Here is a 103,874-nt window from a genome sequence, read left to right on the forward strand (position 1 = left end):
CCTCTTCTTCCTCTCTGGGCCTCTGCCCCTCACTCTTCCTCCTGTACATTTCTACGTCATCCCATCTCTCCACCTGCCTCATCCTTCCTTCTCACTGTGGCACCTGACCCCACCTCTCTATCCAGCTCTGTCTCTTCCCATCTTCCCCGGACGCTCTTACCTTTTTTTTTTTTTTTTTAATATAATGGAGTATTTTGCTTTTTTTTTTTTTAGGAATTTATTTTTATTTTATTTATTTATTTATTTATGGCTGTGTTGGGTCTTCGTTTCTGTGCGAGGGCTTTCTCTAGTTGCAGCAAGTGGGGGCTACTCTTCACCGCGGTGTGCGGGCCTCTCACTATCGTGGCCTCTCTTGTTGTGGAGCACAGGATCCAGATGCGCAGGCTCAGTAGTTGTGGCTCACGGGCCTAGTTGCTCTGCAGCACGTGGGATCTTCCCAGACCAGGGCTTGAACCTGTGTCCCCTGCATTGGCAGGCAGATTCTCAACCATTGCGCCACCAGGGAAGCCCCGCTCTTACCTTTTTTATTGCTAGCAATACCTCCAAGCTCTATCCTGGTCAAAGTTTAGAGAGAGTGAGCACCAACGCCTCCAAAAAATACTCCCAGTTTTTATGCAACTTTCGTATATTTTGCCTCGATAGATAAAGGGAAAGGTATGTTTGGCATGGTCTGAAAGATAGAAGAAATGGATGAAAACATTAATTGTGGGAGGGTTATTTTTAGTCTTATCAAGAGAAATGGACATGAATGGAACACACGGAGCTGGGTGAGGAGATGCCTGAGGCTTCCGTCTAGGAGACAGTTACAGACATTCCCCCTTCATCTGGGAAGCCACGTGCGCCTCACATGAGGATAAACTGCACACCTGCCTTTCCTAGTACAGTATTTCCATCTTCCTATATAATCCACATTTAGAGCACAGCAACGGAATATGGAACCACGGATAGCACAATCAAAATACGTTTTCCCTCCATAGATGAATGGGAAAACACATCCATTACCTGAAGGAAGAAAGGCATTGTTCGCTTCTTCGGCTCTCAGGGTTTCACGATCTCTGCAGTAACTCTGACACAAGTCTCTGTTCAAGCTAGCCCATCATCCCCAAGGGCCTGCCCTGTACAGACCCCCTGCTAAGCATCAGGAATGTCAAGGTAAATATGGTGTGGTTCCTCCCTCAGGGACTAGGAAGGGTTCTTTAACTTTGGGCAGTTTCTACCTTAGCCTGTGGCACCAGCTCCGAAGCTCTGACCCTGGGTTCAGATTCCAGCCCCACCATCTACAGAATGCTCACCCTTGATGCTCTGTAGGGGTGCCACCTTGGGGAATGTGCACACATTCCTTCTCCTGAGAGGGTGAAGTTACCTCATGCATGTAAAGTACCTTTGGAGAATCACGGTCACAGTTACCATGCCGCACATGTTAGTTTGTTGCATTTGACTGCTGTTTTGTTGTCATTCTCTTCCAATGTTGATTACCTGGGGTAACTGCGAAAGGAACAGTGGTGTTCTCAGACAGCTGCTGATCGGGAAGAAAAGCAGGAGCAGAGGAGATGGATGCAGGGGGAGTGAGAACAAAGCAGGGGCACAACCAGAATACAATCTGCAGTAGGACCTGCCCTGCATCTCTAACTTTCATTTTCTATTATATTTTGAAGTCATTGTTTACCCTGAACAGATAGACTCAATGACTAGAGGGCTAAACAGAACAGATGAGTGGAGAATCTGACACGTTCTCATTGCTCTCCTACTGACACACGTGAATTCAACAATAAAGCTGAGACTCGGCTATAGCACACTGTTCACAGGACCTGCCCTGAGACCACACTGTCATTTCAAACAGTAAACTCTACATACATCAAAAACTCTTAATTTGAACAACATAACCAACCCTGGCTGTAGGCTGCCCATGTCTGGGAGATTGGAATGGATATTTAACAATGAGGCAGGGGTCAGGAGGGTTGTTAGTCAATAAGGCCTTTGGCTTTGGTGCCAAACTCACCTGGCTTTAAATTTCATAGAAGTTGCATGAAAATTAAATAAAATGTGAAGCCCTTGGGATATACTCAAGAAATGGCAAACATTATTTGTCACCGCTATTATTATTATCATTATTTTTACACATCAATCCTTGTCTGGGGCAGGCTGTTTCACACCAGTTCTAGCCCGTCTCCCCTCTCTCACCTCCATTCACAGGGTCCAGTTGTAGAAATACAGACACGCCAGCCCAAATCAGAAAGATCCCCAAACGCGGTGCCATGGCAGCTTGCTTTCCTGTGACTGACAAACGTCAGTCTGTTTCTTATATAACCCGTTACCCTGACACCCCTTCAAGCTGATAAGAATCAACCTCGCCGGGACGGTGCTTGTGCATTCCTCAGCCTGAGAGCATGCAGTTCAAGTTTATCTCTCAGATGGAATGTACAGGACATTGGCTGGCAGTTTAATGTCTCCGAGCCTCAATAGTTTGAAATGCATTTAAAATGAGATCAAGGTCCCCTGGTTAGGGCTCTGCGCTTCCACTGCAGGGGGCATGGGTTCGATCCCTGGTTGAGGAACTAAGATCCTGCAAACTGGGTGGCAGTGGCCAAATAAATAAATAATAAAGTAAGATGAGGCCAAAACGTTTGCAAGATTCTTGTCAGTTTCAGCCTCCTATGACAAGGCAAAGAGGAGAGGGAAAGATGAAAAGGACCATCTTCTCTCATGGGGTTTTCCCCAGCATCTGTCTCACCTGGTTTCCTGACTGCAGACTCAGCACCAGGCTCAAGGCCCAACCAGCTGGCCTGTTGGAGCCTCAGAGCAACCCCATAAGGCAGCCGTGCAGGTCTCCATGTGAAGGAGGAGGAAACCCAAGCTCAGAGAGCTCCTCAAGGCACAGGGTGAGTTAGGGCAGAGCCGGCTGTTGAAGCCACTCAGCCTAGTGGACCTTTTCAGAGAGGAAGATCCCCTGCCATGTTTCACACTCAACAATATTTATCTGCCCCACGTGGCTTCCCCACCCAATGCTTCCCTTGCTCTGAGCCTCCATTTCCTCACTTGCAAAATGCACATCACAATCTGTTCCTTACAGGGCAATGTGAGTTGTGTCTCTGAGGAACTTTACGCTGGTGTGGGGACTCTTTGCACAGTAGGTGCTCTGAGAACACCAGCTCACCATCGGTGCAAATCTATGGGTCCATTTATAAGTCTCCTCCCTTCTAGTTCTCTGATGAACACATCCTGGGTCTTGGAAAGCTATGCAGTAATGTTTTCCCTGAGGAGACAACCAGCCCTCATGCCTTCACTGAATGGGGTCCTTGAGGAATCTTTGGGTCTGTTGGGGGAATAGGCATTTCAAGGTTCTCACCATCTATCCCAGATCACTCCTTAAAATGAAGCCTTGATGGCTGCCTTTTAGGCCTGTATGAGTTTATTTTATTTTTATTAATTTTTAAAATTTTTATTTTATATTGGAGTATAGTTGATTTACAATGTTGTGTTAGTTTCAGGTGTACGGCAAAGTGATTCGGTTATACATATACATATAACCATTCTTTTTCAGATTCTTTTCCCTTATAGGTTATTACAGAATATTGAGTAAAGTTTCCTGGGCTATACAGTAGGTCTGTGTTGATTATCTATTTTATGTATAGAAGTGTGTATACGTTCATTCCAAACTCCTAATTTATCCCTTACCCCACCTTTCTAGGCCTGTGTGATTTTAAATTGTATGTGTTAACTTGACTGGGGTAAGGGATGCCAAGAGAGCCGGTAAAACATTATTTCGGGGTTTGTCTCTGAGGATGTCTCCAGAAGATACTAGCATATGAGTCAGTAGACTGAGGAAGGAAGATGGCCCTCACCAGTATGAATGGGCGTCGTTCAATCCCCTGAGGGTCTGCATAGAATAAAAAGGCAGAAGAAGGGTGAGTTCACTCTCTGCTTGAGCTGAGACATCCCTCTTCTCCTGCCCTTGGTCATCATTGGTCTTGGTGCTCCAGATTTCAAATTCAGAACAAGACTTACACCACTGGCTTTCCTGGTTCTCCAATTTGCGGATAGCAGATTGTGGGACTTCTCCACCTCCAATTCCTATAAAAATCTTTTCTTATATCTCTCTATATATCCTATTGTTTCTGGAGAACCCTGGCTAATATAGATTTTTGTGCTGAGAATGATTCTAAATGAACAACATGTTAAGGATGAGTTTTCTGAATTGGTTCTGAGGTTCTTGGAACTGGCTCTCTGATCTGATTAGATTTAAAGACACGAATGGGGAATTCCTTGGCGGTCCAGTTGGGATTCCGCGCTTCCACTGCAGGGGGCACGGGTTCAATGCCTGGTCGGGGAACTAAGAGCCCACAAGCCCTGCGGTGCGGGGAGAGGGGGCGTGGTGGTAAAAAAAAGACACCAATGACTTCCCAGTCATAAAAGATGAGCTCAGGAATTCAAACTTTTAGTCCAACTGCTGCCTAAATGACCTGAGTTTCTTGACCCTGATCTCCTATAGCTGCAGGGCTGAAATTGCTAAAAATCAAACATAGAACCCCATTCTGCCACTGGCTGATTTGGCAACTTGATCGCAATGCAAGTTGAACCCTCAGCTTCTCAGGGTGTCTACTGTTTTTTGTTTTGTTTTTGGCCTCGCCCCGCGGCGGGATCTTAGTTCGCCGACCAGGGATCAAACCCAGGCCCCCTTCAGCGGGAGCACAGAGTCTTAACCCCTGGATTGCCAGGAAAGTCTCTGTCTATTGTTAAATGAGGGCACTGATTGAGGAAGTTGGGATCCTGTAATTTGGAATGGGGACTGTGGGAAGACTCTGATGCAGGTGGAAGCATGGAGCCCCTAAGTTGTGATACGTCTTCTTTGCCATTGGATGAGGTTTTCCCACCCCCGGTGGAAGCTTCCCCCGCTCCAGTCCAGCAGAAGTGGCCTTCCAACCCCCAGTGGTGGTGACCTCCCAACACAGAGTGGTCCTTCCACCCACAGTGATGTAGGCCTTTCCACCTGGTCTGAAGGGATTAACCCTGCATCGCCTGAGCACACGGCAACCCTGCAAGACGATGCTGATTCTCCTCAGGGCCCACTCCCACCACGCCTCTTTGCTTCTAGACCTATTGTTACTAGACTCAAGTCCCAGCAGGCCCCTGAAGGTGTGGGAAATGAGGAGGTGCACGGTACTCCAAAGGAACTCCTTGACTTTTATCATTTATTCAGATAGGAATCTGGGAAACGCGTGGGAATGGATACTAAGTGTGGCGGAGAGTGGTGGAAGGAACCTAAAGTTGGATCAGGTAAAATTTATTGGTACAGGCTCTCTACGCAGAGATTCTGCTTTTAATATTGCAGCTCAGGGAGTTAGAAAGGGCTCGGACAGTTTAGTTGGTTGATTGGATGAAACATGGACCCAAAAATGGCCCATTGTGAACAAATTGGAAATGCCCTACTTCCCTTGGTTTAATGCAGAGGAAGGAATTCAGAGGCTTAGGGAGACTGGACTGTTAGAGTGGATTTGTTATTTAAGACTGTCAATGAAAATAATCAGTAAACAATCTGCAATAGGAATAGAAAAGAGTTTTATTCGAGCCAAACTGAGGACTATAGCCCAGGAGACAGCCTCTCTCAGATAACTCTGAGGAACCTCTCTGGAGAAGCACAGTTTTCAGCACAGTTTTATATAGTGTCAGAAGAATATGAAACAAGTTAGGGGTACATTTCTTCAAGGTTTCAAAAAAAACCAGTCAGCATATACATAGCGAGTCAGTATGGCCTGGGCCCCTGGGAAGGGAGTCTTGTAGAAGGAGTATCAGCATTGGCGTCCCAGGAATGGAGGCATTTCATCTTTATTTTTAACATGGACAGTCTTTACTTATGGTCAATGCACCCTTATCTTTAATAATTAAAGCAGATGTACAATGTATATTTGATAGGCCACAAACAGGCTGTTGTAGTTAGCGAAAAATTCAAGTTAACTCATGTGTAAGCCAGAAGGACTTCCCCAGCCCTCAATATGTGAACATTTCTTTGATCAAGACCCACTCACACCCACTTTGGGAAACAGAAACAGAGTCACAAACATAGAAAACAAACTTCTGGTTACCAAAGGGGAAAGGGGGTGGGGGAGGGATACATTAGGAGTTTGGGATTAGCAGATACAAATTACTATATATAAAATAGATGAACAACAAGGTCCCACTGCATAGCACAGGGAACGATATTCAATATCCTGTAATAAACCACGATGGAAAAGAATATGAAAAAGAATATATATATGAATCACTTTGCTGTGCATCAGAAACTAACACAACATTGTAAATCAATTATACTTCAATAAAATTAAAATATTAAAAAAATAAATTATTTGTCTTTCCTGATTATTTCTTTCTGGAGATATATTCTGACTCCTCAATATGAGGCTCTCTGGTCATGTCCTGCTAGTTTTTTCGCTCCCTACTTGCACTTAAATTGTCCATCTCTTCCCCAGGGGAATGTAATCTTTGGAAGGATAAGTTGGACCGGGCTCTTTGCCCTGGCATCAGTCCTGAGGGCAGAACCTGGCACATACTTGGCCCTCTGATGTTTTTCAAAAGGCATGTTGCCCTTTAAAAAAACCCAGATATTCTAGAAAAGTAATATATAAGTTACTAGCTGGGCTTGAATGAGGCAAAATTAAATTCACAGGTGCCAACACAGGAATAGAAGTAATTTAAAATGTTCAAGTCATATTAAATGCATGACTATGACTCCAAATTGCATTTAGTGTGGTTTGTATTAAAGGATGTAAAAAGTACACCCAAGACAGTTAAATCTCCTGTATTCCATATCCCACTATTTTCTGGTTGTACCAAAACCAAACAAACAAACAAACAGAAAACAACTAGCAAATGATTGTACGCTTTTAAAAAAACTACACTTAACAAATGGGATGAGGTAGGATTGCTTTCTTTTTTTGGCTGTGTTGGGTCTTTGTTGCTGCGTGCGGGCTTTTCTCTGGTTGCAGCGGGTGGGAGCTACCGGTGCGCGGGCTTCTCATTGCCGTGGCTTCTCTTGTTGCAGAGCTCGGGCTCTAGGCGCGCGGGCTTCAGTAGTTGTGGCTTACGGGTTTATTTGCTCCGCGGCATGTGGGATCTTCCCGGACCCGGGCTCGAACCCGTGTCTCCCGCATTGGCAGGCGGATTCTTAACCACTGCGCCACCAGGGAATCCCGGGATTCCTCTTTCTTAAAAATGTTTCTAGAGCTACTAAAAACTTGCATTTACAAAGGAGTTGAAAAAAGTATTCCTCTGGACTATACAAGAAGGGAAACAGGGACCACTGATAAGGCATGGTATATGATATTAATCAGACTTCTTTTTCTCCTTCTTCATCAGAGCCTGGATTCTCCTTGTTTTTAGTTTCTCCACTTTCTGCAGGTAAATCTTTAGTTTCTTGGTTAGGTACTTCAGCCTGTTTTCTCTCTGTTCCCCTTTTCCCTTTTGTTTGCACTTTTTTTTTTTTTTTTTCCTGTCACCTTTTTGACTTCCTTTCCACTTTTGCAGCAGCAGGTTTAGCAGACCAGCCCTCCCATCTCCTCCTGGGCTCCTCCTTCATAGTCTTGGACATCATGGCTCTGGGGAGGGTGGGTGCCCCGTGCCTACCTGAAGGGCACGCTGAGATCCTTCCCAAGATGGGCTGCCTGGCCCCTGTGCTCCTCCCACCACCCAAGCTGCTGGGACCCTTGGCCAAGTAGGGTGGTGGGAGGGTGGTGGGAGGACCAGATGGAACTGGATTAGACCTGTTATTGATTTTTTCTTCTTTTCTATTGTATTTTATTTTTTTGCTTTGCTGAGCAGCTTCTGGGATCTTAGTTCCCTGACCAGGGATCGAACTCATGCCCCCTGCAGCGGAAGTGCAGAGTCCTAACCACTCACCACCAGGGAAGTCCCTGTTATTGATTTTTAATATAATTCCATCGTGGTATGAGAACATAATTTCTATGACCTGAGTCCTGCCAAATTTACTGTGACTAAATTTTTGGTCCAGAATATGGCCTATCTTGATAAATGTTCCATGTATACTTGAAAAGAATTTGTATTCTGCTCTTGTAGAGTGCAATGTTCTACACGTATCAATTATGTCACATTGGTTGATAGTGTTATCCAGTTCTATTATATACTTGCTGATCTTCTCTCTGCTTGTTCTATCAGTTACCGAGAGCAGGGAATTGAAATCCTGAACTATAATTGAGGATTTATGTTTCACTCTGCAATTCCTTCAGTTTTTGTTTCACAGATTTGAAATTCTATTATTGAGAGCATCCAAGTTTAATAGTTGTATCCTCTTGATGAACTGACTTGTTCATATGAGGTGATCTTTATCCTTGATAGTGTTCTTTGATGTGAATTACGCTTTGTCTTATATTAAAATAGCCATTCTAACTTTGTTTGAACTAATAGCATGGACATGGTGAGTTTTACCTTGTTTGGTGCTGGATATTTTTTGTCTACCTATACATATTATTGAGTTTTGTTATCAAATTCAGTTTAGCTATTTGGAAACAGCTGGATCCTTTTGGTCTTGCCTTTATGTTTTGTTAGGCAGGTCTGGAACAGTGCTCATCTGGGGCTAATTATTGCCACTACCGAGGCAAGACCTTCCTGTGTCCAGCGCCCCGTAAGTTATGAATATTTCCATTCTGGCCGATGGGAACAGTCATTATTCCCTGCCTGATGTGAGGGCCAAGCCTGACCTCTAATCCTTTCAGATTGTTTTTACCCCAGTCCTGGTAGTTTCCTCACCCATATGTGATGGTCAACACTCTTCTGCAGATCTCCAAAGTTCTCTCTCTGTGCTGCCCTCCTCTCGCTGGTGTTCTGGCCTGTGAACTCAAGCTGCCTTGATTTCCTCAGACTCTGAGATCTGGATTATCCTTGGCTCAGACAGGGTGCCAGACTCCACCTGAGTTCTCTTTCCCTGTGCTATGGACTGGAAATTCTCTCAAGATAAAAAGCTGGTGTCATCACAGGGTTTGCCTTGATTCCTTTCCCATCTCTCAGGAATTACTGCCCTTTGTTGCTTGATGTCAGGTGTCTTGAAAACAATGTATTTTGTCTAGTTTTTGTTTGTTTCATGTAGGAGGATAAATTTAGTCCCTGTTACTCCATTTGGAGCAGAAGTGGAAGTGTATCATTTTATTTTTAACCTACCTGTATCATTGTATTTGCAATGATTATCTTGTAGACACCATATAGTTGGTTCATGTTTTTATTTTTTTATTTTTATTTTTTAAAAATATTATTTATTTATGTATTTTGGCTGCTCCGGGTCTTAGTTGTGGCACTCAGGATCTTTAGTTATGGCATGTAGATTTCTCAGTTGTGGCATGCGGCCTCCTTAGTTGCCCGACCAGGGATTGACCCCGGGCCCCCTGCATTGGGAACGCAGAGTCTTACCCACAGGACCACCAGGGAAGTCCCTATTTTTAATCTTTTCTGATGATTAGTCTTTAACAATTTAATAATTGGTCTTCCATGGTGTTTTTAGCGGTTGTTCTAGGGAGTATAATACTCATACTTAACTCTTCACTATCTATTTATAATCAATATTTTGCCACTTCAAGTGAAATGTAGAAACTTTATGATCGTATAGATTCCTTTACCCTCTTCCTTTATGTTATAGTTGTTAATGGGAGAGGCATTTAATTGAGATTTCACGGTTGGTACAGTATTTCAGTGTCATTGTGACAACAAGGAGGGAGACAGAAAGAAAAAGTCATTAGAGGCAAGATGGTTAAGGGTGGAGACCCAGTTACTGGGTAGTAAGAGAAAGGATGGAGAGGAGGCAGTGACAAGGGTGAAGTTATCAGCTGAGGACGGGACTTTTTACAGGGACTGGTTGATACTGACAACAAGGAAGGGTGCCATGTGATAGAGTCTGATTCTGAAGGCATAAAATCAAAGCAGTTGGGAGTAATATTGGACTAGGACCAGAGACTCAGCTTCCTCGTGCCAAAAACACACATTGGAGGCTTCCCTGGTGACACAGTGGTTAAGAATCCTCCTGCCAATGCAGGGGACACGGGTTCGAACCCTGGTCCAGGAAGATCCTACATGCCACGGAGCAACTAAGCCCGTGCACCACAACTACTGAGCCTGCGCTCTAGAGCCCACGAGCCACAACTACTGAGCCTGCGAGCCACAACTACTGAAGCCTGTGTGCCTAGAGCCCATGCTCCGCAACAAGAGAAGCCACTGCAGTGAGAAGCCCTCACGCTGCAACGAAGAGTAGCCCCTGCTCGCCGCAACTAGAGAAAGCCTGCACACAATGAAGACCCAATGCTGCCAAAAATAAATAAAAATAAAAATAAATAAATTTATTTTTAAAAACCACACATATTGAGATTTTGATTATGGCTTAGGATGTGGGAGAACATGGAAGACCTTAACTTCTGCAATAACACCAAGAAATATCTGGACATTATAAAATGTCACACATTGGAAAATTAAAGAGAAATGGAAAGGGAATTCCCTCGCGGTCCAGTGGTTAGGACTCTGCACTTCCACTGTAGGGGGCACGAGTTCAATCCCTGGTCAGGGAACAAAGATCCTACAAGCCTCAGGGTGTGGCAAAATGAACAAATAAACAAACAAACCCCCCAAAAACAGAGAAATGGAAATGGATACAAGAGAGCCCCTCTGGTTACCATAGAAGGGAGCCCTTCATAGGTGACTGGCAAGCCATGGCAGCTTCCTGAGGCAAATCCTGGGTCAGGGAGTTGAGAGGTGGAGGAGAATATCTGTCAAAGACAGATTTTACTGTGTCCACAAGAAGCCAGTTGATTTACTGGTGACAGCAGGAACAGATGGGATGGATTGGAGTCTGGCAGACCACCAAACACAAAATTAGTTTTCTCAGTATAATAATTCTCTCCTCCATCTCTACTCCAATTTTATCAAGAAAAGGTAATTTAAGGTAATACTGAAAAACAGAAAAAGTGTTATCAGTTTGTGCTTTTTTTTTACAGCTTCATTGACGTATAATTGACATATAGTACACTGCACATATTTAAAGGGTACAATTTGATGATTTTTGACATATGTGACCACCCCAGAAACCTCACCATTACCACAGTCAAGATAATGAATGTATCCATCACTCCAAAAGTTTCTTTGTTCTCCTTTGTAATCTATTCCCCCCTCCTTCTCCATTCTAGATAACCACAGATCTGCTTTCTGTCACTGTAGATTTAACTTTCGTTCTCTGAAGTTTAATATAAGTGCAGTCATACAGTATGGACTCCTTTTTGTCTAGCTTCTTTCATTCGGGATAATTATTTTAAGATTCATCCACGTGGCTGTATGCATCAATAGTTCATTCCTTTTTTTACTGAGTAGTTTTCCATCATGAAGACATGTCATAATTTATTTATTTTTACACTGTTGATGGGCATTTGAGTTGTTTCCAGTTTTTGGCTATTATAAATAATGCTGTTATGAATATTTGTATAAAAATCTTTGTATGGACATATGCTTTTATTTCTTTTGGGTAGTACCTGGGAAAGGAATGGCAGAATCCTATGGCAAGTGTATGTTTAATTTTTTAAGAAATTTCCTAAGACTGGGAACAAAGCAAAGTGTCCACTCTCACTACTTTTATTCATTGTACTAGAAGTCCTAACCACTACAATAAGAAAAGAAAAGAAATAAAAGGTCGACATGCTGGAAAGAAAATAAAAAAACTGTCCCTATTTGCACATGACATGATTGTCTACTTAGAAAATCTCATGGAGCCCACAAAAAAGCTCCTAGAACTAATAAATGAGTTTAGCCAGATTCAACACACAAAAATCAATTGCACTTATTTTCTATACCAGCAATGAAAAATTGAAAACTGAAATTTAAAAGTACCATTTACAATAGCCCCATAAAGGTGAAATAACTATGACTCTAACAACATATGTTCAGGACCTGTATCCTGAAAACTGCAAAAGTAGAATTCTCATCCATTGCTAGTGGGAATAAAAAAATGATACAAGCACTCTGGAAAACAGTTTCTCAGTTTCTTGTAAAGTTAAACACACTCTCGCCAATATGACCCAGCAATCCTACTCCTAAGTATTTACCCTAGAGAAATACAATTTTATGTTTACATAAAAACTTGTACCCAAATGTTTACAGCAAACACTTGTACACAAATGTTTACTTTATAACTGCCCCAAACTAGAAACAACCCAGATGTCTTCAATGAGTTAATGGATAAACAAACAGTGGTATGTCCATACAATATAATAATATTTCTCAATTAAAAGGAACAGCTGTTGATATACACAACATGGATGAATCTCAGAGCCATCATGCTGAGTGAAAGTAGTTGGTTTCAAAAAGTTCCATTCTGTATGATTCCATTTCTATGACTTTTTTTGAAAAGACAAATCTGTAGTGATCAGAGAACAGATCAGTGGTTGTCAAGGACTTGGATGAGGGAGGATGTGATTACAAAGGAGCAGAACAAGAGAGTTTTTGAGATGAAGAAACTGTTCTGTATTCTGACTGTAGCGTTGTTCAATTAATTAATTAATTAATTTTTTTGGCCATGCCAAAATTGTTTTTGGCCACACGTGGCTTGCAGGATGTCAGTTCCTCGACCAGGGATTGAACTCGGCCACGGCAGTGAAGGCCCCGAATCCTAACCACTAGGCCACCAGGGAACTCTGTGCCTTGTTTAATTTATACAAGTGATATTTCGCTGCAAAGGGAATTTCTTACTTTTTAAAAAAACATAATGCAGGGCTTCCCTGATGGCGCAGTGGTTAAGAATCCGCCTGCCAATGCAGGGGACGCGGGTTCAAGCACTGGTCCGGGAATATCCCACAAGCCGCGGAGCAACTAAGCCCGTGTGCCACAACTACTGAGTCCACGTGCCACAACTACTGAAGCCTACGCGCCTAGAGCCCGTGCTCCACAACAAGAGAAGCCACTGCAATGAGAAGCCCACGTACCGCAACGAAGAATAGCCCCTGCTCGCCGCAACTAGACAAAGCCCGCGTGCAGCAATGAAGACCCAACGCAGCCAAAATAAATAAAAACAAAAAAACCCATCTCCCACTCTGACATCGCTGCCCCAAACGAGGATGTGCCCACCTGGCCACTATAACATCATTGACAAAAGAGAGGAATTTTCAAATTCTTACTTTCTGCAGTGCCCATCCTTCTTAGACTTCTACCTCTTTTCTTGTCTACTCTCTAGAACTTACTGTCTTTTTTTTTCACATCAGCATCAAGTTTCAGGTAATCGGCTGCAGTTGATGGTGGTTAGTTTTGTTGTTGGAGAGGGGTGTGTGTGCATGTGTAGTGGAGTTTGGTTCACTTCAATAAGCAGAAGACCCACAACCTCAAGTTGCCAGTCACATCTTATGGGTGCTGTTAAGTTGTAAAGCTGTTGGAAATAATGCCTGTCCCTGAAGTGCTGCTAACTTGACAGGGGAGATTATACGTTGTGTGGGAAACTGTAAAATATTGAAGGAAGGCTAGCAGATGTGCTGGGGCTATGCTGAGGGAGATCAGTGGGTGCCAGAGAAGTCTGGAAAGGTCTGCTGGAGTTGGCAGTGAGATGTCTAGTGGGGCCCTCTGGGGTGGGTAGGTGAGAAGAGGAAATGGAATTTCAGGGCGGAGAGGACGTGAACACAGCCCTGGAGGGAGCAATGAATATCATGTGTGATGATGGAGGCTAAATCCGGGTGGGTGAAGCACATGTACGGCAGGGTGATATTATGCTATTACTGTTATCTCCCCATGCCCCCATTCTTTGTACTAATTCTCTTGCCCCTTCTCCTCCAGTCAGTCAGTAGGCCTATTACCCTAGAAATGCAAAGAGCCAGAAATACCTTCATGTTCAGCCCTGAAATTTCAGAGTAGGCTATGTAAATTGAAGTTGATGTAATTCCAAAGGCCCAACTTTTGACTTTTAGGCTTGGAATTTTTAAGTTTCAGTCTAAGAATGAAGGCTTTATGGCATGATTGTTTTGTTTGTTGTGGGATCTCAGTTCCCTGACGAGGGATTGAACCCCAGCCCTGGGCCCTTGGCATTGAGAGTGCAGAGTCCCAATCACTGGACCGCCAGGGAATTCCTATGGCATGATTGTTGGAAAAAGTGGATTTGAGAAGAATGTGTGATAGTGGTCTGTGTATGCTGGGTGATAAATTGCAGGGTCTAGGCCGCATCTCGTTCTCAAGTACCTTGGGAGAAAGCAAGTCTCTATGAAAGGATCTTCTCTCCAGATCTTCAGGAATTTCATCACCTATATGGGATTCCTAGGCTGCTTTAGATTATTTGAGAGCAGTTGGAAGAGGCCCCGAAGTCGCTAAGAGGGATGGCAGAGCTTAACAGGGCCTGCGTGTAGCCCATGAATCCCCAGACAGGGTTGAAGATTTCCCAGTGGAAGCCAGCAGGAATGGAAGCTGAGAACCAGGCATCAGTAAGAACCTGGACATGAGCAGCATGAGAGGTGAGAACTAGACAGTCACCTCCTGCCCACCAGCACTATAGCAAAGCCCTGGGTGAGGAGAGTGGAAAGGAAAACAAGCCCTGAATTGACTGAACTTAGATCTGAAATGACTGAGAAAACCCTGACATGACCGAGTTTACTCAGACTGGTTAAGTTTCTACCTACCACTAGGTAGAATGGGGGATTGTTATAAACAAAATTATCATAAAAAGAAATAATATATTTAAAAACAAAATTATCATAAAAAGAAATAATATATTTAAATAGTTTATATTATATATTTAAAAATTAAGAAAGTTGGCACACTTGAGTTTGTGGACTGAGAAATTTGTACATGCTGCGTAAAGCTCTCTGGCATATGATAGATATAATTTTAAAAATACCAAAACAATTCACAGGCCAAATTTTTGAAAATTGTGGCTATCCTCCATTTACTCAGGAGTATCTTCTGCAACTGTCTTCAGTGCCATTAAGAAGCCAGTGTCCTATGGGAAACAGCTACTTGGCTTTTTCGGTTCGTTTTTTGTTTTTGATTTTGTGTTTTACCCCAAATAGTACTTACCAGTCAAGGCTCTGAATGCTTGTAATTTCCCAAATTTATATGTCCCCTTATTAAGTTAAAGTTTTATTTGTTGGTGTTTCCCTCTTTAGAGAGATTCACCAAACTGACACAATGGAGAACTGGATGCCTGGGAACAAAGATAACGTAGTAGCTGGAGTGGGCCTTTAACTCAAATAGTAAGAACTAGAGAACTTTCTAGAAGGAACTTGGCTGGACTATACTGTGATCAGACTCCCCTGTCCTTTGTGGGAGGGGTCAACAGTTTGTATTAAAAGTCTCTCCTCCCACTCCCAGTGCAGTTTATTGCATGTCAATTAAGCCTCAATAAGGCTGTTTTTTAAAAAAATGAAAGAAAGTCTGTTCCCCTTTACTCTACCTTTTACTTTGCTCTATACAGCTGCTATATCACTGGAGTCTTTTACAATAACATAGGCTTTATGTATCCTTGAGTAATAAGTTAAATAAATAAGCATAAGAATGTGAAAAAAGAATCTCCCCACCCAATAGTTTTACACCAACATTCATCAGACCCTACTGAGCCCCAGGTCCCTCCTAAGTTCCTTCTGTCCACTGAGGAGGCATTAAGTAGTCAGCAGAGATGGGAAGGAATGATGTAAAGTGGGCAAGGGACAAACAGGATAGAGGGAGATGGGGCCACTATAATTGAAGAATTTAGAGTCTGATTTTTCTCATTCTGCCACACCTCCCAGGGAAATATTAGAACCCCAAAGCAGGTGACATTGGCCTTACAACTGGGTTGGGAGCGTTCTGGAGGAGGACAACATTAGCCTCTTGTCCAGCTAGCAAGAGAAGGACACCTATTAGAGTGAAAGGAAAACCAGACTTTAGGTCAAAACATCAGAGTTCTGGTCCTGGCTCTGCCCATAGCTATGTAAGTGTGACAAATTCATTAAAGTTTTCGAGATCTTTGATTCCCTTTCTGCAAAATGTGTAGATTGGAGAAGATGAATTTTAAGGGCCCTTTTAGCTCAATAGTGCCACTTCTAGTTTTGAGGCATACACAGATCACAGCAGAAACTTTATTAGAAATGTCAAATACATCCACTGGAACTGTTCTTCAAACTTCCACCTGCTCCTCAACTTGCTGATGACCACTCAAAAGAGATGTCCAGTGACCCGGGACCAGAAGCACCTACTCAACGGACAAGCGGTTGCAGCAACAGCGGCAGCAGTAGCTCTAACCTCCAAGCTGAAGTGTGAAGCCATGTGGCCCCACTTTCAACCTTTCGGGGAGAGACAGACCTGAGTGGACACGTTTCCTTCACCCACAGGGGCCCTATTGTAAAGATCCCAGACATCAGCCTGCAACCATCTGCGGATGTACAGCCTTTGATCTCCAAAGGTGCGCTGAGGTCTCCTGTGGAACAAGGAAGGATGGGGAGACACATAGATGTTTTAGGAAATCAGAGAGGAGTCCAGTCCTCCCTCATTCCTGGAACCCTGAGTGTCAGAACCTCTTGGGCTACACTCAGATGTCTGGTTTTCCAGCCTCTGAAACCATCAGATGTTCAGTTTACCTCCAGTGACCTGAAGTTTTCCTTGATAGCATCGATTTGTATCGTTGGGGCAGGGAAGAGAAGGAGCATTCAAACAGGACCCCAAAGCCAGACAGGTTGGGCAGCGGAGGGCTGTTGACTCTCTGGGAGCTGAAGGGGGAGAGAGAGGGACAAGTAAGGGCGCGTCCCGCCTCTCGAGTTGCCTCCCCTTGCTGCCTTCTCTTCCTCAAGTCTTTCCTGCTGATGCCTCTCTACTCAAGGACTATTACTACCACCTCCCCACCCCTCTCTGACTGATCTCTGTGCTGTCAGAACCCCATCCAACATGACTTCCAAACTCTGTGCTCAGGTGTGGAGATACAGATATGAAAAGGACACAGTTCCTGCCATCTAGGATCACTGCCTTGAAGGAGACAGACATGTAAGTAATTATCTACCATACAATTCCGTAGGCATTGTGTCCAAGGTCTAGTGGCAAAGAAATGGAGGAGGACCTAAGTACCTAAAATAATTTGGTTACGTATTTTGCCAGAGCAGATGCCTGAGTCGAGATGGAGGAAGAACAGAGATTAGCTATGTGGAAATGGGGGAGGGGGAGGGGGGGGAGGGGAGCAAGGGAAACAGCGAGGACAGAGGGCTGGAGGTGTGAGGCGGCTTGGTGGATGGAGAATTGTGAGAAACTGTGGTGTTGATACGCAGCTGGTAGGCATAAGTGGGACTGGACTGTTTTTTATAGCCAGCGTCTATTCTGATTGGTCAGTACCATCTCCACTGTTAAATATTTTGAATCCTAGCCCCAACCAGAATACAATAAATGAGAGAAGGAAGAGAAGGAAATGAGCTGAAAAGATAGGTGGGGTCAAATTTCTATAGGCCTTGAGGACCAACGGGGGAATTGGGCTGTGGCCATGCGGCAAGGCGGAAGCAATGCTTGTTAGATTGATGATGCCGCCACCCTGCTCAGAAACCTCCACTGACACTGTATTGCTTAATGAACCCCATTTACACTCCAGCCTTCACTGATGTCCCTCTGCTCGGAGCAGTGTTTCCAGACCTCAAGGTAACAATTTAGAGAAAGAAAGACAAGGGGGCTTCCCTGGTGGCGCAGTGGTTGGGAGTCTGCCTGCCAATGCAGGGGACACGGGTTCGAGCCCTGGTCTGGGAAGATCCCACATGCCGCGGAGCAACTGGGCCCGTGTGCCACAACTACTGAGCCTGCGCGTCTGGAGCTTGTGCTCCGCAACAAGAGAAGCCGCGATAGTGAGAGGCCCGCGCACCGCGATGAAGAGTGGCCCCCGCTTGCTGCAGCTGGGGAAGCCCTCGCACAGAAACGAGGACCCAACACAGCCAAAAATAAATGAATAAATAAAATAGGTTGCAGTTTCTTCAAAAAATAATAATAATGAAATAAAAAAATTTAAAAAACAAAAAGAAAAAGAAAGACAAGCAATAGGTCTGAGGTCCTTTTGTGTATGGCCCACTTGGACCTAAGCTGAGTAAGAACACAAACAAGGAAGACCTCCCGTTTTTTCAGGGGTGTATAGAGCTTCTCTCAGCACCCATCTCTCCCCTCCCAGGGTACCGTCAATCTCTTCTGTCCTCCATAACTCATATAAGTCCTCTTTGTTGTTGCAGAAGGAATCCTCACAGTAGTTACTGTAGGAGATTGCGACTAGGCCAGGGGCTGGCGTGTGCTGGATAAACGTTATTGCCGGTGCCCCGTCTGAGCTGCAGCCCTTAGTGGCCAAAATTGCTGTCTTGGTCCCTGCTGTGAGACAAGAGGGGAGGAAAGTGGATGGGGGGGCGGGGCCTAACGTTTGGCCTGGGGAGGGGGGAACCACATTAACATGGACATAATCCCCTTCCTCCCTGCCCCGTCCCGCCAGCCCAAGTGCCTCTTTCTCATTTTACCAGCTTTAATGATCAGCACGGTTTCCTGGCACAATGCCCCATTGTCACAAGTCTCAACTTTGTCTGTGGTCCAGTTAAATGTCTCTACTGGATCTGCTTCTAAACCCACGAATGTACTCTTTTGACAACGCAATTTTTGTGCCACTGGGGAGAAAATGAGATAAAATTAAGCGCTTGCCCTTCTCCGTGGGGCCCCAAACCACTCCTTTTTCACCAGAAATCCATCCTCCGTGACCCAGCCGCTCTCCCCCCACATCCCCAATACATACAGATCAAGGTCGGGGCTCCCAGGAGAAAGAGGAACAGTAAAACCTGGAAACGACAGGCTCCCATGGCTTCTTTTAGAGACGTTTGGAAGAACTGATCAGGTCTGTGATTTGATGGAGAAGAAGCTTTTCAACCACATGGAACGAGATTAAATCTAAATTCTGACAACAAGTACTGACTTCAGGGCAGAGTTTACGGGTATATAAAACGATGATCTCTAAAGTCAGTCTGTCCCGATCTAGCTTGTGAGTTTGGGCAAGTTAACTAGTTAACAAGCCTCAGTTTCCCTAGCTGTACTTGTCAGACTCAGCCACCTATACCAAGCTCAACAGCCCCCTACCCTCCAATCTCTGGATCCGTAATCTGGCCCAGAGGCCCCTTCTCCCTCAGACTCCGAAGTCCAGGTTCAAACCTACACTCTTTCGAGGCCCAAGAACCTCAGTCCCCAGCCCCCAACTTCATCCGAACCCAGGATTCTGAGATCTCAGCCCTGTCCTACCTAGGGACCCAGGAGTTTGGGTGCAGTCACCTTTTCTGTCAGGACGCATGATTCTGGGCACCCAGCCTCTCCCCCTCTCCGACCCAAGAGCGCAGGGCCCCGGCCCTCGCCCCCCTCAGCTCCAGGAGTCCCGCACGCCCCGCCCCGCCCCCCGCCTTCTCTTTCCTCAGGACCCAGGAATCTGGGCCCCCAGACACCCTTTTACTCTTTAAGGGACCAGAATTCCTCCTGGCTTCTATATGATCTCACAAGAATCTCCCTGTGCCGAAGGAACGCCCGGGCCTTCTCCTTCTGGTCTCTCCGAGGCACGGAAGGCGGGGCCTGCTTCACCGGACAGATCACTCGAAGCCCCGTTGGTCGATACGAAAGCATCTGATGAGCTCATTGGCTGAGCCTGGAGGAACGCCACACCCCATTGGCCTATCCCTGGCTGCCTTGCCAGGTACGCATGCGCAGGACGCCAAGGGGCCGGCAAGCCGGGGGACCTAGAACTCGCTGGTCTTTGCCGCGCTAGGTCGGCAGTGCGGGGCGGGCGGTGCATCCCCAAATGGCCTTGCTTACACTTTTCTCTCTTTGGGTTATGGAGTCCTTACTTCTCCAGCCACACTAGGAAGTTAAACCCTTGGCTTTCACCCACTGAACTTTTCTCCCTGTCCAAATTGCCTCGCATGTTTCCAGCCTGGCCCCTGCCCCAGCACCCATCCAGTGGCCATAGCCGCTGGGAGTCAACTTGGCTTCCTCACCCATCACTTGCAATGGTCCCTGCTCAGCTCAGGCCTCATGATCTGAACACGTCATGGCACCAGCCTCCTCCGTGACCTTCTGGAAGGCTGAATAGGGTAATGCGGGCTTCAGTGTTACTTCCGGCACCCCTGAATGACAGATTGCCATCATATCTAACCCACGTGTCGGTGTCAGTACCGTGAACACGTTGTGTCATTCAGATTTCTTGTTCATGGCTGGAATATCCTATTTCATATATATATATATATACACATATATATGTGTATATATATGTATATATATATATAAGCTTTCTGATGTAACATGAAGTAGAGATGCCCTTTGTGTTCTTTCAGACTTGGTACTGTTTCTGTGAGTTCTATGGTATAAATGAACATTTATTTTTAATAGAGAAAAATGCTGTAATAAGAATGGTGTTGGTAAAACTCTAAATTTTATGTAAAAATATATTAAGAGTTTTCAATTGGGGACTGTTAATATTAAGAATATTATTATTAATATGGTTATTAACATAAATATTAGGAACAGTTCATATATACAGTAAGAGAGAGTTCTGGTCCCAAAGACCCTGTCTCTCAGGACCCAGGACTCTGAGCCATTCTCCCTTCTTCTTGGGACTCAGGCCTCCAGCACTCACCTCCTTTGAGCTGTAACAGTATGTGGTTTTCCTGGGTCATTGTGTACCTATAGGTGTGGTGCAAGGTCTCGGATCTTGGCCACAATTGCCAATGCAGGACTAATGGGTTAGGGGAAACTGGAGGGCAGAGAGGGTGGTTGGGAGCTGCACAGACACCTGCTTCAAGCTCCAGAATCTTGTCTCAGGGCCCTCATCCCTTCCCATGCCTCTGACTGGCACTCACCCTTCCTCTTCTGTCCTAGCCCCAAAGCTGGCTTCTAGCACCTGTAGTGAAGGTCATCTTAAATAATCTCTTGGCCTGTTAATTAGTTTGCTGAGGCTGCCATAACTAAGTACCACAGATTGAGAGGCTGGAAGTCCAAAATAAAGGTATCAGCAGGGTTGGTTCCTCCTGAGGGCTGTGAGGGAAAGATCTCTTCCAGGCCTTTCTCCTTGGCTTGTAGATGGCTGTCTTCCTCTTGTGTGTTCACATCATCTTCCCTCTATGCATGTCTTTTTAAAAAATATTTATTTATTTATTTATTTTATTTTTGGCTGCGTCAGGTCTTAGTTGTGGCGCCTGGGCTCTTCATTGCAGCCTGTGGGCTTCTCTTCTAGTTGTGGTGCGCGGGCTTAGTAGTTGCGGCTCTCTAGTTGTGGCATGTGGGCTCTGTAGTTGTGGCACACAGGCCCTCTAGTTGTGGCTCACATGCTCAGTAGTTGCAGCGCATGGGCTTTGTTGCCCCGCAGCATGTGGAATCTTAGTTCCCCTACCAGAGATCGAACCCACGTCCCCTGCATTGGAAGGTGGATTCTTAACCACTGGACCCCCAGGGAAGTCCCCTTCTATGCATGTCTATGTCCAGATTTTCCCTTAGTATGAGGATACCAGTTGGATTAGGTCCCACCCTAATGTCCTTGTTTTAACTTCATTACGCCTGTGAGGATCCTATTTCTAAATAAGGTCACTTTCTGAGGTAATGGAGGTTAGGACTTCAACATGTGAATTTGGGGGCAATACCACCCATAACAGCCTGTTAGAGAGACTTGTGTTACAGGTGAAGCAGTGAGTGCTGAATAGCGCTCCAGGGGCATCCTGCTACCATTTTGTAATTTCTTCTGTGTTAACCTCATTCCTGATGCAGCCTTTGCTTCCCACAGAGGCTACCTTGATGGCTGGTGAAGGAGGGTGTGAAGATGCAAGACTGAGGGGGTATCCCTGGAGCGAGTCAGGGGCTCAGAGGCTCACTCAGGGATTCCAAATAGGCCAGAACAGTGAGCTGAATCTGGGTTCCCTGTTAACAGAAGGTATATGTAGTGCATCCCAGTGGGTGAGTTTGTAGGGGAAACAGCCCTTTCTACCCAAGCCTACCCATCTGATTCTATTATGAGGAGAGTAAGGATCAGATATAGGTTCAATTCTTAGGGGGGATGTAGGATTTCTCCTGCCTTCAGGCTTGCCCTGTCTTTGACATCTTTGAGTGATTCCACATCAAAGGATCTGGGAAGAAAGTGCCCCCTTTCTCAGCCTGTGTCTGTCCCTCCAAGTCACAGGCTTGGGAAGATGATCACATTCTTAATTCACACTCCAGGTGACCTGGCCATAGGGTCCCTCCATCTCAGGTTTAGAAGGAACCTTGGAAGTGTAAGACCCCCTCCTCTATTCTTGACCCCATCTCTGTTTATACACCTGTAGGGGCCTTTCACCACCACCCCTGTGGGAGAAGTGGCTCTGCCTTTTTGGTGTGAGAGAAATCCCTGGATCTTTCTTAGCCTGAGCTGATCTCTCTTCCTTTCTGAGCCTCAGTTTCCTCATCTGGAAAATGAGGAGGTTAGTCTAGAGCAATGGTTGGCAAATTATTTGTGACATTATATGGAACATAAAATGAAAACAAAATGAATCGAATGGCTAACGTATAGTGAGGACATCTTTTTTAACCACTAACGGGACCATCATTGTTCACCTGGATTATTGCAATACGTGCTGCCCTTGCCCCACTTCAGTCTATTCCCCTCTTGGTATCAGAGTGATCTGTTAAATATAAGTCAGATTGTGTCACATCTGTGTAAAGCCTTCCAGTGGATTCCCATTTTACCCCAAGAGAGAGTCTAAGTCCTTAAAATGGTCTGTAATGCCCTACTCTGTCCCCATGTCCTGTTCTGCCCTCTCTCGCTCCTTCTCCACCCACACTGGGCTCCAGGCTGTTCCAGGAACACATGGCGGGCACACGCTGACCTCAGGGGCCTTTGCATATGCTCCTCCAGCTCTCTGAAACCATCCTCCTTACTCCCACTTCCTGCCTTCACTCATGTCTCTGTTATAACAGCACTCTTTGCTGACTCTTGTTCAGAAGAACAGCAGCTGTGTCAATCTCAGACCCTTTGCTCTGCTTGAGTTTCTTCTGAGCACTTATCATTGCCTGACATATTATTTGTCTCTATTTATTTCTATGTTCAGTGACTACTTTCCCCAACAAGAAGGTAAGCTCCACAAAGGCAGGGGGTTTGGTTTTGATTTGTTTATTCCCTGGTGTATCCCCAGCATCTACGACAGAGCCTGGTAATAGAAGGGGCTTGTTAAATAAATACACATCACGTTGGGGAATGAGGCTCAAGGAGATGGTGACGCTCAAAAGCTGGGACTAGCACCCAAGTCTCCGATTCAGACACTAGGCTTTCAACTGCTGGGCTCTTCCGGACTGTGCCGACCCACCGTTCTCACTGGGACCACCACCCCTGATGGGGACAGTCAAGGCCACTCCTGTTTCAGCCCTTCAGTTCTACTTCAATATGGGCTCTTGCTGTGGCCTATTTTGAGCAATCTATGTGCTTGCACCCAGCCTTCTCTGACCCCCAGGCCTTCACAGGAGCTGTTCTATCACCTGGGATGCCCTTCTGTCCTCTACTTATTCCCTGACGTCGTGTGCTCCTCCCCCTCTGTCGCCTGGTCTTCCTGATGCTCAGTGAATATTTGCTAAACTGTTGATGTCCAGAGTCTTTTGTCTATGCCTTTGTATTAGGACTTTTTGCTTTACGGTACAATGGCTGTGTGTGTGCGTGTGTGTCTGTGTGTTCATGTGAGTTTGTGTGTGCGCTTCTGTACATGTACATGTCCGTGTCTCTGTGTGCACGTGTGTGTGTGTGTGCATGTTTCTCTGTGTGTACATGCCTGTGTCTATGTGTATGTTATGTGTACATGTATGGCTGTATGTGTAGACCATGTCTGGGTGTACTTATATGTGTGTCTGGTTCCTTCCAACTGTGTCCGATCCATCCCTGTGTACCCAGCACATGATTACAGTGTAGGCATCCAGTAAATGCTTGCTACTATATAAAGCTCCTGTAAACATTCATATAAAAAGACCTTGTTTGGACATATATTCTCATTTTCTAGGGTAAATGTGGAACTGCTGGGGCATAGGGTAAGTGCACAGTAGGTTTTATAAGGAATTCCCAGACCTTCTGCCAAAGTGGTCCCACAGTTTTACATTCTCACCAACAATGTAGAAGAATTCCAGTTGCTCCACATTCTTGCTAACCCATGGTTTTGTCAGACTTTTAAATTTAACCATTCTAGAGGGTGTGTAGTAGTATCTCATTATGCTTTTAATTGGCATTTCTCTGATAATGAAAAATGTTGAGCAACTTTTCATGTGCTAATTAACTATTTGTATACCTTTATTAGCAAAGTGTGAGTTCAGATCACTGGCCCATTTAAAACTGGGTTATTTGGCATGAAAGGTTGCTCAACATCACTAATCATTAGGAAAATGCAAATCAAAACTACAATGAGGTATCACCTCACACCAGTCAGAATGGCCATCATCAAAAAATCTACAAACTATAAATGCTGGAGAGGGTGTGGAGAAAAGGGAACCCTCTTGCACTGTTGGTGGGAATGTAAATTGATACAGCCACTGTGGAGAACAGTATGGAGGTTCCTTAAAAAACTAAAAATAGGGGCTTCCCTGGTGGCGCAGTGGTTAAGAATCCGCCTGCCAATGCAGGGGACACAGGTTCAGTCCCTGGTCCGGGAAGATCCCACATGCTGCGGAGCAACTAAGCCCGTGTGCCACAACTACTGAGCCTGCACTCAAGAGCCCGCGAGCCTCAACTACTGAATCCCGCACGCCTAGAGCCCATGCTCCGCCACAAGAGAAGCCACAGCAATGAGAAGCCCATGCACCACAACGAAGAGTAGCCCCCGCTCGACACAACTAGAGAAAGCCTGCACGCAGCAACAAAGACCCAACTCAGCCAAAAATAAATAAATAAATTTATTAAAAAAAAAAAAAAAACACCTAAAAATAGAACTACCATACGACCCAGCAATCCCACTACTGGGCATATACCCTGAGAAAACCAGAATTCAAAAAGAGTCATGTACCACAGTGTTCATCGCAGCACTATTTACAATAGCCAGGACATGGAAGCAACCTAAGTGTCCATCAATAGATGAATGGATAAAGAAGATGTGGCACATATTACAATGGAATATTACTCAGCCATAAAAGAAATGAAATTGAGTTATTTGTAGTGAGGTGGATGGACCTAGAATCTGTCATACAGAGTGAAGTAAGTCAGAAAGAGAAAAACAAATACCATATGCTAACACATATATATGGAATCTAAAAAAAAAAAGGTTCTGATGAACCTAGGGGCAGGACAGGAATAAAGGTACAGACATAGAGAATGGACTTGAGGACATGGGGAGGGGGAAGGGTAAGCTGGGACGAAGTGAGAGAGTAGCATTGACATATATACACTACCAAATGTAAAATAGCTAGCTAGTGGGAAGCAACTGCATCTCACAGGGAGATCAGCTTGGTGCTTTGTGACCACCTAGGGGGGTGGGATAGGGAGGGTAGGAAGGAGATGCAAGAGGGAGGGGATAGGGGGATATATGTATACATATAGCTGATTCATTTTGTTTACAGCAGAAATTAACACAACACTGTAAAGCAATTATACTCCAATAAAGGTGTTAAAAAAAAAACCTGGGTTATTTGCCATCTTATTGCATTATAAGAGTGCTTCATGTTTTCAATATATGTGTTGCAAGTATTTTCTTTCAGTCTGGGACTTGTCTTTGTACTGTTAAGAAAATGGTATCTTTTGAAGAGAAGAAGTTTTTCATTTTGAGAAAGCCCAATTTATCAGTTTTTTTCATGATTCATGTTTTTTGGTGTTCAATATAAAAATTTCATTTACCCTAAGGTCACAAAAAATTTTTTTGCTATGTTTTTTTCTAGAAGATTTATCATTTTGCCTTTGCATTTAGGTTTATGATCCATTTTGAGTTCATTTTTGTGAATGGTGTGAGGTAAGGATTGAGGTCCATTTTCTCCCTAAATCCACCAGTTCTAGAATCCTTTGTAGAAAAGATTGTCCTTTCTCATTAAATTACTTTCATACCCTTAGTTGAAAATCAATTGATCATATGCATATACATTTCTGGACTCTACTCTGTTCTATTTAACATATACATCTAGATAATACCACACTCTGTTGATCACTGTATTTTTTTAAATTAATTAATTAATTTCTTTCTTTATTTTTGGCTGTGTTCGGTCTTCGTTGCTGCGCCCGGGCTTTCTCTAGTTGCAGTGAGCAGGGGCTACACTTTGTTGCAGTGCGCATGCTTCTCATTGTGGTGGCTTCTCTTGTTGCGGAGCGTGGGCTCTAGGGCATGCGGGCTTCAGTAGTTGTGGCACGTGGGCTCAGTAGTTGTGGTGCATGGGCTTAGTTTCTCCGCGGCATGTGGGATCTTCCTGGACCAGGGCTCGAACCCGTGTCCCCTGCACTGGCAGGCAGATTCTTAACCACTGTGCCACCAGGGAAATCCTAGAACACTGTATTTTTGTAGTAGCCTTAAAATCAGATAGTGTAAATCCTCCAACTTTCTTCTACTTTTGTAAAACTGTCTTAGCTATTATAGGGCCTTTCCACTTCATTATAAATTTTAGAATCAGCTTGTCAGCCACTACAAAAGGCTTGCTAAACTTTTGATTGGAATTGGAATTTTATTTTAATTGATTTGAATTGCATTGAATATGTACGTCAATGTGGCAGAATTGATATCTTCACAATATTGAGTCCTCCAATCCATGAACATGATATCTCTCTCCACTTATCTAAGACTTCTTTCACTTCTGTTAGCTATACTCACTAGATTTTAGTGTACAAGTCTTCCACATATTTTGTTAAATTTATTATTTGATATTTTATGTGTGTAGATGCCTTTGCAAGTGGTATTTTTAAATACTTCACTTTCCAGTTGTTCATTGCTAATATATAGGAATATTTAAGAGTATAGAATAGAGAATAATATAGAATAGTTAAGCTTTGTTAACATGGGTATAGAATAGACTTTACTCTAGGGCTGGTTTAGCTCTACTCATAAATTATATCTTTTCTGGGGTCTCCACTGAATGTCCTATGTGTTCAACAAGGTCTCTCTGCCTGGCTTATTGAAATTGGAATGTTTTCTCTTTCTGTGTGAGCTTTGGACATTGTTCCATATATAGCCCCCTGGAAGGTTATTTTAAGTTTGTTTGCACGCAAACTCACAAGCTTAAATAAAGGGCTTTTTTCTCAATTCTAAATTGCCTGTATCTGCTCACTTAGCCCTGGTCAGGGAGACATGGCATTTTTATTTGTGTGTTTTAAATTAATTTTTGGCATTGTGAAGATGGCCCTAACCCACCTCTAAATAAAGTAACCCTAAGCGGGCATTTTAACGAGAGTTAGTGTGGGTTTAAAATGTTAATTATTGATGTAAATAAAGTAAATCTTTCTTTGGGTTCAGTTTTTAAAGCCATCAGTAACTCAGTAGAGATTCTTAATAGTGACAATGACAAAGAGGTGAAAGGGGAGTCAATGAATTCATTCACCTTTGCCCTCAAGTAATTAAGATCCCAAAGTGGTCAGAGGTTCTTTGACTGAATGAAGTGTTCTCAGGACCCTGAAACTCAGGGAGCCGAAGAGAATTCTACAAAGTGCCAGGCCTCTGTGTCAAGAGACAGCTACAGAAAACAGAACCACCTCTTCCTCTGAAAATCTGTTATAGTTAGTGTATGGGGTAGGTTGTTTAATGGCTACAAATTCCTCCCATCCCTTTGTAATGTGTCTTTGCTGCTCTTCCCATCCAAAGGCAGAGTCTTGTTTCTCCACCCCTTAAAGCTAGGTGTGGCCATGTGATTTGTTTTGGCCAATGGGACATTAGCAAACACGAAGCACTTGCACATTGGGGTTTCCCCTATTTTGCTGCCTGGAGACCATCACTTAGAGAAACCTGGATTAACACTGAGCATGAGAAACCACATAGAGAGGCCCAGCTCACAACCAGCACCAACTGTCAGACGTGTGAGTGATGCCATCTTAGACCCTCCAGCCTCAATCAAATTGTCAGACAAATGCAGACACATGAGCATCTCCAAGTGAGACCAGCAGAAGAACCACACGCTGAGCCCTGTTCTAGTTGATGACCCGTTGAATTGTGAACAGATCAAATGGCTGTTGTTTTAAGTGACCATTTGGGATGGTTTGGAAGGCATCAGTAGATAACTAACATAATATGTTGTCGCAAACCCAAGTATCCATTTGTGGCTAGACCTGCGGAAAGTAGTGTTAAAGAAAAATCTCAGGCGTGAGGTGTGACCACTGAATGTTATTCTTGCTAGCGAGGCCGAGCTATTGGACAGCTTGGGTAGAAGTCAAATAGAATGGTTTAAAAGGAAGTACAAATAGGAGCTTCTATTCAATTTAAGCCTAAATTTGGCATTAAAAATTACCAATTGGTTCTTGGCTGGGGTCATAACGTAAATTTGAGTTTCCTAATTAATCTTTCTTATTGGAGAGTTTTTAAGAGGTACAGGGATTCCCTGGTGGTCCAGTGGTTAGGGCTAGGTGCTTTCACTGCTGAGGACCTGGGTTTGATCCCTGGAGGGGGAACTAAGATCCCGCAAGCCTTGCCCGTTTGGCCAGAAAAAAAAAAAAGGTACAAAAAGTCAGACCAAATATATGCCTCTGGTCACGTGAGTTTTACAGTTGTCTCATCTGATTGGTCACTGGCTGGTGCACATCATAGGAAAATTTTGTCTTTTGTATACCTGGCTCCAGTTTCTTATTTTGTATTAGCTTTCAGTGGCCTGCACCCATTGCTTTTTCTTTTACCACTGTTCTTCCACCAGGAGAATCCAGCCTTCTTGTATCTTGGGAATTGTAAGTGTTGGTCATCTTGGGTGACTTCTCAAGCCATAATAGGGAGACCCACAGTGCCGATGGCGTCAGTGCTCACACACCACACACCTTGGATACTGAGGTGCACATGCTTTTGGCAGTGACCAAACTTGGTCCCCTACTCACACACCCAGAGGTGAGGGCACCCTGACAGGTTCAGAGCTGGAAGGGAGGATAAGAATCTATTCTTTAAGAATCGAGAGCTCAGGGGACCCTTGAGGGCTCTCAGGGCAGGGTATGGCCAAGCCCACGTGTGCATACTCGCTGGCTCTCTCTGGGGTGTGCGCAGTGCTGTGCTGGGACTAACTCCACCCGGTTCATGAGAGCCAATGTTGACATTTTCAGGAATTTTGCAAGCCAGTTGCTAAACACAGCCACTATTAAAAATTAAATCATGTCAACTTACAACTAAATTATATTAAAACAAAGGTAACAAATACTCAAAAATCATCACTTCCTAAATTATCTTTCTACATTTCACTATTACCTATGTTCTTGAGGCTATTTATAGATATTGTATTTGTATAGTAGAAATAATGGTTGTTCATGGGCATTTCTTCCCAACTCCATGGGGCAGGGACATCGTGGTAGCTTGAAATCAGCCACAGTGGGAGTATTTATACTATGGGCATTGGCAAATGCTACACATCAGAGCTTTTATTTCTCCCTTCAGGGAAGCAGTTGTTCAACATTTACCAGCACACCAGGAGTGTGCATGGCCTTGTGTTCAAGTGTAGATTTATGTAGAAGGGAGCTCTCTCCCCCTGTTTCAGTATTGAGCCTTTTCATACCAGTTATACATCTATGAAGTGCATGGCACCCCCTAGATGTAGTGCATTTGTGCAATGCACAACATGACCTGAGCAGTGGTCACGGTGGTCCTGACTCTTTGTTATATGTTGTCACAGTGATATGTTTAAAGTACATGAGGGAGTTCCCTGGTGGCCTAGTGGTTAGGATTCTGGGCTTTCACTGCTGGGCCCAGGTTCAATATCTGGTCAGGGAATTAAGATCTCGCTTCACACCACCACTCATTGCTGCCTCTCTGAGATCATGGATGCCAGTTTCTTTTATAGAATCAAAGAGGGAAGTAAAATGAAAAGGCAGAATAGAGAGGGAGAGGCAGGGAGGAAGTAAAGTAAAAAGGGCCATCAGTCTTCCAAAACATCTCCTGGAATGGCCATCCTTGGGGAGGGGATGTGTTAATTTCTTCTTTCTGGCAGCCATTTACAGGTGGGTAGGATTCCCTGAGGCAGGCCATTATGTATGATTATAATAACAAAAGCAAGGAAAAGCAAAGGCTAAAGTCAAAGAAACAGATCTAACTTGGAGTCAAAATTGGCTCTTCCCTGTTACAAGATTATCACTGGTGGTAACAGTGAAAGAAGTGCAGGTGGAAAGCAAGGTACTGGGAGTCGATGTGGGTGTGGCACTTTGTTACTATGGCAGCAGTGGTGCCTCGGTTGATTGTGGCGTCAGCTGGTTTCTACGGATGACCCTAGAGAGCAAACGTGGGGAAAAGGAGCAACTGAAAGGTGAGACTGTCCAAACGGAAATGTGATGGACAATCAGAAAGCTCCCTTAGCAGAGCGTCCCTTGTTTCCTGTAGTCACAGGGCACATATGGCTGAGGACGAAGCCCAAAGTCTTGAGTGAAAGTGTTACAGAGTTGCACTGCCAGGTAAATGTTCAACCCTGCCATTTTGTGCTAAGGAAGAAAGGCGCTGGGGGAGAAGAGAGTGTGACCCTCATACCTGGGACAGAGTCCCCTTATAGGGGACTGCTTCTCCTCCAGACCCACAAGAGTGAATTTCCAACGTAGTCCAGAGAAGCACGGGGCTTGGTCCGGCATGGGCATGCCACACACTGAGAGCGTTACAGGACCTCGCCAGTCTGCAGTGGCAGGAGTCCTGGAGCACGTGTATGAACAGACTGTGTGCCAGTTATCCATTTATTGCCTCTCAGCTCCAGATCCACTCTTCATCGCCCTGCTGGATCTTGCAAGCATTTCTCATCGTCTCCCTGGCACAATGTTAGGCTTTGCCAGTAGAGGGTGCTAAACGGACACTGCAGGAGGAAGAGCTTGTCTTCCAGCCCCAGGTATAGAGGTTGCTCCCTACATCTGCTTGCTATTCTCTTATCTTTTAAAGTTCTCTTTACCCTTCTTTACCCCTTAGTAACCCATCCCCTCTTAATCCTCATCCCCTGTTACTAGTTAATGATTTTCTTTCTTTTTTGGTCGCGCCGCGGGATCTTAGTTCCCCGACTGGGGACTGAACCCAGTGCCCCCTGCAGTGGAAGCACGGAGTCCTGACCCCCTGACCACTGGGCCGCCAGGGAATTCACTAATGATTCTTTATATTAACTGGGTTCGATCCCTGGTCGGGGAACTAAGATCCCGCATGCCACGTGGCCAAAACAAAACACCCAAAAACCAAAAACCAAAACCAAAATACTTTCCCCTTTAAAATTGGTGTGTGGTTCCTGATGGCTGCCTGGACCCTGGCTGATACAGATTCTAAGGGTGTGAGACCAAATAGGACCAAGAGAAAGGCTTCATGGGGCCAAATTCTTTCACATGGGATACAGGATTGAAGGTGTTGGTTCAAGCATCTGGGAATATCATTTTGAGCCTGCTAGGTTAGTGAGTTACTATCTGGACTCAGTGCTAGAACTTCTCCAGCGTATTGGAGAGAAACAGAGTCCCAAGTTTGGGGACCAGGGGAAGCTGGAAAAAGTCCATCTTGTGCAGCCTCCTTATCCTATCCCATGGGAAGGCATTAAGAAATACACAGAGGAGGGGACATCGAGAGCGCTGTGGTGGCAGAAGAACCTCTGAGACAGAAGATGCCCTGTGGCCACAGGGTGGAGGATAAACTGTGCGTCATCTACTCCTCACCCCATCACACTGGTGTAAGTCCTAGGGGACTATAGGTCTGAGGCAGGTCTCAATATTCCTTCTAAACTGAGAGACAATTTGCTACACCTTGTGTGGCTCCCTTTACAAAAGAGATCAGTCCTTTAGGAGTTGGCTGGGGGGATGTAGCACATTTTGACATACTACTGCTACTCATTTGTGAGGGAACCCATAAGACTGCCAGTTTTGAGTGGATCGTAGAGCAGGAAAGGGCTCTGATGCAGGTTCAGACTGGAAACCTAGCTGCTCTGAACCTCGGGTCATCTGACCCAAGAGACCCAAGGTCCCTGAAAGTTTCTGTGACATAAAGAGATAATAGGATAATCATAGTGCAGAACCTTGGGGTTTTGGAGCAAAGGTATGTCTTCTTCTGCAAATAAATATCCTCCATCTGGGAAACAGCTCCTGGCTTATTACTGGGACCCAGTAAAGTTTGAATACCTGACCATGGGACACCAAGAGCATTGTGACCTGAACTGCACATCACACACTGGGTGCAGTCAAGCTACCGAACCATGACATTGGGCACGCACAGCAGTGTCTGCCATCCATGGAGAAGGGGTGCATGAGATCAGGGGACAGGTGGACACCCCAGCTGGTGGCTCAGGCACCCAGGGCACCCGCTCCTCCTGCCTCTTCCCCCACCCACACCTATGAGCTCATGGGGATTCCCTGTGATCTGTTTACAGAGGACAGAAAGCACAGACTAGGTGTATGGATGGAACTGCAGTGTGGGCCGGCGCCAGGCAGAGGTGGGTAGCTGCTGTGTTAGCACTCGCACGTGTGGTCCTGAAAAAGTGATGTAGGGAAATCCTTCAGGGGGCAAAACTTTAGGGATCCACTTTGTGGGAGGGACAGAGGTCCTCAGGTCCACTTCTACATGGACCCCTGGTGAGCCACTTGGTCAAGGACTTGGTGAGAAGAAAGGTATCGAATGAAGACGGGGGGATATGTGTAAGGTCCTCTGGGGATGGGCACAGAGCGTGAAGATGTTCACGTCGCACACGAATGCCCACCAGAACCCGTGCCCTGAGCATGGGTACCCTTGGTATCCTGTGGACAGTGTCAGGTGGCTTCTGTCGCATCAGTGCTTGCACACGGGGCCCACGTGCAAAGTGGCCACGTGGGCGGTGGAGGCTCCACATGGTAACAACAAATGGGTTAACTCTCCCCAAGGTGACCTGGCTGTTGACTGTACTCAGTGCCCAAACCAACAGAGGCAGAGGCCAACTCTAAGCCTGTTATGGCGTCTTTCTACAGCAGGACTACCCAGGACACACCCCACCCTCGAGGGGACTGAACTTCCCCCCCACAGGGATAAATACACACTGTGGGTTCTGATTTGCCTTCCTCGGACTCAATGCTTCTGTCAGCCCTGCCATTTGGGAACTTAGAAGATGTCTGTTCTATTGCTACAGTATCCCATGAAGTATTGCTTCCAGCTAGAGGACATATTTTAAGGCAAAGGAAGTGAGGCAATTATCTCCCATCCAGGGAGCTCACTGATCTTCCAGGTGCCCCACTACACAGAGACAGTTGACTTATCGGAAAGGTGGAATGGCCGTGATGGTTGATGAGGGCACCGGGTGAGAGAAGGTACCCTGCCGCCCAACAGGAGATGCTGTATGTCTTGAACCAGTGGCCAGTCCATCGTGTCACCTCCCCCAGAGCCAGAATGCAGGGGTCCATGAATCAGGGGAGGATAAGGGAGTGTCCCCTCCCATTAGTACACCTAACAACCCGCTTAAGGAATTTTTGCTCCTGGTCTCTGTGACCTCGGGCTTGGTGTGGGTGAGGGACCCCATCAGAGCTCTAATCAACTGGAAGCCAGGACTGCCCCCTTGCCATTCTGTGCTCCTCGTGCTGCTGAAACAACAGGCAGAGACAAGGGCCACTCTGCTGATGGCCAGAGGGAACCTGACCACCGGAGGGAGGCTGGGTTGCTGGATCAAGGAGGACCACGTTTGGAAGCCAGGGGATGCGTTGGGGGTAATATCTCCTTGGCCAGTGGCCCTGTTCAGCAGAAAGTGGCCAAGAGCCAATAAAGACAAGACCATTGAACACTTACTTCCCTTAAGAATGAAGATTTGAAAAAAAAAAAAAAAAGAATGAAGATTTGTGTCACACCAGTTGTCCAGAGGAGGTGTTGACAGGTGGTAAGAGAACACAGAATGGATGGTAGGAGAGGGCAGCTCTGATCACCACCAGCTACACAGTCAGGACCTTTTCATCTTCGTCATAGGCTGTTTTTCCCCATCTTCCTCTCACTGTGGTACATGAAGAACTGGTTGCCTAATGCTGTGGGTGTGTGACCCATTGTCATTAGCACAATATGGTTCTATGATTAAGTAACGGGTGGGAATTGTGTCTTCTGTATTGAGCACTCTGATTTTCATCCGGACAAAGGAAAGGGGTGACTGCTGGACACTTTCTGTTTCCTTCTTCAAATTCACTCTCTCCCTTTCTCCCCCTGCCCTGTGCTGTGGGGACCGTCAATGGGATCTCTTGCCTTCCAGCTGGGTTCAGTCAATGGGGAGACGCAACAGGAGACCAGAGGGAGGACATTGAGTGAGGTTGGGGTATTAATTCCCCAGCTCCCTCCCTATAGTGTCACTGTGGGCTGGATGGGTTTTCAGCCTGGGATCAGAGATCCTGTCAGGCAGCGTTCTCTAAACACCACCCCCTCCAGATTCTAGTAATGGTAATGACTTCTCCTCAGTGTTTCAGGCCTAGGATGATAACAGCCCCAATGATATCAGCCTCAGGAAACTGTGCAAACCCTCTTGTTTCTCTGCTTCACACAGACCCTTAAGTTATTCAAGTGGGGTGAGCCCGCTGTTGGTGCTGAGGCCCTGGCTACTGGGATAGAAGCCTCATTGGTCCCGGTGCACCTTCACCTCCCAAGTCATGGCGATGCCCAAATACTTTTGCTTGCAGCAACCTGAAGGCTCTGCTGCCACCCATTGGGGTCCAATGGGGATGCGGACCAGATCAGTAAAGGACAGTCTGAGATGGTGAATCCGGATTCCTCTCCTCCCTCATGCCAGATCTCTGGGAGTCCTACCCTCCCCTCACGTAGAGAAACCCCAGCATTTGGGGGAAAGGACAATGTCTTTATTATCGCACACACGGGGCCACTGCCTGAATGTCCACCCTCCCGCAGGGCAAGCTCAGCTGCTCCGAGGCCCTGTCGTCAGGTCATACAGTGTGTGGGGGCGGGGGGTGTGTGTGGGTGATAACTCGTGTAGACGACTGGGAAATAACTCAGTGTCCAAGGCTGTTTAGTTATGAGGTCAGAGGGAGGGTTGGGGCTAGGGGGTCAGCAGGGGCTAAGAATCATGGGGAAATGGGATCAGCAGGGAGGGCGCCCCACACCAAAGGGCTAGGGATAGTCCCAGCCCTCCCACCCAAGCCAGGTCGGGGGCAGGGGCAGCTCCATCGGGCAGTATAACTTTATCATGGTCCTCAATCACTATAGCTTTATCATGGTCCTCAATCACGGAAAAGACCCCAATATTCTTGGTACCATTCAGCAAGGAGCTGGAAGGATGGGCCAAGCAGCCCTGGATGTTCACTGGGGAGGTCAGCCCACCTGGAGAGTGAAGATCGAGTCAGAGAGGGCTCAGATTTCCTCAGCTTAAATTCCTAAACCCTAGGAATCCTAGACCCTCCCCTCCGCCCTCAGACCAAGAGACCAGGCTCTCAGTCCCCTCCTCCCTCCGACCTAGAAAATCTGGGTCCCCAGCCCTGTCCACCCTCAAACGCGTAAGCCAGGATCTCAAGCAGCCTCCCACCTCAGGACCAGTGAATTCAGGCCCCCAGCCCCTTCATCCTTGGGACCTGACCTTCAGCACTCACCTCCCCTGAGAGCAATGTGACCCTTGTAACAATGACTGGTGCCCTTAGGACACCTCACAATATCAGAGTTTTGTGTGCAGGATCCAAAGATGGACAGACAGGTGGGACATTGCAGGTCTCCCGGGGCAGGGGGAGCTGGGGAGCAGAGAGAAGGTTGGGGGCACACAGCTCTGCTCTTAGCTGTAGCCACCCTCCTTGAGCCCCAGGGTGTATCTCTGGGGCCCCATCTCTCCCTACCCCTGGTCCCACCCAGCCCACCGGGGTCCCACACCTGGATGAGGGAGGGAGTTCAACAGGACGCTGCTGCTGGTAGCCGAGTTGCACTTGTCGGAAGAGCAGAACCGGGCAAAGGAGGCGACGAACACTCCGGGGGGCCCCGAGTGTATGGAGATAGCCTGGGAATCCTGTGTCCTGGCCTTGCTGCAGCCTTTGCTCCCCATCAGGAGTGATCTGAGTCCTGAGGGGTGACAGAGTGAAAGCTGGGTGGAGGGAGGGGAGACTCCGAGGGCGGCAGAGCCAGGGGTTCCTCGGTACACAGCAGGCAGAGGGGGGATGTGGATCCTCTGATGACAGGGGCACAGGTCCTGGTGAGGGCGCGGGGAAGACTGGGGCCAGAGCCTGGGTCCTCCTCCAGCTCTGCCACCTCTCAGTTCTTGCTCAAATGTCACCTTCTCACTAGAGCATCCCCAGAGAGCAAATTACAACCTTTACATCACTCTCCCGATCTCCTTTCCCTGCTGGATTTCTTTCCATAGCTCTTATCTTCATACGCATCTCTTACTCTTTTTTTTTTTCTGCTTCCCCACTGGCACGTAAAGTTGCAAGAAGGCAGATGCGATGGGATCTACAGCACCTAAAATAGTGCCTGGCACACAACGGGCAGCTCATTAGACCTTGAATGAAGTCACTGAGGTTACTCTGTGCCAGCTCTCTCAGCCCTTTGCCTGGAGTACCGGATACAGCCTAGCAACTACCCAGCAGGGTAGGTACTATTATTGCCATCACCTCGCCCCCAGTTTTCAGAAGGGGAAACCAAGGCGCAGAAAGAGGGAGAATTGGGTTTAGAACTGCAAGCATGAGGGGAACCTGGCAGGAAGTTCAGGGCACAGAATCCAGGGCAGGGAGACGCAGGACCCCGTGCGGCGGTCTTGCCGTCTTGCGCAGCCCACACACCTACATCTATGAGCAGAAGCGTCTCCTGACACACCTCCCCAAGATTACACAGCTGCTCCCCATTCGCGGACCATGTGACAGGTTTCTGAGTCAGGTCTTGAGAAGTCCGAAACATGATCCCCCGATGACAGGTCAGAATAGCTGCGGAGAAAGAATTACCAGGGTCTGTGTGATTCAGGGACCTGCCTGGTCCTGCGCTTGGGAAGATGATCACATTCTTGACTCACCCTCCAAGCCACCTAGCCACTGGGTCCCTCGACCTCAGATTAGAAGGGACACAGGAAGTCCGAGCCCCACCCCCATTTTTTACCCTGTTTTGCTGGAACATCGCAGGGACTTTTCCCAACCCCCCCTGGGGACAGCTGTTCCTCCCTTTGGGTGTGAGAGAGATGGATGGCTCTTCCTTAGCCTGAGCCAATCTCTACTTCCCTCTCTGGGCCTCGGGCTCCTTATCTGGAAAATGAGGAGGGCAGCCTGACACCACATATTTCTTTTAACTGAGAAACCCTATGTTCCAAACAAAAATACTCACATGCTTCGTGTGCACTCAACACTTACTGAGGTGCCCGACTGCCATGACTAGTTTCCACGGATTAACCCGTTTAAGCCTCCCAACGAGCTTGCCTCACCTGGATTGCCTCATTTCCTCCTGGCACCCCGGCCCCCGCTCCGCACCTCCACTTACTCCCTGACATCTTGCTGTACCCCATCTTCTCATGCCTGGCCTTGCCGATGCTCAATAGATATTTGCTAAACTACCGAACTGAACTTAACCAGGGAAGGCAAATGCACCGTCCAATATCTGGCTCTGATGCTGAAAGCCAACAGAATATGGACATATATTAGGGATATCCATTTGTGGCCTAATGGCTGTGTTTTATGTGACGTGTGTGGTTTGGGAGCGTGCATATGTGGGATGTGTGTGGATGTGTAGTGGGTATGTGGGGTGTGTGGGGTAGTATGCGAATGTGTGAAATGTGTATGGTGTGTGATGTGTGGCATGTGTGTACAGTGATACAGTGTGTTGGTGAGGTACGTGGTGTATGTTTGTTGCATGGGTGTGGCGTGGTGTGTCCCGTGTACCTGTGTTTTGTTTGTGTGTGCTGTCCGTGGCATGTGATATGCGGTCTGTGTGCTGGGTGTGGCATGTGCTATGTGTAGTGTGTGAAGTCTGTGGTGTGTGCGGGACGTGTGAGGTTTAAGGAGGCCTGTGTGCGGTATGTGACGTGTGGTGTGTACTTGGCACAGTGTGTGTGTTTGTGTCTCCCGCGTGTATTGTGTGTTGTGTGCGTTATGGTGCGTGGTGTGTGTGGCATGCATCTGATCTGTTTCGGAAACGCCTTCTGGATTATGAATGTTACCTAGTCCCAGAGATGAAGGCCCGATGAGTAAACCAGCATTAATGAAAAGGAAAGATTCAGACTCTGTCCTTCTCTGCTCAACACCCTTCCACAGCTCCCCTGCCCTCAGCAGAAAGGCCAGCCCCTCAGTCTGGCTGGGCAGACACCTGACCCACCACCAGGACCCCCAGCCTACCTCTCGGCTCCCCCAACAATATCCGTCCCCAAGACACAGCAGGGCATTTCCTGCCTCCTTGGCCTGGCACCCGCTGTTCCTTCTGCTTGGGACGGCTCTCCCTTCATGGCCCACACTCACCTTGTCCACCTGGAAAACTTGTGATCGCCCACCACCCCCAGCTGCACCCCATCCTCTCGATGAGCCCCTCCTCAGGCAGAGCCGAGGGACCCCTCTTGAAACCAGCGGGCTGCCCCCACCTCCAAGCCTTTGTCCATGCTGTTTCCTCTGCCTGTTCGTGTCCTTTTCCTCTTCTGTGAATAAACTGCAGCTCATCTTTAAGACCCGGCTCGTAGGTCACTTCCTCTGTGAAGCCCTCCCTGATTCGCCCCTCCCAGGACATTAGTATCATCCTCCTCTGAGGCCCCCCAGACCCACTTCCATGACAGCCCCGTGACCATCTGTGTCTGCGATGTCTCCCTTCCCGGTCCTGGAAGCCCTTTCGGGCAGGGCCAGGGTCTGAGTCCTCTGGGGTCTCCACAGGAGACCTTGGAATCCTGTACAAACTCACGTCAGCAAACGCATCCTGGGTGCCCATCCTCAGCCAGCCCTTGTGCTGCCCAAGGCCGGAAGCCTGGTGTCAGTGACATCTAGGCCCTGTCCTCAAGGCTCCCCGTCCAGCCAGAGAGATCCAAGCAAGAGGAACGTTTGCTGAACTCACTCAACTCTCTCCCTGAAGCTCGGACAGGGAAGACCCTTCTCCCACTTTCCTAAGACCCCACTCCCCTCTTCGCCCCTCTACCCTCCTCACCCCACTCCCCACCTCGCCATGGCAGGTGCTTCACATCAAGACACTCTAGGCCACTCTCATCCACCGGTGTTCCAGTTTGGCTGGGTTACCATGGGGAAGTGGGGACCCTCCCCGTGTCCCCGTTTGGCTCTTACTTTCCCTGTCACACCTGAAGCACCCTTGATATCCTCCCTGATCTTTTTTCTCTGCAGCATGGCTGCTGGGGTGCTCCAGTACCATGGGTGGGGGATGGGTGAGGGTGGTCAAGGGGAGGTGGAAAACCCAGGGTTACCCAAGATCAGGGGTGTGGAGAAGTAGAATTGGAAGCAGCAAGTCACTCCCAGCAAGGAAAGCAGCAGACACACCTGCACTCACTCCTGCAGCCAATGGATAGAGTGGCACCCGAGGCAGCCCACCCTCCCTGCCCCTCTGACCTTCCTCCCTGCTGCCCTGCTCCTCTCCCACCTGCAGGCTGCCCTAACTTGGCCAGGCCCAGCATCGTTTAAAACACCCACCAGTGGATTCCTGTCCTATAGGAATGTCCCCTGGACCACGCACCCTCTGTCTCCCCTTGAGCTGGACACCTTACTGGCACCCTCACCTGAAGCGCCTACTGGGAGAATCCCTGACGTCACACCTGCCTGAGTGAGTAATAAATATCTGAATGACGTGTTGCTGGCTTTGGTGGGATGTGTTTGGATGTCCACCTTTCACAGGGTCATCATGCCCCGAGGCCGCGGCACAGGGCGTTTGGTCTTGTGGGTATGACACTCACCTTTAGGATCACAGGTCTCCCGCAGATTGATGGGCCCGATTTCCTGAGTCCCATTAAGCAGGTTGCAGCCTGCTTGGGACATGCACCCCTGGACTTTTAGATGGGTGGTGAGGCTCCCTGTGGAAAGTGAGAGAAGGGGAGAGAGAGAGACACTGCTGCTGGGACCATCCAACCCTCATGGGGGGAGGTGCAGCTCTGGGAAGCCAGGCCCACCCTCCTCCGGGTCCCAGACCTCAGCTCCCTTTCCTCCCCAGAGACTCAGATCTTGGTCCAGCTCACCAGCACTGAGCAGGAGGACCCCACTGTAGCAGTGTGCGCTCTCGGCGGGACAGGTCAGCTCTGCTGCAGACCCACAGCTTTCGGCAGACAAGCAGACTGGACACCGCACAGACCCCAGGGCTGGGGAGATGACAGGGAAAGGGAGGGAGGACTGAGAGGGCTCTGAATTCAGACCACGTGCCTTCCCTCCACCCCCTCCCCCATTTTGCTGGTCCCCAAGAATCAATTCCCTAGTCTCCCCCAAATGTGCCCTCCTCGAGCTCTTCTCATGAAGGCCTGGGGTGCAGGGCATTTGGAACATGAGCTAGAGAGAGAGCAAGGTGGGGAGGGAACGTGAGATCTGGGAAGGGGCGCCCGGGACTGAGCGCAGGAGGTGGTACAAGTCGGGGAGGGGTGCCCGGGGAGGACCCAGTGGCTTCATCCACAAGTTCCACTAAACAGCCCAAGAAGACAAGACGCCCGTGTCCACAAAAGATGCCAAAGAGTAGAGAAACGCAAAACACAGCCCCAAACCCGATTTATGGTCTCAGACAGAAAAAGACAATGGGAAGTCACAGGCCAATTTCACTTAGGAGGAGGAGATGCCAGAACCCTCACTAGAACACGCGTGAACCAAATCCAATGGGATGGAAAGAAGGAGCTGGCGCCAGGTCAGGGCCAGAGCCAGAGCCGGAGGTGGGTGGTCGAACATGGGAAAATCGGTCCAGTTTTCTGCTCCAGGACTGTTGGAAGAAGCTGTGCTCGGGGAGGGGGTGCTGGGGAGGGTGGGCAGGGAGGGATTCTAAAGCATCCCCTGTGTGCTCACCCCAACCCCTCAGCCCCGTGGCTTCCCTCCTCCCAACCACCCTCCTCCTCTCCCTCCGGCACCTGTGGGTAGGGGCGGGGCCCAGAGAGGGAGGCTGGTGGAGAGATGGTTGCACAGGTTCTCCCGGCACACCCGGGTGTAGGAGGCGATGGACAGGCCGGGGCCTGCCCTGTGCTGGGTGACGAGGGCCTCGTGATCGGCTGCCTGGGTGCAGCCCTTGATGAGCACCACGTACACGTGGGGTCCTGGACCGAGAGAGAGAGAGAGACAGGCCGGGGTGAGGTCATGACCAGGGGGCGGATGTGCCTCGTGCTCTGGGGTGAGAGGCAGCAGAGGAGGCCCCCGGGCAGCTGAGGAGGGGACAGCTCCTGGTCCTGGGGGGAGCAGGCTTTCGAGTTTGTCACAGAATGCCGGTAGGACCGGGGGCGCTGGGAGCGTCTGTGCACAGGGGAGGGTGGGAGGCAGGCGGGGGCCCACGGGCCCTCCTTACCGTTCTCCATCAGCATCAGAACCTCCTGGCAGCTCCAGCCGTCCTCACAGTGTTCCTGGCTAGTCGTCCACTGGAGGGGCAGTTCCGACGCGTTCCTCACGGACACCAGTGTCCCCCAGTAGCAGGTCAGGGCCTGCACTCCTGAGATGGGAAGAGCCAATCAGTCTTAGCGCATCCTCCAGGGGACTCCCCTCCCGTCTGGGGTCCTCACTCACGGGGCACGGTGATGCCCAGGAGGGCCAGCAGCAGGGCAGGGCTCATGATCAGGGCAGCTGGAACCCTCCCTCCTGCTCTTTCCTCCTTTTTATATCTCGCCTCACACAAGGCAGTCCAGGAAAGGGGTGGGGAGGGCAGGGACTTGCTAAATGGGGCCTGGGCCTCCCTCTGAGTCTCAACACCTTCGAGGCAGCAGGGGTGGGGGAGGGTGGGGGCTGGAGGGTTGGGGAGTGAGGTCGAGGGGGGAGTCTGGGTCCTCCCTCTTTCCCCAGACCCAGGAGTCTGGGCCCCCGGCCCCTCCACACTTAGAGACTGAGGCATCCTGGCTCCTAGACCTCACTGGTCCAGATCCCCAGCCCTCTTTCCTCCAGAGCCCAGCTGTGTGGGTCCCCACGCACATCCTGTTTCAGGGCAGTTTGTGAAGGCGGTTTCCTCACCTCATAGCAACTTGGCCACCTTCTGGCCCCAAGTGAGGAAATGGCCCAAGTGCCTGTGAAGACAGTGAGGTGAGTCTTGGCTGGTCCTTACTCTATCCCTATCCTAACCTCTGCCCCCCTCCCACTTCCCTTTTCTTTCTCTTTCCTTTCTATACTGCCGTCCTTCTTATTCTCTTTTTCACTTACTTCCCTCATGCTTTCTCTTCTTCTACTGTTCTCTCCCCTCCCAGCACAACACAGGCCCTGGAATCTCCATCTCCCCGCCACCCAGGAGCGAGCTGAGGAATGGTGGGGTGGGGGGAGGGGTAGAGACTGACTCTCTGTCAAAGAATTCGGATATTCCTCGGCAAAGCACAGTGTCTTTGCCAGAAATAGATGGAACAGTGGTGTGCTAGAAGACCAGCTTTTCAGAAAAACAGCATCAACAAACCCTGCCTCGTAACATCGGCCTATTTCTATGGTGTAAATACTCCTACCATGTCTGATTTTAAGCTACCAATCATTTAACAACCAGTTCGCAAAATTCCTAAATATTTAACAATCGGCTTTTGCAAACCTGCACAAACCAGCTCTAGCATGCTGGGTAGGAGGGAGACAGGGAAGAATCAGGGGTGTCTGTTGGTGGCTGCAGAGGCCAGATGTGGGTGTGTGAGAAAGAGAGGGGAAAGGGAGAAAAGAGTGAGAACAATAGTAGAGGACAAAGAGAAATGAACATGAAACTTGCAATTATATGTTTATTTCAACATCTTTATACATTGTATTTTTCTTCGGGTTTGCAAGTTTAAAATTTGCTCCATGGACAGAGGCACGTTCCTCTCATCTCCCACTGTGTCTCCACTACTAACATGGAATAGCATAGGTGCTCAATAAATATTTATTGAAGGACGGAAGGAAAGGAAGGAGAGGAGGGAGGGAGGGAGGGAGGAAGGAAGGAAGGAAGGAAGGAAGGATGCAACAGTGCCATCACCACATTTGTATAGGTTGTGCACTAAAGAAACATCACCCCCTCCCCAGTGATCCACATTGTTGCTGTGTGAATGGTGCCCTCTGGAGTTGTGTGTGGCCTGAAGCAATGTCCCTGGAAGAAGAGAAGGAAGGGTGGGCAAAGAGGCACATAAGGTCATAGGCCATCAATTAAATGTCTGATTTTAGTCAACAGATATTTACCAGGCTGGAGTCTGTGTCTGGTACTGTCCTAATTTCTGGGGAATCAGGAAAACCAATAAGAATGAAGCCACTGCTTTTGTTGAACTCACAGTCTAGTGAGAGAGACAGACACTAAACAAATACATGAGCACCAAAAAAAAAAACACAAATGGTGCTGGGTGCTGGGCAGAGAGTGAAAACCAGGTGATGTGAAAGTGAGTGACTGAGCTGGGATCAGGGAGGGCCTCCCTGAGGAGGTGACATTTGAGCTGAGAGCAGAATGAAAAGAAAAAGCTTGCCGTGGAAAGACAGGCAGGAAGAGCATTCCAGGCAGAGGTAAAAGCAGGTACAAAGGCCCTGAGGTGGCATCAAGCTTGGCTTATATGAAGGTTAGAAAGAAAGCAAATGGCTAGACTATGGTGGGTAAGAGGGAGAGTGATAGAAGATGAGGGAGGAAAGGCTGGCAGGGGCCCAGCAATGTAGGGCTAAGTCGGGTTATTAAGGCAATCTTTCTGGGAGTCCGGTATATTTCAAGTGACTAATGCAAAGTCTGGATGTGGGGCTGTTTAGCAAAAGGTCTGACAGTCCTTGGTGTGTAAAACTGTTTGCTACCAGACCGGATTCCGTTGCTCCGTGATTGTGTAGCCTTGGGTCATTTACTTCCCCTCTCTGAACTTTCCTCTTCTGTAAAGTAGCTGTAATGATTACCTGCACCTCATGGGTTGTGGTGAGGATTAATATCTGTATATAACCCAAAGTAGGTTCTCAACAAATGATAAAAATAGTTAATATTAGGAGCCTTTACTCTGTTCCAACCCTAGTCCAAGCACTTTTTGTTTCAACTCATAGAATCATGACTCATACCCTGAGGGAGATTCTATTAATAGCTTGATTTTATAGTTAAAGAAACTGAGCCCCAAAGGAGTTAAATAACTTGCCCAAGGTCACACAATGTGGCAGAGATAACTGCCCACCAAAGATCCATGCTCCCTTCAGGGTGTAAAGATGTTACTAAGTGGCAACTGCCTAGCGGGGAATTACATTTCCCAGCCTCCCTTGCCTCTAAGTGAACCATGTGACTAGTTCCCACCAATGGAACGTGGGCAGAAATGACTGGTGTCACTTTTGAACCTGAGTGGTTACAAAGCAGGAGTGCCACCTCCTTCCTCAAATAGTCCATCAAGTAAATGTGATACAAATGAGAAATAAACATCTATTATGTTAAACCACAGAAATTTAGTTTGATAATATATCTGTTTCAACTACTAGAATTTTTAATACACACAGCCAGGAAGTGCTTTCCTTGGGATGGATGTCCTAGAAGAAGAGCCTGAGACAGAGATTCTTCTTGTGCTAAGTGCTCCAAGACATCCACTTGTAGCATTACCAGTACTGGTTCTTTTCTTTTCCCTACCCTTCCTTTTCCTTCCCTTCCCTTCCCATTCCTTTCCTCTCCCTGTTAGGAGCGACAATTGCAACTATTCCTTGTGCCTCTTGTAGAAAAGGATCCAGAAACTAAAAGAGGGAAAGGAGCTTGCCAAGACCTCTGTTTCAGGCTCTGGCTGAGCTAAAATCAATTCTGGGCCCCTCAGTCCACACTTTGGCCGACTCATTCTGCTTTCTCCTTCAGAACTGGCCAATGGGTTCAGCAGGTATGAGAAGCCTGGGTCATGCCAGAATGTGCTGCGATATTTACCTATAGAGGACAAAGCAGACCCTCTAGCGCTTGGGTGGGGCTTCTTCCATGTTTATTTCCAACAAAGACACTTTCTTTGCCCCGAGACTCCCTGAATGCTGGGAGGAACAAGTACATCGCCTCTGGGTCTCTACAACCTGGGTTTCTCTGTTTCTGCAGGATGAGAGTCATTTTAGTTGTTGATGACAATATTCTACCTGGGTGATGTTGCGTCTTTTCTAGTGCGTCACATCCAGAGGTTCGTAATGTCAGTTTGTCGCGTTATTGGCTAATTAATAAGTGACCATGTGAACATCCCAGTCTCCACCAATAAGACCCTTTTATTTCCTTGTACACACCATTTCCAGAGAATCCTCCCTTTTCGACACAGATTACACTTGGGTCGAGCTTCTCCACCTGCCCTGCGCTGCCCATTATGCAAAGCCCTTCCACTCAGGTGGCTCATCCCTCAGAGCTGATGCTATTAACCCACCTCATGAAGTGGGAAACAGCCCTGACAAGGGAGAATGAGCCCTTGAGTCACAGAATCAGGAAATGGTGGCAGCATCCGGGAGCCCAGGCCTTCCCAGCAACCTGCACTCTGTCCCGCTGCACCAAAGCTCCCCAAAGATGGTCGAGTCATCTGAATGATACATTTCCAGTCTCATCTGCCAAGCACCCAGTTTTCTCCAGCAAAGAAAAATTATTCGTATGGCAAAACAGTTCACATTCAGATTACAGTATAGGACCTTATGTTATAAAGAGGAGGGGATCCGGAGCGTGTGATGAAAAGTTACACTTAAATATCTCTATCGGCCTTTCTGTACTCACCAGAGGAACAAAAACAAGTAAAAATCGAATGCAACTACTGGCATTGACTCCGGTCAATATCCTCCAGCGCTGGAGGCACGGTGGATAGATTAACCCTTTGGAAGCCAATCTCACACTAAACCTTCCAAGTCCTTTGACTTGGAGTTCCGTTTTGGAAAAACAATATTCCTAGTGTGTAAGGAGAAGGGGAGCTGTAATACCTGGAAATTGTGAGCTTTTAGTAAAGAGGCTGAGATTCTAGACCAGACATTGTTTCACTCTGATCTGAACAATTTACTTCCTCTTTCTTGCCTTCAATCTCCTCCTAAGTAAAATGAGGCATGGTTTTCAATCTTTTCACCATACAGGAAGAAGAAACAGGGAAGGATAAAAGTCCAACACGGCAGCGGCAGGACTAACATCTTAGTGTTTACAGCACTGTGGAGAAAGCCATCTTTCCTAGAAGCCACCAAGCAACGTACACCCACAGTGGTTTGAGCTGAGAATGCACTCACCTTCATCAATAACATCAGTTGTCAGGCAAAAATCTTTCAAGATAATTCCACTTGACCTCACTTTAACTAAAGTAATATAGAAATGGAATGGAATTGTTGAGTCACATGGTAGGCATATGCTTAAGGTTTTAAGAAACTGCCAGACTATTTTCCAGAGGGGTTGTGCCATTTTTACATTCCCCACCAGCAGTGTGTGAGAGGTTCCGGTTTCTCCACATCCTTGCCAATACTTGGTATAGTCAATCTTTTCCCTTTTAGCCATTCTAAGAGTTCCGTGGTGGTATCTCATTGTAGCTTTTTTTTTTTCATTGTAGCTTTATTTTGTATTTTTCTAGTGACTAATGCTATCGATCATCTTTCCACGTGCTTATTCACCATCCGTGTATCTTCGTTGGTGAAGTGCCTGTTCAAATATTTTGCCCATTTTTTTATTGTCTTCTTATTAAGTTGTAAGCGCTTTGTATATTCTAGTTGCGAGTCCTTTGTTAAATAGATGTTTTGCAATAGCTTTCCCAGAAATAAAGGCATATGAGGCATATGTCCAAATAAAGACACATGAAGACATATGAATGTTAACAGTAGCTTTATTTGTAATAGCCCCAAACTGGGAAACAATGCAACCAAACTGTGATATAACCACACCATGAAATATTACTCAGCCATAAATAGGAATGAGCTATTGATACATGCAAAAATTTGAATATGAACTTCAAAATGATTCTGCCTAGCATATTTATGAGGTTCATCCATGTTGTAGCATGTATCCGTACATCATTCTTTTTTGTGATTGAATAATATTCCAATGTATGTTTATACCAGAATTTGTTTATCCATTGACCCATTGATAGACATTTGGGCCATTTCCACCTTTTGGCTATTGTGAATAGTGCTGCTATAACATGTGTACATGTATTTGAGTATCAGTTTTCAATTTTTTTGAGTATATACCTAGGAGTGGAAGAAGCCAGACACAAAAAGTCACATATTGTATGATTCATTTATATGAAATATTCAGAATAAGTAAATCCATAGAGACATAATTGGTGGTTTCCAGGGGTTGGGGGACGGGGGAATGGAGAGCAACCTCTTAATGGGTACAGAGTTTTATTTGGAAGTGATGAAAATGTTTTAGAACTAGATAGAGGTGGTGGTCATACAACATTGCGACTGCATTAAATGCCACGGAATTGTTCACTTTAAGATGGTTTATTTTATGTTATGTGAATTTCATCTCAATAAAAAAATTATACTGAATGAAAGAAGCCAGATGAAAAAAGAGAACATACGATAACATTCCATTTATATAAATTCTAGAAAGTGCAAACTAATCTATTGTAAGTGAAAGAAGGTAAATGGTTGCCTGGGTACTGGGGGGGTGGGGCCTAGTGCAGAGGGAGGGATTACAAAGGCTCGTGTGGAAACTTTTGGGTGGAATGGATACGTTCACTGTCTCAACTGTGGTGATGACCTTATGGGGTGTGTATGCACATCAAAACTCATTAAACTGTGTACCTTAAATACGTGTGGTTTCTTGCCTGTCCATTATACCTCAGTAGAGCTGTAATCGAGGCTTGATGTTATGGATTGCCTGTGTAGCCAGGAGGAGAGAATATTGTTCCTCTATTACTGCTACTTCCAAATAGGTAGACGCTGGATGTGTGCCCGCTGGTGTGCAATAATAATAACTGTTGGCCTTTATGTGGCACTCACTGCATACTGGGCACTTCAGGCGTCTTAGCTCATTTAATCACCCAAATGAGTCAGTTGAACTCATTTACTTCACTCAACTTCCCTACCCCCTGGCCTTTGCACATGCTGTGTCCTCTGCCCGGAATGCATTTCTGCCCCTTTGTGAGCTCTAGGTTAACTCTGTCTGGGTCATTCTCCACTAGATGTCTGTCTTCAGGAAAGTCTTCCCTGGTCCTTCCATCTAGGTCAGCGTCCCAGTTATGAGGTCATAACTAACTATATGAGAGGACTGAGGAGCAGCTAAACTCACCCTGTAGGAGAAACTTTTAGGGAGTGGTCATATGCGTCTGATGATAAAGACACCATCTTTTCCCACAATGACAGGATTTCTCTATGTAAGGTATAGGGCAGGACACCCAGAGGTTTGGCACAGGGGAAAGAAAAGAAACCAGAGAGAGAGTCACCATCTGAAGGCTGTCCTTCACTGGTCGGGTGCACATCTCCATTCCAGCTCCAATGGTAGCAGAGCCTTCAGGGTGCTGCAGTCAAAGGTATTTGCCCATCACCACGACCTGGGAGGTGAAGGTACACTACACCAATATGGATTCTACCTAGCGGTCAGAGCCCCAGCACAAAAGGGGACTCATTCCACCTGCACAACCTGAGAAGAGATTGAAAATGAGATAATTGGCAAGGGTGTGTGACTGTTGTGGAGACACAAGGGTGAGAGCAGTTTCCTGGTGCTGATATCACTGGGTTTCTGTACTGGAACACTGAGGAGTTGCAAGACAGAGACATAGAGAGAATCCTCTCTGGAGAGGGCTACTTGACAGGAACTCCAACTTCAGGCTGAAAAATCCATCCAGCCCACAGCAACACTACAGGGAGGGAGCTGGGGAATTAATACCCCAACCTCACTCACTGTGGTCCCTCTGGTCTCCTGTTGGGTCTCCCCATTGACTGAACCCAGCTGGAAGGCAGGAGATCCCACTGACAGTCCCCACAGCACAGGGCAGGGGGAGAAAGGGAGAGTGAATTTGAAGAAGGAAACAGAAAGTGTCCAGCAGTCACCCCTTTCCTTTGTCCGGATGAAAATCAGAGTGCTCAATACAGAAGACACAATTCCCATCCGTTACTTAATCATAGAACCGTATTGTGCTAATGACAATGGGTCACACACCCACAGCGTTAGACAACCAGTTCTTCATGTACCACAGTGAGAGGAAGATGGGGAAAAACAGCCTATGACGAAGATGAAAAGGTCCTGACTGTGTAGCTGGTGGTGATCAGAGCTGCCCTCTCTTACCATCCATTCTGTGTTCTCTTACCACCTGCCAACACCTCCTCTGGACAACTGGTGTGACACAAATCTTCATTCTTAAGGGAAGTAAGTCTTCAATGGTCTTGTCTTTATTGGCTCTTGGCCACTTTCTGCTGAACAGGGCCACCGGCCAAGGAGATATTACCCCCAACGCATCCCCTGGCTTCCAAACATGGTCCTCCTTGATCCAGCAACCCAGCCTCCCTCCGGTGGTCAGGTTCCCTCTGGCCATCAGCAGAGTGGCTCTCGTCTCTGCCTGTTGTTTCAGCAGCACGAGGTGCACAGAATGGCAAGGGGGCAGTCCTGGCTTCCAGTTGATTAGAGCTCTGATGGGGTCCCTCACCCACACCAAGCCCGAGGTCACAGAGACCAGGAGCAAAAATTCCTTAAGCGGGTTGTTAGGTGTACTAGTGGGAGGGGACACTCCCTTATCCTCCCCTGATTCATGGACCCCTGCATTCTGGCTCTGGGGGAGGTGACACGATGGACTGGCCACTGGTTCAAGACATACAGCATCTCCTGTTGGGCGGCAGGGTACCTTCTCTCACCCGGTGCCCTCATCAACCATCACGGCCATTCCACCCTTCCGATAGGTCAGCTGTCTCTGTGTAGTGGGGCACCTGGAAGATCAGTGAGCTCCATGGATGGGAGTTAATTGCTTCACTTCCTTTGCCTTAAAATATGTCCTCTAGCTGGAAGCAATACTTCATGGGATACTGTAGCAATAGAACAGACGTCTTCTAAGTTCCCAAATGGCAGGGCTGACAGAAGCATTGAGTCCGAGGAAGGCAAATCAGAACCCACAGTGTGTATTTATCCCTGTGGGGAGAAAGCTCAGTCCCCTCGAGGGTGGGGTGTGTCCTGGGTAGTCCTGCTGTAGAAAGACGCCATAACAGGCTTAGAGTTGGCCTCTGCCTCTGTTGGTTTGGGCACTGAGTACAGTCAACAGCCAGGTCACCTTGGGGAGAGTTAACCCATTTGTTGTCTCTGTGGGGAGCTGAGGTAGGAGATAGATGAGCCCTGGACAGAGCAGCTAGAGTTTGTCGAGAGGAGTAAATTTGAGCTTTGTTTTCCCTACACACTTCAACGACAAAGTTAGTGGCAGGAGCTGAGCTCTGCTGGAGTAAAGAGATAAGATGACCACATCTATCACTCCTGAGGTCAGGAAAACCTTCCCTGTCTGCACATGCGCAGGAAGCCTCCTCAGGGTCAGGGAGGGGGCGCCACCCCATAAATAAGTGTTGTCAAACCTCTCATCAACCTCTGTGCTGGAATCCATCTCGGCAAAAAGATGTGCACGCCTATTGGGAAGGGTCCTAGGGCAGGTCAGATGTGGGAAAAGAAGCGAGATAATTGGCTAGAGGAGAACAAAGGCGCAGAAGAACTGCCCTCTATAAATGATTTAACAGCTTCTTTACTGTGCTCTGCCCACACCCTTTCTCTCCTGGTGTGTATTTCTGCCTAGCTTGTCTTATATAAATAAACTGTTTCTCTGTGTGCTCTCCCACATGTTGTGCTGTGTTGTTAATTACAAACTTTGTACCTGTTTTTGCAGTTTTTGCCTATTTGAAACATTCTTGTTACCACAGGGCAAGAGCCAGGGCAACTTCACTTCTAGTCTCTAGCCCCCCCCCGGTGGACTAGGGGCTAGGATTCCTGGTTTTCATCCAGGCTACTCAAGTTCAATTTCTGGGCAGGGAAATAAGATCCTGTGTCAAGATCACTCGCTGCTGTCTATCCAAAACCAGAGCCTCCACCACCCACATAGCCACTTTGCACATGGGCCCAGTGTGCAAGCACTGATGGCAGGGAAGCCGCCTGACACTGCTCACTGGGTACCAAGAGACTCCTGCTCAGGGCATGGGTTCTGGTGGGCATTCGTGTGGGACATGAACATCTTCACCCTCTGTGCCCATCCCCAGAGGACCATCCACATATCCTCCGTGTCTTCATTTGATGCTTTTATTCTTACCAAGTCCTTGACCAAATGGCTCACCAGGGGTCCATGCAGAAGTGGGCTTGAGGACCTCTCTCCCGCCCACAAAGTGGACCCCTGAAGTTTTGCCCCCTGAAGGATTTCCTTACATCACTCTTTCAGGACCACATGTGCGAGTGCTAACACAGCAGCTACCCACCTCTGCCTGGCGCCAGCCCACACTGCAGTTCCATCCATACACCTAGTCTGTGCTTTCTGTCCTCTGTAAACAGATCACAGGGAATCCCCATGAGCTCATAGGTGTGGGTGGGGGAAGAGGCAGGAGGAGTGGGTGCCATGGGTGCCTGAGCCACCTGCTGGGGTGTCCACCTGTGCCCTCCATTCCTGCTTGAGCCTGATCTCAAACACACCTTTTCCACAGATGGTGGACGCTGCTGAGCGTGCCCAACATCATGGTTCGGTAGCTTGACTGCATCCAGTGTGTGATGTGCAGTTCAGGTCACAATGCCCTTGGTGTTGGTGGCCAGGTGTCACTGTCAGTTTGAGCTGCTATAACAAAATATCATGGCTTATCAAGAACAGAATTATTGGGGCTTCCCTGGTGGTGCAGTGGTTGAGAATCTGCCTGCCAATGCAGGGGACACGGGTTCAAGCCCTGGTCTGGGAAGATCCCACATGCGGCGGAGCGACTAGGCCCGTGAGCCACAATTACTGAGCCTGCGCGTCTGGAGCCTGTGCTCCGCAACAAGAGAGGCCGCAATAGTGAGAGGCCCGCGCACCACAATGAAGAGTGGCCCCCACTTGCCACAACTAGAGAAAGCCCTCGCACAGAAACAAAGACCCAACACAGCCATAAAAATAAATAAATAAAAACCTTCATGGATTAAAAAAAAAAAAGAACAGAACTATTTCTCACAGTTTTGGAGGCTGGAAGTCCCAGATCAGGGTGCTTGTGTGATCAGGTTCTGGTGAGGGCCCTCTACTGGGCTGCAGATGGTACATTTCTCATTGTATCCTCACATGACTGAAAGAGAGCCAACTAGCTCTTCCTTCTTCATGAAAGGGCACTGCGGTGGTTAATGTTCAACTTGACAGGTCTAAGGGATGCCCAGATAGCTGGTAAAACGTTATTTCTGTGTGTTTCTGTGAGGGTGTTTCCAGAAGAGAATATGATTTGAATTGGTGTACTGAGTGAAGATGGCCCTCGCCAAAGTGAATGGGCTTCTTCCAATCCACTGAGGGCCTGAATAGAACAAAAAGATAGAAGAAAGAAGAATTTGTTCTCTGCTTGAGCTGAGACACACGTCTTCTCCTGCCCTGGGACATCAGCCCTCCTTGTTTCAGGCCTTTGAACCCGGACTAGGACTTATACCGTTGGCTCCCCTGGTTCTCAGGCCTGAAGTTTGAACTGGTACTGCCAGCTATCCTGGGCCTCCATGTACAGACAGCAGATCCTGGGACTTCTTAGCCTCTATAATTGCATGAACCAATTCTTCATAATAAATCTGTTTCTATGTATTCATATACACCCTACTGCTTCTGTTTCTCTGGAGAACCTTGACTAATACAGGCACTAATCCCATCATTAGAGTTCCACCCTCATGACCTAATGACCTCCCAAAGACCCCAGCTCCAAACACCTTCATACTAGGATTAGTGTTTCCAGTGCACCAGGTACCCAGACTCCACTGGGGCCCAGTAATAAGCCTAGAGCCCCTTTCCAAATGTCTGATTGCAATCTTCAGAAGAAGGCATAGATTTTCTCCAAAACATGGAGTTCTGCACCGTGATTATCCTATTGGACCTTGTAAGATGTTCCACATTGTAATATACTGGGTTTGAAACATAAACACTGTTACTGCCATTATTTTCTAAATACAATCACCCAGGAGTTATTTAGAAGAACTTTTTTATATTTCCAACTGGGAGATTTTGGTGGAAGGAAGCTAGGGTTAATTTCTAGTATAATTCTTTTGTGGTTTAAATGGTTTGTTCTTTTTTATAATTTATGGCTACTCCCTATATGGCCTATTGCTTACTATCCCTACTGTTTGATATTAAAATGTATCTGCATTTATCAACACATGATTTTATTTCTTCAGAACCAGTTGAGGATTAGCCAAGTCTGATGTCCTCTTACAGGAAGTTAAGGGTTTTGCCCAACTGTACTTGTGAAACAAGGTTACAAGCTTTTAAAAATCAATTTCCGATAAATTAATTTGCAAACTGGGTTCCGGCTTCTCCGTTCTTTGGCAATTGAATAAAGTTTGTTCTGTTCCAGTCCTCCCACCCCCCCAAAAAAAATCAATTGCAAGTCACTGATTCATTGCAAAAAAAATCAACTGTGGGCTAAAAAAAAGTATCGGAATTTAGATTTTGCGTATTTATTTGTAGAGCCTTGAACTAGCTAATGCTCGTTTGGTTTCTAAATTATTCATGTTGGGTCTAAAGTCAATTTCAGTCAAAGAACCAACTTTTAAAGCTGTTTACATTCTTCTAGTTTGAATTGCAAAGATAGAGGGGAGAGAAAGGGGGGTTAAGAAAAAGAGAGAGGAGAAAGAGGAAGAGGGAGAGAGAGAAATGAAGAATAGAAGGAAAGAAAATTAGCTATAGAATGGAGAAGGAGGAAAAAAAAAGTAGAGACAGAATGAAGTTCAGATCTAAAGATCAGCCTGTCTCTTCTGGATATTGACCCCTAATCTGATCCCAGAACCAGACTGATTCTTTACTCTGACCCTATACAATCCCACATTCTGAACCTAAACATCTCATATCAGTTCCTGACTCTGAACAAGCTAAGCCCTAACCCTGATTCTGTTATTTGCACTGCAGACTTGAACTTTAAAGAATCTAAAATAGTCATTCCCCAAGTGGACATTCACATCCAGAGACGGTGTTTCATGGGCTTACAGTGGGTTAGGCAGCTTGTGCCCTTTCAGCCTTCAACTTCTCTCTCTGCATCGGTTTTGTCACCCATCCCTCAGAGCCTCTAAAGACATTTACTGAAAAAAAATCACTTCCTTGGTCTTCCATTCCTTTCACTGCCTCTTCCCTTCTCAGTCAAGCATCTTCAACTATCTGGACATATTTTCTTTGCTTCTATTTTTTCATCTCCCACTCACTCCTCCATGCTCTCTTTCCATCTCCTCTTTCTCTAAAATTGCTTTTACTGGGCTTCCCTGGTGGCGTAGTGGTTAAGAATCCATCTACCAATGCAGGGGACATGGGTTCGAGCCCCGGTCTGGGAAGATCTCACATGCCGCGGAGCAACTAAGCCCGTGCACCACAACTACTGAGACTGCGCTCTAGAGCCCGTGAGTCACAACTACTGAAGCCTGCACACCTAGAGCCCGTGCTCTGCAACAAGAGAAGCCACCACAACGAGAAGCCCGCGCACCGCAACAAAGAGTGGCCCCTGCTCGCCGCAACTAGAGAAAAGCCCGCTCGCAGCAACGAAGACCCAACGCAGCCAAAAATAAATAAAATAAATTTATTAAAAATAAATTAACTTTTAAAAATAAAATAAATAAAATAAAATTGCTTTTACCAAGGTTGAGGTAGGAAATAGGTGGGCCTCTGGGCCGTACAGCTGGTGTCTGTCAAGTGGAGTAAAATTGAAGCTTTGTTCTCACCCAGACACTCCAAGGACAAAGCTAGTGGCAGGAGCTGAGCTCTGCTGAAGTAAAGAGATAAGATGACCACTCCCGAGGTCAAGGAAAACTTCCCTGTCTGCACATGTGCAGGGAGTCAAAAAGGGAGGGGGCGCCACCCCATAATAAGTGTGGACATACCCCTACAGGCCTCTGCGGTGGGATCCATCTTAGCAAAAAGTTGTGCACTCATCTTGGGGAGGGTCCTAGAACAGGTCAGATGTGGAAAAAGAAGTTAGATAATTGGCCAAAGGTAAACAAAGACCTGGAAGGACTGTCCTATATAAATGATTCAAATCACCTCTTCACTGCACTCCTCATTCAGGACACCCACACTCCTCTCTGGGTGTGTATTTCTGCCTAGCTTCTTCTTCTTCTTCTTCTTTTTTTTTTTTTTTTAATATTTATTTATTTGGCTGCACCGGGTCATAGTGGAGGCACATGGGCTCTTCGTTGCGGCATGCGGGATCTTTAGTTGTGGCATGCGGGATCTAGTTCCCTGACCAGGGATCGAACCTGGGCCCCCTACATTGGGAGCACGAAGTCTTAACCACTGGACCACCAGGGAAGTCCTTCTGCCTAGGTTCTGACTTACTGCACTCCTCCTTATTAGAGAGGATGCCCATACCCTTTCTCTCTGGGTGTGTATTTCTGCCTAGCTTCTGTCTTAAATAAACAAACTGCTTCTCTGTGTGCTCTCCCACATGTTATGCTGTGTCTCTAATAATAAACTTTGTACCTGTTTTTACAGTTTTTGCCTCCTTGAAACATTCTTGCTTTCAATGGGGGTACAGCCAGGGGAACTTTGTCTCTAGCCTCTAGCCCCTGGTGGTCTAGCTGCTGGGATTCCTGGTTTTCATTCAGGCTACCCAGGTTCAATTCCTGGGCAGGGAACTAAGATCTCTCTTCAGGACCGCTCACTGCTGTCTCTCTGAGATCAAGGTCACCAATATCCTCTTTTATTGCTAAACCTGCAAGGTGCTCCTCAGGCTAGTTTTGCAGCCTTTGACATGATACACTACTTCTTTCCTGGAATAACCCCTGAGGGTAAATACAAGTCGAAAAAGAAAGAGAAATTAATTTTTCCTAGTGCAAAAAGGAAAAGAGATTCTCCTTTTCTTTCAGAGCATTTTCTTTAGAAAATGTGTCATTGTAAATTCTTTCTCTGTCCCTTTGAGATGTATGTAAATCTTTTAAAAATCTAAATAAGATTCTTGCCAGCTTTCCAACCCAGGGAGTATCTTTCCCAAGGACCTGGGAGTTATCGCTTTGAAAATGTGATCAACAGGGAAGATGGCATCTCTGTCTCCCAGATTCTGGGGGAGGGTAAGAGCCCAGTTGAAGTGGACACCGCACTCCAGGTTGCAAAACTACCTCCAGTCGTGAAGATGTGAGAAGTTTATTTTTCCTTTGGATAAAGCTAATTAACTAATACAGATGATCACCCCCAACTACCAGATGAATTTAGGATATGTGACAAATGGTGCTGTCAAGTCCTCTTACTTGAGGACTAGTTACTGTTTATCTTAAGAACATGTATGTAGGGGGTTGTATCTGTCTGGCTATATAAGGGAGTGAGCTTTCTTTCGGTCTTTGCAATTTCTTAGCAAACTGCCTGTAGTGTACATCACATTCTGGTTTAATGCTATAATAAAACTTTTTCTTTTTTCTCTTCTACCTGTGCGGAGAGGTTTTCTGGGTTGAGAAGAGCCTTTGTTTTTCTTTTCTTTTTCTCTTTCAAACTGAATATATTTGACATATAACACTGTTTAAATTTAAGGTGTACAATATTTTAATTTGATACATTTATATATTGCTATATGATTGCCATTGTAGCAATATTTCACACCTATATCCCATTACATAATTATCTTTTCTTTTTAGTGGTTGGAATAACTAAGTTCTAGTCTTTTAGCAAGTTCGATGATTATAATAAAATGTTGTTGTCTATATTCATGTTAGAGCTCTATGGCTTATTTACTACTTGTTGCAAGTTTGCACCCTTAAACAACATCTCTCCTATCCCCCGCAAGCCCATCTCCTTGTTACCGACCAAGGTTCCTGGCCTCCTTAATCAATAGAAATTGATCAGAGGCCAGCCAAGAAATTCAGGCAAGGCCTTATTGGGGTCTCTGCTGCAGCAGGGGGGAATGAGAACAAGTAACAGGTTTCCTTGCTGGCTCGCTCGCTGAGGGGGCTGCGAGCTGGTTCCTCACATGGGGGGAGGGTAAGAGTGTGTCCAGCGGTGGGGCTGGAGGAGGGGCTTAGGTGGTTTGCCCATCCCTCAGGTGGTGGTGTGTGCAGGGGACATAAGCAGTACCCCGATTTTGCTCCCCACCCCCTGCTTTTACTGCCAGCTCTTCAGAAGTGGCAGTAGGGCTTTTTGGTCTCTTTGTATCTTGTTGTCCAGATTTTGCCCCAACTGCGCATGCATGCAGTTATTTTTTTTAATCCCTTATAGTTTCTTTGTAATTTGTTGCGCAAGGAGACGTTTGTCCAGGTGCAAGCATTGCAGCACTGCAGCATAGGGTCCCACGTCCCAGCCTGTCTCATCCTGGTAACCACCATTTTTACTCTCTGTTTTAATGACTTTGGCTTTTTAAGATTCCACATATAAGTGATATCATACAGTACTTGTCTCTCTTGGTCTGACTTATCTCCCTTAGCATCAGGCGCTCAAGGTCCATCCATGTTGTCATAAATACCTGTAGCAGGATGTCCTTTCTCATGATGGAATAATATTCCATTGTGTGTGTATATATATATATATATATATATATATATATATATATATATATATATATATATATATATATAGACTCACCGTCTTTATCCTTTCATCTGTTGATGGGCTTTTAGTTTGTTTCCATATCTTGGCTATTGTGAATAATGCTGCAATAAACATGGGAATGCATATATCTCTTTGAAATCCTGTTTTCATTTCCCTTGGGTCTATACCCCAGAAGTGGAATTGCTGGATTTCATTTTAGTTACATTCTCGAAACACCCCCGACCTTCTGAATTTCTAAGACATCACCTTGCTGGCCAATCCTCAGAGAGGACGTGCAGCCCTCTCCTTAAAGATCATCGATGAAGAGAGCCCCATGACCTTGATCACAGGGTCAGGGCCATCCTCTGGGTCACCTTTACAGAGCTCACTGGGCCCCGGGGGTGGCTGAGACCTCTGAGGAAGGAGCGTGGCCCCAGGCCCCTGACCTATTCTCAGTCAGTCACCCCTCTGTCTCTCCACAGACCCAGTGGCACAGCCCTCCATCGAAGCCAGCAACACCACAGTCACAGAACATGAGAATACCGTGGTCCTGACCTGCCGCACAAATGACACTGGGCTCTCCATATGCTGGTTCTTCAATGGCCAGAGGCTACTGCTCACAGAGAGGATGAAGCTGTCCCCAGACAACAGCACCCTCACCATCAACCCCGTCAGGAGGGAGGATGCCGGGGATTATCAGTGTGAGGTCTCCAACCCGGGCAATTCCAGCAAAAGTGACCCCCTCAGGCTGGGTGTGAAATGTAAGTGACCACTCGCCCCATGCTACATCTTCCCGGGAGAATTACTCTACAAACGGTGTGCAAAATGGATAGAGGTCACAGGGGGCAGAATAGCAGTTAAGAGACCATTATAGTAAACAGATGGCAAAGTCTTAATAGCGCCATCTCTGGAAAAAATACAATTAGTTTCTAATCCTGGGTCTGGCATTTACTCTGTGACCTTGTACAATATTTTTTTTTCTGGCGCACTTTCTTTATATGGTAAAAATAAAAAGTATGTAAGATTTACCATTTAAATAATTTTTAAGTTTATAGCTCAGTGGCATTAAGTACACTCATATTGGTTTGCAATCATTACCCATATACATCCACTACATTTTGGTTAGTATTGTCATCTGAAAATATTATCTTCCAGTCCGTGAACACAGAATGTCTTTCCATTTATTTATGTCTTCTTTAATTTCTCTTACTATGTTTTCTCCTTTTTGAAAAATTGTTTTTCAGTTTTTCTGTGTACAAGTCTGTCACTTACCTGGTTAAGTTAATTCCTAAATGTTTTATTCTGATTGATGCTGTTATAAATGGAATTTTAAAAATTTCCTTTTCATACTGTTTACTTCTCATGTATAGAAAATACAACTGTATTTATGTGTTGGTTTAGTATCCTGCAGCTTTGCCAAATTTGCTTATTAGTCCTAACAGTTTTTTGTGACATTTTTAGGGTTTTCTATATAAGGTCACATCATCTGCAAACAATTAATTTTGCTTCTTCATTTACAATTTCGATGTCTTTTATTTCTTCTTTTTTTTTTTTTTGCCTACTTGGTCTATTACTTTCAATACTATTTTGAAGAGAAGTGGCAAAAGCAGGCATCCTTATCTTGTTCTTGATCTTAGCAGAAAAACTTTCAGGCTTTCACATTTAGAATGATGTTAGATATGGATTTTAATATATGGCCTCTATTATGTGGAGGTAGTTTCCTTCTATTCTGAGTTAGAGTGTGATGAAAGGATTTTGAATTTTGTCTAATGCTTAAACTGATTTAATCTCTTTCTTAGTTACAGGTCGATCATATTTTCTATGTTTTTGTGATTCCACCTTGGTAGCTTTTGAGTTTCTAGGAATTTGTCTATTTCATTGAAGTTATGCAACTTGTTGGCATATAATTATTCATAATACTCTTGTAATTCTTATTATTTCTTGAGAATTGGTAGTTACGTTCCCACTTTCATTTCTGATTTTAGTAATCTGAATCTTCCCTTTTTTTCTTGATCATTCTAGTTAAAGGTTTGTCAATTTTGTTAATCCTTTTTGAAGAACCAATTTTTGTTTTTATTGATTTTCTCTATTATATTTCCATTCTCTGTTTATCTCCACTCTAATAGTTATTATTTCCTTCCTTCTGCTAGCTCACGGTTTGGTTTGTTCTTCTTTTGCTAGTTCCCTTAAGTTGTAAAGTTCGGTTGCTGATTTGAGATCTTTCTTTTTTTTTCAATGTAAGCATTCACAATTATAAACTTCTTGCACAAGATTATTAACTACTCTGAGCCTCAGATTCCTCAACTGAAAATTGCAGTAAAAGCACCTGCTTCATGGCATTATTTCAAAGATTTAATGTACTATTAAATTAAACTCTTGGTAAAACGCCACACACAGAGGAAAATGTTCCATAACTGTTAGATGCTATTACTACTACTATTACCATTAGGCTCTATAAAATCAGGTACTCCTACAGTCAAGGACTACCTGACTCTAGATCCACCTGTTAGCTATATGACAATGGGCACGTTTTTTTCACCACTGGAAGCCTCAAGTTTTTCACCTATGAAATGGAAATAATGTCGATCTGGCAGGGTTACATGAATCAAATGAGATATATGTAAAGAATATAGCCCACGCGCCTAGAGCCCATGCTCTGCAACAAGAGAAGCCACTGCAATGAGAAGCCTGTGCACCGCAATGAAGAGTAGCCCCCGCTCACTGCAGCTAGAGAAAGCCCATGTGCAGCAATTAAGACCCAACACAGACAAAAATAAAATAAATAAAATAAATAAATTTATTTTAAAAAATGGATAACCAACAAGGACCTACTGTATAGCACAGGGAACTCTGCTCAATGTCATGTGGCAGGCTGGTTGGGAGGGGAGTTTGGGGGAGAATGAATACACGTATACGTATGGCTGAGCCCCTTTGCTGTGCACCTGAAACTATCACAAATTTTTAATTGGCTATACTCCAATATAAAATAAAAAGTTAAAAAAACCGAAAATTTATTCCTTGAAGGAACAAGTAGAGACTACTTCATGTTGACAGTTATTTCGCAGAGCACCTCCCACTGTAAAATAATGTCACCTTCATTGACTCTTCGTTTTTCTTTCGATGACAGTTGATTCAACACAAGGAAGTTCTTCTGGCCTCTCAGGTGGTGCTATTGCCGGCATCGTGATTGCAGTCCTGGCTGGGATAGCTCTGACAAAAGCCTTGGTGTATTTTCTGTACCTCAGAAAAACTGCAGGGTATGATGCCTTTCCTCTTGTTCTGCTTTCTCCGAGGCTAACTGCCATGCTCGGGAGAGGGGAGGAGACTTCATCTCTGTCTCTGGACCTGGATCTGCTCCTCATGCTTCCTAAAGTCTTTCTTCTTGGCATTAATTCCTGTGGGTCTCTTCTTCCCTGGTCTTCATGCTTCCTGTGCCCTACTCTCTCTTGGACATAGTTATTCCTATCCCCATCTGGTTTAGAGGGGGCAGAACCAATTATGTTCCTCTGTCCCCAGTCAGGGAAGCTAAGGTCCAAGAAGGAAAACTAATGAGGATATGAAAGAAGCAGGAGGAAGGGAGTCCTGTGCTCTGTCGACAACAGTAGCAGGAGGAGAGAGGGACAGGACAGGAAGAGAACCTAAGAAAAGCAGAAACAACCAAAGGCCTCCTGGGCAATAAATAAAGTGACAAAAAAACAGCATCTATCTATAAAAGGGGAAAGGTGTCAAGGTAGAAATAGAAGCAGTTGGCATGAATGGCCCTAAATGTGAACAGCCAGTAAGCAGGAGAGGAGTAAACACTAGAAGGGATGATAGGTAGATTGAAGAAGGAGGTCCTCAGAGGAAAGAGGACCAACCAAGGTATAAATGAACATTGAGGAGCCCCAAGGAATCATGCTGACAGTGTCCTTCCTAATTCAAGGAGCAAAGACCCTGTGCCTGGGAATAGCAGTCACAGTGTCTGATATTTATTTCTGGCAAGTGACCAGCGAGACCTCACAGAGCACAAATCCTCAGACCACAACCAGAGTAAGTAAACCTGCTCACTTAGTGAGAGCTGGTTTGTTCCCCTTGTGCCCTGCCCTAGCAGGGATCCTGGATTCCAAAACATCTCCCTACCTTTTGAATTATTAGAGAGGATCTCAGTTTCCCAAGCTTAAACTGGCATAGGTCCTCACACCCTTCCTAGCCATGTAAGATTCCCCTGAGACACAGCCTGGGCCAGGCAAGCCAGGCAGGCCATAAGATGGACATGTTTCCAGGAGCCATTTCCTCATCCTACCTCCTTCCCCCTCCTGCCTCTATTACGGATGTGGGCATCTCCTTTGGTGAGGCTTTCCCTGCCTTTGGTGCTCTGGGTACTGTGGGCCCCAATGCCCCTCCTTGCCACTGGAGCCTGCTGCTGAGACACACACCTGGGCAAAACTCGGGCCTTGTGAACTGGAAGAAATCTTCAGAAGTGCACTGAGGCCTCTCCCCACCCCTCCTTGGTCTAATGCCCTGGGGTCTGGACCACAGACTGAGGGAAGCGAATTCCTTAAGTCTTAATCATGGGCCACCTCCCCACCCCACCCTCTCACCACTTGCCACCTCCTTCAGCTAGAAGCACAACAGCTTAGGAACACCACGTTCTGAGGCCATAAGTCAGCTCTGCATTTTCATGGGTTGGTAACTCTTCTTTTGCTTCCCCAGGTCAGGGCTACTCTGACAATTCACCCAGCAAGCCAGTTTCATTGGCTCTTTTTCTCATGAAAATATCTCTGTGTAGAATGGGTTATTCTTGAAGACACAAATGGGAGATCAAGTTTGGATCAAAGTTCCTCACTGCAACAACAAACAAAGAAGTACTGGTTAATCACTCCCATGGGTCTAATTCATGCAAGAATGTTGACTTTAGAATTTTTCTCATCCTGTATTTTAATCCTGGCTGTGACCTTGAGCAAGTAACTTAACCTCGTTGATCCTCAGCTTTGTCCTCTGTAAAATGGGCATGCTGCCTACTTCAAAGGGAAGGTCAAGGAATTAAATGACAGAAATGTAAAGCCCTCATCACAATGCCCAGCTCAAGGAAGGCACTAGATCATTCTCCTTCCTCTGCCTCCAATCTGATCCTGCCATTACTGTCAAAGGATCATTTCCATTCTAATGGGTCTGAGGCCTTAGTTCCTTTACTGTCTATTAATAAATTTTACTGAATATTCTCATCTTAACCTTCAATAGAATATACACACATACTGAAAAGTGCTTAAATCATATTTGAACAATCTGAACAACCCATGTAAGCAGCACCCAAATCGATAAATAAAACATGTCATTGCCCCCCCCGAAAAAAGACCTCCAGTTACTTCCCTTCAAAGAGTAACCACTATCCTCACTTCCAATGCGATTATGCTCTTACATAAAGGAAAAACACAGTATGTCCTTACATGTGTCTGGCTTCTTTCATTCAAAATTGTTTTGTAAGATTCATCCATCTCATTGTATGCCCTTGTGCTTAATTTATTCTCATTGCTGTATCATCGTATTTCATTGTAGCATTCCATAATCTATCTCTCCTAATGATCATTCAACAGGATGTTAGTAAGCAGAGAAAATGGGTAATAAAAGCCCTTCTCTGAAGCTAAAAGTTTCAAAGTGGTGAAAGCATGTGGTGCTGAATCACACTGGACAAGGTGAGGGCCTGGCCTATGACACTGATTTAATTGACTGCTGTTCATTCCTTTCAGATTGACGAAGGTGCATATTCTGCCCTGAACTTCAATGCCCAGGAATCAAAGAAACCAACTTCAGCCTCCCATCCCCAACAGCCACAGAAGTGGTTTATTGAGAAGCTAAAAAAAAAAAAAAAGGAGAAGTAGTAATGCAAAAAAAGAAGAAGAAGTAGTGTTCCCTGCATTACTGACTTATTCCAAGTTTCTCATCCCATCGCTAGGAGATTCTTTCACCGTTAGGGAAAATGGGAAGTGTGTCTTCCCCCCGCACCTCCCTAACGAGGCACATCCTGGCTGCCGGGTCACAGCCCCTTCCTTCAGTGTCAGTAGATGAAAAGGTACATCCAGGAAGAGGTCTGGAGGAAACCCAACCTTCCTTGTCATTGAACTTTGGCAAAGCAGACCTTGGGAGAGAGTTGCCAGAACGTCCACCCCTCCCATTTGCTGACCTAGACCAGTTTTATTTATTTCTTTTTTAATATAAATTTATTTATTTATTTGTTCTTTATTTTTGGCTGCGTTGGGTCTTCGTTGCTGCGCGCGGGCTTTCTCTAGTTGCAGCGAGCGGGGGCTACTCTTCTCGTTGTGGTGCATGGGCTTCTCAGTGCGGTGGCTTCTCTTGTTGTGGAGCATGGGCTCTAGGCGCGCGGGCTTCAGTAGTTGTGGCTCACGGGCTCTGGAGCACAGGCTCAGTAGTTGTGGCGCACGGGCTTAGTTGCTCCGCGTCATGTGGGATCTTCCCAGAACAGGGCTCGAACCCGTGTACCCTGCATTGGCAGGCGGATTCTTAACCACTACACCACCAGGGAAGCCCTAGAACAGTTTTAAACTTGCGTATTCAGAGCACACTCATTCCTTCTCACCTCAGTCCTGTCCTATTGGAGTCTAACTTGAATTTGCCATAACCTTGAGAGTTATGTCCTTATGCACTGAAATGCATGTGCCAGAAAAGACCAGAGAGAAACAGGAAAAGGAAAAGCTTCTCCTAGCTCTTCAAAGTCCAGTATAAATCCACAGGAAAATACATATATAACCAATTTAGGACTGAAAATTCTACACCTTTGTCTACTGTCAGGATTGTCTACCTGCAGGATCAGGGCCTAAACACCTTGCTGCTTACCGAGAATACCACCTAGGCCTTTGGAAAACTCTTCTTCAGGGAACCTACTAGAAGAAACTAAAAAACTACTTGTCTAGGTCCATAAGTAATTCCTAATAAAAAATGCAAAAAATGCAGGTACGTTTAAATAACTTTATGGGCTTTACTCCAGGAAGTGCCCACAGAGGAAGGGGTTATTGCTTTAAGGGGCAGTTGGCTCTTAACACATACAATCTGCTGGGACTTGGGAAAGGAATCAGAAAGCTACCCTTCAGAGATGATCTAAATAATTGCTAAAGAATGCACAGTTTGTGGTACTGAGTTTTTCCCCTTCCTTCTGAGACATTCTGCAATTTTAATTTTTGTAACTCCTTTCTATGTGAAAGGGGTTGTTTACTTAATTTGCTGTGCAAGCCAATCAGACTGCCTTAGGTGAAAGAAGCCACCAAAACCCCTCAAGTCCCTCTGGCCAGGAGCTCCTCAAGCCTTTTATGTCAGGGGCTCCACATAGAAAATAAGAAGAAGCAGTTTTCTACATTCATGGCCAGAAAGGGATCTCAGTTTCTAGGCATCTCAGACCAACCATCAGCACCGTTCTATTCCGTGCTTCTGCCTGTGCACGTTCCATCTGCCCCACTCACCTTCTCAGGAAACCTTGGCCTCTGCTAAGGTGTGTTTGGTTCTTGAGAAGCAGGAGCACCTGAAGGGGACACGACCACCCACGCAGTTGGCATCGTTTACAACCTAGAACGCTGCACTGGTGCGGATGCTCCTTAGGACACAAGGGGAGGATTGTAACTCAGCTCTCGGCTCCGTGAAAGCCTCTGAAATTTGTTTTCTCCCATGGGGTCTCTGAGACCCAACGTGTCAGCATAAAAAGGAAGGGCAGGAGAAGGAGAGGCATGTCTACTTCCCACCCAGCCTTCTTCTGCATCGATGGAACCTCCTTGAGGCTGTTGAGAGAAAGGTTTCATTCCATATTCATTACTTGATCTAATGCTGTGTGGAACTGGCCCCCTCAAAGAGGGTTGGTTGGGGGTTTTCTGTACTCAGGAACCTCTTTCAGGGTCTTTTAACCCTGACACAGACTGTATATACATCCCCTCATCCACGCTATTCTGTGTAATTTAATTTTGCCTGGCTAAGGCCGCTTCTGAATTATTTGTAAAATTTGCTCTATATTTATAATAAAAATTATATATCAGGCATCAACATGCTGCCTCACAGTTGGTACTATTTTCTACAATGTTTTCTTTACAGGCAGAAGAAACAGAAATTGCTTAATAGGGAGTCAGCGTGAGCCTGTTTCTAAGTCCACATGGTATCTGATCTAGTGATCAGAGAATTTGCTAAATTCATTTGCACACCTGCTAACAAAGTAAGTCTATCTAGAGCAACAAGCCACAGCTCCAACCTGCCTGGAAGAAACTGCCTGTCTTCCTCTGGGACAGAAGACGATTTCGTGAGTAGATCTCCTGGCCTCTTTACTAGGGACAAATCACACTTCCCACGCAGATGGCTCCAGTGAATCAGATGCAGCGATACAGCTTTCACTCCAACAGTCTCCACGGCCTCAGGGGTATGGAAATCTCTCTAGCACCCTCCCTCCTCCTTGTACCCTGTTCCTTTCTTTCTGCTCCTCAGAGGGTCAGAGCTCTTCTAACCTGGATAACCTTCATTCCTTAATTAGCCTGTTATCATTTCCTGCACTTCCAAGCAATTGAAACGTGTGCTGTCTTTCTCCTTCCTCATGCCGTGGCTTCTCCTGGCCCTCTGCAGTGCTGGCTCCCTTCCCAAGACCCCTGGAAGCGGCAGAAAATCAGCACCCATCTCTCGGCCAATTCAAAGGTACTTTCACTGTCCTCACACTGTTCACTTTTACAGCATCTGAGACCACACACAACTTGTTCCTTCTGGACACTCTCCTCCTACCAGCCCCCCCCCCGTGCATTGCACCCCGACGTCAGATTTCCTACTCAGACCTGCTTGTCTCACTCCACACCACCCTCCTTCCACAGCTTCCATGACCTCTCTGCAGGTGGCTTCTTCATCTACATCTCTAGCCGGTTCTACTTCCCAGAACTCATGACACTCACATCCAAATACCTTCTGAAATTGCTCCCCATCTGAACTGGCTTTCCCCCACAGGTCACTCATTCCTCTCAGTGACGCCACTGCTTCCTCAGCCCTTGCTCTTTCGTTTTCTAGATTCAATACCTCGTCGAAGCCTGTTGATTCCTTGTTGAACATCTCTCAGTTATGTCATTCTCTCCACTCCCATACACGTAAATGACCCAGGCCCTCAACACCTCTGCTGGAAGTGCTGCTTCCAGCACTGAAGTTAGCGGAGTTAGCATCTCCCCACAGCTGGGGCGCCTGCCGGCCACTGGTGGGGAACTCTGACCCCCAAGGAGACGGGAGGAACCCCAGAGTGAACCGGTAGGATGTAGGGGGACCGAGGGGGGAGGAGAAGTGAAGGCCAGACAAGATCAGCACCCCTGAGGCCGGGGAGATCAGGAGAGGCAGGTGGGAGGGACTCTCCGGGAAGAGCGGGAGAGGAGCGGAGGGCGTTTGCCCCGCCCACTTGGGCCCTGGGGAGCCTGCTGAGTTCGCAGGCGGATCCCCTGCCCTCCAAAACCCTCTCCAGGCCACGTGGGTCCTCGGGGGCATAGGAGGGAGACGGGGGACATCAGGAGAGGCAGGCAGGAGGGGCCCTCTGGGAGGAGCAGGAGACGAGCAGAGGGCGATTGCCCCGCCCACTCAAGCCCAGGAAGCCTGCTGGGTTCCCAGGTGAGGTCCCCCACCCTCTGATACCAGGGGTGGGGGGCACGCCTGGGCCCCTTCTGTTCTGTTGAGACTAAGCCCCACCCCCCCACACAGCCCCCAGGGCCTTTTCCAGCCCTAAGGGTCCTAAGCATAGGCCCCGCCCACTGCCCAAACCTCACCCTTGCCTAGGTCCCGCCCTCCACAGCCAAGGCCTTTTCCCCCTTTGTTTTTTCTTTTTTTCTTTTCCCTCCTCCTCATTTTTACTACTGTGGTACTGTTGCACCTTCTGGTTGTTGATTCATCTATATTTCTATATTTTTATTTTTATATTCTTTCTAACATATCTGTTATTTTCCTAGTCTAATTTTATTTTGTACTTTGCTATTGTTCTCTCTTTTTTTTTTTTTGCCAACCCCCCCACCACCGCTGCTTGCAGGATCTTGGTTCACAGGCTGGGTCTCCCCAAGAGTGGGAAGTGCTGTTAGAACATTAACTAACTACCCAGGAGCAGAAGGAAATGGGGCTCTCTGAAGGGCCTCTCCCTACATATTCTCCCCAAGTTACCTCTGAGAGTTAGACAATTCAAGGCTATGTCCCAGCCCTAGGATGTGATAGTTATTTTCTGTTATAAAGGTGGGGGAGGGATCACAAAGCAGAAGTAGGACACTGGAAAGGACAGACTAAAAAGAGCTGCTTAAGCATGCTTTGTTTAAAGGTCAAGGTCTTGTGAATGATGCCAAACTCCCTTCCCTGCCTGGGCTCTCTATGAGGATGAGCCTTGCCCCATACTTGGAGCCCCCTTGAACCCAGAACTCTTCTTGCTTGGGGACCAGAGCAACAAAGGAAAAAGGGAACTGGGAACAGGATGACAAATAAATACAAGCAGAGTGGCAGGACCCCTGAAATACTCAGTGAGATTATAAGGAAGTGAAACTAGTTTTCTTGTAGGGCTCAGACAGGTTTTGAGAGCAACTCTACTATTAAGTGACCAAAATATTTTCAGTAATGACAGAACTTTTGGAATAAATGCATAGGCACTAAGGACAACTACTTTTAAAGTGCCCATATTTATCTGGATATGATATAAAAGGAATCCTATAACTCCTTTGAGTCTCATAACTTTATTGTTTTAACTTACATAGAACTGTGGAACAGTTTGATATGACCAGAAGTTTGAAGAAAGAGGGAAAAGCAGGAATAAAATAGGAGTATATACGGTGGCAGAGATGTGTGAAGAAGAAAAAAGAAGATCAAAGAAAAGAGTAATACAAACGGAACAATAAATTCCTATCATACTACAGAGAAGAAAGTAGAGTGTTAATTATGGTTAAGATCAGCAAACAGGCCCACTCCCCCAACTGAAGCTCTCTCACTTCCATTTAAACCCAAGAAGGGCTTTGTTACCCTACATTGGAGTGTTAGACTTTGTGCATTTGTTGGCTAGTTCACATTAGACAGAGAAATTTGATTAATATCAATTCTTCAAAGAACCAACTAAAAACTTGCCTATCACTAAATTAACAAAGAGCAAGAGTTATTTAAAGTGCTTCATGGGTTTGTGAGCTTATTCTCTAAGGCAACTTCTCTTCTTAAGAATCCTAAGGCCTCCATATGACCCAGCAATTCCACTCCCAGGTTTATATGCAAGAGAAATGAAAACACATGTCCACATTAGAACTTGTACGCAAGCTTGGAGGGAGATCAAGATAGGAGAGTAGAAGGACACAGAGCTCCCCTCCCTGTATGACACATCAGAAATATATCTACCTAGTAAGACTGGCGGAAAGACACAACGAAGGTTGTGAGAAAGATGCACACAGAATCTGGTAGGCAGAGAAGAGAAGTGATCAGGTCAGGACCTGAGTCCCTGGGAAGGGACACAGAAAAGGAGGAGGATTGCAAGGGCTGAGAGATCCTCCCTGGGGAGTGAGAGGTTCAAACCACATACTGGGCGCCACAGGCCTGGGGTCCAAAACCGGGAGGCAGAGTTTCAAAACCAGTGGGACTAACAGTGGGGCTGTTTGAAACCTATACTTCGTTGGTGAAGAACGCACACACGCTTACTTACTCCCGAAACAAGAAGGAGGAAGCGGATTGAAACTGCCCAGGACTCTGGCTGGTTTCCAGGGACTGCCCCGGCACATGACCCAGCCCCAGCCGGTACCCGACCCAGCTCCTCCTGCTCCAGCACGGCTCCCCTCTGGGGCCAAGGTGCCAACGCTGGGAAGGGGAAGGAGACTACACACTTAGGCAATGAAGCCAACTTGGACCGACCCTCAGGGCTTCTGCTCCAGCAACTTGTGACTCACCCCCGGCCCCAATAGGGGGTGCTGTCCACTGAGCAGAGGAGAAGCCCCAGCTCACACCTGGCTCTGGCTCTAGCCCCTCCATCTCCTACCAAGCTGATAGCTGTCAGCACCCGCTGGGGGAAGATGAGACACATGCTCACATCAGATTCAGCTCTCCCACCAGCTACTGGGCACACTCATAATGTATAGAGGTGCTCCATACAAGGACACAAGTTCAAGACCAGAATAGGTAACGGTTTCACCTAATTTCACACAGACAGAGAAAGTTCAGCAAAATGAGAAGATAGAAGAATTTATCTCATTTGAAAGAACAAGAGAAAACCCCTGAGTACACAACTAATGAAACAGAAATAAATAATTTACCAAATGAAGAGTTCAAAGCATTGGTAACAGGAATGATAAACAAATTACAGAAAAGAATAGATGAACACAGTGAGAGTTTTAACAAGGAATTAGAAAATATATATTAAAAAAGAACAACTGAAGGATACAATAACTGAAATGAAAAACACACTATGTGGAACTTACATCAGACTAGGTGATACCGAAGAATGCGTAAGTGATGTAGAAGATAGAATAATGGAAATTGCCCAATCAGAATAGCAAAAAGAAAAAAAAAATTTTTTTAATGAGAGCAGCTTAAGGTATCTCTAGAACAACATCAAGCATACCAACATTCACATTATAGAGGTCCCAGAAGGAGAAGTGACAGAGTGTTGTCCAAAAAGCATTTGGTGAAATTATGGCTGAAAACTTCCCAAACCTGAAAAAGGAAACAGATATCCAGGTACAAAAAGCACAGAAGGTCCCAAACAAGATGAACCCAAAGAGACCCACACCAAGATGTATCATAATGAAAATGACAAAAGTTAAAGAGAGAATTCTAAAGACAGAGAAAAACAAAGAATCTCATATAAGAGAACCATCATAAGGCTATCAGCTGATTTTTCTGCAGAAACCGTGCGGGCCAGAAAGGAGTGGCAAGATTTATTGATATTTAGACTGCTGAAAGGGGAAAACCTACAACTTAGGATACTTTATCCAGCAAGATTATCATTTTGAATTGAAGGAGAGATAAAAAAAACTTCTCAGAGAAGCAAAAACTAAGAGTTCATCAATACTGAACTTACCCTAAAAGAAATGTTAAACGCTCTTCTGTAAGTGGAAAAGAAAAATCTACAACAAGAAGACTCTATAGGAAAGAAAAAGATCCCACTGATAAATGCTGTCTGTCAACCACTTAAGCTAGTATGAAGAAAAAAGGACAAAATATTGTAAAATCAACTATAACTACAACAGTGAAGGGATAAATATGAAGACTTTCTCATGGTAACAAAGGAAACTGGTCGCTTAGCTGACTCAGAACCAGCTCTCCTCACCCCCAGCCCAGGGCCCTGCCCCACCTCTGGATGTCCCCAAGGACCCAGAGTGTGAACATCCCCAAAACTGAACTCTATAAACTCTCAGTTGTCCTCACTCAGGGCAGGCAGTGTAACTGGATCAGCCCTCCAAACATGTAGTGGATGGTTCATATTTCCTCCTGTTTATCTGTACTGCCCGGCTCAGGGCCCTGAGGGAGACTAACCGTCCATTTCAGAAAAGATGGGGAGCACGCAGACCTCTGTGTGGGTGACAGGATTTCCACTTCACATGCCAGGCTTCAACTCCACCATCCCCAACCCTCAGCATGTGCCCTCTCCTCGTGGGGTGAAGCAGCTGAACCTCATGGAAAGCACCACCTCCACATCGAGGGCGGCCGGGCCTGAGAGGAACCACAGTGAAACTGCTCCTGTCCCAGCGCTCATCCCCCCCAGCACCAAACCACACAGATGGTGCCCCGCCCTCCCCTAGTCTGGTCCCACACAGGTGGTAAGCCACCCGGGACAGATGGCTGAGGGGGAGTGGGTGGGGAGGGGCTATAAGCGAGGAGAGAAGCAAATGAAGGGTGAAAGGAAAATGGGAATAAAAGCCACTGTCTCCAAACGCCTCCTCTAGCATAAGCATCAGCATGATTTCATGCATTCTCAGAACGGAATGTACCCCTCCAACAGCCCAGAGAAAGAAAGAAAGCAGAGACTACAGTGTCGACCTCACAGAGGGATGAGACCCAAACTGCAGGTGGCTGGAGAAGGCAGGATTCCATTGCCTTCCAGAACCAGACATCCAGCCCCAACTCAGTTAGTCTCAAATATCAGTGTTTGAGGTTCTGCTTTTCGTTGCTGCAAGGTGAGGCCTATACATCTGAATTTATAACAAACATCCCAGGTGACTCTGATGCAGATGGTTTGAGGACCACCCCATGAGAAGTCCCGCCTCATCACTGCCCCACAGGACTGCTGAGTGGTTAGAGCACAAGTAGAAAGTCCCCAGGCCTCTGACTTCCTCCTCAGCCCCAATTCCTGGCCCTGACTTCTTAGACCCGTAGTAGGGGCCTGGGACCTGGGGCCGAACCACAGCACCCAACACTGAGCTGTGTGGGTAGAGGGAGCAGAAAAGGTGAAAGTATTCAACTCACAGGGGACCTGACACCTGTGTACGCATCACTTGGGCAAGGAATGGATTAGTGAAGGGTTGCTATGCAGGACTCATGGCTCAGGGAGTCTTACTAAGGAGTCTACTTCCTCAGTGCTGTCCTGCTGAGAGCAAAGGTGGGTGTGGGAGGCATCAGAGCTTTCTCCCAATGTTTCTAACCCATTCTCTACCTGCCCCCACCCCGCTGGGTTACATTCCTCTATCCATAGGTCACTTATTTCTGAGTTGGCTTCCAGCTGAAAAAATCTCAGTTGAATTGCTTGAAGACTCACACACTCAATTCAGTTCAAGTGTGTCTGTCATCTTAGTGCTGACCAGACACAAATATCTTTTACAGGCTCTGGAGGAAATTTTGACAAGAGCCTTTCACCACACACCACCTCTGTGAGGACAACTGAGCTACGAACAAGAGGAGGAAGGCGCCTCCTGTGTGCTGGGACCTTTATGTTTATACCTCATCTAAGGCTCACAATGACCCTTTAAAGTAGGTACTAATATTATCCCCATTTGGCAATGAGAAACCAAAACTCCAAGATCAGTTAACTTGTCCCCGGACTTCCCGGGTGGTCCAGTGGCTAAGAGTCCGTGCTCCCAGTGCAGGGGCCCCGCGTTCGATCCCTGGTCAGGGAACTAGATCCCACATGCCGCAACTAAATATCCCGTGTGGCGCAACAAAGATCCCGTGTGCCTCAACTAAGACCCGGAGCAGCCAAATAAATAAATATTTAAAAACAAAAAACAAAAACTTGTCCCTTATCCAAGAACTGGTAAAAGGTAGAACTAGGATTCAGACTCACATATTTCTAAATCTAAAGCTCATATTTTCACTCCACACAGTCCTACCTACCAGAATTCAAGGAGAGGAAAGATGACTGCTTCTAACAGAAATACTCATAAAAGACTTCAATGAAGGGACAGGATCCGAAATGGGCCTTAGGATGAAAAATAATTCAGGAGGCTGAGCAGGAATGGAAGGGTATTATAGGAAGAAGGAAAAGAATTAGAATAAATGCAGACATGGGAATGTAAAATGTGGGTTCGGGTCTTACTGCATAGACCAAGGAAGCAGATGGGGAACATGCTATGGGAGCTTTCAGTGGCAACCTAGGAATTTAAACTTCATCCTACAGAAGACAGGAGTCACTGGAAAACTTTGAAAAGGTCAGATAAATGACAAAATAGCATTTTCAGGAACATTGCTCTGAAAGTGGTTCTCAACTCTGGTGTCTCAGTAATTAGCTGGAAGCTTTCTTTCTTTTCTTTTCTTATATTTCATTTTAACTTAAGACACCACCGAAAAACTACCAGAGCTCATCAATCAACTTGGTAAAGTTTCAGGATACAAAATTAATATACAGAAATCTGTTGCATTTTATATACTAACAATGAACTATCAGAAAGAGAAATTAGGGAAACCATCCAATTTACAGTCTCATCAAAAGGAATAAAATACCTAGGAATAAATCTACCTAAGGAGGTAAAAGACATACTCAGAAACCTGTAAGACACTGATGAAAGAAACTGAAGAGGACACAAACAGATGGAAAGACATACCGTGTTCATAGACTGGAAGAATTAATATTGTCAAAATGACCATACCACCCAAGGCAATCTTCAGATTCAATGCAATCCCTATCAAAATACCAAGAACATTTTTCACAAAACTGGAACAAATCATTTAAAAATGTGTATAGAAACACAAAAGACCCCAAGTAGCCAAAACAATCTTCAGAAAGAATAGACCTGGAGCTATCACAGTCCCTAACTTTGGACTATACTACAAAGTATACTACAAAGTAATCAGAACAGTGTGGTATGGCACAAAAACAGACACATAGATCAATGAAACAGAATAGAGAGTGCAGAAATAAACCAACGAACACACTTATGGTCAATTAATCTATGACAAAGGAAGCAAGAATATACAATGGAGAAAAGACAGCCTCTTCAATAAGTGGTGCGAGGAAAACTGTACAGCTACATGTGAAACAATGAAATTGGAACATTCTCTCACACCATATACAAAAATAAACTCAAAATGAGTTACAGACCTAAATGTAAGACTGGAAACCAAAACACTCCTAGAAGAAAACGGAGGCAGAACACTCTTTGACTTAAATCATAGCAATATTTTTTTTGGATTTGTCTTCTAAGGCAAAGGAAACAAAAGAAAAAAGAAAAAAACAAATGGAACCTAACTAAACTTAAAAGCTTTTGCACAGCGAAGGAAACCATCAACAAAAAGGAAAAGACAATGTACTGAATGGGAGAAAATATTAGCAAATTATATGACTGATAATGGATTAATATCCAACATATATAAACAGCTCATACAGCTCAACATGAAAAAAACAAACAACCCAATCAAAAAATCAGCAGAAGGGCTTCCCTGGTGGCACAGTGGTTGAGAATCTGCCTGCCAATGCAGGGGACACGGGTTCGAGCCCTGGTCTGGGAAGATCCCACATGCCGCGGAGCAACTGGGCCCGTGAGCCACAACTACTGAGCCTGTTCGTCTGGAGCTTGTGCTCCACAACAAGAGACGCCGCGATAGTGAGAGGCCCACGCACCGCGATGAAGAGTGGCCCCCGCTTGCCACAACTAGAGAAAGCCCTCGCACAGAAACGAAGACCCAACACAGCCATAAATAAATAAATAAATAAACAAATACTTTAAAAAAAAAGAACAAACTAGTGGTTACCAGTGGGAAGAAGGAAAGAGGAGGAGAAAGATAGGATTAGGAGATTTAGAGTTACAAACTACTATGTATGAAATATATAAGCTACAGAATTATATGGTACAGCACACGGAATATAGCCAATATTTCATAATAACTATAAATAGACTATAATCTAGAAAAATATCGAATCACTAAGTTGTACACCTGAATCTAATTTAATATTATAAATAAACTACACCTCAGTAAGACAGAGAGAAAGAAAGAAAGAAAAAGAAAGAATGAAAGAAACAAAGGAAGGAAGGAAGAAAGGAAGGGAAGGAAAGAAAGAGAGAAGAAAAGAAAGAGAGAGAGACAGAAAGAGAGAGAGAGGGAAACTTCCCTGGCAATCCAGTTAAGACTCCACGCTTCCACTGCAAGGCGCTTGAGTTTGATCCCTGGTCAATCTCTGGTCGGGGAGCTAAGATCCCACATTCCGCATGGCATGGGCAAAAATAAATAAATAAAATAGAAATTTTAAAAAGAGAGAGGAAAAAAAAAAAAAGGAAAAAAGGGGGAAGGAAGGAAGAAGACAGTGCACTTAAAAAACAGATTAAATGGCTGCCTTCCTGGGATGCCAGTGCCAGTACTCCTTTGATAGTAAGACTCCCTTTGCAGGCGCCAAAGCCATACTGACTCACTGTGTCACTGTTCATCTGTTTTGTTTTGTTTTGTTTTGTTTTTTTAAAGGAATTCCTTTATTTTTATTTTATTTAGTTATTTATTTATTTATTTTTGGCTGTGTTGGGTCCTCATTTCTGTGCAAGGGCTTTCTCCAGTTGCGGCAAGCGGGGGCCACTCTTCATCGCGGTGCGCGGGCCTCTCTTGTTGCGGAGCACAGGCTCCAGACGCGCAGGCTCAGTAGTTGTGGCTCACAGGCCTAGTTGCTCCGCGGCATGTGGGATCTTCCCAGACCAGGGCTCGAACCCGTGTCCCCTGCATCGGCAGGCAGATTCTCAACCACTGCGCCACCAGGGAAGCCCTGTTCATCTGTTTTTATTTGAAACCTTGAAGGAATGAACCCCTAACATGTTTGATGGTCTTTCTTCTGACAAGATATAAAACTGTGCTGAAGGGAACGCTGCTCAATAATATTATGTAACAACCTAAATGGGAAAAGAATTTGAAAAAGAATGGATGCATCTGTATGTATAACTGAATCACTTTGCTGTACACCTGAAACTAACACAACATTGTTAATCAACTATACCCCAATATGAAATAAAATTTTAAAAAAGAAAGAAAAAAATACAGTAATTATTGATAGGGAAAATAAAAAAGCTGTGCTGAAAACCATGATTCTCCACAGCAGCTCCTCAGAGCTATCCAGACACTGTCTCCCAGGCTACAATCCTCACTTTGGCGCAAATAAAACTCTTTTCTATTCTTATTATAGATTGGTTATTGATTATTTCCATAAACAGGAGTAACCAAAGTGACACCTCGAGCAAAGACCAAAGGGGATGGTGGTGAAAATGGGAGTTCTGGTTCCCAAGCTACAGAGATGCCACCACAACAGTAAAGGGGGGCCACATGATATAGTAGAGCAAGAAATGGATTGAGTGAGAAACTTGGGTTGAGATGTAGAAAGCTAAGTGCTGAAGTCATGGCTACGTCAGGCAAGGCACCTTCTCTCTCTGGACTTCTACCTCTCTTCATCCATAAATCGGGGGAAGGAAGAATTAATCTAAGTGACCTCTAAGGCTTTGCTATTCAAAGTGGGGACCAATAACCAGCAGGAACGGCATCATCCAAAAGCTTATTAGAAATGCAGAATCTCAGGCTCCACCAGAAAAATCAGATTTGTATTGAACAAGATACTCAGGTGATCTGTAAGCACATTAAAGTTTGGGTCACTTCCCTAAAGTGTCTGCCACTTCTACAATGCAATGGTTTCAGACTCACCTCAACTCTGTCACTTAGCAGGGGAAAAAAAAAAAAAATTTACCTAGTCACTTCACTTGCTCCCTTTTCCTAATCCTAACCAGAGCTCTCAGACTTGCCCGTATCTCAGTAGAGTTTTCAGAAACACGGATGGGGCAGCGCTGCCACCTTGTGGTCATGATGAGTAAATGCACTTGATCTTACCGTTCTCTCCTGGAAAGGAGGTGGGAGGGTTGGCAGAGGGGGTGACGTCTAAGTCACAGATTAGAGAAGAGAATCACAACCACCCACAATGACTGGAAGTAACTGTCAGATAGACATGGGCCTACATCATAGAGTAATGTCACATTTCAAATGGCAGATTTTATATACCTAATAAAATGTGGTATGAGTGGGAATCCTGGGTTCCAGGCCAAGCTCTCTACCCTTGGAAACTTCAAGGAAAAAAAATCACTGTGACAGTTATTTTCAGACATCCAGCCCCCACCTGAACTCCATCAGTAAACTTGTAATTTTCCAAGGAAACTTACTTTGCTCTGACAGTTCTCTCTCATCCTGAGCAAAAATGTGTCTGATGCAGACTCGCCAAGCCTGCGGCTACTCTGTGTAGGCACAAAAATAAGCCTCATACGTTTTCACACAACAGACCTTCACATTCTTGTGAACAACCACCATACGCCCTTCCATCTTCCCTCAGCCATTTCCAAAAGGACATATTCGGAAGTTCCCTGTACTCTCCTGCCACCTTCTGAAGGGCAAGTGAAGTGGGTCAACCAGAGCAGAAACTCCGAATCCTGGGCGTGTCCCAAGCACAGCAGCAGAGCCACAGGACGACCCACATCCCCATTCTGAGCACTTCACCTGTACTTAGAAAGCCAAATTCCACATCAGCTCATGTGCGGAGATGGGTTCTCGACTTGTGCTGCTACCCAGTCATCCCATGGCTGTGTAGGTGTACACTTTTTGTTGTTTTATTTTTGAGAAATATCTATTAGAGCCTGCGATGCACTATGCGCTGGAGACACAAGGATGAATCAGACCTGGTCCCTCACCTCACTGAGGGCCAGGTACAGAGGGAACCCAGTCCAAAGTCGGAGCATTGCGGTCACGTGAGAAACACTTTGATAGAGGCGAACACAGACTTGGGGGCCCATCTCGTCAACCCCCTGTGAAGATTGTCCACTCTGGGTTTTCTGGGCTCCCGTTTTCCTCATTTCAAGCTCAAAGTGAAAAAGAAAGAGAACGCAAGTGTCCCCGATTTTTGCAGTCAGGGTTCAACCAGACATTTCCCTCTGGATAATCCAAGATGTTGGTGGGCTCCCACTTCATCCTGACGTCCTCCCTCTCCTGTTAGAGCTCACCACACTGGCACCTGCGGCAGCCAGGCGAACAGACATTCCAGCAAGTCAGGAAACTTGAGTTTTTCTTCCCTGGCTTTGAGGCTAACTGGATGTGATCTTGAACAAATCACGTAACTTCCCTGAGCTTTCATTTCCGCTTCCATAAAATGGAGCGGCTGGACTGACTCTCCACGGGTCTATGTGTGCAGTGAGAGCCCCTCAGAGGCAGCGTCACACCTCCTTCTTCTCGGGAGCCACGACCTGCAAATACCGGGCAGACATTACGGACTCAAATGCCCACTGAATGTGTGTATGAATAAATGACTCTTCTTAGAGCAACAGGAAGCATGGAATCAATCAACAAGCATTTGTGAATGTCTACTACGTATACTGTGGAGTGGGGAAACCAAATAACAGTGGGAAAATGGTTATTTCTCCCACTTTCCCTTTACCTCCTTTCTGGAAGGGAAACTTTGTAAGTCACAAAGACTGTGCTGACACAACTAAAGTTCTCAAGATGAGCTCTAATTAGTTGTCAATATTAACAAGAGAAGGGTCTGACTCTTTTCCAGGGAGAAGCCACGTCAGTGGTTTACATCAGACCAAGCGCAGACCGAGCCTCCAACTCGAGGACAATCTCAACTGCCTAGCACGGTGCCTGCCGCCTGCAGACGCTTTATAAACTTTGTAGTAGCAAAGTCTACAATCAACTCTCCGACATGTCCATAGGCAGAAATAATCTGAATTGAGAGGGTAAGAATGAGCAAAATCCACGCCTGGCCTCTTCCCTCCTCTTGGCTGGAACAAAAGTCACACCACCTTTACTCACTCCTGCCTGGAGGAGCCAGGGAGGACTTCCTTGTTAACCTTCCCCTCAGCCCCACAAATATCACCCAGCACTTAAGTCCAGCCTCCCCCCATCTTTGAACCCATTTCCTGAAGCCTCTGGAATGAGTCACACTCAGTAAGTGCTGATGTTGTGTACTCTCGATGTTTGCTCCAAGTAGTATCACCTCCTTTCGCTTTGGGCTGTTTCCAAACAAGGTCTGAAACAAGAGCCCCAGCAGCCTGGGCAAACACCTTCCCCGCTGTGGCTCCTGTTTCTCAAACCCTCTTGGACCTGAAGCCTTGAGGGTCTTCCACCAACCCAGTTCCCTCTCCCTTAGGCAGGAGCCACGAGGCCACAGCCACCTGCCTGACCAACAACAAGGAGGCGCCCCAGGCCAGGGTTCGGGGCAAGAGAGAAGAGCCTCTCCTCCTCGATCCTCTCTGTTTCCCTCCTTATGTGGCTACAGGTTTGGAGGAAATTGTAAACAGTGGGGACACGGCAACTTCCCAAACAACAACCCTGCTATTGCTGATCCAAGGACGGGAGTGGGGAGAACAGAGGGGAAACACGCCGTGTGATTCTCTCTTTGCCAGCCCTTAGCACTCTCTTTCCTGACAGATACTAAGCTAGAAAATGTCACTCACATGTATAAGGAAATTCAAACAAGGAAAAAGACTTGGGGAAGAAATCATAGCACACTGGGGGGTAGGGAGGCGGGAGGGAGGAGGGGAGGGGCTGAGAACTGCTGCCAAGTTATCAGTCACCCTCTCATGTTCCTAAGAATATGCTTCACTCCTTCTCTTTGGCCAGTTTTACCTTCCATATTCCCATAAATCACATGGCCCAGTAACCTAATGAGACCAACGTCACTTGGCCGTTCTCGCCCTCTAATGGGAACACTGGCTTGGGAGTAAAGCGCAGACCCTCAAGCCACGTACCACGCACGGCCTGAGCCACTGCAAGAACTCGGGACCCTCTCCCTGGGAACCTTCCACACACTCTTCAAGCAACGCACAGCAGCACCAACATTTGGAATGAAAGTTCTAATCTCTTCCCTCCTTCTGTTGCTGCCACTAATGCTGGTGTCCACGGTCCACAGCAGCTCAAATCCAGGTAAAAAAAATTTTTTTTTCTATGAAAGATAAAGAGGGGGGAGAAACATGGCAAAACAGAAAAGAACATGACCACACAGGCAGTAAAATGTAGCCCCTTTAGGTTACAGGGATTAGGGGCAAGTTAGCCTGTCTCAGTGCCCGTTTCTTCATTTACAAAAAGGAAAGAACTGTACATAAATCCAAAGAGTGTTGTGAAAGTTAAAGAGGTCCGTGTGCATGGAAGTGTCTGCAACTGTAGCTGGCGGGGGAGAAAAAAATAATGGCCCAACAGAGATTTGCTGCCTCACCTCCCCCCAATCCCTGTTCTAGAGAGTAATGAATGTCCCCAGGGCCAGGCTTGGAGGCAGTGGTGGGAGGGTGTTGAAGGCAACTGTCCAACCACAGACAATAAGTCATCCTCGATTGTATTCTTTACAGTGCACCAGACGTGCCCCAACTATTTTTAATGTTATTTCACGGTATGGTGATAAACTAGAAAAATCACACCACCAGGTAGTACCCATGTTTGAAACTGTAGCCACACCAAGCCCTGTCTGAACAACTCACCTTTGGGAAGCAGACCCTGGGTTAGGGGCTCCGAATCGGCTCCACTTTTCACTACAGCTGAAGTGGCCTCGCCCTTAGCAGAACAGCTGTGCAGAAGAGACCTCATCCCGACCTATGTCTCCACTCGAGGGGGACATCTCCCCAAGGGCTACTTTGAGGTGAAATAGCTTTGTTATATATTGAGCATCAACTCTGTCCTAAAATCAGGAGTTCTCCTGACTCCACCCCAATTTCCAACATTCCCTCCCTATAGAGAGAGCTCTCTGGAAGCTGCTGGGCCCCCGAGCCCTGGGGCCTAGACCACCATTCTGGAAGGGAAGGCTTTTCCACCACTATGACAGACACCAAGGCTAGAGTCCTCAGCCTGGATTCCAAGCTCCAGCCACAGCTGCCTTTCCAGTCCAGCCCTCCTCACACTAAGTGCTCTGTGCTCCGCTCAACTAGACCTCGGGCTGCTCCCGAGCTGGTCTTGTGCTTTCCCACCAGCTCAACTTTGCTCACAAAACCCACCCCAAGCCACCTTCTCCCACAGCCTCCCTTGATTCGTCCCAGGACCACGTGTGACCCCTCCCTCCTGTGAACAAGTTTTGCCCTAACTCGACTCTCTGCCCTTTTCATGTTCTACCTTAAGTTGGTGTTGGTGTGCCTCTCCCACCTCCACCCCTGCCCTTCTACACTGTAACCTCCCCTCTGGCACAATCTGGTGTATTGTTTCCACGTCCCTCATGCTATCCCGCACGGTGCTCAGTAAATATTTGCCAAGTGAAAGAATCAATCCTCAGGTTTCTGAGTTCAAAATGTTGCCCTTAGGAGACTCGACACCCGCGTTTCATAGCAGCCCCACTGACATTAGGGCTGGATAACTCCTTGTTGTAAGGAGGGGGAGCTGCTCTGTGCTTCGTAACCTGTTTAACAACATCCGCGTGGCCTCCACCTGCTAGAAGCCAAGAGCAGCCTCTCCCCTACCACCCTCCCCTGCCCAGTTAGTACAGCCCAAAATATCTCCAGACATTGCCAAATGTCCCCTGGAGGGGGACCCACTGCCCAGTGGAGCCAGTGCTCTCTACCAATAATTCTCAAACATGGCGACACGTTTAGACTCACCTGGACCTTGACACTCAGACTTGAATTGAGGGGAATGGTGATCTAAATCCTGGCTCCATCACTTACTTTGAAACTCTGGACAAGATGCTTAACATTTTTCAGCCTCAGTTTTATCTTCTTAAAATGAATAAAATACCACTTAGCGTGTACAACTGTTGTGAAGAGTAAACTATGGACAATGTGAACCTAATAAGGGTTCAGTAAATGGACTGGTTATCACTTCATTAAAAAATTATATGCAAGAAACACACCAAAATTCCAACAGCTGATAAGGGTAAAGATTTCTTCATTTTTACTTTACAAATTTTCTCTAATATAGTTATATTGCATTAAAAACGAAAAAGAAAAACTTCTCAATGAAGGGGTTCCACTAATAATCTCCAAGTTTCCTTCTGGCTCTAATATTCTGTGGCTTTTCTCTGGAACCAGAAGTAGAGGTCAGGTGACAGTGATATAGTAGAAAAGTTTAGACAGCTGGGGTTATGCCCGTTGAAATTACTTTAACACCACTCAAAATAGCACATGAAAACACTTGGAAACCAGCACTTGGAGAAATGATGCAACACCCTTCATCTGTGTGGCAGAAAGGGCAGAAAGAGTCTGGGAAATAGGAGAGCGGGATTGAACCGGATGCTGCTCTAAGGGCCCTCTCCGGACAACTTGTCCATCCTCTTATCAAACAAACATTTACCACGTGTCTACCATGTGTCAGGAGCCCTGTAGCTGAATGACTACTGAGCCATTGGTTCAGACTCTAGTGAGGAAGAAAAATTTTTAGTTTGCTAGGACCGCCATAACAAAATACCACCGACTGGGAGGCTTAAACAACAGCAACTTATTTTCTCAAAATTCTGGTGGCTGGAAGTCAAAGATCAATGTGTCAGCAACTTTGGTTTCTTCTGAGGCCTCTCTCCTTGGCTTACAGATGGCCATCTCCTTGCTATTTCCTCACCTGGTCACTCCTCTGCGCATGTCCATGCCTGGTGTCTCTTTGTGTGCCCAAATCTCTTCTCCTTATAAGGACTCCAGTCAGATTGGATTAGAGCCCAACCATCAGGGCCTCATTTTAACTTAATCATCTATTTAAAGGCCCTATCCTCAAATACAGTCATACTGAGTTATTAAGGGTTAGGGCTTCAATGAATTTTAGGGGGACACAATTCAGTCCACAACACATTTCAAACAACAAACTATAACTGTGCAAGGGTAGAGCTGTATTCAAATGTGACGGGGAACCATGGGAAACCGTAATTAATTCTGGCAGGAAATATGAGCAACCCCTGTACAGAGGAAGCATCATCTGGACCCAGTTCTAGCTCAAGAATCTCTATAAAACATCATACTTGATTGTCATAAAAATATTTTAGGTATCACAAAATGGGAATAAGATAGCATCACGTGGTAAGACAGACTTGAATAGAGGAATGGATTTGTTCCAGATGAACAAAGGTAAATACCATCCTCTTATAGTTGAACTGCGATTATGGATTCAAATACAACCAAACGTGGAGGTCAGGTGAAGTTCCTGACTGGTTTATGGAATAATCTACTCCTTGCTCTCATTCCTTAGGTCACGAGGATTGTAATGTGTGTAGGGAGGGATCTTAATGGGGGGAGGTTGTAAGGTGTTGAGTAACCCCTACCTATGGTCCTCTCTTCCATCCAGAAGCCATTCTTTCTCCACCTACCTCCAGCTAAGCTTTTCTCTAGGCCAGATTTTAAACCTCAGTTCCTTATCCATTTAAAATACTCCTCTCTTGAAGCACCCTAGATCCCTGAGTAAAAAGGAAGATCAATGGAGCTGCGCTGACCTCGGTAGCACAATGATGGGGTGGGGGGGGACCAATTCTCTTGGCCCCTTCCCTTTCCAGTGACTGGAAGTGACCAGTTTCCTTCCTACAGGGATTGCCAGAGGCCATAGGGACCAACACCAGGCTTCTGGGAGGTGGCTCCAGGACGGAGGCCAAGAATGTGAGTGCAAAGGTCAGTAATCCAGTATCGACAACAGGGGTGCACCATCAGATCCCAACTTGTTCCCTGGAGTCCCTCTGGACCGGAGCAGATGTTATCTGAGCTGACCTCACCCTCTCCCCTCTCCACAAGCCCACCACATGCAGCACCAACACTTATTTTCTTCCTGAGTTTCATGTAAGAGCCAGACTCCTCCAAGGTCCAGGGGGGAGCTGGCTGAATCTCTGGCTGCCTCCTCTCCCTTACCCTTTTTTCCCCAACAACCCAGGGCTGCCTTCCAAGTCTTTCCTGGACCCCATTCTCAACCTTATTTTACTCACAGGTAGACTGAAATCAGAGAGGCAAAATGGCTTGCTTGAGGTAAAGCAACCACTAAAAAGCAGACACCTAGGTCTTATTCCTCATTTTTCAGTCTCCCGAATGATACCCTGATGCCTCCTCCAAACTTGCCACCAAATCCTTGCCCATACAGGTCAGGCAAACAACTTAGAGACCCTAGTGCTCATATAACTGGATATCTCCACTGTTCTGTGTTGACCCTTTCCCACACCCACTGCAGTATGAAAACGAATCGAGAGGCAAGGAAGATGGCAAGTAAAGCCCAGCCTCAAACATATTAACCCTTCTAAGCAGCAACTCCCTTATTTCAGATTGGTTCCTGAGAGCCCCTAAAAGAAAACTCATGACAGTGCCTGGGCTGCCAAAGAAGCCGTGTCCCTGTGATCATTTCAAGGGCAGGATGAAGAAAACCAGTAAGTTCCAAAAGAATGACCTTCCTTAAACCAGAGTCACTCTGTGGAATCAACTAGGGATGAAGCAGGGGTTGAGAAGAGACAAGAGAAATGAAATGAAGACCAGGATAAGCACACTTCTCAGCCCTTTCTACTCAGTGTCAACTTGTGGGGGAATAGGAAGAGAAAGAAAAGCAAAACGCAATTCTCCTAATACTAGAGAGGCTTAACCAAATTCCTTAACGATAGAATGCCATTGTTTATCAAAGTGGAGGCAGATGGGGCTGTTGGGGACCTGGTCATTGATCTCTTGACGATGACACGGGTGTTGGTGTCAAACAAAATGTGATTCCTCCCTAGTCTAGGTATAATTAAATGTCATATAAAAAGAATATTGGCAAGAGTTAAACTGATTGATGTTATGATATTATCAAGAATGGGATGAATCTAGATCCTTATCACTGTTGACGGAGGTAAAATACAATTTGGTAGTACCTATCAAAAACTTAAATGTGTGTATGTTTTAACCAGTAATCTCACTTCAAGAAATCTCTAGTATAGAATACTAGCATGGATATTCAAAGATATATGTACAAGAATATTAATTATAGCAGTATTGTAGTGACAAATGAACATATTAAATGCTCATCATTAACAGACTTACAGTGTGATCATTTTACAATGTATACAAATATCAAATCATGGTGTTGTACACCTGAAACTAATATAATGTTAGATGTCAATTATACCTCAATAAAAAATTCATCAAGAGCAAATTGGGCAATTCTGCACTTGTCAAAAATAATTAGGTAGGTCATTATATGTTGATTGGAAAGATGTCCACAATACATTAAGTGAATAAAAGGTGCAGAGACCCCCTATTTCAAGCCCATCACAAAAATAAATTTCAGTGAATTAAAGGTCTAAATTTGAAAGACAAACTTACAAGGGAATATTGGAGACTATATTCATGACCTTGGGGTAGGAAAGGATTTCTTTTTTTTTTTTTTTCTTTTTAAAGATTGATTGATTGATTGATTGCTATGTTGGGTCTTCGTTTTCTGTGCTAGGGCTTTCTCTAGTTGTGGCAAGCGGGGGCCACTCTTCATCGCAGTGCGCGGGCCTCTCACTATTGTGGCCTCTCTTGTTGCGGAGCACAGGCTCCAGACGCGCAGGCTCAGTAGTTGTGGCTCAGGGGCCCAGTTGCTCCGCGGCATGTGGGATCTTCCCAGACCAGGGCTCGAACCCGTGTCCCCTGCATTAGCAGGCAGATTCTCAACCACTGCGCCACCAGGGAAGCCCAGGAAAGGATTTCTTAAACAAGTAACAAAACTTATAAGTCATAAAGGAAAAGATTAATAAATTTGACTTTATTGAAATTAAGAAATTTTGGTCATCAAAAGAAGAAAATGACAAGAAGAAGAAGAGTAGGGGTATGTCTGCAAATATTAATATCGGTAAAGGATTAATATTCAGGCTGATAAGGAATTCCTATAGATCTATGAAAGGGAGGCAGGAAACACAACAAATAGGCAAAAGAGTTGAGTAGGCCCTTCAGAGACAAGAAATCCAAATAGCTAATAAACATGTGACGTGGCACTCAACCTTACTAGTAACTGGGAAAATATGAATTAAAACCAAACAGAGGGACTTCCCTGGTGGCGCAGTGATTAAGAATCTGCCTGCCAACGCAGGGGACATGGGTTCGAGCCTTGGTCCGGGAAGATCCCACATGCTGCGGAGCAACTAAGCCCGTGTGCCACAACTACTGAGCCTGCGCTCTAGAGCCCGTGAGCCATGGCTACTGAGCCCATGTGCCACAACTACTGAAGCCCATGCGCCTAGAGCCCGTGCTCCGCAACAAGAGAAGCCACCACAATGAGAAGCCCGCGCACTGCAACGAAGACCCAATGCAGCCAAAAATAAATAAATAAATTTATTTTTAAAAAACCAGATCACTCCACATCATAAGATTGGCAACAATTTTTTTTGGAATTTTTGAATTTTATTTTATTTATTTTTTTATACAGCAGGTTCTTATTAGTTATCCACTTGATACATATTAGTGTATATATGTCAATCCCGAGGATTGGCAACAATTTTAACGTCTGATAATTCCATGTATTGTCAGAGAGTAGAACAGAGAAACTATCATCTCCTGCTAAAGGGAGTGTAAATTGGTAAATCACTTTGAGAAACTGCTGGTATAGTTATCTATTAAAGTTTAAGCTCTGTGACCAAGCAACTCCACTCTTAGCAATTCCATTCTCAAAAGGAATGCTTGCTTATGTACAGCAGAAGAAATGAACAAGGGTTTCAGAGCAGCGTTGTTTATAACTACCCCAAACTGAAAATTGGTCAGTGAATAACTCAGTAGTAGTATATTTGAATATTATATATCTGTGAGAATGAACAATAATAAAGCAACATAATGTTGAGTAAAAGAGAAAAAAATAAGAGAGAATAGTTATAGTATGATTTGATATACATAAAGTTTAAAATAAGGCAAAATTAAACTAAATTATATGGGAATGTATAGGTAGGTGGTAAAGCCATAAAGAAAAAAAAAAAAATGCTTACTGCAAAAGTGGGGATTACCACTGTGAGGGGGAGAGGGAGGAGAGTGAACAGATGAGGAGGAGGGTTGCTGGTAGTATTCTAGTTCCAGGCCTGGGTAGTAGTTTCATGAATATTTCTTTGTAACTACTTATTGAACTGCACATTTAAGTCTTAAGGACTTCCATAGATGTGCCATAATAAAAGATTTGTTAAAGGAACATAGCAAAAACAATATGTATAGGATAAGCTCATTTTGTTTTTTAAAGTGAACTATTATGTTTATATACAAAAACATATGGAAAACTATGTAGCAAACTAGTAACAACAGTTAGCTCTACAGAATGAGGAGTAGTGGCTGGGGTCGGGGCATCCTTTAACTTTTTACTGGATATACTTTTTCATTTTAATTTTTTCCAGGGGATGAGTCTTACTTTTAACATTTTAAAAGCTCTCATAAAAAATAAATTATAAAAATGTTTTTAACAGTAGTCTCTCCCTTTTCTTTTCACCCTAGGACACCAAAGACACCACAAGAAGCCAACCAAGCCCTCCAGAGCCTGCCAGCAATTTCTCAGACGATGTCAGCTGGCAAGCTTTGCTCTGCCCTTATAGGAGCTCTGAGAGCCCACCGTCCCGATAAAGCATTCTGGCAACAAGGCAGTGAGCGCACCTAGAAGATGCTCTTCTCCCACCTCAAGCTCCCCATCCTTACCCCCACTCCCTAAATCATCCCAAAAAGCATGTTCCCCAAGATTATTGCCCCCTCTAGTGGCTTCTTTCCTTGTCAGTCTTTTCCTGGGGCCTCCCCTTACCCAGGTTTAAACTTACTTACAGGGAATTTCTGGTTGCCTAGCTGGTCCCACTGGATCTTAAATATAACCAAGCAAGTAGTAAACAAAAGTCAATAAATATATTTAAATGTAGTAGGTTAAAATCATTTTCAAATGGGGTCTGGAAACTCACATTCAATCCAGACAACCCACTTTACCCTGTTCATTCCAAACTCAATCCAGATTATACACACACCTGTATCCAACACCACCTTCAATCTCGCTCCAGTTTCCAACCTTGTATTCTTTTACTCATTCAACAAACCTTTCTGAGGTAAGAGCTAGGTGGGGCAAAGAAAGAAGTTAGATTAATGAATCAGACATTGTCTTACTAAAGATAATATAGGTTAAAAAAAAAACAAACCTGGCACCATTTCCTAGCACATAAAATGCCTTCAGTATTTATGATTATCATCATCACCATCATTAATGGTCATCTGACTCTGTAAGTTTCCAATCTACTACAGAAGACATACGTGCAGAGGCATAGTTGAAGGCTAGAGAGATGGTGTGGAAGATTTCACATGCCACTCAAAACAGCTTCAAGCTGTAAAAGTGAGAAGATGTCTTTCTTTTTTTTTTAACATGGGAGTAAAATGATCAGAACGATAATAGAAGGAAATTAAAGCGGAAACCATTTGAGAGAATGAATACAGAGGAAACGATTACAAAAGAGTAGATCCTGCTTCCCTCTCTGACCCTTTCCTCAAACATCAGAAGGAGAGAACAGAAAAGGAACACTCCTCCAGAATCTGGCTTCTGTCATCCAGATGAAACAGAGGACTAAGCTGGGGTGCTGGCCTTATGAGAAGAAACGTTTTAGCTGAGTGGTGAGTGGGGCCTCCTCTGGTAGGAGAGTGCTGGGCTCTCAGCCTCCCTCGGCTCCCAATCCCTCCTCCCACAGCAGGAGGCACATAAGCCCTGCATTTGGCACAGGAGTGGGGAGGCAGCTGTGGTCAGCCCACGTGCCAACTGCCTTAGGAAGAGCAGGGATGCCAGGATGAGGGAGTGGAACCCAAATGGAGGTGTCATCATGAGTAACCAGAGGGATCTGTGACAAAGGAGGCCTGTGAGAGCCCAGAGGAATGAAGCCTGGGAGATCAACACCTCCTTTGAGAAAAAAACAACAGTGGAGCCAGGTTCTAAGTCAGTATTTAGGCCCGTCTGAGAATCAAAGCCACACCAGACACCTATCACACAGCCAGAGCCTGGACTAGAAAAACACCCACAGCCCAGGCAGCATCTAAGGATCAGCAGGGACCCGATGCCCAGCAGGAGCCCACTTCACAGCAGAGGCCCTCACACAGCAGGAGCCCCCTGAAGCTGAATCCCAGCAGGAACCTCCAGCACAGCAAAAATCTGCTTTGCAGCAGGAATTTCTTACCCCACAGGAGCCTGCACTACAGCAGTCACCTCCCATCCAAAGGGTGCCCTTCAGGAAACAGGAAGCTGCCTCACAGCACAGACCTGGGCTGGGAGAAGATTCTAGAACTCAACAGGAGCCGGAATTGAGAGAGGAACCTGTACCCCAGCCAGGACCAGGCCCGGTAGAGTCACCTCTAGCTCCACAAGAAGCTGGATCAACACCTCTGGCCCAGCCTAGACCCAGACCCACAAAAGGACCACCAGCCCAGACTCAACCTACATCCCAAGAGAGACGGCGATAGTCAGACCCCGAGCCCAGCACGCAGCTCCAGCCCAGGGAGCCAAATCCCAACAGGGATCTTTGGGACAGTGGAGATTTCTATCAAAACCAAACCAACCGTCATACAGAGACCCACTGCAGAGCAGAAGACATTTCTTGAATGGGTAGTAGATTCTGGTGCAGATTTGGATTTAGGGTTTACGTTAGAGACCAATTTGCCAGCCAAGAGGGGTGGAACAGTGGCCCAGGGAACGAAGCTGGTCTTCAAGGGGAAACCTGGTTATGAAATGATGTCAGGATTTGGTGGGACGTCATTACCCAGTAAGAAAACCAGCAGCCAGAACCCCAGACACTACCGGAACCCAAGTAAGTTGAGCTTGGAGGAAGGGGGCCTCCCAGGGATGGTCATGCATTTGGTCAGGAAGAACTTAGACCTGCCAGAATGTCAGGTGAGCTCAGGTGACCCCGCAACAGTCCCGGCAGACACTGATCAACAGCCCCATTTGACAGAGGAGGAAGCTGAGCCCTAGAGAAGAGAGGGATCCTGCAGGAGGCTGGGCAGTTAGGGGCCAAGCCAGGATCCCCAGCTAGCCTCTGACTCCTTCCCCTGCTCCAGGCTGCCTCCCCGCGGGGATCTGGGGGAAATCAAACAGAAACTAAAAAAGGCCCTGGGCGAGGGCCCCGTACTCATCCCTTGGGCCCCCAACTCCGAGCACCGCTCTGGGGCGGGCACCAAGTGGGCCACCGCGGCACCCTGCTGAACGTGGACCCTTACCCTCGGCGAGTGTCCACGCAGGCCAGGCCGAAAACCGGGCAGGAGCGACCCTTGAGCTCTCTGGGTTGTCCAGTGGGCAGGAAGACACTTGTCCCCAGGGAGTCCCAGGCCCGCCGGGCCCATGGCCTCGTGGGTTGTGATCTCAGGAAGGGGGCGCCTGGGAGAGGCGCTGGGGCTCCGTCCCAGGCGAGGTCGGAGCTGACGGGAGGGAGAGCTGGGGGAGCGGTGTGGGCGGGTCGTGGGCACAAGACTCCGCTGGCGGCAGCATCCCCGCCCCTCCTCCGAAGCCGGCCATGGTGCCCCCGGGGAGCAGGCTCGGGCCCTGAGCTCCTTCTCTGCGCTCAGAAGCCCTGCCCTGCACAAGGGGGGCCCGCAAGTTCTCTCCGGGGAACGTGGGAAGACTCGGTGAAACAGCCAGAGGGGGGGAAACAAGGCGGCCCCAATCCGGAAGCTGAGGGCGCTGTGAGGACGGTTAGTCCGAAGGCTGGTAATGGGGGTCTCAGCCCAGAGGCCTGTGTCCCCCGGAAGGGCTGGGCCGCCTCTCTCAGGACTGAGGAGAAGAGGGTCATCGGTGTCTCTCAGTGCCACAGCTGCTCGTGTGCTTTGGGAGGGCGGGGAGGAGGGGCGGGATGGTGCTTCTGGTGCTAAAGATAAACAGCGGTTTCCCTGGGCCTCCCGAACCCCGTCTCAAGGGACGCCTTCACCACAGCGCCGCCACAGACAAAGCCGCCTCTCCGGGACCGTCGGAAAGAGTTGATTTGTGCGCATGCGCGAGCCTAGAGCCTCCTCCTTTTCCCGCCTTTTCCCAGGCTGGAGCCACGCCCTCTAATGCCTCTCCCTCCTGCGAGGCGATGCGCACCTCGGGGCCGGTGCGCAGGCATTGATCACTCTTAGGTCCACCATCCACTCCCTTCCATTCTCGCCAGAAAGGAGAGGGCAGAGAAAAGAACCCTGAGAAAGAGAATAGGAGAACTAGAGGACAGAAGGCGGAGGAAAGGGCGCGGCTTCCTCCTCCAATGGCTCACAGACAGAGCTTTGCCTCAGGCACTGTCGCCCCGCCCGGATTTCCAATTGCCTGAGGACCTGGCGGGCCCCTCGCCCCTAGAAGGAGGCTCAGCAGCAGCCTTGTCTCCTGCTCTAGCGGGTGGGCGGGATGCGTTCTAGATGATTCCTACGCGGGAAGTGCAGTGGGGAAACGACGCTGACAGCCAACACGTGAAAAGACCCAGGCTTCCCCTCTGGAGAGACCCCCGCGGGACTCCCCGCTAGTTCGGCCAGAAAGAAGCTTTCGCTGCCTCCAGGGCTGCATTTGTTGTTGGTCCGTGGTCTCTTCAATGCGCGTAAGGGGGCGCGGGGCCAGGCCTCAGTCCTTAGCCATGGGGGGCGGGGGCGGGGCCCCACAATGGAGTGAAGCCCGGATTGCTCTTGGGGAGCGACCCAGAGAGGAGCAAGTCCGCTACTGGGTGGTGTTGGGGGCCCGACAGCAAGGATTGGCCCTAGGGGCCGCGACTGGCGGCTGGATTCGGCCCTGGCCTCTGGAATTAGCCCCTGAATCGGGGACCACATAGGATTGATGGGGTAAGCTAGGGGGACGGGACCGCCTTGGCCGTGGGGCCCCGACCGCGAAAAGGGCCCAAGAGGGGGTGATGTGAGAGGGAAATACCACACCCAGCAGAGAGACTATCGGACATCCCAGTACCATCTTGGGAGGAGAGTCCAGAATGTGAGTGTCCCAGATCAGGATTCCTCTTCCAGCTCCGGACTCGCTGTGTGACCGTGGGCAACTCCTGCCCTTGGTGTTTCTAACGTGGGAAATGGTTCAAGCGCGATTTTCAGGCGTGAGCCACCTCTTTTTTTTTTTTTTTTTGGCCGCACTGGGGCATGCGGGAATCTTAGTTCCCCGACCAGGAATCGAACCTGTTCCCCCTGCAGTGGAAGCACAGAGTCTTAACCACTGGGATGCGTTAAGAAGTCCCAGGTCTCTGACACTCTTGCCACGGTAATGAGGAAGAGGTTTAGAAGCTGTTGTCCAAAAAGGAAGTTTAAGGGTGAGTCAGGGAAAGGAAGGAGGAAGGGGTGCCCCATAGTGGGGAATGCCTGGAGGAGGGGTGCAGTACAGCTTCAGACTGTCCTGTCCCACCATTCTTCATTCAATCCGCTCATCCATTCGTTGTCAGGCCACCTGCCTCAGCCTGGCTGCCCTAGGACCTAACTTCCTGACTCCTGCTCCTAGGACTAAGGGGCCCTGGGTTGGCTTTGGACAGCCTAACCTTCACTTGGGAGAAGGAAGTGCTGTCACCTGGGTTCCCTAGGGGGTCACATTATTTACAGATCTCAGCGGGCTGGAGAAACACTGACAGACCAACAGAGATGCTGCAAGCCTCAGGCAGAGGCACACATGAAGTCCTTGCTGCATTAGGAGTATGTGTCAGTCCAAGTGAGGACCTACGGGAATTTCCTGAGCAGGAAAGAAACTGACATAGCCCCCGGGCCCAGAGACCCCCAGACTCATCATCCTCCCTGCCATAGACATCATCATTAGCCAAGGATAGAACTGGAGTTGGCTCCAGACGCACACAGGAAAGCTCAGACAGGCTCAGAGCTCAGACTGGGGCCCAAGGCCATTCCCTGTCACACAGCAAGACACAGCCTCACAAACAGGACAGCGTGCCCAGAGGCAGTACAGACCATGGTCAACAATGGGCCTTGGAGACCTGGTTCCTCAGGCTATGAGGAGTGGTACACCGGACAACAGGCTCCCTCCTTCCTGCCTCAACGTTTTGAGCTATAAAATGGGCATAATGATAGGAGTGCCTATCACTGGGCTCTTGTGATATTTGGGTGAGTGTAGTAATGTATTTGGTGCTGTCACACAGCAAGCCCTCAGGAGGGGTGGAGGTTATCCTTACTGTTACCCCCAGCTAGACAGCGAGTTCCCTGAAAGCAGGGCTGTGTCTGCCTTGTTTACCCCACAATTGCAGAGCCTGGTATGCCAGGCACATAGGCACTCAAATCTTCATTTAATTAATAGGTGAAGGAATGCATGAACTGTCACACGGGGATAATAATAATCGTGCTGCCCTTAGGGTTGTTGTGAGGAGTTAGAATCCTCTTGGGTAGGGCCCCCTGCCCAGGGCTGAACCAGTCCTACTCACAAACCCACAAGCCTACCTACTCACAAAGCTCATTCCCCCAAGCTCCTAGATTCCCTGGTCATTTCCTGAGGCCCTGCCCTGGTGCAGGCCTCTGTTGAGTGAATCAGACCCCAGCCCTGCCCCAGGGGCATCCAAGCTGGCTGGAGCACTCCTACTCAACGGTTGGATCTTGCCAGTACCAGATGACACTAGTGTCATTATGGTCACCCCATTTCCCAGATGATGACACTGAAGCTCTGAGGGAGTGAGGGCACCTGGGTTTCCTTACCTGGCCAGTGAGGGCGGGGCGATGGCCACCCCCAGGGCTCTTGAGGGCAGGGAGTGTGTGAGCTCAAAACTGCTGTGTGCCCCAACCTTGATTCTGGACCCAAAAGGCTCCAGTTGCACATTTTTGTTCAGCAGACATTTAACAGACACTTACCTGTGCCAGGCCTGGGCTGTCTGTGGTGAGGACAGACTCACATCTGGGCTGGGGACACAGACATTAATAAATGATCCCACAAATCAGATATATCTGATTATCTGAGTTTTCTCATCTGCCAAACTGTGATGAATACAAGAGGGAAAATCCTGAGAGACATAAGAGGGAGGCTTCCCAAGCAGGTGACGTTGGACTCAAAGATGAGCAAGTGTTGACTGCTGGGCAAGAGGGGAACAGAGGGTGGAAAGGACAGCACGGGCAGAACCTCGAGGCCCAAAGAAGTGGCAATTCACAGCGCGGAAGGAGCTCAGCAAGGGAGGGGAGGAGGAGAGGGGCTAAGCGCCCAGAAGACCCAGATGGTACGTGGGTTGGGAGGCCGTGCCCAAGATTTGGGGCTTTATCCTGAGAACAAGGGTGGAGGTGTTGAAGGGTTGGGAGTGTGTGACCAGATTTAAGTTTTAGAAAAATCCTCTGGCTGCTATGTGGAAAAGACATGGAGGGGGCAAAAACAGAGACACAGAAAGAGTTGTTACAGTCATCTAGAGAAGGGGGCAGTGGAGGTGGGAGAAGGGCCAGGTTCCAGAGCTTTCTAGGGGAGGATGGAGAACAGGATTTCATGATGGCTTGGATGGGACTGGGAGGTAGCCAGGATGATGCCCTGGGTTCCAGTTGGAGCAAATGGGAAGAGATTGGTACCATACACACACACACACACACACACACACACACACACACACAAGATCTGCATCTTACAAAGACACACAGAGAGAGAAGATATGCACCTACAGCCACCCAATCTCCCAGCACCACCGTTCTCTCTTCCCAGGACACACAGAAAACCTTTCCTTTCACACCTGGGAACTGCAGCTCCTTCTGACACCCGGTCCTGGGTCTCTGTCCCTAGAAACAGACATCAGGCTGGTGACACTCATAGGTGGAGGTCAGGTCCCCTCACCAGTCGTCACTCAGCTTACCCCTTTCTCACCTCCAGAGTCATCTGTGACCTTCCTGCTGGGAGTAAATCCACCCTTCCCAGATACTGAGAACACTGGGAAGGCCCAGGGCACCCAGCTGGGTTTCTGTGTCACAGAGTGAAATTATCGCCTGGGTTTAGAGACCCCTGGGTCTCTGTGTGGTGCTGACAGACCCCAGACCAGAACACAGCAGAGGCCAACACTGGGGTGGATGGGGAGTGGCGGCCTCACTGGCTTTGCAGGGTCTCAGCCAGGCTGGGCAAGCATGTGACCTGGGCAGCTGCTGAGGCAGCATTTCTGAGGTGTCACCTGGGCAGTCACAGTCTTCATGAAGTTCCACAGGTGATTCCGATGCACAGCGTGGGTGACACCCCTGTGACAAGGGTTCCTGATGCACCCCCCTCCACCCCAGGCTCCTGCTCTGAAGGAAAAAGCCAGAAGGAGATGAGAGGGCTGGGGGAGGCTGAGTGTGCATCCTGACCCAGAGCAGTGGGGAGCCCCGGACCCAGACACCCCAAGGTTGTGCTTGTCCAAACAAGGGTGTGTGTGTGTGTGTGTGTGTGTGTGTAGGTGGAGAATCACTGCTAAAGAGGGCAGAGGACTCAGCAGTGTTCAGGGAATAGAAATATAGACAGAAGGGGAAGGGGGAGGAGGGCACTAGGAAGGCAGGAATGAGAGGGGAGGGAGAGGGAGGGTTCTGGGCAGAGACCCCGCCCCCGGCCCATGTGACCCAGCGAAGTGCTCCTGCCCCAGGAGGAGGCCCAGCACAGAGGGAGGAAGGACAGCAGAGCTCACACATCAGACAGCAGTGCTTGTGAGCGGTTCAGGAGCTGAAGCTCTTCTCACAGAGGGAGGGACACAGCAGACAGCAGACACCATGGAGCCCCCCTCAGCCCATGCCCGCAGAGGGTGCATCCCCTGGAACGGGCTCCTGCTGGCAGGTGAGAGGGGACAGTTTTCAGGGTGTGGGCAGAGGTGGGAGAACAGAGACTGGCTGAGGTCTCTGGGGGAGACAGGGCTCTGAGAGGGGACAGAGGGCTTCTGTTTGGACCTGAGGGGAGAGGACATGGGAGCAGGGGAGGGTGGGGGGAGGGACTGAGCAACAGGAAAATCTCAATGAACTGGAATTGGTGAGGGGCAGGAAAACCTCAATTACTGTACATTTTCCAAATTATTCATCACTGAGCAGTAATTTTTCAAAACTGGTGACAATAACAATTTATGTCAGGGTGTCAATCCAGAAAAGAACGCAACCAGGAAGCTAAACACTGTCCTTACCCACCACCCTTAGAAACTGACAAATAAACACCAGGCGGTGGAGGCCCTGGGAACACTCATTCCTTCCTCACCAGGTATTTGGAGCCTGGTCCAGGCCCTGGGTTACAGCCAAGATCAGACAAGTCCCTGACATCCCAGAGCTCACGCTCTATGGGGAGGAAGACAGACAAGCAAAGAGATCTAGAATGTGCTGTCAGGTGCTGACAAGTGTCATGGAGGAAACGGAGCAGGGAAAGGTCAGGAAGTGAAGACGGAGGGTCTTTGGAGCAGGTGTCAGGGAGGGCAGCTCCCAACAGGCCCCTGAGTGTGAGCAAGCGTGTGAGGGCAGCAAGGGAGTGAGCCAGGCAGACACCTGGAGAAACAGAGGAAATAACAAGCTCAGAGGGGCTGAAGTAATGGGGGCCATGCTGCTGACCTTGAACCAGTAGGGCACACAACACACACACACACAACAAAAACATACACCAAGGCTGAGGGATGAAGAGACCTGCTCAGGACCCAGGGCCCCAACACATAGATCCAAATATTGATTTATTTCTCTCTCGTCCCTCCTAGTCTCACTCTTAACTTTCTGGAACCTACCCACCACTGCCCACCTCACTTTTGTTCTTGTTTTTGTTTTTGGTTTTGGTTTTGTTTTTGGCTGCGTTGGGTCTTTGTTGCTGCGTGTGGGCTTCCTCTAGTTGCGGCGAGCGGGGGCTACTCTTTGTTGCGGTGCGCGGGCTTCTCATTGTGGTGCCTTCTCTTGTTGCGGAGCATGGGCTCTAGGTGCGTGGGCTTCAGTAGCTGGGGCTCACAGGCTCTAGAGCACAGGCTCAGTAGTTGTGGTGCACGGGCTTAGTTGCTCTGCGGCATGTGGGATCTTCCCGGACCAGGTTAAAGACAAGGTTATGAATACAAGAATACAATACAATCTACTTGCCAGGTTCCCTATGATTTAACCTTAAATCATTCATAATTAACTGACCTAAAGCTGGTCATAGAGGAGATGACTAAATAAACTGCATCTACTATTATTTGCATTCAGAGGAGAGGGCTCCTTGGGCTGTGCCCCGGTGGTCACGGAGCTGCCAGGAGTGTCTTCTCTCCTCTGTTCCTCACGTGGGTATGCTGAGTCCCCCAGGGCAGTTGGCTGATGGCCTGGGGACCTTGTACGTTTGTGTTCTCCATGCTGAGTCTCAGGTGCAGGACCAGGCTCTGCCCCTGCGCAGATGTGGCTCTCAGGGCTGAGTGACCGGCTCAGGAGCCTGGAGACCTGGCAAGGCTCCCCAGGGTCACTGGAGGCAGAAGCCCTGGACAGGGTCTGGGCAGGGGCTCGCCGGGGCTGAGCTTCTCAGTGAGGATTCCTGAGGGCACCCAGGCCAGGCTCCTACTGAGTCCTACAGGGTCTTCCTCAGCGTCGTGGGCACAGGAGGGGCCCAGGGGGTTGGACTGAGACTGATCTCCCTCTGCTGAGTTACTCCCATCAGACTGGTCCTTCTTTCTGCACAGAATGTCTGCAGCATCCGGATTCTGGGAAAGGAATTCTGATCCTTTAAAATTTATCTCCACTGTGTGTGTGTCCTGCACTAAATGTTCAACCCTCAACCTGGGATGTAACACAGAGGGGGATGGAGACACAGTCCAGGCCTGTCAGTCCTCTGCGTGTGAATAGAATTCACCCCACCCAACACCCAGAGGTCAGAGAGGAATCACTCACGGTATACGCGGAGTTGTCCAGCTAGTCTTTCAGTCTGTAAATCATTCCTTGTGGCCAGCAGGGTGTAGTATCCTGTGTCGTTCTGGGTGACGTTCTGGATCAGCAAGGATCCATTGGGGTATATTGTCCCTCGACCGCTGTGTGCAGGCCCTGGTGTATTTACTTGAGTGTACACGCTACACGATGCAATTAGTTGGTTGTTCTCTACCCTTTCTCCTCTGTACCAGCCATAGCCTAGAAGATCCTCTGTCACATTGTGGACAAGTAAAAGAACATCCGTCCCTTCAGCAGCATTGAAGGGCACCGATTCAAAAAGTGAGGTGGGGACTTCCCTGGTGGCGCAGTGGTTAAGAATCCACCTACCAATGCAGGGGACGCGGGTTCGATCCCTGGTCCGGGAAGATCCCACATGCCGCGGAGCAACTAAGCCCGTGCACCACCAGTACTGAGTCCACACTCTAGAACCCATGAGCCACAACTACTGAGCCCACGGGCCACAACTACTGAAGCCCGTGCACCTAGAGCCCGTGCTCTGCAACAGGAGAAGCCACCGCAATGAGAAGCCCACGCACCGGAACGAAGAGTAGCCCCCGCTCTCCGCAACTAGAGAAAGCCCACGCGCAGCAACGAAGACCCAACGCAGCCAAATAAATAAATAAATAAAGACTATGACAGTCTCTGGTAAGTGACCCCTGGACCATCAGTACCAAGCTTCTTCCCAGACCAGGGCTCGAACCCGTGTCCCCTGCATTAGCAGGCAGACTCTCAACCACTGCGCCACCAGGGAAGCCCCCATGACCATTTTTTGAATAGATTTTTTCCCCATTGAATGGTCTTGGCATTCTTGGTGAAATCATTTAACCATATATCCCAGGGTTTATTTCTGGGGTTTCTATTCTATTCCATTGGTCTATATGTCTGTCTTTATGCCAAACCCACATATTATTTTGAGTTACTGTAGCTTTGCAGTCAATTTTACTTTTTTTTTTTTTTTTGGCCGCGCCGTGTGGTTTGTGGGATCTTATTTCCCTGACCAGGGATCGAACACAGGCCTTTGACAGTGAAAGAGCGGAGTCTTAACCACTGGACCAGCAGGGAACTGGTGTCACTTTTAAAATTGGGAAGTATGAGTCCTCCAACTTTGTTCTTTTTAAAGATTATTTTGGCTATTTGGGGTCCCTTGAGATTATATGTGAAATTTTGGAAATTTCGATATCTGCACAATATTTCATTGGGGCTTTGTTAGGGATTGCATTGAAGCTGTGGACCTCTTCCGGTAGTGTTGTCACCTTAGCAATATTATGTCTTCCCATCTGTGAACACAGATGTCTTTCCATTTATCTGTGCTTCTTTAATTTTTTTCAGCAACTTTTGTAGATTTCCATATATTTCTTTTGCCTCATTAGTTAAATTTATTCCTAAGTATTTTATTCTTTTGATGGCATTGTGTATGAAATTGTTTTCTTAATTTTCTTTTCATATAAGGTATTGTAAGTGTAGAGAAACAGAACTGATTTTTGTCTGTTGGTTTTGTATCCTGCAACTTTGCTAATTCATTTATTAGTTCTAACAGTTTTTTTGTAGAATCTTTAGGGTTTTCTACATATCTGCAAACGGACGTAATTGTACCTCTTTATTTCCACTTTGGATGCACTCTATTTCTTTTTCTTGTCTAATTGTTCTAGCTTGGACTTCTGTACTCAGTTGAATAGGGGTGGTGAAAGTGGCATCCTTTTCTTCCTGATCTTAGAGGAAAAGGTTTCAGTGTTTCACCATTGCCTGTGATGCTAGCTGTGGGCTTTTCATATAATAAGGCCTTTATTTAGTTTCAGGAATTTCCTTCTATTCCTAAGGGTGCCAGTATTTTGTTAAATCGGTAACCCACATCTCTAGAGATTTCCTTCACCGTGATATTCACTCTACAGATTAGGAAGTAAAAGTTCTCTTTAGAGTGAGAAATCCTTGAGATTGGAAACTCTTCGATTCCTCAGGTTACAAAGACTGGGCAGGGCCATCCATATTCCCTAATAATTTAACAAAAAGTAAATACCTTCTCTACTTTATGTAAAACCACCCTTATACCAGAGACGGACAGAGCTGGCAAGCCTGCTTTCCCACACACACCCAGAAGTGTATATGAGGAGTGGGGCCTGACCTTTTAACGTCACAAATATTCTAGAAAAGAGTCACACAAGAATTTATCGGAAAAATTCCACCTGACAATGAGGTTGCTGGACACGTGGGTTGAGAAGATACTAGAGAGATATCTAGGGGACTGGCCAGGGCTCATCCAGGGATACCTGGGGGTCAGCGAGGAGATGCAGCCCTCTCCTTACAGATCATCAGTGAAGCGAGACCTACGACCTTGATCACAGGGTCAGGGCCATCCTCTGGGTCACCTTTACAGACCTCACTGGGCCCCGAGAGTGGCTGAGATCTCTGAGGAAGGAGCGTGGCCCCAGGCCCCTGACCTATTCTCAGTCAGTCACCCCTCTGTTTCTCCACAGACCCAGTGGCACAGCCCTCCATCCAAGTCAGCAACACCACAGTCACAGAACATAAGGACCCTGCCGTCCTGACCTACATCACAAATGACACTGGGATCTCCGTCTCCTGGTTCTTCAGTGACCAGAGTCTACTGCTCACAGAGAAGATGACACTGTCCCCGGACAATAGCATCCTCTCCATAGACCCCGTCAGGAGGGAGGATGCCGGGGATTATTGGTGTGAGGTCTCCAACCCCAGCAGTTCCAGCATAGGTGACCCTGTCACCGTGGTGGTGCTCTGTGAGTGACCCAACCTCTCCCACTTCCTCCCTCGTATCCTTCCCTGGCAGGGGTGAGGGGGTGTGAATTGGACGCAAGCCTTGAGGAGGTGGGCACCCCCTTCTAGAGCAACATAGATGAGAACTCTGGAATTAGACTGATCTTTTTATGGTTCTGGTTGTGATGTGCACCAGATGTTTGACCTTGAGCAAGACAATCAACCACCTGAGCCTCAGTTTCTTCATCTGCAAAACTGGAACAGAACAGCTGGATCTTAGGATGTGAGGATGTTTATTAGGAGATAATGAGATTGAAGCTCTTAGGGTCATAGGCAGAGTCAGGGCTTAATAAATGCTATCAAGTAGCACTACTATTATTATTAACATTGTTGTTATTAGCTGTAAATTCAAGCGGAACTTAGTTACAACGGTATCACTTACCAGTTCTAAGACCTTTGCTGATTTATTTAAGCACTATATGTCTCAGATCTATATATGCAAAAGGGATGATCCCCCTCCCTCATGGGGATGGAAGGATCAGAGCAGATGAATGTAAAGGATTTCCCACTGTGCCAGCCACACAGAAGGATCTGGAAACAATCAGCTAATATTATTATTACTGATCAGCGTTGAGTGGACTGCTAAGGACCTGCCCTCTAAGACCAACAATAGTGGTGGAAAGAAGAAACAAAGGGAAGGGACATCATGTGAAAGGAAAAGTGACCTTAAAAGGAAAATGAACAGGACATGGAACTGTCTACAGTGAGAAACATAGAGATAGAGCAAGTCCAAGGTTTCAAATGTGAGAAAGACAAAAGGATGCAACCACCTGTAGTGGGAGAGTTGGGAGGACATTGTGATGACCAAACACATACACCACACACAGACCTCAGAGCATTTCCTTCCTCCCTAACCAGGCCCTCTCCCTGTAAGGCTTGTCGTAGTTTTCCCTCCAGTGAACTCGGGCCTTCATCTCCCCCTTTCTCTTCTCCTTTCAGGGCGAGAAAACGGCCCAGCCCTCAGTATGGAGGTCCTTACTGTCATCGCGATTGGGGTCCTGGTTAGGGTGGCACTGGTGGCCGCTCTGGGGTTTTCGTTTCCCTCACGCGGTCTAGAAGGTACAGTGGCAATTCCCAGATGCTAATCCCGTCCCCCAGGCTGACCCCAGGCCAGGAGGAAGGACACCCCATCCTCGGATTCCGGCCTGGCTCTCCTCGGCATCCCCGTTTCCCCATGGATGGATATTCCCTCTCCTCCTTAAGCGCCTTCCTCGCCGGATGCTGACCTGGGTGTCTCCTCAGCACCTTCCTCATCTGTAAAATAGGCACAGTTAACGCCCCCTCCAGCGTTGGGCTAGTTCCCTGAGCAGACCTGCAGCTGTGCTGGCTCAGTAAGCAGCTTGTCCTGCTGTTTATTTAAATCCAACCACCCTGATGAGGGGGATTCACAGCCTCAGAATCTGAGGGTCATCCTGGCCAAGGAGACTGGAACCACCTGGACAGGCCAGGCAGGGTCAAATTCCCCCACGTGGCAGATGCGTTAACCACGGCCCGTGATGTGTGAGATGGGAGAACGTGGACCTGGCCAGGACAGCAGGTGGTAGGATGACCTTTACGCCTCTTTCTGGGCAGATGGAGATGGAGGTTGAGGCCACTGTCCTATTTCAGCATCTCCCGGCCTGAAGGGTGGGTCTGGCCACAGCAGAGCCACCACAGTCACGAGCTCCCAAGTGCACAGGCTCCCCAGGTGTCCTGAACATGCGCTGGTACTGCTCTCCTCTGAGGAGCTGGCCCTTCCACTCAAAGCCTTTGGTCTGATTCCTTTACTGGGTCCATTGTCCCTTCTCAAGCCACGTTCTCCTGGACTGCCATCGACCTGCAGGTCCTTCCCCTCTGGTCCCAGGACAGATGTGGCTTCTTAAGGACTTTCCTCAGCCCCCCTCTCCCGGGGCCTCCCTTCCTAAACAGCATTGGTGGAGAAAGGAGGTCTCCACTCCCTGCTTGGAAAAAGGGCCCTCCTTGTTCTCTATTTTGACACCAAAGCTGTGACCTCCTCCTCCAGCAACCCTCAAGATAATCCTGACCTTTCTGAGGGCCAGTGGCCAGAATGACCTCAGAGAACACCAGCTCCCAGCAGCCACACTGGGTAAGTGTCTGCTCAGCCTAGGGGCCCCTGAGAGACCCTGGTCCTGCCCCCCCAGTGTCTGCTCAGCCTAGGGGCCCCTGAGAGACCCTGGTCCTGCCCCCCCAGTGTCTGCTCAGCCTAGGGGCCCCTGAGAGACCCTGGTCCTGCCCCCCCAGTGTCTGCTCAGCCTAGGGGCCCCTGAGAGACCCTGGTCCTGCCCCCCCAGTGTCTGCTCAGCCTAGGAGCCCCTGAGAGACCCTGGTCCTGCCCCCCCAGTGTCTGCTCAGCCTAGGAGCCGCTGAGAGACCCTGGTCCTGCCCCCCCAGTGTCTGCTCCTGCCATCCACCCCAAGGGTCTCTGACCCTTTCCCTGGGGCTTCAGCATGGGGATCCCCACTGGCTGGTCTGCCGGATGTATGGGTTCAGAGTCATGGGTCACCCCCTCGCCCTCACTGGACCCTAAAATGCCCAGAGGGTCTCTCTCGGGGTGATACTCTTTAAACCCTGGTTCTCTGGGAGCTGGAGACCCAACCTCTCCCGGCTGGATGGGCCTAAGCTTCCTCACACCCCTGGTGCTATCTCCTGTCTCTGCTCCCAGGACATGGTCCCTCTGGCAGCTGTGTCTCCCCGGTAAGCACGTCCCTTCCCTGTCCCTTCACCCCCGGGGTCCCAGCTGTGCAGACTCAGTGCAGGGGGATTGTCCAACCCTGCAGCACAGCACAGACTTCCCTCCCCCCTAGAGTAGCCAGGAAATATGAACCCCACCCTGGCCAGGAGTGGGACCCACTTCAGGGGCAGGACACCCTCACACCCTGTCCTGAGCCTGCCTGGTCCCTTCAGAGAAGAACGCTGGAACCCAGCCAGGAGCAGAGCGGGCACTGGGGGCATCAGGCAGGGGTCCTGGGCTACCAAGGGTGGGGGATGCAGCATGGATGGGGACAGAGGTCGGGGCTTCAGGCTTGGACACAGCTGCTTGGGAGGCAGAGCTGGTCACTCCTGAGGAGAACTAACTCTCCTTCCCTGTCCCCTGATGCCCACTTTCTCCCCCACCCAGGCCTCCTTACCCAGCCCCAGGCCAGCTGTTCCCATCTATGAGATGAGTGTTGGGCATGAATGTTCTGATCCCACACTCCTAAGGGTACTTCCTTGGGGTCCAGGAAACAGCAGCGAAAATGGGAAAAGGGATGAAGAGGAGGGATGGGTCTGGAGCCAGAAAACCTGCGGCACAGCCAGGAGCCCCTGTAGAGCAGCCCTGGGAGTCCAGGGCCGGGAAGATCCTGGGACAAGTTCTGAGAAGGTTACAGAGGCTCAAAGGCCTCGTCTCTCTCTTACAGGAATTACTACACCCTGACACAGATATTTACTGCCAGATCAACCACAAAGCAGATGTGGTTTCTTAGTTTCCTCCAGGAA

The 103,874-nt window shown here is 47.2% G+C and overlaps 6 protein-coding genes across 6 annotated transcripts; 3 read left to right on the forward strand and 3 right to left on the reverse strand.

The window, feature by feature from the left end:
* Window positions 1-235: 235 nt before the first annotated feature.
* Window positions 236-14,229, reverse strand: LOC309648090 (seminal plasma protein pB1-like). Its single transcript, XM_082436185.1, has 2 exons — window positions 2,164-14,229; window positions 236-796 (listed from the first exon to the last, which is right to left on the reverse strand). Exons 1-2 carry the CDS (start codon window positions 2,255-2,257, stop codon window positions 531-533), a joined length of 360 nt encoding a protein of 119 aa, XP_082292311.1. The 5' UTR covers window positions 2,258-14,229; the 3' UTR covers window positions 236-530.
* Window positions 14,230-15,116: 887 nt separating this feature from the next.
* TEX101 (testis expressed 101) lies at window positions 15,117-19,404 on the reverse strand. The gene is given in 5 exon segments (XM_082438880.1): window positions 15,117-16,402; window positions 16,563-16,691; window positions 18,124-18,309; window positions 18,453-18,618; window positions 18,622-19,404. Coding segments are annotated over 5 exon segments (789 nt in total). The 5' UTR covers window positions 18,709-19,404; the 3' UTR covers window positions 15,117-16,181.
* A 96-nt stretch (window positions 19,405-19,500) lies between these two features.
* On the forward strand, window positions 19,501-65,719 carry LOC309649170 (cell adhesion molecule CEACAM1-like). The gene is made up of 6 exons (XM_082438878.1): window positions 19,501-19,660; window positions 36,412-36,575; window positions 39,543-39,716; window positions 58,068-58,346; window positions 60,713-60,842; window positions 63,312-65,719. Exons 4-6 carry the CDS (start codon window positions 58,214-58,216, stop codon window positions 63,337-63,339), a joined length of 291 nt encoding a protein of 96 aa, XP_082295004.1. The 5' UTR covers window positions 19,501-19,660; window positions 36,412-36,575; window positions 39,543-39,716; window positions 58,068-58,213; the 3' UTR covers window positions 63,340-65,719.
* Window positions 35,047-41,744, reverse strand: CD177 (CD177 molecule; the record flags this gene model as incomplete). The annotated part of the gene is made up of 10 exons (XM_082436186.1): window positions 41,636-41,744; window positions 41,421-41,561; window positions 40,993-41,175; window positions 40,126-40,245; window positions 39,847-39,963; window positions 36,767-36,907; window positions 35,865-36,050; window positions 35,594-35,728; window positions 35,143-35,327; window positions 35,047-35,064 (listed from the first exon to the last, which is right to left on the reverse strand). The coding sequence occupies exons 1-10, from the start codon at window positions 41,679-41,681 to the stop codon at window positions 35,047-35,049; spliced, it is 1,272 nt and encodes a 423-aa protein (XP_082292312.1). The 5' UTR covers window positions 41,682-41,744.
* Window positions 65,720-79,587: 13,868 nt separating the features above from the next.
* Window positions 79,588-87,720, forward strand: CXCL17 (C-X-C motif chemokine ligand 17). Its single transcript, XM_082438876.1, has 4 exons — window positions 79,588-79,884; window positions 83,439-83,519; window positions 84,158-84,259; window positions 87,312-87,720. Exons 1-4 carry the CDS (start codon window positions 79,806-79,808, stop codon window positions 87,407-87,409), a joined length of 360 nt encoding a protein of 119 aa, XP_082295002.1. The 5' UTR covers window positions 79,588-79,805; the 3' UTR covers window positions 87,410-87,720.
* A 1,322-nt stretch (window positions 87,721-89,042) lies between these two features.
* Window positions 89,043-102,537, forward strand: LOC309649165 (cell adhesion molecule CEACAM1-like). The gene is made up of 3 exons (XM_082438869.1): window positions 89,043-89,638; window positions 100,082-100,360; window positions 101,337-102,537. Exons 1-3 carry the CDS (start codon window positions 89,560-89,562, stop codon window positions 101,480-101,482), a joined length of 504 nt encoding a protein of 167 aa, XP_082294995.1. The 5' UTR covers window positions 89,043-89,559; the 3' UTR covers window positions 101,483-102,537.
* The last annotated feature ends 1,337 nt before the right edge of the window (window positions 102,538-103,874 follow it).

The sequence above is a fragment of the Balaenoptera physalus genome, assembly GCF_965194825.1.
Source record: "Balaenoptera physalus genome assembly, chromosome: 19".
Lineage (NCBI taxonomy): Eukaryota > Metazoa > Chordata > Mammalia > Artiodactyla > Balaenopteridae > Balaenoptera > Balaenoptera physalus.

Bases quoted from the DNA above. Each gene is read 5' to 3' on its own strand.
- LOC309649165 (XM_082438869.1), top strand. From the start codon at position 89,560: ATGATGTCAGGATTTGGTGGGACGTCATTACCCAGTAAGAAAACCAGC. The intron at 89,639-100,081 runs GTAAGTTGAGCT...GTTTCTCCACAG, and splicing joins CAGACACTACCGGAACCCAA to ACCCAGTGGCACAGCCCTCC. The intron at 100,361-101,336 runs GTGAGTGACCCA...TTCTCCTTTCAG, and splicing joins TGTCACCGTGGTGGTGCTCT to GGCGAGAAAACGGCCCAGCC.
- LOC309648090 (XM_082436185.1), bottom strand. From the start codon at position 2,257: ATGGCACCGCGTTTGGGGATCTTTCTGATTTGGGCTGGCGTGTCTGTA. The intron at 797-2,163 runs GCTAGAACTGGT...TGTAACTGTCTC, and splicing joins AGGTGAGAGAGGGGAGACGG to CTAGACGGAAGCCTCAGGCA.
- CXCL17 (XM_082438876.1), top strand. From the start codon at position 79,806: ATGAAAGTTCTAATCTCTTCCCTCCTTCTGTTGCTGCCACTAATGCTG. The intron at 79,885-83,438 runs GTAAAAAAAATT...TCCTTCCTACAG, and splicing joins CCACAGCAGCTCAAATCCAG to GGATTGCCAGAGGCCATAGG. The intron at 84,260-87,311 runs GTAAGTTCCAAA...TTTTCACCCTAG, and splicing joins GGGCAGGATGAAGAAAACCA to GACACCAAAGACACCACAAG.
- LOC309649170 (XM_082438878.1), top strand. From the start codon at position 58,214: ATGAAGCTGTCCCCAGACAACAGCACCCTCACCATCAACCCCGTCAGG. The intron at 58,347-60,712 runs GTAAGTGACCAC...TTTCGATGACAG, and splicing joins CCTCAGGCTGGGTGTGAAAT to TTGATTCAACACAAGGAAGT. The intron at 60,843-63,311 runs GTATGATGCCTT...CATTCCTTTCAG, and splicing joins TACCTCAGAAAAACTGCAGG to ATTGACGAAGGTGCATATTC.